We start from the raw sequence: 139,377 nt of genomic DNA, 5'->3' as shown, positions 1-139,377 counted from the left end.
GCACCAGGCGGACGCTCTGTTTGATAACATTAGTAGCCGTTAAGTATTGACAACTCTGATCCTGCAAAAAAAAAAAAAAAAAAAAAGTATTCCAAACCCAAAGGGAAGACAGCTCATGTACTTGCTGACTAACACTGGAGACAGCAGAGCCTCGGAAGATTCCAGCCCTGCAGCTTCAGGGAATAAACTCAGATCTTCGACTGCCTCTCACCATGGTGCTATGATGGAAAACGTTCAGCAAGGTGTTTCCTGTGTTCTGAACACCCACTGTGAGCAGTCCTGGGTGATTCTAGAATAATATTTATATTGCTATGGGCTGAATTTTGTCAGTCCCAAATTTACATGTTGAAGCCCTAATCCCTAGTTCCTCAGATTGTGACTGTATTTGGAGACAGGGTCCCTAAAGAAGTAATTAAGTTAAAGTGAAGTCGTTAGGGTGGGCCCTAATCCAGTAAGAAGAAATGAGGATACAAAGAGAAGACTTGTGAAGACAGAGAGAAGGTGGCCATCTATTAACCAAGGAGAGGAGAAATCGATGCTTAATCTGACACCTTAATCTCAGACTTGTAGCCTCCAGAATTATGAGAAAATAAATGTCTTGCTTAAGCCACCAGTCTGTGGTGTATCGTGGCAGCCCTAGCAAACTCAGACGTATGTTTTACAATTGACAAAGCTTTTTTTAATACTTGTGCTCACCTAATTTTCACAACAGTCCAGTTGAGTAGAGAATATTATCCTCATTTTATTGATGAGGAAACCAAGACTAAGCAGCTATTAGCCTAACGTCACACTGCTTGTGACTGGCAGAGCCTGGGCCTGAATCCAGACTCTCTGACTCCACAGCCCACTGTTCATTCCAACAGACTTGCTTCCTATTTGCAAAGTGCTCAGTGCCGTTGTTATCATTCATTTTTCTGCCCGTCAGCCATTTAGAGGCAGGTCACAATCGGCATCCTTAATCTGGAGACTGGCTGAGTGATTCCCTCTGGTTTACACAATGAGTTGGTGGCAGGAATGGTATATTAAAGTGGCTCCTGAGATTCTGGGTCACTGTTAAGTGATGATTTCTTATATCTCCTGTTCACTCAGCCAAATCCAGAGTCAAGAGCTTTCAGAGGGGCAGCTCTGCCCCAGCGGGGAACAGTGATGGCTCCGCCTCCGAGGCCTGCTTCAGGCGAGCCTGCCATGTCACTCAGCCAGGAGCCCCGGAAGGACCCTGTGTTGTTTACATGCCTCAGTGCAGGGGTGGCATTGATTTGGCCCTCGAGGAGCTTCTTCCATCAGTCACCACTTTCTGGGAGGAGAATTAAACAGGGAACAGAGTTCATCTGGGGTTTGCTCTCGACCTAAAACAGTCATGCCTTTTCTGAGAATATTGATTGAAAAGTTGATATCAAAACAAGCAAAATCAGACTAGCAAATTCCAGTGGTTTGGGTTCTTTGTTCTTTTTGGGGGGTGGGGTGGAAGTGTATGATAGGGCGGTGAGTAAGATTTTAAAATGATGGGGGATCGTTTCATAAACTATATAAACGTCTACCCAATGTACTGTATACTTGAAACTAATAATAAAATTAAATTTAAAAAAGATTTAAAAATGACTTTCTTATTCTGAATCAACATCAGAATTTTTTTTAAAAAAGGAAAATGGTACCCACCATCACCCCATTTTTTCTTCTTTGGTGTTCCTTTTCTTTTCTTGTCCAGAGGCACATATAATGTTTACAGTTATGCTCATGGCAAAGATGAGATTTTATATTTTCATTTAACATCATAATATAAGCATTCTCCCAAGTCCCCACATAATCTTCGTGATTATGTTTTTTAATGGCTGTGTAATACCCCTTGAAGATATAGAACCATCATTTATTCCACCATTATTTCCTTAGTCATTAGGATTATTTCTAATTTTTCGCTTCAAATGATACATCCCCATGCAGACTGCAGAAAAACTGCAGATTCTTGACTTAGCTGGGACTTCACTGGTATCGAGCAGTGGCTCCATTTACGGGTGGTGGGTACCCGGGAGTCACCCTGTGGCTGTGGTGACCCGTGGCCATGATGACTGACGGAGGGGTCAGTGGAGGAAAGGCTGAGTGAGGAGGGTGCCCTGGAAGCCAGTGAGTGGGAGCCGGGCCGAGGTCATGCATCCTCCCACCCAGTCTGTTCTGCCTCCCGGAGACCCCGGGCAGCCACTCGGCTGGCACTGAGGTGGGAAGAGCCTCTGAACACAGACAGTAAATCAGAGGGTCCTGATTCAGCTCCCGCAAGCAGCAGAACCAACAACAAGCTACCTGCAGAGGCCCTGAGCCTTCAACTCTTCCCTCGCCTCTGGGCATTGAGTCTCCTGAGAATGACACCCAGGATACTCAGGGGACTCAACCACTAATCCCAGGAGCCCAAGCAGGAGAGAAATGGTGTATTTTGCTCATTCCATCAAGCTGTAGTCTCTCTGACCTGATCCTGACATATTTTTTGCTCTCCTGCAACTTCTGCCTGAGGGGACAGAAGTCCCGACCCATCCACATCACAGCCTGGGCACAGTCCCCCAAGTCCGCCAGGACCAGAAAATTTCTTCTGGCTCTTGAGATTTCTCATCCTGGAGCTTCTCACCTGACCCCTTTGGGAAAAGCACCCTGTAGATGAGAATTGCTGACGGCTTTGGGAAATGAAAACAAGCAGGAAAGCGGAGGGCGCTCCCGTTGCATTGAAAGTCAGCTCCATTCGGAGACCGTTCTAAAGGCAAGCGCGCCAGTGCAGTCGCTGTAGGCCAATTTATTGTCTCCTGGTTACAGCATCGGTGCCACCCCTCGATGAGTTTTGGAGTCTGGTGGCTGGACAGAATCCTATGGAATCTCCTGGATCATCCTCTTCGTGGTCAGTCTCAAGGTCACTCAGGGCTTGCCTCGACTAGTAATAATAGGAGACTCTAACACTGAAGAGTATTTATTGCTCGATACTACACTAAATGCTTGATATAAAATACCTCAAATAATCTTCGCAACCACCCTATGAAGAAAGGATTATTATCCTGTTCTATCAGTGAGAAAACTAAGGCTCAGAAAGGTCAAGTAACTAAACCCAAGTCACAGAGAAAGTCGACGGCACTAGTTAAGACTCAGATTCAGGCGGGCTGACTTGAGGACACAAGCTCCCCGCTGGGGACACCTCCTCCTGCCAGCCTAGCCACACCGAAGTAGTACGAGTAATAGCCGAACGCTTTGTAAATGCCAGACACTTTGCTAAGGCATTTGCCTGCATTCCTTTAGCTCTTGAATGAGGAAACAGAATCGGAGAGGTTAATTTACTCCCCCAGAGGCACATAGTAAGTAAGTGACTATGACAGAAACTATTTTCCTCAAAAATCCAGTGCCTTCTTCTTGTAGACTCCCACTATTAGCTGAACATGTGACCTTCTAGAATGAAGACTACATTCTCCAGACCTTGTCGAAGCTTGGTGTGTCCATGTGACTACACTACGGGTAATGGGGTGTAAGCAAAACCAGTATGTGCAACTTCCTGGAATTGGTGGCCTTCTTCCCTTTCCTCCTTCCTGCGAGTGGAATGCCGATGTGACAGCTGGAGCTGGAGGAGTGCCAGCCTGAGCTGTGACGTGACCAAGGCCACAAACAGCAGAGCCACAAGGTAGAAGGAGCCTGGATCCTTGAGGATCCCGTGGAACCAAGTCAACCCAGCAATCTTGAGGTGACCACCTTTAAACTTCTACAAGAAAGAGAAACATCTAACTTTAATCCACTGTTGTTTTGGGTTTTCTGTCATTTACAGCCAAACCTAATCCTAATTAACATAGTGGTGGAGCTGGAATTGAAACCAGTTTGACTCCAAAGGCCACACTATTTCCACTGTAAAAACTCTATGCCCACATTGATTCACCTTCATTATTACCAATATCTTCTACTCCCTTCCTTTGGGGAGTCATTCAACACATATTTGTCGAGTGCCAGGCTCTGCGCTAGGGAATAAACCAAGAATATAAATACAAATGAGACCTGGTTAGTGCCCTCAAGGAGTTGGCAGTCCGTCTTGGAAGACAGATGGCTAAGCGAATAAATAAAACACAGTGCAACATGTCCTGTAATCGGGACATGAGCCAAATGCTGTGGGAGCATCGAAGGAGGAGTGACTCACTGCCTCAGGGTCAGGAAAGGTGATCTGGACCTGCCAAGTGCCTGCAAGAAAGTGCAAAGTGTACTTGGTTCTCACACACCAGTGTGCTTAAACCACCGGACTCCAGTGACCACTTTTTGCCTAGAAACGCAGCTCGGTCCTAACTGTGGAATTTCAGACTCGAATCTCCAGCACTGGAGTCCCCTCTGCCCGCTTTGGGAATCCAGAAGGATTTCTGCTTACGGGGCCCAAAGCCAGGAAGGAAAAAACGTACGGGGGACCCCTGAGGCCAACCCGCCTCACAAGGAGATAATCGAAGCAGGAAACAGGAAGGCCCCCAGCGAAGGGACTCCCAGGTTCTCAGCAAAGCTGTGACAGCCGGAACAGTTCTGGCCGTAATTACTGACCTTTTTACCTGCGATTCTAAGGGTGAAGCTGCTGTCAAGGCTAATAGAAGCCCGGACCAGGCGCTCCGGTTGGAGAAGCCCCCGGAGGTGGGTGGCAGCCGGGGCGGCCTCGCTGCTAACGAGGGCAGCTGATGTCTTAGCATTGGCTTATTTGCCCAGCGGTTGAGGGGGTGGGAAGGCTTATCCCACCAAGTGGTCCCCCTCCCCGCGCCCACCGCCGCCTCCAAGAACTCCACGGGACTCCTCCGCGAGCGCCAGCTTTCAATCAAGGCATTGAGATCCGCCGGGAGAAAAGAGTATCTCCTGGATAATGAGGCCAAGCAACCTTCTCCCTCACTCAGCGTGCATTTACTAAGCAACTACTATGTGTCAGGAGTGGTACCGGGGGGGCAGCATGTAATAACGAATAAGACCCAGACAAGGCAAATTTACCATGAAATGAATGAAACTGAAGAATTAGGGCCTCCCATTTACACAAGTTCTGAACCGGCCCCTAGCCGGTTCAGACGTGCTCACACCGTCACACGTTTTTGTAAATGTTTTTTGTGAAGTCTCTTTCTACTCAGAGTCTGTCACACTTCCTCTAGGGTAGGGAGGCACTGAAGTGACCGCAGGCATTTATGGAATGGGGTAAGGGGAAGCTAAATTGGGGATACGATTGGGTTTGTGTTTTGTGGGAAATTATATATGTATGTGTGTGTATCTGTGTGTGTGTGTGTAGTCACTTTTGTGTATAATAAGGTCTTGCTAGCCATCTCAGTGTAAGAATAACTTCTAGGAATCCTCCTACTGCCCATGGTGCCAACTCACCTGGCATTGCAACACTAACGAGCAGAGCCAAAGATCATACTGAATCCGAGAGCATCGTATGGAACCCGACCCTGGAAGTATGTGGAGGAGAAACAAGTCTGAAGTGTACGACAGAGCCAAAAGCTGGCCTATGGGAAATTCCTGCAAGCATCGCATGTGTAAGATTCCAAGTGTGGGATTCAGTTTTCACAGATACTGGTATACACTAGGAATATTCAGTAATACAGTGATACGACTCTATGTTATACTCCTTTTTTCTTTTCTGATGGGGATTATGCCAAATAGGCCATGGAATTTATCAGATGGAATTCCCACGTGTGCGGGGTACAGTCTGTAGCAGCCCTACAAACAGCGAGCAAGTCCGCTTGTGAAATCGCAAGTTTTATGCATCCCAGCGATCAATAATAAATATAATTTTTAATGCCAGAGGAAAGACTTAATTCTTTCTTTTCTCTACATAGAAAGTATTACAAAATTGTCATAGGAAGAGGTGATAAAAGAACATTCAGCCGAAACATGCAGAGGAAGAGAATATTGTACCAATGTGCTAGGCAACTAATAAAATCGTTATACTATCTTTTTGTATTTTGTGATATTTGTGATATTTTTCCACTTCAAGCGTTTTCTAATTTGGTGTCATTTCTTTTCTCTAAATAAAGTTTCACTTTCGATACCTAATTTTTTTTCGTAATTTTGTATTTTCCTTAAGGAGGGCCCTCTGAGATGTCAAATGTTCAGGTCCCACAAAACCTAGGTTCCCCGCCCAGAGCATAGTCCTTTTGTTTTTGTCGTGGTCTAACGGGAGAACCCTACTGCCTCCGTCCCCTCGCCACAGACGTGGTCAGTGCCCACTGCATACCAGGCTCTGCGCCAGGGATGGGCACACAGTGGTGGATGTGAAGGAGACACAGACATCAAAGGAACCAAATCAGACAGGATGTCATGGGAGAAAATAGAGGGAGAACTTCCTGTAGGAAATAATGTCTCAACTGAGACCCAAAGGGTAGGAATTAGCCAGACGAAAAGTAAAAGGCAGAACAGGCCAAGCAGAAGGAACGGCGTCAGTGAAGGCCCCGTGGTGGTAAGCGTTTCGCACATTACAGGTCTTTACAGGTAAATATCTATTGAGTTAATAAAAAAATACACAAATATTATGATTTGGGCAGGGCCAGGGTGCTATGGGAGCATATAGGAGAGATACTGAACCCTTGCCAAGGGCAGTCAGAAATGAAGGAATGAGGAATCCGAAAAAGGTCATTGGGTTAGAATTGACTTCCTGACTTTCAAGAGAATAAATAGCATGTGCAAAGGCCCTGGGATCAAAGGGAGATCAGAAAGCAGTTCTGCGTGGCTGGACCGCAGAGTGGACTGGATTAGGGGAGAAAGGCTTGACTAAAGGGAGGCTAAGAGTCAAAAAAAAGAAGAAAATTGGAGTAGAGAACTGGCAGTTAATGAGGCTGGACATTAAAACCAAGGCCAGACTATGAAAAGCCTTATAAGCCATGGTAAGATGTTCAGGCTTTATGTTGGGTGCTATGGTGAGTTGGTTTTCGGTAAGGAAATGACGTGCTCAGATCAGCACCTTAGAAAGATCTGGTTGCGGGTCGAGAGAGGACTGGATGAGCGGGCAGGGCAGGAAGACCAGTGAGGGAGCCGTTAGAGAAACGCAGGCAAGAGAAGGTGGTGGCCAGAGGTAGTGGCACTGGGGCAGGGAGAGGTCGACAGAGCCAGAGAGGAACAGTTAGGCAAGATAAAAGACTCACGCCAGAGGCCAGCGCCAGGCTGGTCCACAGATCGTCTTCCTTCCCGAAGCTAGCCAAGCTCAGGGGAGACTGGGTTCTTGCCTACAAGAGGGTTTCTTTCTAGTAACAGAATTGCCTGCATCTTTGCTTCCTATCTGCTGTTCCCCGCTCAGCCCCTGCTCTCTGTCCTGACTTCTCACTGGGTTTGGCCAATGGAGAGCCAACAGAAGATGGGGACGGGGAGGTGGGGAGCGGGGGGAGGGAGGGGTGCACAGGAGAGTGAGGTCGCAGTATTTATTCCCCATTACCTCCCTGTGAGGCGGCCTGGGCTAGCCTGAAACCTTGCGCTCGGTTTCTATGAAGACAACCTTCCCATGTGTAAGTGACTCTTCTCTTTCTTGGTTTCACCGTTTACTTCCCTCCCTTCACTTAGGACCCTTGGGTGGTCACAGCTCCGCGGACCAGCAGCAGAATCACCCAGCAGCCCTGTGCTTCCCCATGCCTCATCCACAGCTTTGTAAGTCCACCTTCTTGAGTTATTCTAATGTGTGTCATCTGTTTCCCCTTGGGACCCTGACTGCGTCACACACACCCGCTCCTGACACCAGGCTGTGGTTCCTGGAATACTGTGTACCTCTTTTAAATCAGCACACACCCTGGTTCTGTCCCTCGGGATCTCCCTAGTGCTTAGCCACACCCTGTTCAGCCCTTGGCGCTTTCCTCCAGCCCTCATGAGACCTGGGGAGCCAGTCATCAATGACCAGTGACCAAGCTCCCCCACCCACCTCTCTTGAGAGGGCTGGACAAACCTGCTACATTATTATTCTCAGACTCACCATTCTCTAGGCTCCCTGCTGACCTGCAATCCTCTTCCTATGTCTGTTTGGCACACATATGTGCATGTCCATTGTAGCATTTTTGTCTGTTTCTCCCTCCCCCACTCCAAAAGCAAGGACATTGCCTTGTTCACGCTGTAACCCAGTGCCCGGCCAGTGCCTGGGACATGGTCGTTACTGGATAACTTTTTGTTGTTCAGTAGACCAATGACCTCCCATCATCGGTTCACAGCCCTGCAGATAAGATGGAGCATCACTAATAGTCTTCAGGTCTATAATTACCATCCTTTCCAGTTGCTTCCATGACACCTGCCGCTTCCACGTCGTGAATGTTGGCAGCAAATCCTCAGTCATTCATTTATAGTATTCTTCTGAGGCACTACCTAGGCCTAATTAATGTCTTTAGTGGCCCTAAGCCCTGACAAGTTTATAGGGACTGACTTCACGTGAAATTCAAAAATAAACACTTTTTCATCTAACAATAAACATTAATTTATGCTAAAAAATGTTAAAGTCACTTTCTAGATTTTCTGCCTGCAAAATTGTGAATCAGCTCAGCCCAGGTGAATTTCCCCGACTTTCTCTCAGTTTGTTGGTGCCCCCAGGCAATGTGTTGAGTCTGTCTGCTGGGCACCAATTACCATGAGACAAAGGGTAATTCCATTTGCTCTGTGTGAATTTTACTAGTTTGATTTGGCTAAGTCAAGCCATTGTGGGGGCGAGGGACAATAATCCTTTTTTTTTTTTTCCAGTTTCTTTGGAGGGTGGAGGTGGCAAGAGCGTGTCAATTCTCTATTGCTTCCACATGTGTTTTTCAAATGTGGTGCTAATACTGTCAAGACAATTCTTTGCATGAGACTAACCTATTCCTTGCAAGACAGTTATCATTTCTGATTTCCAAGTGCTAAATGCTAATAACACCCCTCGGTCATTGTGACAAAAAAAAAAATTCTCCCTAGGAAACAACACTCCCTCAGGTTGAGAAGCACCGTGACCCGTGTGGTTGAAAGCCGGTTGAAAAAATGGTCCTTGGATGATCGGTTCTTTATGTCTGGAATAAAGACCCCTCTCTGTCCCTTCCAACTAGACTTGCTGGAACACATTCCATAAGACCTTCCCTGGGCAACAGACCGTGGCTTCTCCCCATGGGGAACCAGCGACAATCTCAGTAGTGCCACTCGTTGGACATTTTGTCACGCGGGATGACTCCCATCCTGTCGTCACCTTTAGCATTAATTAACTCCCAGGGCTTGTTCCGGAACATTTCAAAACCTACATGTGTGTGTCTGATGAAATGATAACTCCCAGAGGGCAGAACCACGTGTTGTACCTCTTTCCTCCGGGGAGAAGATAAGGTGGGTTTCTGGTGTAAGGTGACTCAGGCAGAGGCACCTAGCGCTCGCCTTGGTGGGGTGGGGGTTGGAGCCAGACACAGACAGACTCGGTGCGGCCGCCCACGGGAGCGCGAACACCGGTGGAGAAGGAATGTTAGGGTGGCGGGAGGTGACAGCCATGTTGCCGAGTCACAGCCGTCCGCAGGGAGGGGACAGGTCACCGGGGCCAGGAGGAGGCAGAACTGAGGGGGGACTACTCCCTGTGACAGCTGGGAAGTCCGTGGTGGCCGTCTCGACCTTCGCGGTACTGTGGCGAGGGTGGACCACGCTGCGGGGATGCCAAGGAGGGAGGAAAGGCAGGCAGAGGGTGCAGCTTCCAAGAATTTCGGAGGAGAGGGAAGAGGACCGTCACAAGAAAGGGCGCCTGGCACATAAGCAGCATCCCAAACGCATGTAATTAATCCATCTATTCTTTTTCTAAATATTTCTGAACATTATAGGAGAGACAGAAACAGTTTGTGGGCAGAGGTAGAAGAGCCATTTATAAGAGTGTTTGAAGATAAGAATGAACCAGGTGTGGTAGGGCAGTGTGGGATCCGGGTGACTTAGTGAGGAAAAGGACACTCTCGTGGGACAGGAATGATGCTACTGGTATTCAGGGCAAAAAAAAAAAAAAAAAAATTTAAGATAGTTTTTTCCTGGCAATTTTACCTAAACCATGAAACAACGCAGACCCTTCCTTGTTCACGCAGAGGCATTTGAGTGGATCCCAGAGGCGCTTGAGCCTCTTACAGAATGCAGGATTTCTGTCACTAGATTAAAACGTCTTCCCCTGGTATGCTCTAGCTCTAGACTACCGAGGGCATTTGAGGGCAGGCTCAGAAAAAGGAGGCAACGTTACCAAAGTGTCCAGAAAACCAAAATTCCTCCTTCATTCCAAGCACAGAGGTCAGTAATAAAAAGGCCTTTATCACCGATTAATCTGCATTCTGAATGCAGAGGTTAGGTGGAAAAAAAGCCACCCTAAACTACATGATGTGCACTCTTCCTTTTTACAACCCTGGCAAAAACAAGCAGGAGACAAATCCCATTTACAAGGACAGCAAAAGCTCACTGTCCTCTCTGACCCAGGTCCTCTCCACACATCATAAATATTTCCATATCATAAACATCACCGATGAGGAAGCAGAAGGCTCTTAATTGGCTGACTCATTTCATGGTGGAAGAAGCTAGGAAAAATGCACTGAATAAGAATAAGACAGGGCGAGGGAATCTCCCAGGAGGGAATTAAAATCAAATCTATCAAAATGACGCCCTACCTATGCACTGATGTAAGCCAAGAAAGAACTGGCCGATGGCCATCGTGATGCATATCTTTTCCCACTGGCCCAGGGCCTTTTCTATCTCAAAGGGACCAGTTCCCTTCCAGCTGAGTTTTGTGGTGCTTGATATTGTTGATGATACACTACCAATAAGGAAAGAAGGGAGATAACTAGTGTTAACCAAAAATTCGTTGCCGAAACCCACACGTGTGTGATCAATCAATTTACCACAAAGGAACCGACAATATACAATGGGAAAAAGACAGTTTCTACAACAAATAGTGCTGGGAAAACTGGACTGCAACATTCAAAAGAATGAAACTGAACCTCTATCTTACACCATACACAGAAATCAACTCAAAATCAAATAAAGTCTTAAACGTAAGACCTGAAACCATAAGATTCCTAGACAGAAACATAAGTGGTAAGCTCCTTGACATCAGTCTTGGCAGTGATTTTTTGGATTTGACACCAAAAAGAAGCAAAAATAAGTGGGGCTACATCAAACTAAAAAGCTTCTGCATGGCAAAGGAAACCATCAACAAAATGAAAAGGCAACCTACAGAAAGGGAGAAAATATTTACAAATCATCTATCTGATAAGGGGGTTAATATATAATATTAGCCAAAATATATAAAAAACTAATACAACTCAATAGCAGAAAAGCAAACAATCCAATTAAAAAATGGGCAGAAGAGCTGAATATTTCTCCAAAGAAGACATACGAATGGCCAACAGGTACATAAAAAGGTGCACTCTATATCACTAATCATCAGGGTAAGGTGAATCAAAACCACAATGAGCTATCACCTCACACCTGTTAGAATGACTATCACCAAAAGGAGAAGAGGTAACAGGTGTGGGCGAGGCTGTGGAGAAAAGGGAGCCCTCGTGCACTGTTTGTGAGGAATGTAAATTGGTGCAGTTAAAAATAGAACTACCACATGAACAAGCAATTCCACTTCTGGGTACTATCCAAAGAAAACAAAAACACTAACTCGAAAAAACATATGCACCCGTATGTTCATTGCAGCATTATTTACAGTAGCCAAGATATGGACTCAATCTAAGTGTCCATCAAGGGATAAATGGATTAAAAAACTGTGGTATATATACACAATGGAATATTATTCAGCCCTAAAAATAAATGAAATCTTGCCATTTGCAACAACAGGGATGGACCTCGAGGGCATTATACTAAGTCAGAGAGAAAAAGACAAATACCGTACAGTCTCACTTATACGTCAAATTTACAATAACAACAGAAAACAACCAAGTTCGTAGGTAAAGAGAACAGTCTGAAAGTGAACAAAAGAAACCTAAATCAAAATGAGTCGGAAAACCATTAAAAGGAGTGTCACTCACCGAAACTTGCAGACCTTGGCAGGAAGAAAGAGGTTTCCTTCCAGGCCGGCAACCACCAGCTGCCCTCTGCTTGCGGCCAATAAAAACCCACCACAGCCCTTCCCAATTTCCTCCTCAAACCTCCTAAAAGCTGACCTTCACTTTGCTTCCTTGGACTTGGTTTGCTGTAGTTTGCTTGTCCCAAATTACAATTCCTCTGCTATTTCCGAATAAACTCATTTCGGCTAGCTGGAGGCCTTGTTATTTCATTTTGGGGGTCAACAACAGATTGGTGGCTGCCAGGGGCGGGGCGAAAGGAGTCAGAAGGTACAAACTTCTAGTTAAAAAATAAATAAGTTATGGGAAGGTAATGTACAGCATGGAGACTACAGTTAATAATAAGGTATTGCATATTTGAAAGTTGCTAAGAGAGTACGTTTTTAAAGTTCTCATCGTGAGAAAAAAAATTTTGTAACTGCATGGTGACAAATGTTAACTAGACTTACTGTGGTGATCGGTTCTCAATATATACAAATATTGAATCATTATGCTGTATATCTGAAACTAATAGTGTTTCATGTTAATTATACCTGAAAAAAATATAAAGTACTTCATAAAACTTGTATCCACAGCCCTGTAGCACTACTGAGGACATGGGTTGGCCATGTGAAAATTTCTTGATACGTGCACCATGCCGTACAAGACTTCCTCATTTGCTTGTATATGAAGGTGTGAACGCAATAATATCAAAAATACTCCTCTGTGGGGAAAAAAAAAAAATCAATAGCAGGATAATGGATAAACAAACAGTGGTACATTCATACCATGGAATACTATTCGGCAATAAAAAAGACGGACCCCTGGTCACACAACATCGTGGGTGAGTTTCAAAAACATTGTGCTCATGACAGGAGCCTTCCATAAAAGAGTGTGTATTGTATGGTTCCATTCCCTGGGAAGGGCGTGAGGGAACTCTCTGTGGTGATGGAATGTTCTGTAGATCATGACCAGGGTTTGGATAACACAGGTGTTTGCAGTTGTCGATACTCAGCAAAAGTGCACGTCAGATTTGTGCATTTCATTGTATCTAAATTTTACATCACATGAAAACACTGTATATCAAACTCCAGTTAATGATACGCATGCTGAAGTATTTAGGAGAAAGTGTTATGTCTACGATTTACTTTCAAATGCATCATTGAAATAAAATAGATTTATGGATGGATAAAGAGATAGAGAGATGGATAGACATGTGGAAAAGCAATTTTAGTAAGACGTTCATGGTAGAATCTAGGTGGTTAGCTGTTCGCTGTCAAATCCTTTTGATTTTGCTGTGTGTTTGAAAATTTTCACAATAAAATGGAAGAAATAAGAATGATGTGATTTAAAAAAAAAAGTAACCATTTATTGGGTGTCTATGTGTAATAAGTGCTTTGCAGACATTTTCCCATCCCCAAATTATCCTGATTTTACAGACCAGAATGTTAGCATCCAAAGACACTCCGCTTCGGTGGGAGGAATGCTTCTTTGCCCTTCTTTTACATGTGCCCCCCAGAGGCTGGATCTGGCTGTGGGACGACCCTGGCACTTGCATTTTGGGTAACAAACGTTTTCTTCCGAACCGCTGCCTCTCAGCCTTCATCCTCAGTACTGTCTTCTGATTAACCTCGGCAGCGATGAGGCGTCCTCAACCACCTGTCAATCAACAACTCTACGATTATTAATTGAACACCTTCTATATGTAGGAAATTCAAAGAAATATAAAAGTCTCTGCCTTCAAGAACCAACCAAAGTATTTAACCCAGCCTGAGCACCTGGACTCTCGGTGTGACTTCAGTACTAATAAGCTGTGCGACCTTGGGCAAGTTACTTCAACTCTCAGGCTTCACCCTCTTCGTCTATGAAATGAGGACTTGAACTGGAGCACCTCTCAGGTCCCCTGCAACCCTCATTTCTGTGACTCTTGATCCACAGTAATTCTAAGGGTCTTGATAGTGTATGCTGACTTCATACTGAAGGGATAAGTCCCTCAGCCTGGGGCCACAGGTGGGAATTGTCTCACAGGAAGTGGGGTCTAAGCGGTGCCTAGTGGATGCTGGAGGAAGAGGTGGTGTCTCAGGGGAGGAAATGCAAACGTGGGGCCTGGAGGGCGGACACATAGGGACAGTAAGGAGGGAGTGGGATTGAAGAGGAGGGTTAGTGTCCAAGAGCAAAGACGACACTGAGATAAAGTTTTAACTTTAACTTCTGAGAGGCCGGATCCCATGCGAAGTGTTACACACGGGAAGCATGTGACGAGATGTATCGAAGGCAGAATAATCTATTTATTTGCAGTTATGGAAGAAAAGAACAGCCCAAAAATCACCAGCGACAAATTATCATAAAACTATGTGGCAGACTCTAGACTACCCTTGATCTGTGGTTTTCAGGTTAGGATATTTAGAATTTGAGGGTTCTTGGGAAGGGCCTCAGGGACACTAAGGGGGACAAGGGGAAGCTGAGGGGAGGCCGGGCTCGGCACCCTTTTCTGTCCCTGCTTAGCTGCAACAGCACTGCTTCTATTGGTTTAATACATGACGGTTCCGGATCAAATCTATTTTGAAACGAGAATTCAATAGACCTCAATTGAATAACATCAATTAATTACAGAAATTAGTAGCCAGACAAATGGTGTCAGAAGGGGGTTGTTGGAAGATAAATAATTTGCTGGGCATATGCCTCCCACAGCTACTTGAGAGGACTGCACATTTTCACCTGTGAGGTGCCAGCTCTGACAAAAGCCAAGAGTCTCAAGAAGAGGGTGGATTTGGAGGATGGCTGTGCCTGTGAGCCAGGAACTGGTCTCGCTTGGTGCAACACATATGTGCCGTGGACTTTGAACTACTAGGCCCTGGGGGCCTGATGGAGGCTCAGTCGGGCTCTCTGTCCCAACTTGGTTCCCTCAGTAGGTCCCAGGGCCTCACCTACTTGCCCTGCGTTCTGGTAGCTGCCTCCAAGTAGCTCTGGAGTGGGACAGTGTCTCTCTTCTTTGTTATTTGTTACCCTAAACATTCAAGAGCTTTTACCTCTCAAACTAGACCAAGGTCGCAAAACCACCACCTTGGGAAAGTTACACACGTGCTAGAGAATCTTGCAAATATAGTATTTTAGTTGAGTCTCCTGGTTTTTGTCTCCCTCATGGGAGAGAGATAATAACAAATTCTACCTCCGCATTTAATCTTAAATGGTCTCATCAATGGCCTCTTTATCGAGACCTGACTCTCAGCCGCCTCCAGGGGGCAGCTCTACCCCCCCCTTGTCGCAGGGGTTCCCTGACCTCTGTGCCCCTGTAAAAGGCTCCCTTTGAGGTCTTCCTGGTAGCTGTGTTTCACGGCACTGCTGCTAGTGCATGACCTCACGCTATGCCTCCTGGTTACGTAACACTGCCCAACAACTCACCCCAAACCTATGGCTTGAAAAAAAGCAATCGCTTATCAACTTTCATAGCTTCTGTTGGTCAGGCATTTGGGAAGGACTTGGCTGGGCAGTTCTGGCCCAGGATCTCTCATGAGGTTGCAGTCATATGTCAACTGGGGCTACAGTCATCAGAAGGCTTGGCCGGGGACATCCAACTCTGTGGTGGCTCGTTCACAGGATTGGCAAATCATTGCTGGCTCTTGCCAGAAAACTCAGTTCCTCTCCATGTGGGCCTCTCCACGTTGCTGCTCGAGTGTCATGGCATGACAGCTGGCCTCCCCCAGAGCAGGAAATCCAAGAGACCAGATGCCGCAATGACTTTTACGGCCTAGCCTTAAATGTCACACACTATGCCTTCTACCTTATTTTACTGGTCACACGAGGCCAGCCCTGATTCGATGTACAAAGGGACTGCACGAGGAGGCAAGGATCGTTGAAAGTCATCTTGGAGACTGGCCCACCACATTATGAAGAGTCAGAAGATGAGGACTAGACTCAGGCCATTAGGTAGTTTACAACCTAGTCGGGGAGAGAATTCTTACATACCTGTAATACAAAAGGCTTAATAATAATAATGACAGTACACGCCCTGGAATGCGAACTAGGTATTGAGTGAACAAGAAAGATATAGGTTCTACCCTGCTGTAGCTTGTCATCTGGTGGGAACGACAGGTTTCATATAAATAATTGCAGTTGGAATAAAATCCTATCTCCATTCTTTTCTCCTACTACTCACCTCCTTTGTCACGGAGCTTCAACCACGCTGGTCTGTTCTCCATCCCTCCAACAGACTAAGCTCCCACCTCCTTCAGGGCCTTTGCACTTGCTGTTCCCGGGAATACCTTCCAGATCTTCCCAGTGCCAGCTCTTTCTCACCAGGCAGGCCTCTGCACTCAGTTGCCTCCTGTATTTGTTCTCCACGTCCCCCAGCCAGAACGCAAGCTGCACGAGAACAGAGACTGTCAAATCTTCACGGCTGTATCTTCAGACCCAGATAGTAAGTGACGAATAGATGAGTGAATGAATTTTCTGACCGGGTTCTAAAAGCGTATAAAATCTTACTTCCAGAATATTAGAAACTGAAGTTCTAGCCCTGTTGTTCCGCTGTCTTGCAAACTAAAGCAAGGTTGGTGAATTGCAGATGTATTTTAAGGCCTAACCTTGCTGACTCCTTGACTCTGAGCTAATAGCATCTGTCTGCCACACCTGATTTTCCGCCACTCCTCGATTCAGTTGATCCGGTTCGGGCTGACTGTGCTCCTTGTACTTTTTCCTCGGGGGCAGGTCCTGCACTCCTGATTGCCTTCGCTCAGCTCCCCAAGCAACTTCTCTCTCATCCAAGGGAAGCGCAATTCCAGCCTCGTTTTGCTGCGCTTGTGTTTTCGGCTTTCCTGGGTTGGAATATTCGAAACAGTCGCTCGTTAACATCCCAGCTTTCCTGCTTTTCAGGAGAAACAATATGACAAACAGAGACCCCACGCATATTTATTTTGAAAATATTTTTTAATTTGAAAGCAAATGGACGCTGCCAGTCTGCAGGTCATTTCACCTGCTGCGGCGTGTGATTAGCCAGGCCTTTTCTCTCTGGGTGGCGATGTCAGCTAATGGACTCACGCACCCCATGTATGTTTATCTTCAGTTAATTAAAATGTTGCCAAGTCTTCCTTGCCGTCCTTGTGCACAGCGAGGCAGAGCCATGGCTTGTGGCACCGATCCGGCTGGCAGGCTGAGTAGGCCGGGCGTCCCATTAAATATTAATCTAACAGGGCAATCAGGACTTGTAGGCTTCCACCCCTGAGGTCCCCCCACTGGGAAGTCATAAACCTATGCCAGAGCGACTCTCCCTGCCAGGCCTGAGTCAGTGTCAGATGCAAATTTTTGGAACTTTTCTTAGACAATCAATTTGAGCAGAATTCTGGGAGATCTCTTAAAAACTGGAATGAATTACACGCACATGTACCTTGGAAGAGGCTGTTCACCATCCTGTGGAACTGCACCTTATAAATGATGAACGGGCCAGTTTGCTAGCATTTATTTTAAAGTTATGGGTCAGGTTAAGACTAGCAAAGTATCTTGCACTTGAGAGGTTGGTTTTGAAAACCTGCCCCAACCAGGAATGGGGAGGAGAGTAAGGGTCGAGTTGGCACTCAAGGCCTCTGCTGCCACATTTTAGGGAATGTGGATGTCGCTGCTCACATATTTGCCTTCCCACCACTCTCCTCCCTTCAGTCACCACCAGTGGTGTCTTAGCTATTGAATCATTTCACTGGATACCTTGGCTCAACAAACTTGGAAGACAGGAAGGACACTCCACTGTGCGTCGACTTGTGTACCCCACAAGTCGTGAATGTGACCTTATTTGGAAGTAGGGTCTTTGCAGATGTGGTTAGTTAAGATGAGGTCATACTGGAGTGGGTGGGCCTGATCCAGTGACTGGTGTCCTTGTAAGAAGAGATAACAGAGTCTATCATACGATGTCGGAAGCAGAGATTGGGGTGATGCATCTATGTGGCAAGGAGTGCCCAGGATGGCTGGCAACACCAGACACTGAGAAGAGGCAAAGAAGGGTCCTCCCCTAGAACCTTCGGAGAGAAGTCCTGTCGATGCTTTCATGCTGGACTTCCAGCCCTCAGAACTGAGAAGATAAACTTCTGGTGTGTTAGGGCATCAAGTGTGTGGCACTTTGCTATGGCAGCCGAGGGGATGAATACACACTCTGCTCCCAGCCCTACTGCTGACTGTCACGGCCAGTGTGCCTCTCTGCTGACACTGACAGGCTTGGTCACCCCGATTCCCTTCCCCTTGGGGAGGTCATATATACTGAAATCCCAACTTGCTAGAAGATTTTAAAAATGGGAAGTCAGGCTAAGAAGAAAACCTCATCATATCTCGTCCTGCATGTGATTTTTGAAACATCTCAGTCCATGTTCTTGCCTACGCGGAGGTCAGTGAACAGAATAAGATGGCTTTTTGATACTGGAAGATGTTGTTCTGCCTCAGGGGTCACCATTCTAAATTCAAGTCTCCCTGGCTGGCATCACAGATACAGAGAGAATAAGATGCTGGTATGAATCTGCACTGACCCCAGCTCATACTCTGGAATGGAATTTTCATTTTCCCATTCCCAACTAACTCTTTGCCTCTGCTAAGTTGAATGTAACCTAAAAAATAATAAAGATAAATTGAGGGTTCGAGCTGGGCGAGCTTCTATTAATCAGGAGTCTACAATATTCTGTTTCCCTGAGACAGCTGTGGGAAGGGATTCTGAACTCGGAGTCGGAAGACTTGGGCCTGAATTCCAACTCTGGTCATCCTCACGACGGCCTTGGAAGGTACCCGCGCCAGGAGGGACTGAGGCCACCCTCTGTCCCACCTCCAAAGAGAACTCAGGACCCAGAAAGGTGGCTTCTGCTTGGCCTTTGTTTTGCGGAGTGGGGCGCATCACCTGAAGGTGGAGATGACCCATTCTGGGCAACAGAGGGTGCTTTAAGAGGTTGTAAAGGTGAAAAGAAGAAAAGAGCAAGAAAATGATTGGCGGGGAAGAGGCCTTTGGGAGGGGAGGTGGAGAAGAAAGGTGTCCGCTGAAGAATTCGATTTAGTCTGTGTTGAGTGGTGTGTGATCCACATCTTCTTCCCCATTTCCGCATCTGAAAAACGGAGGCAAACTCCCCTACATCCCCGGGCTGCGGGATGGATAATGTTAGAGAATCAAGGTAAAACATCCGGCCTCCCCCTGCCTTCCCCTGCTAAACGAAAACCTGCAGTTTCCCCCGCGCTTCTTGAAGAATACAGAGGAAAGGAAAAGCAGACTCCCAAATCTACACGCTGTTTAATGATCAGCTTTGACCTAATTCTACTTCAAAGCGTTTCCTTCGCTTTCCCACCTCCCACTACCGCCCACCCAGCTGCCAAGTATAGAGACTACATGAAAACTCAGGCCGAATGGGAACCTGGAATGGTAAAGCCTTTGAGAAAACAGCTGTTTGTTTGTTCATGTGCCACGTTTTTGCCCCTGTCTTGTTTGATTACAAGAGCCTGTGGGGAAGAAGAATCCTTGCACTTGTTATACTCGTCTACACAGGCCTCTGACACCCTCGTTTCACTCCACAACTCTGGAAAAAGCGAGACAACAGTTCAGAGACTAAATGCTTTGGCTAAGAGGCTCGTGGCAGAAATGGGGCTGGAACCCAGGTCATCTCACCGATTTCCTTGCCTTTTGCTGTCTCTGGAAGTTTTTACGGGTAATCACTTGCACATCAGTTAAGATACATTTGGCTGCAAACGACAGAAAATGCAAGTCACACCGGCTCAGGTAACCAGAAACCCAGAGGTTGGATGGCTTCAGAACCGGCTTAAGACGGTGGCCTGTGCTCTCTCTCTGCTCCCCGCTTGCTTTTTCCCTCCTCTGTGTGTTGATCTCATTCAGCCTGGCTTCCCTCATGCCACAACGACTTATTGCACTCCAAACTCCACATAAACACATCACAATGTACAGAGGAAAAAAAGTCTCTTCTGCTGTCTCTCTTATGAATAAGGAAGATTCTTTATAAGGAGTCCCAACAGACAATCCTCTTGTACCTCATTTTCTCAAACCGGAACAAATCCTGTGGTGGACATCTGCCGTATTTGTGGTCACTCTGGCTCTTTGGAACACGCGTCCTTTGTTAGGACAGGTCTGAAATTCTAAGTTCCACCTCCCCAAGGTAAGAGACAGATTTTGCTCTCCTGACGCAGACATGGGTCTTTTACTCAAGAGCTGGCGAAGCGGGAAGTATAGAGCCTCCCTCTCCTCCCTCACCTCCCCGCCCGTCCCCCTTGCAGTAAAGTTAAGCTCCTGGCACAGAAGTCTTGGTGCTGTCGATAGCGCTGCATCCAGAGCTTGGCGTGGTGGCAGTTTTCTTGTCAGCTGTGACTTGTGGGATGGTTTGGGCCACCCTGGCCTGGAGTCTGGCTCTCCAGCTCTTTCTCTGATCTGGTGAACAGCCCATTGTCCTGAGCTGAATCACCCAGAGTTGGCTTCCGTTTTTGTAGCTAAGAACCCAGCTGATGCGCGCACCCGTTCCTGAGCACATGGCTGGAACCGTGCCCTCCACGGACCTGTCTACACCTGCGTTCCTCAGCCAATAGTGGGGGCAAGAGAGTTGGGACTGCACTCACGCCAATTAAGACCAGCTCCGAAGTTCAGGGTAAAGTCAGCTTCCTAGGAAGCACAGCGGGGGATATGTGGGAAACCTAAATAAAAATTGGGATTGTATGAGGAAGGGAATAGGGCTGCTCATGGGCAGCCAATGTCTACCAAGCCTGCTGTGTGAGAGGCTCTGCAGTCGCATTCACCCTCACAGCTCTCCAGGGTCAGTGTTACCCCCTTAAACACACGCAGAGATGTTAAGTAACAAGACAACAGAATCAATAGGCGGGAATTCAAACTAGATCTGACTCCAAAGTCATTTATACATTGACACATTTACTTTTTTCACTCATGGGTCTATGCATCAGCTGTGGCTCTCTTGGGACCCACTGCATTTGGCTCCAGCTGCAGATTGGGTTCAGGTTGGCTCCATGAACCATATCATTTTTCTTGGACCAGTGGCTACTCAGTGGCTATCCAGATTCTCAAGGTTGATGGAGTGCATGGGACCAACTAATCTGCAAAAGCATATTTAAGCTTTGCTGGCTTTGTGTCCACCAACTCCACTGGCCAAGGCAAATCACATGGCCATGCCCAGCATCAGTGGTGCAGGGAGATATTCTTCACGTACTCTGGGAGAAGGAACTGCAAAGTCGCTGGCAAAGGACATTTTCAGGAGAAAGTGAAAAACTGGGAACAATAATGTAATCTGTATACGGCATGGGATTCTTTATTCTCAGCTACTTTTTGCCCCTGTTCATTCAGGATTTTAACACGTATTTACTGAGCATCTACTCTGCACCAGGCACTGTTCTAAGCCCTGAGGCCGCTATGGGGGAAAACGCACATTTGTCCCTTGTTCTCGTGGAGCTTGCATCCTAGCGATTCTCCCACCATGGCTGTATATAACTTTTAGTGTCCTTAAAATTTTGCCAACAGAAGCCAGAGAAAGAACGGAGGAAAGGTAGAGATGGGGAGAAATGGAGTGGCGGAGAATCCTTACCCCCTTCCGGATCGGTCTGGAGCCCACGGAGGCCCCTGTGGCTGACCCTCTGACCCTCCCTCGCCTGCTCTCTCCACCTCCTCCCGCATCGTGTTCCATCCCGCCTGCCCTTCCGATCCCAGGTTCCGCTACTCCAGCTGGCCCGGCCTTTCTCTCTGCAGTAGATGTTTGTCTTATCGGGGTGTTCATCATTCCCTGCAACTCCGCCTTCATATCATTGCCTTAATTTCCCTTTGGGGAAACTGCCCATTGCATGACGCCTCACTTACGCTAGGGGGGCTGAAGTGAATAGTCATTCCTGTCCCCAGCCGCGCTGGTGGGAGAGAGGGGGTCGACGCACATGCTTCACCAGCTTGAGGCTCCTGCCTGGACTTTGAATAATGGGTGAGAGCCAGAGAAGCAGGCTGCAATGGGGCTCAGGCCCAAGCGTTTCCATGGGGTGGCCCTGCCTGTGGATCCCTTGTCTGGCCACTGACCTGACCTACCTGTGGCTCGGGTTCCATTTTCCAGGCCCAGACCTTCAGACTCTGCCTCGTGGATTCTGGAAGCCCCCACTATCCTGCCGATAATTTCTTCTTTGCTCCGGAGGGTCAAGGGAAGTTTCTGTTGCTTGCCATCAAGACGCCCAGTCATATCATATGGCACAGCAATTCCACTCCTAGGCATATACCTAAGAGAGATGGTAACATGTGACCATGCAAAAACTCGTACACCCGTGTTCATAGCAGCCTCCTTCATAATAGCCCCAAAGCGGAAACAACTCGAATGTCTAGAAAGTGATAAATGAGTCAATAAAATGGGGTATATCTATACAATGGAGTATTATTCCGTATTTTAATGAGCTCCTTGGTGACTCTTGATGTTCAGTCGGGTTTAAAAGCCACTGACTAGATGAGCTCTAAGGCCCCCTCCTAATTAACGCTAAGGTTAATTAGGCTCACGGAGCAGAAAGGGGCTTGGAGCAGCCGTGTGCCATGCTGGTCCAGGGCAGAAGGTCGCTTGCCTGTGAGAGCTCCAGAACGATGCCAGCGCCCGTGGCGCTCTTCCAGGGCTTACTCATCCCTAGAGGTAGGAAGTTATACTTTCTATGTAATCGAACACTCCATCCCAGCAATCTACCTCCTGCTCTGCAGGACTGGCTCTTAGAGCTGCAGAGAAGGGCTGGCCAGTGCCCTCCAGCACAGCCCTTCATGAACTTGAGTGCCACTTGAAGTCGGCCTGGTCCTGACAATATTACCAGTGACATGGCTCTTGACCTTGGCCCTTTCTCTCCATTCCCATTGCTACAACCCTAGTTTAAGCTGTTAATACCTCTTGTTTGGACCGTATGACAACTTCCTATCTAATCTCTTGCCCTCCAGTCTCTCCTCTCTTCAATCTTTTCTTCATGGTCTCCAGCCCACAACCTTCCACATCTCTCCATCAAAACCCAATTCCTCAGCCTGTCATTCAAGGCCCTTCAGAACCGAAACCAACCTACATTTTGCTTTCATAGCTTATTACCTTTCTCTCTCATGACTCCCACTGGCAAGAAGCCACCTTGGGCTACAGTTAACTTTCTTGGGTTTTTTTGACAGAGGGCTTCCCAAACTTGAATATCATAAAACTCCCTCTCCCCACCACTGCCTATTTTTAATGGCAAAATACCTATAACATCTCATGGATACTATGTGATTCATGGAACTCAGCTTAGGAAACACTATTCTCTTCTGTCTGCTTGCCAATGGCTTAACTCTCTATTCTGGGATCTGCACAGGTCTTGAGCTCCAACTCAAAACACTCTCCTAAGGTTCTTACACCCGCTCTCTCTCCATCTGGCTTAGAACTGTCGAGATTCTACAGAGACATCGAAGCATAAGACTACTCTGCCCCTGCCCTTATTCCTCTTTGCCTTCCTTCCTGAGCTAGCACCACATTTTCCCCAAGAGTAGAACTGTTCAAGGTCCATCTTGATCTACTTAAATAAGCACAGTTGACCATTCAACCATCTTTGCTTCCCAGCTTCCAAATAAACAGCCTCCTCTTCTCAGTTGCTAACTCAAGCAGGTAAATATCTACCTCTCCTGGGGCTACTCCCCTTCCCTGCCTCTGTGACAGACACTGTTGACTGATCACAGACCTTGCTTCTAAGCCCCAGATGTGATGATGTAGATTCAGAATCCGTCTCAACACAATGCCCCAGACAGGCATTATCCATCGATCAGAGCTGGCATGCCAGTGGAGACAGTCCTACTGACCATCAATGACCTAGCTGATTAAATAGTGAATGTGTTTACTAGGAAACTCTTGAGTTTCAATTTCAACTCTCTTATGGAACCTTAGACTAGGGTAGTCTCTAGTTACATCCTATCTACTCCAAGCCTTGCAGACGGGAGGATCTGGGTTGTGAGGGAGGATCTATTAGAAGTCTAATTTGGCAGAAGAATTGGAATAAGACTGCTAAGGTCAGAAAAGCTTCCACTAAGAACTGTCCTGGAGCATTGTCCACCCGCTATCTCTTTCTCTGGCTAAAACCCACAGAAGTATCTGGCGAGCTGGCTGGTCTCAGCCATAAAGAAGAGCACCTGAGAGGCTACCGAACAAATGACAAAGTCCCTCTAGAAAGATGAATCTCTAGGGCAGACAGCCACAGGAGATGGCCTTGATGTCATGGGCAGCCGTAAGGTTTTCAACCTGGCCCAAGCCGATGGAACCATGTGCGATGGAACCAAAGACCAGCATCTTCGGTCAGATAACAGGCTGCTCCGGTTTCTTCTCTCTCCTTCCCCTCCTCCTCCTCCTAGCTGATCACATTTCCTTGGTGATTTTCATGCTTAGTCAGTAGGTCTTAGGGGACAAGTGTGAATTCCATAGGGATCTCGTCCATATAAACTGCTCTGTACTAATGTTATCCTCTGTACCGTGTCTTTCTTCCAGCCTGCCATAAACATTTATTGAACACCTACTATGTGCCGTGTGGTGAGCATGGCTATAGAGAAGAAAGCCCTTGAACTCTAACTGGAGCCACTGGAGAAAGCTGCGTATTAAGACAATGCCTCTGCTCTGATCAGTAGAAAAATGCATTTCAAGTTGCTTCCTCTCTTATTCAGGCCTCAAAAGAGCTATAACTGAGTTTGGAGAAAACTGACAGCTTGGCAGCTAAAATGCAGGAATGTCAGGAAATTCAAGATCACGAAAAGCCCCCATAGGATGAACACAAACCAGTTCTCAAATCTAGGACATTACAAAGAGGGATAAGAACGCCTCCTAGCCTTTGCTTATTGCCAGGAACTGCTTTGTTTTTATATATGTTAACTCCCTAAATCCCCACAATATTGAGTTAAACACTTTTATCATCCTTCAAAAGATAAGAAACAGAGGCACAGGTTAACTGACCTGCCCAAGGCCAGACGCTAAGAAGTGGTTCAGCTGGGATTAGAACCTGTGGAGTCTCAGGGCAGAGACCTAGGCGACCTGAAATATGTACATTTAAACAACAAAGAAAGTGCGAAAACCTTGGATTGGAGTGCGGTGGATGGAGCTTTTTACCCCAAGACATTCTATCAGTTAAAGACAGAGGCTTTTGATAGATGGAGGTTCAGAGTGCCAACCACTCCCCCCGCAACCCCTGCCCCGCCATATTTTTAAGGAAGGCCTCATAAAGACCAGCCACTGCCCCAGAGACACATCTCCTAGTTTCTCCCTGACAGACGGCAGACTGGGGCCCCAGTGCTTGACCCAAAGTACGATGTTCATGTTCTCGAGGGCCAGATGTGAAGACAGGTCTGCGTGGGTCCCTCTGTGGATTCACAAACTGCACTTTTGACTGGAAAAGCACATGACATAATTAGTTTCTAATGCAGCACTGTCACTGGTCCCAGGAGCCTGAAGCCCTAACTTCTAGTCTGGACTCTACCGTCCTCTGTCCTTTGATTCAATTTTTTCATCTGTAAATATTTACTCATTCAATAAACAATTTTGAGCACCTCTTCCTGACCAGGCACTGTGTGCTAAGCCCTGCAACTACTAAGTTGACTTCTGTCACTGCCCCAAAGAAACTCACAATTTGCTGGTAGAGACAGAGGAGGAATGTGAGCTTTATGACGCACTGTGTCCTCGCAGTCCTCCAGAGAGCAAGGGAGGGCCCCACCCTGCCCCTCCTCCCCCTGGGAGTTTACGAGCAGCAAATGAGATCACACAGGGGAAAGTGCTTTGTAAATAGCAGAAGGTGAGAATGAGGTGTGTAGGGAGCGGGGAGGGGTTTTGTCTGCCATGTGTGCAGACGTTGTGCTGTGTGGGCAGCTGGCCAAGCCAAGTGCTCCATCTGGGGCTGTGAGTCTGGGCGAGGCCTCCTGGACACGAGGACAAAGTCTGAAGCTCTGGGCTTGCTCCCTCAGCAGGTCAATCCTAAACCTTGCTGCCCTGGGCTCTGTCACGGCAGGAACCTAAATCTGCGTTGCTGCTTGGGACTAGGTGCTTTTGCAGCCCTGCACCGACCCCTGACCTTATTCAGTGTCTCGGCTCAAACAGCAACAAAGGCCAGGTTTTTCCTCTATTGTGCAGCCCAAGAAGCCGGATTTCTGTGAGTCTCCTTACATAATGATGTTCCTGAGAAATGGTGGCCCGAGGTGACGCCAGTACTGCCATTCTCTGTGCTAAAGTGCCACCTAGAGGCCAGTTCTAGCTCAAACAAATGTGTAGGTATGTTTTATGATTTGGCCTTGGGAGGGAAAAAAAGAGAGGAAAAGAGATGTTCAAAGGACTGAAAGGCAAGCAAAAGGCAGAGGACCCTTCAGAGGACCCATTGGTCCCTTCACCTCTGCCCTGTCGTCTGCTGATGAGATGGTCGAGGGTGAAATATCTCAGCTCCTCACTGGGACAGGATTTCCTCCATGTCCAGGGACCAGAGTGAGAATGTCACTGTTTTTCACATATTCTAAGATCCAGATCTGACAAACATGCTGAAGAAATCTTCCAGTTTGCCCTGCAGCCAGACCCCAACCCATCTGCTCTTCTTCTACCCCGAGGTTCAGTCTCTGGCTAGCCTGGTAAAGCGGTTTTTCAGTGGCTAAGCCTTCCTTTGGTGGGGGGGTGGCATTTGCTGTTTCTGCTTAGTTTCTGGAACTGGCTGCCCTCCACTGAGCATGAACACACATTTATCATGGGCCACTTATTCAGAAGTAGCTGGATGAGTCTACAAAGGCCTCAAAGACACGCCAATAGTTCAAAATCAACATGGAGTTATTTTTGCCTGAAGAAAATCCAAGCCAGATGGTAGCAGAGTATCAAGAAAAGTAAGCCAAGCTCCCAATCTGAGCAAGGAGTTTTCTAAATCCTCTTGCTATAGGTTTTCCTGTTTGGTTCTTTGCCAGACCAGCAATTTAGCTTCCTACTACTAGGCTTATTGAATTGTTACGTATAATTGTAAAACAAGACACTGCCCATCCAAGGGTCCTAGTGCTTGGGGGCAGCAGCTGTGTGCAGTATTCAGGGAGTGCCCACAGAGGCAACAACACGTCTTTGCCTGCAAGTGACTGCTGGTCTCTCTTCAAACCAATGACAATTCAAACGAGGGGTAGAGTAAAATCCTGAGGAGCCTTGGGAAAACTAGAATGATATTTGAGTCCATTTAAAAGTTACGACTGTTTCTCGTGGATAAGGTACAGTCTGGTGACTGGTCAAAGGGCCCAGAGGAAGTGAAGCTTCCATTTCCATTACCAAATAAGTTAGATTTACTAAAACGGAAGTGTTCGCTTCTCTCCAGTAAAAATAATTCCACTTGATGCTCACAGCAATCTTGACGTGCGATCGTGAGATGAGTACCATCATCACTGCTGTCTTGCAGAGAAGGCAATGGAAGCCATAAGAAATTGAGTAATTTCCTTGTATGCAAAGTAGCCAAGATTTGAACTCAAGTGTTCCAGTGCTTCCGATGCCACCTCTCTCTTGGCATGAAACCAACATAGTAAGTACTGAAAGAAAATTCTGAAAAGCAATTCAGTTTTCTACGGATTGTTGCAAGAATCTTTACACAATCATTACTACACTATAAGGAACCGTAACCACTATAAGGTAGAATTTGTGGACCAAGGATGACCCCATTCAGGAATAATGTCCAATGGAGATCAGTTCTCACAATTCCTTTTGAGAGCTCAAAGCTTCTCAATTAAACTGAAATAATTCTACTGACTTTGTTTCCTACTCGATTCCTTTCATTTAAGCCAGACATGACATTTGTACCCTTTAAAATCTCATGCAAGTGTTTATAATTCTTCTTCTGATAAAGTGTGTTCCTCCTGGGAGAGTTAAGAGCCACTTAACAGGAAGAAACAAAGACACAATGGGGACAGTGGTGAGGACAGCTCTCTGTGCCTGGACAGACCGCAGTACTTCACAGCTGGAGGGGCCTCTCTGAGCACCTGATGACAGTCCGACTGCTCTCTTGGCAGAGGACATCAAGACCTAGCAGGCAAACGACTCCCCAAGATCAATGGTCACTGAGTGGCAGAGCTGGTCGGAATCCCAGTCCAACTGACTCCTACCTGGTATCACATTTCATTTAATCATAGTTTCAGGAGATTGTCTCTTGTCTTTAAGTAAAATCCAGCTTGGAACAAAAATCTCCAGGGCCACTCCTAAAATGACCTTGGGGAAACTGCTGCCGTCCCCCTCTTGAGCTGTTCTGGACAGGGGAGCAGAGGAGAGGGGAAGGAAGGAGGAGAGGAGAGTGGGGAAGGGGATGGAGGAGAGGAGGGGAGGGGGAGGGCAAGGAAGAAAGCAATGCTCCATTCCGAGTGCCCTTAACAATAGCTAATAGCAGCCAAAATTTATCCAGCGCTGTGCTGGCCACTGCGCTTAGTACTTTATATGCATTAGCATGTCTAATCCTCTCAACAACCATATAAAATAGGCATGTTTATTTTCACTTTACAGATAAGGAGAATGAGGCACAGAACACCTAAGGAACTGGCTTACATTCCCACAACTTAAGAGGTGAAGGTAGGCGTGGAAGTCAGCTGTTTCAAAGGCGGTGCTCTGAACCGCTGACTTTTAATAACCATATGGTAAATGCAGGGCCCAGGGAAACGCAAATTAAATTTGGGCTGAGCACAGAGAATCATACACCAATGGCCAGCCATCCCAGCACAAAACTGCAGCCCCCAGGCTAGCTGAAAAGGGGAATTTCCACCACGGATGGCAGACTGGGAACTTGAGAACTTAGTTTCTTGCTTCTCCTGCCAAAACTCTCTTCCTTGGGGTTGGGGGAAGAGTAGGACAGCAATAAGGCAGGAAACATTGAGGACTAGAGGTTTAGTGGAGACAGAAAGAAAATAGAGCAGGTTTGTTTCCCAAATCACAGGTGTTCTAAAAGCCATACCGTGCCTTCTAGAGCTATTCTTAAATTCCATGCCATTCTTAAATTCTTCCACCACCCTCAACCATTTCACTGGCAAGTCTTGCGTCTGCGAGAACTTAAATTAGACACAAGAAAGGACTTCTGGGTAAAATGAACCAGCCATCTCTGTAAACTAGGATTTCCTTCTACAAGATCCCTTTCCTGGAGTGAAGAAGGTGACGTACCCAGCAGCTCGTAGGGCCTTCTCTAAATTAAGGCTGCCCAAAGGGAGAAACACTGAGACTTTCGACAGGGGAAGACAGAGGTAGTTTCCAAGCTTCTTACCTTCCTGAGTCTGTCTTCTGCCCTCCAGAGACCTTCAGGAAACACACACAGTTGGCAGGCCAAACAAGCAACGACGGTCTAGAAAAAGTGAGAGAGAAAGCTGATACCTGGGGAGGACTGGGGCCCAGGAGGCGAAACCCCTGCTAACATGATGCATCGCTTTTCCCCCAAATCTGCAACTTATTGTGATTTTATGATTCTCCACAAGTCAAAAGTTCTCAACATTACACACTTGAATCTTAACCGTTAAGTTCCGTTTCAGTGAGAAGCACACGTGTGGTCCCTAAACCATGACAGATGCCATGTATAAGGAACCATGCTCTGGAAGCAGCAGGAATTCACTGTTCGAAGGCAATTCCATTTGTCCTCTGCCCTCGCTGTTTCTGGCATCTAACAGACACCCTTGCACTTGTCTCTAGAGCTTGCGCAGAAGAATAAATAATTCAAGCTAGGCTCTATCGATGCCGACCGTAACCACGTGCCTATTGTCTGAGACAGGACTTCACATCGGCTTTGATGGAGGATTTTAAAAAGACACAAAATTAAACTACCTGATCTGGCATGTAACTCAAGAACCGTCAGTCATTCCACATATGGGATTCTACTTATTGATTTAAAAACCTGGTTTCTTTTTGGGAGGGAATAAAATTGGAACTTAAACGCACTTAGTCTTGAATGCTCCAAATACCTCGCTTCTTTGTTCCCAGATGCACTCAACTTACGATCAATAATGCCGTAAACACGTGTCAGTTTCTTGCTTTCTGGCAAGTATCTCTGTGCTGCAGCCGCCTTTCGTTCGAATCTCTGTGAGGCTGGGGACGTACAGAGCTGCCAGAACGGCCAGCAGGCCAGCTGGTGTTCGTCGGTTTCATTTCGTTTCTCTGCGGTGCTTTTCTGTATATAAAGCACTGACGGGAGCAAAGGACGGTATGGCTTGGTAGAAAGAGCACGGGCTTTGGAGCGTGTGACCTTAGGTAAATCACACAGCCTGAGCTGTACGAAAATTGTACCAACCCGGCTGAGTTCTCAAAAGTTGCTATTATTCTGCCATAACAAAGTACCACAGACTGGGGGGCGTAAACAACAGACGTTCGCTTTTCCTACATTTCTGGGGGCTTGAAGAGCGATGTTGCAGGTTTGTTTTCTTCCGAGGCCTCTCGTATGGGCCTGGGATGGCTGCCTTCCGTGTCCTCACATGGTCCTTCCTCTGTGCGCAGGACACCAGTCACGCTGGATTGGGGCCCACACTGAAGACCTCATTTTAACTTCATTACCTTTAAAAGACCTTATCTAGTCACATTCTGAGGTTCTGGAGGTTAGGGCTTCATAGGAATTTTGGGGGCACAGAATTCAGTCTGTAACAAAGACTAAATGACAAAGTAGAGGGAAAGAACTCATGCTTTAGAATCATAAAGCGTAATTTCAACTCCTGGTTCTATTGCTTGCTAATTATGTGAATTTGGGCAAGTTGCTTAACCCGTTTCATCATCTGTAAAGTGGATATAAGAATATCTCACTCAAAGGGATTGTCGTGAAGATAAAAGTGTTAAATATGCAAAGGGCTTAACAGTATCGGGAAGACAGAGGCCGAATGTATTTGCTATTATTGAATTATTTCTTCCTAGCAATAACTGGTTAATGCTTCCTATTGGCTTCTTTTTGTCAGAGTGCTTTGCCACTAGCCTTGGTGATGGTCTGTGAACTAAGTGACAAATCTCTGTCCTAAAGACTTTCAGGAACATTTCTTGATCACCTGAATAAAGACAGCAGCAGAGGTGGCGAATGAAACATCCCCAACAAAGCCTTGCTAGTGATGGCACACATCCCACATCAGACCGTCTCCCTCCCAGTGTGACCTGTGTACTTCCTCTTTCCTTAGCCTATCTCGTGACAGAATTTCCCTTACGGCAAAAGTCACAGGCAGTGCATCCCGGAAAAACTGGCCAGAAACACAGCATGACTGGAGAACAAGCAGCATATCACAAAGGACACCTCCACGCAAGGAAGGAGCTTTAGTGCAGGGGGAGGTGGCCAAGCTGAAAAAATGTTGTAATTGTTGCTTCTAGTCAGGGAGGCCCCTAGACAGAAGCCCAGTTCTCTGTTTTAACCATTCCAAACCAGCTAGAAAAAAAAGAACCTCCGGAAATAAGATCAAACTCCATCATGACATACAACTTTGTACACGGTCACAGCAGCACGACTCCGAAAGTGGTCTGCAGATCTGTGCCCATCTGGTCCATGACAAAGCACAGGAATCAACAGTAAGCATCTCAACAACAACAACAAAACAACCCAATTTAAAAATGGGCAGACCTGAATAGATAATTCTCCAAAGAGGAAATACAGATGGCTAATAGACATATGAAAAGATGCTCAAGATCACTAGCCATCAGAGAACTGCTAATTAAAACCATAATGAGATATCACTTCACACCTGTCAGAATGGCTATCATCAATAAATCAAAGAACAAGTGGTGATGAGGATGTGGAGAAAGGGACCCTCATATACTGTTGGTGGGATTGCAAATTGGTACAGCCGCTATGGAAAACAGTCTGGAGGTAGTTCAAAGAATTAAAAATGGATCTACCTTTGACCCAGCAATTGCACTTCTGGGTATTTATCCAAAGAAAACCAAAACAATTATTCGTAAAGATCTATGCACTTCTATGTTCAAGGCAGCACTATTCACAATAGCCAAGATACGGAAGCAACCTAAATGCCCATCAACAGACGATTGGATAAAGAAGTTATGGTTCACATATACAGTGGAATATTACTCAGACATAAAACTAAAATCCTACCATTCATAACATGAAAAGGCCGAGAAGTTATTATCCTGAGTGAAATAAGACAGAGAAAGATAAATACCATATGATTTCACTTATATGCGGAACCTAAAAAACAAAAAGAACAAACTAATCGAAAACAGACTCATGAATATAGAAGACGATCTGGTGACAGCCAGAGGGGAGGGGGGTTGGGGGGCTGGGAGGAAGGGGTGAAGGGTTAAAGAAGTACGAATTAGTTGACAGAGGGTTACGGGGATGGGAAGCACGGCATAGGGATGCAGTCAGCAGTAAAGTAATGGCTGTGGAGAGCCAGAGAAGAGAAAGAGCAATTAGGGGGATCGTTTCATAAACTATATAAATGTCTAACCAATGTACCATATACTTGAAATTAGTAAAATTTAAAAGGCATTTTGAAACAGTTTGACAGAATAATTTCATGTCTATTAAATCTATAACAAAAACTTTCTGCTTATATTTTGTTCTAGAAATTCATTCTTATTGAATTTTACAAAAGTATTGGTCCATGGCAACCAGTCCTGCAGCAGGGAGGGCTTAAGCGCCAGGTTACAAGCCTCTAAATAGGTCTTGAATGTTTAAAAACCTGTCACAACTCAGCAGGATGCTGCTGCTTGGGCTCTAGTACGTCACACTCCAGAACAAAAAGCACAGGAAGACCACAGCATTTTTCTTCAGTTCACCCTTAAAGAAAATGATAGTCTGTTCTATCAGGAATAGAGTAAAAATCAGCTTCCAGTGTACATTCTAGTCCAAACTGTCACCATATTGAAAAGGGCTTTTTTATTCCAATGTATATTAAGGCTAAACACAACACTGTTCAGAACTGAAAGGTATCACAGTGAAAAAAATCCTGAATATGAGTCAGAAAATCTGGATTCAAGTCCTGGCTTTACTGCCTAAAAACTCTTTGACGTTGTGTAAGTGATGTTGCCAGGCCAGTTTCCTTAATTACAAAAAGTGGAGATTAAAATGATCTGCCCAGTTTACATCTTGAGTGCTGTGAGACTCAGCAGCACAGCAGTACACCATGGGATCAGGATTCTGAGTCCAGCCTTTAAAGAAATGACCATCTCAAAGGAAACAGCCCCTAATGGGGTACAACGAGGAAGCTGACCAGAATGCTGATTCTTCAAATATTTTGTTAATCAAAGATTTACCAAATTAGAAAATGCTGCCTTCAAACTCTTCCCTGTGCAAAAAGCACTCTCGTTTTCTAAAGAACGATTAAGTCCGTTTGTTTCCACCCCGCCAGGTCAACATGATGAGGGGAGCAGAGGGGCTTACCCCATGCCGGCCCGCGGGGCACCTGGCATGCTCAAGGCGGTGACCCTTAAATACAGCAGGAACTAGAGAAGGGCAACTTTTCCAATTTTAACTTGTACAACTACTTGGAGACCCTCTCAAAAAAAACCCACAAACTTAAAAATGCAACATTTCATTCCTGTACTTTAGGCAAGAGAAGACCAGAAAATCATAATGTATTTTAGCTTTATTGAAGACATATTACAGTAGACAAACAAGTAGACGAACACATGCTTTATAAAATATACATTCTCATGTGTGAGAAAATATAAATAGATACCAGGAAAGGGCCGCACTGAGCAACTTGGCTTACAACTCCCTTCAGGTACGTCGAGTACCAAGGCTACTCAGGCTGACATGCCGATGGGGGAGGGGCTGGGGTGCAGAGGGTGGAAACAGTCTCTCAGTGTTCAGGAGGCCACTTTAAGTAGGCAAGAAACAGTCCAAGATTGACCGCCTGATGATCAATTTCTCTTTCAAGACAGTTTCAGCTGATAACTATACTTCTTACATTTGAAAACAGCCTCAAATCAAACTGTTTTTTACCTTCACCCCACACCTTGGAGATTACTAGGACTGCTAAAAAACACTCGACACACAGCCTTGAGGGAGCAGGTCCGAGTATTACTCCTAAAACACACACACACACACACACACACATATCAGTACCCACAAAAACTTCAGATAATTCATGGGCTTTCAGGTGTTAAGAGCAGCTTGTAATATATCTCTCAAGTCAAAACTTGTTATTCTTGCAATAAACTAGGCAGTTGTCCAAAACAGAAAGAAAATTAAGGCTAACTGATGTTGGCTTAGATGGTACTCCAAACAAAAAAGTTATAAATTAGAAGAGGAGGGAGGGAAATATATTTGCCAAACTTAACTGGGAAAGAGACCATGTAATAGAAAAATGAAACATTACTTGCAAATTGCCAAAAAAAATCTTAGCTCCATCTTTAAGGTCCAACCATTTCACAATTACCTTTGTAATCTCCATCAAAAAGCAAAATCAGAAATGGAGGATGTAGCATAAAATGACAGCAAATTTACTTCTGTTTCTCTGTTACTCTCTTGGCATTTCTGTAGATATTCAAATGATTAGATAAGGCCATAACACATTTGGGTAAAATACTGGGTATAAAACTAAACACCGCAATTCCAACCTCATTCAAAATGGAGTACCACTGATTAGAAGGAATAAAAAATAATGACTAAAAGGGAAGGTTATAATACATTATAAGCTTTAAAAATTTTATTATGGCAATGCCATTTGTGTTAATAACTAGGTATAGAAGAGTAAGCCCAGAGTTTTCAGCCATTAATACAGAACAGACTCTTTTTGTTGACCAAAACCCAAAATTCCTGTTTAAAAAAAGAAGTCTTAAGCATTCTATATTTACCGTATATAAAGAATTCTGAAGGATTAATTTTTAAGAATGTCGAATTGCTTCTGGAGATTTCCAATGATAAAAAAGATAGCGACCTAAAAGTCATCTTGCCCATATTCCATCTCAATGCATAAATTTCTTCAATGCTATTAACATGAATAACTTCCATGTATACTTTTTCAACAAAAAGCTGATTCCAATTCAGACAAATCTGTTAATTAGCTTACACAGAATTTTTGGCAAGTGTATATACTGTGCCTCCTGCAACTTCTGCCCCAATGTCCTCTTGAATAAAAAGAGTGAATCACCCTTATTTCATATGACAACCCTTTAAGTAATGGCAGACTTTTATCATATCTCCCTTTTCTTAGGAAATAGGTAAGAGAGTCTAAGTTGCTTGACATCTTAATGTTCCTTTTACAGCCTCCCAGCGGGCAACGTGAAGTCTACTGTTTTTAAACAGGAACGTTACCGTAAGAAAAATACACACTGAAAGCATCTGTAGATGGCACAGCAGAGGGAAGTGCGCCCTGGGCTGGGCTGCTGCTATTTCCTATCCTGTACAGTACCTTGCATACGAGGGAAAGCATTTTCGAAGCTGCTGAGTGACAGAAAGCCAATGGCTTAGGAGGAGGCCCTGGGCCAGGAAGGCTTGGAGATCAAGGATCATGCGAGTTCTTCTTCCTAGTAGACTTAAAGAATCAGCCTAGGAGGGGCACAAACAAATGAAGAGAAGTTATGTGTCCCTCCTGACAGGAAGTGGTAACTGGGGGGCAGGGCGTAGTAGTTCCCTCCCATTTTAGTCTGTCCTGCTTCCCAACATCTCTGATTAAATTAGCGTCGGGCAAATGTTATGCTGATCAGCCACGAATCCTGGTATGGGGTTAAATAACTGCTTAGTCAAAAACATATACAACAGTGAAAAGTACCAGGAATTCCTCCTAAGGTTAGAATTTATTAAATTTATTATTTTTTAAGACCAGGGGTAGGCTATTCACAGTTAAACAAATTCCCAACTAGCTTTTTGGTCGAGTTTTTTAGTTATGTAGACGTCCCAACCATCTGAGTTGACATAATGGAGAACCTGGCCATTGAGACCAACTCGGACACTGCTGGCAGCAGAACCACCACCGCTAAGCAGAGGTGGCACTCACGTATTTGAGGTTTTCTATAGCGCTGGTCCATGGCCTGGTAGGTCCTCTCACACATAACAGCCGATGCTCACTTGCGCTAACTCCACCTTTTTCCCTCAAGGAAGTCTATCAGACTGTGAGTGACAGTACTGCAATTACAGAGGTGCCCTCGAATACATCTGAAAGGTGAGTCACAGAACGTTACAGACTGACTGGCCGTGACAGCACCTCCCGCTGATTCCGATGCTCTGCCGCACTGCAACACTAGCCTTCAGACCTGCTGGTCTCGAGGGCAGTGGGTGGTTTTCAGTGGAGTAAAGAGTCTGTGTCTACTGATACCGTGTAGAAGCAGAACATTTCTTCTCAGGAGTATTTCCCACACCGTGACTCCCGGTAGAGAGGAAATAAATCTGGCTCGAGTCAGAGGAAGCAGCATCACTCTTGGTCCCCTCTAACACACACTGCATGAAGGCAGCTTGTTATTAGAGTAGCGTAGTCCTCCTTGGTCCCCGGAGGAATCACGGATTCATAGAATGGTATGGCTGGAAAGGGCTTTAGAACATCTAGCAAAATGCCCTCATTTCATAAATGAGAAAATCAAGTAGAGAAGCAAAGGGACTTACCCTCGATTATACGACCAGTAAGTAGCAGAGCCAGGAACTAGATCAGGTCTCTTGATTCTAAGACAGCACAAATTATACTACCATCTAGTAAGAAGAGGAATTACAAATCGAAGAGATAGGAGAACAGTGATATTCGAGAAGTTCGAAGGGAAAATGAACAGAAGCTGACAGTTTAAAAAGGAAAAAGAGAAAGGCATAGTGGTACAAAGCAGCTGAAGAAGTGCTGCTGTCTATTGGAGAACAATTTACGACTGAAAACTAGTATGAAATTCAGCTAAACTTTCCAACAAAAAGCTGAGAAATTACGTGAGTTTAGAATCTTTGAAATGAACAATGTCTTAGAAATAGATATTTTCATTTAGGTGATTAAAGTCATCTAGTACACAACTAGTACTTACTAGATGAGAAGACAGAATCTGACAGCCTTTGTAAGGAAATCTGAAAGCACAATGAAAGAACTTTTAGTTCATTACATTCCACTAGTGTTAAGTCCTTTGTTTGCATAAAGCTTTTTGCTATCGGAAACTCAGGAAAACTTTTTGGCTTAAATAATCACTTGTACAAAACAAGAACCACTCCGAAGCCTTATAGAATTTATGCACATTCTTCTACTCCCAAAAGCCCTCTCTCCTTCTTAAGATACACTGTGCATTGGTAGAAGAGACATTATTAAAAAAAAGAAAGAAAAAAAGCAATCTTTGGTTTCCTCATCAACTAAGTATTCTGTTGAAAGAAGATATTCCCCAAACAAGTTTTCCTTTATCTATGTGCATATGGCTATGAGAAGACTGCTGATCTTTCGAAAGAGCCTTTTTATGCTAGAAAGGTAAATACTACCCGGTACTTGTAAAACAGATGGCAAATGATTAGATGTATGAACATTTAGGTATGAAGAAAGTGGTTAATTACACCAAGACAGTGTTTGTGTGTACGCATTCACTAGGTACCCTGCCTCTAATATATATATCTTACCAAATACGTTTTAAAAACTTTCGACAGTCTTTAGATTCACTAAACCAAGATATACAAAATCTGTCTGTGGTCTGAGAAGCGGCTGTCAGTATTATAACTGGATATTATATATATTTTTGGCATATCAAAAATATTTACATTTCGGCCAACGCATATAGTCAATGAATACAAAAATTATTTATAAATGTACATAAATTTACAATGAGAGCCCTGGATGATCGGGAACCCTTTCCCACGCACCCCCCCACCCCAACAAAAAAAAAAGATTCATAAGAATACAAAATCCCTTGACCTGGTAACAGCTGGTCAAACCTAGGATTCTTGTCGAAGGCCTTGAATATCAAAACCCCAGTCTCATCCATCCATATGCTAAAAACCACCAATGAATCCCAGGAACATTTCCCAGAGGACTCCAAAGTTATTTTTGTTCTTTGGAAGGCGAAAGAAAACAGTGATGTCTTCTCAGAAGCACTCTGCGGGTGGAGACAATCAGCTCCTTAAGCAGCGACACTCTTCCTAATATGCAAGGCGCACCTGGGCGCATCCCTGTGCAGCCAGCGGGAAGCACGTGGTCCTGTATCCTCCTCTGCCCCTGTTGCACACTTTTCACTGGACGTACCCATTCCGTCAGCCGTTGCCCTTGTCAGGTATAAGCCCGAACAAATGCCTGGCCCGCCTTGGTGTGGTCAGATGTAAATGTCGACAAAGAGTAAAGCAAACGCTGACTTTGGGGTTTCTTCTGAACTCTGAGGTAGTGAATACAAAATTAATTAATTTGGGTCTTTGCCCAGCTTTCGTCCTGGAGTGAGTTTCATGTGCCCTCACTACCATCTTGAATATTCCGAGTCCTACTAAAATCAAAAGCATGGTCGGGTAACTTGCGACAGGCCATGGGGGAAGTGGCAGGGTCTGGACCACTCTCTGCCAGGCTCTTGTTCTGATGGAGTCGTGGTGACTCCAGGACTGGCTGCTGGGAAAACGGAGGGTGAGTCAAGCCTAGTTCTTTGCTTGTGTTCCACAGAGGCCGCTGCAATGTTTCTGAGAATCAAAGACAAGAATTATCAGTGGTGAGTACAAGTTCAAAATTAATTTTCTAAAATTTAATTTTCTTTTACCCAAATCCTCAAAGAAATAAAGATGCCCCATATTCCTGAATAAGCACAATGAGATCAAATATATACTTGCCATCTTGTTAGCAATGACTAAAAAAAAAATAACTGGAACTATGATCTTTCAAATTCCTTTACTCAACAAACTTAACCAATAATTTACTGAATCCATGCTATATATCATCTACTTAGTGCTTCTGTAGCTATAAAAATTTGAAATCTCTTTAGACACATGGAAATAGACTAAAAGAGACTAATAGTATCCATATTGTAATGAAAAGTTGCATGATACATAAAAACTGATTCAGAGCAGTTTTTATCATAAATGCCTATGATAAAAAAAACTGTCTTAAAAATAAATAACCATTTCCCTCCCGCTTCCAGCTTGCCAATAATTTTAACGACAAAATAATAACTAAAAGCAGTGATTTTAAATCAGATTATGTGTACCTTTGTTTTAAAAATATGAATTTCTCATTCTCCTTATTTACTGTAGTGGTAACCTTTCTCCCCAAAAATGGTTTACTAGAGTTATATTAACTTCATGGGGTTGCATTTTGGAAAAAGCTAGTCAAACATTCTGGAAATCAATGCTCAGAAATGAAACAAAAACCCAAGTGAAAAGCAAGCTAAAGCTGAGTTTCTCAAGCCTTAATATGCAAACGACCTGGGGAACTTGTTAAAACATCTGGTTCACTAGGCCTGGGATGGTACCCACGATCTGCATTTCAGATCCGCTCCTGGTGATGCTGGTGCTGAGGACCCACTCTGATAGCAAGGAGCTAACACACCCCAGGTACTGAGTGAGCAATGCGCTGCCACTCTCACTTGCTGATTTCCTCACTTACAGACCAGATTAACAATTAAGATATCCCCAAACTCAGGGGAAAATGCACTGCATTTTGGGGTCTACTTAAAGATTTTTGTGTGGTTAGCTCATGAGAAAATGGATTTAGTGTTGGTGCATTTCTTTCATGGACAATGAACTTTGAAGAGACTAATTTTAGTAATGGTACACTTTTCTCTGACCTGTACCTTCTTTAAAATCTTTAGAGTTGGTCTCTCAACGACACAGCACAGCTCAAAAGTCCCACATCAGATCATTTATTCCTGCCAGACCCATACCTAAAATGTACTATTATACAGTCTTCCTCTAAACCTGCAGTTCTCACCCCTGCCCTATTTCCAGTGTTCTTCCATTTCAGGATGACAGAAGGGTGACAGCTGATGAAAAGCCTGGATGAGCAGGAAGAAATGGTCACTGATAGTTGTTCTGTTTTACTGACTGAGTTGTTATCAAATGCCTCATCTGTATAATATAACATGTATTCCTTTTCTTGGGCTCTGTGGGACCAAGGACACTATCCCAAAACTGCTTTCCCACTGATGGCCCTGATGGTAATATCTCAGAGACAAGGGCAAACACCTGCCGAGTGATAGTGACACCTAATACTTACCAGACAGCACAGCAACCAAACATTTTAAAGTCTTCTCAGTAAAAACCTTCACCAAAGTATGCCCAAATTATATCCTTAGCATTTCAAATCTCCATCATTTAAATAAAGATGGAAGAAAAAATTAACACCTATATGAAACTTTTAAAAACTTTTTCTATATGGCTTCTGAATTTTTAGAGGTGTGAACCTGTTCTCACAAAAGCTATTTTCATCCTACAGGTGCAGATTCCCTTGTAACTCTAATCTCTAAAATCTCTGGCTCTAGTCTGTACCAGCTACCAGTAGCTAATTACGCCGTTATACCAATTTGATTGCTTCCTGTCAAATGAGAGTGCCACCTGTATGACAAAAGAAAAGAGCGAGGAGGTGAAAATGAAAACAAAATGAAAGAATACACTGTGCCCTTTACCAGTGCTCGTCTGTGTGGAGGAGAGTTTCTTCTCACTCATCCTCTCGTGGTTGGTGGGAAAGGCAGACATGTCTTTATCTGTTGACAGTATCAGGCTCTCCAAAGTAGGGGCATCTTGGGAAGGATGGGCCATATATGTCTCTTTGGGCATCTGGACCATAAGGCTGGACAGCGTCTGATCTAGAACATCCTCCTCAGCAATATAGGTGTACGGACAGTATTCTCGGGTCCTGGAGTAGATGTTGGCATTGTCGTAACAATCCGAGCAGATAACCCGGGTACCAGTGCCACCTAAAGACAACATGGGAAAGATCCAAACATCCTCCAGTTAAAGAACCAGCTCTGCCAATCATTGGTTTTCTTCAACAGTTACCATCATTGTCATCATAGCTGGTATTTATTTCACACTTACTTTATAAATCAGGTGGAATTTCAAGGCCTTTCTGTGAATTAACTAATTTAATCCTCACAACACCCTTGTGAGGTAGGTACTATTATTATCCCCATTTTACAGACGGGGTAAGTACAACACAGAGAAGTTAAGTAATTTGCCCAAAGATGTACTGCCAGAGTGAGGAGCTGCAATCTAAACTCAGCACTCTGGCTCCAGGGCTCATGCTCTTGAATACAACACTAAACCATCTTTGTCTGGCCTTGAACAAGGCAATACTCAAGTGAAGGAAGCCAAAATAAGGCTGGCACTGTGCTATTAAGACACGTTCGCCTTAAGCAAACTAAGCAGAAGACAAGGAATTATGATGAAGCCCACATTACTTTCACGAGTCAAAAGGTTAAGCAACACTAGTTGCTGAAGTGCCCCTAGAGAAAGCCTGTGATGGCCAAGAGTCCTGCCTGACAATTATGTGTTGGCAGAAGTAAAAGTTTAATAATAAGCTCCCCGGAATGTTATGTGCTTTGTAAACTGAATGAGAGGAAAGACAGTGAGAAATAAAGAGTGAGTTACTTATAACAAAATGTTAGAACCGGAAAAGACCTAAAAGTAATTTAGTTTAACCCAGAAGGCAGTGTTCAGTTCCTACAAATTTCAAAAGGTATCGGCTTTTTTCTCTAAAAAGCTAGAAATACCCTTTCCATAGAAAGCCAAAATAAAATTCAGTTTAGCAATTAAACAGAGTAGTTCTGTTAACACCAGCCTAAAGAAACCCTCTGAAGAAATGAAATAGATCTTTCATTTGTACCGTACTTGAAGTACTATTCAGATTTGTTGAAAAACTCTGTAAGACTCTTGGGAGAAGTGCTTTATAAAATATTGTTTCTTTATTTTAAAAATGAGGAAATTAAAGTTCAGATCTTCAGTAACTTCTTCGTGACCCCAGAGCTGGAAAGAATAACTAGGAATCACACCCAATTCTTCTATTCCTTAATTCATCTCCCTGTGTTCTGTCACTCAGCCCCGTGGGAAGGGTGGGCTGAGGCAAGACAAGCAGTGCTGAGAAGTCGGCTTCATTTAATTAGAGAACATTTCATCTCTCTCTGATGGTTTCCAATATAATGCTAAGACTCATCTTCGCCCTTTAAACTTCAGCGAATATCTACGTGTCAGCAGGAGAAACAAATATCCCCCAGATCTGGTGTGAAGGATGCTCATGCCTGAATTAGATAAAGGCACCTGAAAAAAGTTTCCAGAGCTTCTCCCTCCCCCAGTAACACTTTGGTTTGGAGCCTCTGCTGTGCACCCCCAATCCTGTGTTTAAGGTTCTCCTTTCTGTCAGATGATTGTTTTCTGTTAAGACTTTAGTCAATTTCCATTCTATTTTGCATAGGGTCAAACATTTTCACTGAGTTATCTTACTTTAAAATATTGCTTCAGGTTATAGGGGGAAACTATACACTGAAAAATAAATTTAAGAGCATAAGGCTGAAATTGTAAGTATGTGCAACGAAGTCATTACCATCAGTGCCTCTGTGTAAATATCCACTGGCAGGAGGCATAAGTTGCTGGTGACTGCCTGCCTCAGAGTTGCTGTAGCCTTCCTGGGGCTCGGACAGTGTCCCTTGGGAAGACAAATAGCTGGGAATGTCTGCAGGCAGATTAAGCTCCTCTGTGAAAGAGAAATCTGTATGTAACTCTAAAACAAAGTCAAGCAATCTGAGCCAACACTCAGAAGATTATTTTGCAAATGTGTTCCACTTTGATTCTATTACTCAGGAAAATGTTATGTACTTAAAAACTTAACAGCTCTTAGAATTTTCCCCTAAAACCATTTCTCACTAGAATTCTTCTCGAAGCTTCACTTTAAAAGTATTACCAAGAAATAAAACCTGAAGTCTGAGATCTCATCCACAGGCACACTCTCACAACCTATCTGGCTGGACCTCTTCTCTCACAGGATTTCAGGGTGACGGGTGTGAAAGACTGATCTCAGTCATATGGGCTCCACTACTCCCCACCAGGAAATTACGATGGAAATGAGGCCTAGGCATTAAGGAAAGACAGTGCACCTGTGAGGTGTTTCTAAGAGCAAAGTTCTGAGGGAGGTGTCTACAAATTCTTAAGATTATTCATCAGAGATGTTCTATTATATCAAGGAAATAGGACATTTTTAACAGAATTCTTCCTTCTACCACAAATGAAGTGTCAAAGTTCCTTTGCTTTTTACATTTTATAGTTAACGCCTATTCTACATTCCTGACTCAAGTATAAGCCATAGGTGTCAACTGGGTACCACTCACCTGTGTTCGTGATACTGTAGTCTTCATTTTTCCTTCTCATGTGGTAAATAACAATGACCCAGATCAAAGAGGTGCCCACAACACAGCAGACCACGACAATGATGACAATGCCGACTGTGGTCCAGCCATCATCTTCATGGCCAATGCTACTCTGGGAAGAGTCACAATTGGGGGATGAAATGACATGTAGGTAAATGTGACCACGTTCTGTCCCAAGGGTATTAGACATAATGCAGGTATATTTTCCAGCATCTTCTAGCCCAGCATCTACAATGATGAGAAGCTGGTTGGCTGCAGCAAAGAAGTGCCGTTCTGTCACAAGCAGTGGTCCGTCATCTTTGGTCCAGTTGAGGCGAGGGGCAGGACTCCCTCCAGCTATGCACTGTAATACCGCAGTTTCCCCTCGGGTTACTGTCTTGTCCTCCAGGGGTCTAATAAATGAGGGTGTCTCTAACAGAAAGATGTATAAAAAAATCGTGTTAAGCCATTTTATTCCTTAAATCCTATTGAATTAGATAATGAGGCTATAATGAAATAAGCCCTTTCATATACTCCTGGGAAGATTAGAAGTTAATGCTTCAGAAAAGCAAAAGCCTCAAAAAATCTAAATCTTATCTCAGTAATTCTATCTTGGGCAAGCTATCCTAAGCTAAGGAATTCAAAAATTTATACACAAAGATGTTTATTACGAAATTAGTTATACCTTTTAAAAACAAAGGAAAAAAATCTAAAAATCTAGCAGGAAAATGATTAAGCAAATTATAATACACAGCCATGTGATATTCTATGGACGCCAATGACAGAGTAACCCTTGATATACAGTATTAAGTGGAAATAAGTAGGTACGCATAACTACATGAGTGTAAAAAAGTCAAGAATGTGACAATATCTTTAACAAAGTGTTTTAGTGACTTCCCTTTTTTCTAATGTTCCGTATAAACACAATAAACTTATTTTTCTGATTATATAAGTAAATAACACAAACCAACACACTTTTAGAAATCTTTACATCTAGAGGAATGTAGAACTAAAGTAGAATTTGCCTTAGATTTGAGTCCCATGAAGAAAAGTATTCTGATTTTTTTTTTTAAAAAAGGCCTGTCACACATTTGCCAGAGCATAGGCTTAAGAGGATCACACTGGAAGGGAAACAGAAAACCTACTAGAAAATGGGTATTTTTTTTATTAACTTTTTTTTTTTAATGAACTGGGAGGGAAAACAGTTAAATTATCTGAAGTTCTCTGTGAAGCATATGTGAAGCAGTATAAAACAACTGCAAACTCACTACTAAGCAGTAGGAAAAAACATGTATGAGTAGAAACCTTATAGATGGAGGTATAACAGGATAAAGAGATTTTAATTTTCAATTCATGTGATAAAGATCTCTGACTGCCCTCAGCATTTCTCCAGATTTCCGTTACCTGATCTGCTAATATCCTAGGCTGACATAACCCTGCATAAACTGACGAAATAAGGTGATAAAGGTATATAAATAAGGATCACAGCTGAAATTTCAAACATACACTTCCTGCCATTAAGACCAAGAATAGACCCCTAATAAAAAGCTGCTACAAAAGCAGGGACCCACAAAGCAGTCAACATACCTAACACTGTGAGTGACGCATTTGCTGAGAGGCCTCCTGCTATATTTTGTGCCATGCAGCTATAGATTCCCATGTCTTCTATCTTCACATTTGCAATGAAGAAGACATCATCCTCGGGCATAACGTGCATGCGTCTTTCTCGAGCCGCAGGAAAATCAGTCCCACCATCTTTCTGCCAGGAAATCTGAGGTGCAGGGTGCCCCTCTGCAGCACATTCTAATCTGGCCATGGCACCAGTGCGAATAGTTAGATCCATTGGAGTTTTCAGAAAAGATGGCATCTCTATTCCAAGAAAGATCACCAAGAGAAAATGAGACGAGGAAATACACACACACACGTGAGAGATTCTGTTAGGCCAAATACCAACTGTCGTTAATACTCCAGTTCTTTGAGACGACATGCTCTCTGGACTGATAGTAAACACAGCTTCAGAGGCCATCTCTTCTCCCAAAACCTGAGTACAGTGATGACTAACTCTTCTAGAATGCGTGACACACTTATCTGATCTCTCTGATGGGGACAGGGAAAGCAGATGGCCACGAACCTTTCTGAACTCTGTATTTTAGAACTTGATATTTACTAGGACTCTCTTACTAAAAAAGACTAAAGGGTGCTTCCCAAACTAATGTCTACAAAGGTGTCAAGGCAACTTTATGATAAAAAAAATTCATGTCTTAAAAAAGCTCATAAAATACAGAAGCGAGACACAAGTACATTTTTTGGTTATACAAAGCTTAAAACATTGTAGTTATTCAATCTAACAGGCAATAAATAAATCAAGCTGTTTGGGAGATTTTTATAGCCACAGTGAAGAAGAGCATTTATTTCAAAAACAATTCTGTGTGACTACATTTAGACAATAATAATGATAGCTGGACCTAGAATGTCCTAAATACTCCCAATTTTTGGAAGGCCCTGTGAACAGTGTCAGGAATAAATTTCAGTTTTCAGGTTCTGGGAAAAAAATGGAGAATTTCAAAAGAATTTTTTCAAAAGCATAAATAACAGTAAGAGTAACTTATCTCCTAAGGCCATGAAATTCTCCTTTATCCCTCAATCAATGGTCAATTAGGGACAATAAAAGGACAAACTGACAACCAGTCTATACGTCATCACAACCCTAAAGACAAAAACAGTTAAGCTCCCCACCCCTGCCCCCTCCAATCAAATGTCAGGTTTAGCCTAATTTTCTCGGGTCAAGAAGTTCAAAAACCTGTTAGAAAGCATAATTCCTTACCATTCACAGTCAGTTTGGCCTTATGAGAATAATTAGAACCAAAGTGATTAGTAACAATGCACTGATATTTTCCTTCATCTGTGAAATTCACACTGAAAAGATGTAAGACACTAGTGTATTCCAGAGCTTCTCCAGCTTGGTGCTGATAGCGAACAAAATTCTCAATATCTGCATCATACAAGATTTCACTGTCTTTGCGCCACACGGCAGACATGGGCGAATCGCTGCTGCTCACGGCAGTGCTCGTCAGAGTCACGTTCGAGCCTCTTAGAGCAACTGTGGTTTCAGGATGCATCCTTATCTGCGGCTTGAGAAAATCATCTAAGGGAAAAAATGTGGCAGAAGCCAAGCAAGTTATTTATTTTTGCTTCTACAGATTCAATTTTAAAACAAATAATGTAAAACTGTGTGCTCTGTTTACAAAATGGCATATTAATATTGAAAGGGACTGTTAAGCTAGAATCCAATTCCCTCATTTAAAGATGAGAAAAATGAGGCCCAGAAAGGTCAGATGACTTGCTCAAAGCCATGGAAGCCAGCAGCTGAGCCTGGACTGGACGCTAGACTCCAGGGTTCAGCACTCTTTCCATTGTCCCTTACTGTCACTTATGCTCAGAATGTCCCTCTTAAACATTACAAGTGAGTTGGAAAAAAGAGAACCCTATATCAGAATTTCAAGACAAGTTCTAATTCTATTATTCCTTGTGTGTATGTGTGTATGCACACACACACACACACACACATACACATAATGAGTACATAATACCCATTATCCTTTGAGCCAAGATGGAAAATATAGATTATGAACTTACTATATTTTACAGGGAATATCTATTAATAAAACATTATTTGAAAGTACTTTGTATGTGTATAACTTTTACCTAAAATAGTGAAAAATTACAAATATATCAAATATCCAACTAAAGACTGGCTTAGGACTGGCTAATAAACTGCAGATTCATAAATAATAAGAAGTGATTCAGAGGAGCAGGCATATGAATTCTTAACCATTATCCTCACTGGGTGACATTTCATTGTGTCAGAGAAGTGATACATGAAAAAAGAGGTTAAAATATATAGCTAACACTTAAAACCAAATAAAGTGAGAATTCGTGGTAATGTAAGCAGAATTTAAACATTATTGGATTCTTTGTTTTCTTCTTTAAAAATCATAAAAACAACATTAAGTACTTTGTAGGCCTGAAGCATCTTTAAGTAGACCGTGGAAACAGATGAGAGAGAACACAAATCACTGATTCACAAGTTCCACTCTACAAAGCTAAGAATCAGTTATTCCACTCTAAAGGAAATGTAAGCGTAAAGGAAATGTAAGTGTAAAGGAAAAATTTCCAAGTTAAGAAAGAACAACATAGATGTATACTGGAAACTGTAAGTGCTAGAATCAAGACAATTTCTGACTATCCCCCTTCCCTCCAAAAAACTCCAAAACCCTGCCACTTTAGTCCTAAGAAACTCCATCAAAAATAGAAACCACGTGATATTGGTACATCCATACAGTGCTGGTCACATAAACTAGTGCTATCTTTTTGAAAACTATCTAGCAGCACTTTTCAAGATCTACTAAAAAAAAATTCATACTTTTTGAATTAATTCATGTAGAAAACCATACTTTTTTTTTTTAGAAATCTTACTAGTGGATATTTATTCTAAAGTTAACAATCCCCCTAAAAAGGAAAGGCCTACATTCAAAAGATGCTATTTGACATTAAAAATGATCATTTAAGAACACACAGAAGGAAAAAAATGCTTATAATATATTCGGTCAAAAAATATAAAATTTAACCTACTATTACAACTATAAAAATGTTAGAAAAGAATACAACAAAATAAAAATAAACACTAATGGGAAAGCCTTCTGGTTTTTTAAAATTCTCTTAAAATAAGTGTGTAATACATAAAATTTTAAAACAAAAATACGAACCACAGACAAAATCTTTCAGATCCACATTCAGGATGCTTTGCCCCGCGAGCCACTCAGGGTGTGCACAGCTCACATTCACGGCATGCTCAAAGTTCTTATCAACCAGCCACTGAAGCAACCACTTCAAATGGCAGTCACAGAGCAAGCTGTTTGTGTTCAGGATCCTGCAGAAACAAAGGAAAAGTACTCTTTACTTTCCATTCTAAGTTTCTTCAAGCATTAAAAGCTTACCACATATCTATGCATTTTTCTTGCCACAAAAAAAAAAATGTTTAACCTCAATCTAACACGAGAAAACAAATTCAGACTGCTAGCCTCAATTCCTCAAATACCGTCAGTGTCATAAAAACACTTAAACGGGAGCAAAGGCAAGGAGCCATTTTAGACTAAAAAGCCATTAAAACAAATAAAATGCGTGGTCCTTGACTAGAAAAAAAAATCTACACTGGGGAAATTTGAGTCTGAACTGCATATTAAATAATATTATTTTATCAATGTTAATTTCATTAGGTACGATAACAGTGGTTATGTAGGAAAATATCCTTGTTCTTAGGAAATATATGCTGAGATATTCAGGGGTAAACTGTCATGACGTATGCAACTTACTTTCAAACAGTTAAGCAATAATAGAGAGAGAGAGTGTGTGTGGTGTGTGTGTGTGTGTGTGTGTGTGTGTGTGTGTGTGTGTATGTAGAGAAGCCGGATGAGGAATGGAGGAGGAGGGACGGAGAGAGGGAGGGAGGGAAGTAGGGAGGGAGAACATATTCAGCAAAAAGTTAACAATTGGTGAATCTAGGTAGAGGGTATACAGATGTTTCTTGTATCTTCCTTTAAATCTTTGAGGTTTAAAATTAACCTAGAAATGTTTACAAAAAAGCTTACTATATATATTGGAGCACAGAGACACCTTTGTTGTGGAAAGGATATAATTTTTTCCAAATTATTTAATCACGACTGAAAACACTTCAGCACTGTGGCAATGTGTACTACATCTTAAACTAAGAACCAGTGAAAAGTTATTTGTGGTCTATAAGAGGCCTATAAAACAGAGCTGAAAAATCAGTGTTTTCTTTTAATGACCCCTCACCTAGTTATAAAGTTTGGTATAAAGTACCAACAATCTGATTCCAAAGAGATTTCAAACAGTCTTTAAGGGTATCTCCAAAGTCTTTATTTTATCACAAGTAATTTTAAATAACCAAGCCGAAAGTTATCTTTTGCATTTAAGAATTCTTATGTTATATTCACTCATTCATAGAGAAATATTTGAGTCTACTATAAGCCAGGCATTGTTCTAGACTATGAAGCTATAGCCCTCACAGAGCTCATGTATTTAGAACCAAGCAACAAACAAATAAATGCAAAGTATAATGTCAGAAAGTAAATGCTAGCAAGAACAAAGCGAGGCAAAGACAGAGAGAGCAGCTATCAGGAATGAAGCAAATCCGGCGAAGAGCTGCAGTAACAGTACACCAAGGGACAGAGACAGGAATGAGGCCAGAGAGCTGGGCAGGGAGGACCAGGCCATGCAGCTGTTTTATGAACTAAGAACTTGAGTCGTTTTTTTCCTATGTGTGATGGGAAGCCATTGGAAGGTGAACATCAGAGGAATGACGTGGTCTGATTTATGAAGTCTTAGGTGTGGGCTGAACTCATGAGACCTGGACTCTTATCCTAATTCTGCTACTTAATGTCTCTAAAAGCTCAGTTTCTTTTTCTGGAAAATAGGATTGAGAATGCCTACCTCAAAAAATTTTTAAATATTCAGTACAGTGCTGGCCACAGATAACCACTGAATTCACATTAGTTCCCTTCACTTCCATTTCTCTGCATCTTCCCACCCTTTACACACTAACCAACCCTGCCCACAAGGGACTAACAGAGGATCCTGCATTCTCTCAACAAGTATGTGGATAGGCATATGCCAAAATATTAACAGTGTCTTTGAGCAGGGATTTGGGGTCTTCCTTTCTCTCTTGGTATAACTGTATTTACCAATTTTTCTACCACGATTAAACAATTTTAATGCAAATTATTTTTTAATTTATATGTGACTCTATCTCCCCCCAAAAGCAAACCATTATGAAGGATAATGAAAAGTATAGATTTTAATAAATGTTGATGTAAAAAGTATTATAAATATGACTTAGATTTAAAGTAACTAAAAGCAAACAAAACTTCTCAGTTAAAAGAGCTGGAGCTAGCAGTTTGTTCAAACCAACTCCCAAATTACTAAGTGATTCTGCAGAATGAAACTAGTATTTGCTTTCACCTACTATCTAACTTATATTCTGAACTGTGTTCTCATAACAAGAGTTAAAATTTTCCTGCTGGCTCTCAGATTATCACAGGTAAAAAAGGGTAATAGTGACAGGCAGTAAGTTGGGCCCTTACAAGTTAAACTCAGCCTGGGAGAAATAACTCAAAATAGCTCAATGAATGGAAAAAAAGAAAGAAAGAAAGAAGGGAGGGAGGGAAGGAGGAAGGGAAGGAGGGAGGGAGGAAGGAAGGAAGAAAACAAAAGAAAAAGCCACTTTAAAAACCCTGGCAAAAAATAACTAATGATAATAACCATAATAGTTTTATTTTTGCTATTATTGTTAGTTATCCAATTCTTCCTGTGTGCCAGGCTCTGTGCCGAGCACCAGTTCAAAACTTTCCAGTTTCCTCAAGCTTTTAATGAGGGGAACAGCCCTAACTCCTCACGGCCTGTTGGGCCCTACGAGCTCTGGCGCCTGCTTAGCTCTCGGACCCCACCTTCCACCTCCTCCCACTCTTCCTTGCTCTAGTCTTCCAGCTCCACCAGTGCCTCTGCTGATCTTCCATCACGAGAAGAAGCTCCTACCTTAGGGCCTTTTCACCTGCTCTCCCCTGGGCCTGGAATGCCCTTCAGCTAGTATTCAATGAGCTGTCACTGGTCCTGGCTCAAATGCTGTTATCGTCGGAAAAGCCTTCCCTCACTACTTTATCTAAAGCAGCAATCTCTGTCCCTTTCTGTACCTTTGACCCAGCTTGACTTTTCTTCACAACATTTATTATCAGATAAGATATTATATATGTATTGGTTCATTATTTATCTTCCTTATCAGAATTTACTGTAATATGCTATGAGGACAGAGAGTTTGTCTTGTTCGCTGCTGTGAACGGTACTTTGTAAAGCAAATATTTCTTGAATAAAAAAATTAATCCCATTTTATCCTCACTAACCCTGAGGAAGGTGCTATTACCAACTTGAAGACGGGAAACTGAGTCTGAGGCTAACAGATGTGCCCAATGTCACACGGCTGTAGAGAATGGAGCAAGAATTGGAACCTAGGCAGTTTGAACTCAAACACTTTCAGTGTATCTCAAACTATCTCAAACTAACCAGTTTTTAAAATTTTCCACTCTGTTGCAGATTCATACTTTTACAGAAGTCAACCAGTGTCACAGTGATGTCAAACTGTTCTAAAAGTTTCTAAACACTTACTCTGAGTTTCTGTCCTTATCTTATCATGAATCAGTTCTGGTCCACAGACCTTTTTCTGCGTAGCTTTCAGGCAAAGCAAGATAGATTGTTACTGTCCCTTGATTTTTATCACTGGCTGAATATTAGAATCACCAGAGATTAACATTAACCTCCACCTGGGAGATCTCTAAACCAGTAAGAGCAATTTTTTAAAAAATCATAAATGAAAAGGATATAAAATTCTATGTATTTTTCTATTACAACTATTGGACAGTTTTTGAACATTTTAGTAGTTTGGGCAAACAGATCAGAGACACCCTCTCTGACCATTAGACTGATAGTGCTAGATCATCACCCAGAGATCACATAAGACCTTGTAACCCACCCTACGGGGTAAGGATTAGAAATGTACGTTCCCAATAGTCCAAACAGGAACAGGGGAAAAAAAGAAAAAGAAAAAAAAGGAACAGCAAGGAACATGTGAAGCATAAGGGACAGTACTAAGCTCCAACTACAAGCATCCGTAGCTCAGGCAAAACAAAGGTCTTGGGCTACACGCTCTGGGCTTTTTGACATTGAGTTATTTTTAAACTATATCCCGCCACTGAAGCAACGGCACAGTAACACTTGCTTTTTCCTGCCTGGATTGTATGCTTCTGAAAACATCTGGGTTGCATTCATCACACCTTAAGCACAAGCATGGATAATGATCTAACTGGTGATTAAAAAAGGACTTAAGCTACGTACAGTTCTTTCAAGCGAGTCTGGGAAAAAGCATTTTCTTGGATAGACATTATAGCATTGTTGTTCAAATCTCTGAAATGAAGAGAAACAAAACATTACCAGTCACCATTTCCACAATTAAATTCTATAAACACTTTAAATGGTCATGAAAACCTCAGCTAATAGCAAAGATTATTTATATAGTGAGTAAAATATATGCAAAATACTTACAGATGCTCAAGGGATTCAAGACCAATGAATGCTTTCTTTGTAATTGACTTGATCCGATTTCCTTGTAAGATTCTGAAATACAAACAGATCTAATAAAGCTCTCCACTAAAGAAAATTAAATTCATTAAACCAAACATTTACCTATAAAAGATGAAAATAAGCTTAACATGAATGTTTAAGAAAGCTGCAAACCTTAATGATTAACTAATGCAAAGCACAGAATGAAAGTTTCTATTAGATGTTAGAGCTCAACGCGTTACCTGAACAACCATCCTGACCACTGACATGCTGGCAGTTTTCATAAGAAATTGGATTAGATGCCCAGTTTCTCCCTTCTTAGTAAAAGATCAAATCAAAGAAATTCCGACACATGTGATGCCTTGAAGAAATTCTCATGGAAGACCTAAAATCTTACTTGAGCGAATCTTCTCTTGCTAGGTAAATTACCTGTGAATCTCAGATGATTAACAGGTTACTGGTTCAACTCTGGTTTCTCAGTGCATTTCTTTTACTTAAATAGAAATTCTAGTTCTATAAACAGTTTCTCTTTAAGTGCCTCTGAATAGAAAATGACCTACCACACACACAAAAAAATAGAAAAAGTAACCCCAAACAAAAAACTTAACAAACAACAAAGTTTTTTCTTTTAGTGAAATAAGTTAGAAGGCTCAGACTGTCCAGCTATAGCAAATAGACATGATCCAATCGCATTTACAACCGGTTCTTGAAAATATACTTTTATAGACATATGTAAATATTATAAATACATACAGTTTAGTGAGACTTGTGAGTCCAGCAAAGGCTTCACTAGCATCTTCTATGGCCCATGAGATTTCATTGTTTCTTAAGTTTCTACAAAAATGTCAGGGAAAGACAGTTCATGTTAGTCAACATGACCATTACACCATCGAGCACCAACCTGGCATGGCAATGCTAATTCTGATCCTTATTTTAACAGCTAAGTTTAATGAAGGCTCTTCTTTTTAAAGAATATCTGCAGTAAGCATGTAAAATCTGATTCTCATAAGCTAATAATTAAGGCAGCCTTCATAAATAAATTAAGCAATCTGCTGAGAGTGTCAATTGTCCTAGCTAATAGCCCCTAATTGTGTTAGCATATTAAAAATCATAGAGTTCTGCAAAGAGCAGGAGGATTTCAAGACGCAGGGGATATGGCTTACAAATCCGATTTCAGACTAATGGGATTTCTGGGTGACCCAAGCCTTCCCCTGGGCCCTTAACCTAAAATGGCTGACAAAGAGTAATGTCAATACAGTTTCACAGCTCCACGGCAATTAAACACGTCCCATGGGAAGCAAGAATGTGCTAGAGTGATCACTCTGTTTTCTTTAAAAGGAAAAGTATGGATCTTTTAAAATACACTGTTCTATTCTCAGAGGAAATGCAATTGTACCACACTATGTCCCCTGATGGAAGAAATACCAGTTAAAGATATTTAATATCTTTTGCTTCCTTTAGTTGTCTCATAATAAAGCACAAAGCTTTAGCTTTATAAGACATATGTAAAGTTATGTGAATAATAGTAACAGGAGATCACTCTTCTCTTTTGGCTACCATTAGTGAAATGAAAGCTAACGAAGCTCATTTTGTTTTCTAAGGAACAAACACTGAAACAGCCCATGGCTCAAGTCTTCAGGACTTTCCCCCTCCTCCACAGCACAGCATAAACAGAATTCGCTCACCAAATGAGCAAGTATACCGACTCCGGCAAGAGCACCGGTCTCAAGCCAGAATTTCTCAGATCTGATCCTAATTGTGCCTTAACTATTTATCTCTGGCATTAGACAATCATTTACTTCTACAATTACTTTACTAAACTTTAATATTACAAGTAATAATCAGTGGTATACTGAAAGAACGTGTTTGCCATCCCTTGACTGCTAAAAGGCAATCTGCATCTGATAACTAATCTAGTTTCACCTCTGATAATAGAGAAAATGGGGGCGGGGGAAAGGGAGGAAATCACTTTAAATTTTTCAAGGCCAAATCTGAAGGAAGACTACCTCATTAAGTTTAAAAAAAAATCAAACACACACTCGTGCACATATATACACCTTCACAAGTTTCATGCTTTTGTTCTCATTGATGGTTAGACCCCAAAGTTGGGAGCCTGCCTCTTTTCTGAGACCATTTATCAATTTTGAACCTGATGACCAAAAAGTCCCCTATTTAGGAACCTTAAGAATCTACAAATTTTACTAATTACTCTTTTTCTCTTATTCTGCTCTATGTTTGAGAATACTGTATTTCATTAAAAAAGCTCTTCATTCAATTATATTCCACTGAACATTCAACTTATAGAACCACAGAATTTTAGACTGCAATTTCACTTAACCTTCAGCAACCTTCTAATCCTATGTCCATCTATGTCTTCAACGGGGTGAAGAGACAAACTGACACCCAGGAAAAGGTTAAATGATTTTACTCATTTGGCAGTATGGTAAAAGCAGATGAACTTTAATATCAAATGGTCTTGGGTTCTAACCCTGGCCCAAACATGTACAAGCTGTGGCTTTAAACAAATCCTTTTAATCTCTCTGAACCTCTTCCTCTTGATATGGAAAAGAGCAATAATATCCTAGTATTCTGAAAGCATATCAGCTCATTAACAAATGTTATTTTTTCCTGTCCAAAGTCATGCAGCAAGTAGTAACAATGAACAAGTCTCCTGTTAGAGCTACACAACCTGCATCCTGCATCCTTCTGAATGAGATGTGGTGGTTCTGGTACACTACTGGTAGTTCAAGGTCAGAGGAACAAGAAAATGTGCATTTCTGACACTAGTTACTGTGCTGTATTCCACAATGACTGGCACAATAAGAAATGCTTTGCTGTTTAGTTGATTAATTCAGAATTAAAGTACAAACTGAACTGGCTAGAGATAAATAAGATTTAGGAACAAGGACAGAGACAAGTATGATTGTCTTGCATTGAGGCATAAGACAGAAGAACCACAAAATGCTAATATATATCAATTTGCAGATTGATTAATTGCTTTAATCTATTTGCTTTACTGCATTAAAAAAGTTAGCAAAAAAAAAAGACAGATGTACTTACAGTGTCTGAAGATTGGAAAGAAACCTAAATACACCATCAGCAATGTGAGTGACTCTGTTGTCCCCTAAATTCAATCTCTCCAGTAAGCTCAGACCTACGAAGGCAGATTCATCCAGGCGGGTCAACTGATTATAGGACAAATCACTAAAAAAAAAAAACATGGCAAGTAAGGAATTCACTGTATTTTTGTTCAATTTTCATATTTTTATTCTATTTACATGATAAATTTAGAGCTTTCAACAAGCTTCTAATAAAGAGGGATGTTAAATTTCATTACTGGCCCTGGAAATGATTTATTCCAACTTGCTCTAGTCTCACAGCCTCCACTGAAATGCCATCCAACACTCACAGTTCGGAAAGTCTTTGGCAGAATTCCCATGCATCGGGGCTGATTCGTTCAACAGCATTCTGGCTCACATAGAGCTGTTGAAGCATTCGCAACCCATACAACCATCCCTTGTTCACTTCTGTAAGGTTATTATGCTCCAGTTCTCTGCACAATTAGAGACAGAAAGGAAAAAATATATTTCATAACAAGCACTGCAATGAGAAGATTCCAAAAATCTTATTTCATTTAGTCTTGCTCAGAGAAACATACATCTTTGTCAACCCAAATGAGCCAACAAGAAATAACACCGCCATATCGCTTTTATAAATTGTAAAATTATAAATTAAATTAATTTTAATTCTAGTCAATATTCACATCTTACTTCAGATTCAGTGCTAGACAGTAGTAAAACCATCCAAAATATCAGAGCCATAAAATCAAGGCTCCAAGAGGTATAGTATACCTGTTCTGGGTAAATTCTGATAATTTCCATCAGCCAAAACATTAAGAGAATATAAACTATTTAGCTGAAATGTTGTCTGTCAGAACAATAACAGAAATGCAAACTGGATAACAAAACTTAAGAGAGCTTTGTGTAACCTGATTTCCCATCAGAGAAGGGGAACAAGACTATGTGCTTTGGTGTAATTAAAGCAGCTACCCTGGCTGTTTGGCACTAACAAGTCCCAGTCACACCCCTCCCTACCAATCTCCTAATCCAGCTCACAGTACTTACAGTTCCTCCATGTTATCCAAGCCGAAAAAAGCTCCATCCTTAAGTTTGCTAATTCCATTCCGCTGCATTTTCAAAGATCGTAAGGAGTCAAGCCCCTGGAATGTGAGACCTTCCACAACTTTAATCTTGTTTCTTTTAAGTTCCCTTTAACAAAAACAGTTTTACAGTCAGAAAATTGGTTTGCTGATTTGCTCTAATAATAATTAAAAAGAAAAAGACACTGTAAGAAAAAAACAATCTTCTTATAATCCAACTATTTAATTACTCACAAGAATTGGAGGTGAGGTAGCTTGAAGATCTTGGGTGGAATCACGCTTATTCTGTTCCGGTTTAACTTTACCACTAATAAGGAACTTGATAAATTATCGAAGCAACCAGCCTCCAAGATGGTTATCCTATTATTACTCAAATTCCTAAAATGAACAGGATTACAATCAAAAAAATTTAGTGGAACAAAAAAATTCTACCACTGGAAAGCTGCCCATAGTCTATGACTGAGCCCCAGCTCTCCCACTTAGCAGCTGTATATACAATCTTACAAATCATCTAACTGCTTTGTTTCTTCAACTACAAAATAAGAATAATACCTGCTTCATTTGGATTGAAACACTATGTGTGAATATGCTTATAAACTGTAAAACACTAACACACACGCTAATTATCCTCATTATTATATAGAGTAAAGTCACTGTTTGACAAACCAATCCTATTTATCTTTTACAAAACTATTAGTAAAATACAATCCAGAAATAAATCTCAAAAATTACCCTGGATACTTAATATTATCTGACAACAGTGCACTCTTTAAGGGGAGAAAAAAAAAAAAACCCAAAAATCCCAAAACTGACCATAGGTTTGTTTCATATAAGCATATCACAATCATAATAACAGACACTTCTAGGAAGATAAGTACAAATGAACAGTAAACATGCACTTTAAAATCAGTTTAAACTCTTTGAACTTACAGGTATTTAAGCTGCATTCGAGGAAATGAAGATGTCTTGATTTCTGATATTATATTTGAGCTGAGATCTAAACTCTCAAGAGCAGGGTAAAACTGGAACGCCTCTGCATTTATGTCTGGGATTATATTATGGACTCTACAAAACAAAGATTATATTGAAGCTACTGCCACCCCAGGACACAAAGATGTTAAATAATTGGGATCAACAATAAGAGTACCTAAAATAAAACTCAAAAAACTGTGTACTACTTACAATTTAAGTAAAAAGTTTGAAATCATATTTACTTACAATGACAGTAGGGTAATATTAGAGGTTGGTTCTCCAAAATATGGGATTTCTGTTAGCTCATTATAATTCAGTTTCCTAGGCAGGAGGAAAAATAGATTTCAAAGTTTAGCAAGAGATATGCTACCTCTTGAGTTCTGGTTTACTGGCTAATACATATTCTTTAGGACAGATGCTACATTTGAAAAAAGTCTATGACTCAGAATGAGTTAGACTAAATGCATCATACTGAGAAATCAAAGATCTTATTAAGAAATGTTTTTTCATGGTATAGATCTACAATTGATCTATTTTAAAGGTTAGGAAATATTATGCACATTAAATATATTTAATCCCAACAAGGTTCTTTTAAGTTACATTTACGACAGCTAATGTGATTCCCTCTTAAAGGAATGAACCTATCCATATCTCTTATGTATTTACAATAAATAAAATTATAAAAGTTTAAAAATACAAACACACATACATGTGTACGTGTGTGTATGTGTGTGTGTATATATATATTTTTAAAGTCATTCAAAGTGAGAAAGGGTTGTTTGAGAGCACAGATGAAATTAATTTGTCCTCCCAGAGACAGAACTTATGATTAGTTTTACAAAAGCCAAGACACATCACCGTCTGATCTCAACAGCTCTTTAAACAGACTGTCTCAAATGTTTTAGTAGAAAACCTAATATAATCACATTTCATTAACCTGGTTTTCATTCACTGAACAACCCCAACAACCTAGAATACAGAAAAAAAAAAGAAGCAAAAGGCCAAAGTTACAAAGTCCATGCAATAAAAACATGCACATCCCACTGAAGCATTTTCACACCTTTCCTCAGTGTCTACTCTTTCAGCTAATAAGCTTGTCAACTGTATAATCACTACATAGAAGGTGAGAAGCAGTCAATTTGGGGCAGGGAAGGAGAGAATGCGGGGACTGTGAGCACACAAAGTAGTTACCCATTAACAAATTAAAAAGGAAAACAGATTTGAGGGTTCTGGGAGGGTTCATGGTAGAGGCAAAGCAGGCTCAATAGCTGTGTCTCTGGGAACATCAAAATGTAATAACCGATACTAATAATATTTTAGAAAATGTCCTCCAAAGAATACATAATAAGACATCTCAGTATTAAAGGAAAAATTTCAGTCAAATGAAAAATTGAATCCTATTAACCACATTCCAAATGATGTCAAAAATATTTCATACACATCTACTTCAGACATGATGCTTCCATCTTAGATGAGTCAAGATATTAAAAAAAGGTTTTCACAACAGAGAGTTTCACTGGCTTAAACTTCGGTGAAAAACAAAACATATTTACTCTCAAAAGAGGAAAAAATCTTTTGGCCCTAAGGAAGAAGAATATTTCTACACAGTTTGAATTTTGAAACCACCAACACAATGGCACAATGCCCACAGAATTTGTGATTATAACAAAACCAAAAATGACAGTTCAAGTTTTTAAAAAATGTCTTCACAATTTTTTCCTTCAATATTTTGACAGCACTTCTGGATTGAACATCCTCAAATTCATAATTCACCAAATCAAAGAATTTAATATAAATTTAAATAAGTAAAATAACTCACACTTCTTGTAATGTTTGAGATTCCAAGCTGATGTTCCAGTTAGACAACCGATTATGACTCAAATCCCTGAGAGAGAACAAAAGATCATTCTTAGTTTAGTGTTGAAAAGCAGATTTAAAGAAAAAAAAAAAAAACAACTAAAATACGAATCTAAAAGCCTATCGAATGTGAATCTGAGTAGTGCAGACAAAAAGAAAGTTTATAAAGGATGAATAAAAATTTATCTAGATTTCAAAATAGCTATTTTACTTCTTCATTTTTATGAGGTTTTGGTTTTTTACTAAACATGGTTCAATAATAAAAAAATATAAATATATACACAGTAAAAAGTCTCTCAGCCTTGTCTCCAGCCATCCAATTTCCCTCCCCAACCACGACAAATGAAAATATACCATTTCATTTGAAGCCTGCCAGGTATTTTATGCATGTACAAGCAAATTTTTATAAAAATAGTAGATTTACACATTATTTTGCCCTTAGTTCTTTCACTTAACAGTAATATCTTATAGATAATTACTTAGGAATATTATAGTTTCTTCATCCCTGTCAGTGATTAATTTTATTATGATGTACTATTTTTATATACTTTAGAAAGGAATATACTTTTTAAAGTTATATGTACTTTATAAATACATGCTTTACATAACATGTAGTACAATTACAACATTGTAATTATAGTATATTACACTTTAGCTGTAGATAAACTTGAAGACATTTCACAAGTCAAAATAGTGAGTTTCTATATTAGAACTGGGGTTGAACACAGCCTTGATGTGGTCTTCCTAAAAGTAAGCCATCTAACATCAGGGAAGAAAATTCATCTCACTCCAAATAATGCTACTGATGGTGGTGGTGGTGGCAGTTAACGTTTATTAAGTGCCAGGTACTCTTCGGGACACTTTATATATATTCACTGCCTAAATACACACAACCACTTTATGAGACAAATACTTCTACAATCTTCACTTTCCTGATACAGAAATAAATAGGCAGAGAGATTAATAATTTGTCAATCCAAGGTCACACAGCTAATAAGGAAGCCATAAACTTGAAATTCCATCTCACTTCCAGCAAATAGTTTATTAGATATCACAGAGATTTCACTGAAATTAGCCACGACTCTGAATATTTAAACAGGCTTAAAAAAATTCACCTTGGTGCTTCCGGGCATCTTTACAGGCTGAGGTGGAATCCAGCCCACACAAGCTGTCTACCCAAGAGATGTATTATACATTACAATATGGCTAGCGACAGGGGCACACTAGAGAAACATCACAGATCACTTTGTCTCACTGTGCCACCACAGGCAGTTGACAGATGCATGCAGGTTTGAATGATGTCTCTATCACAGAACAATTTGTTCTCAGCTAGATTCATGTCTTTCCACCTATAAAACCTAGCCGTTTTCACTTAAGAGCTTAACTTATAACCAAGACTGGATCAAACCATCACTTTATCACAGTTCTAAAACTTTCATTCCAAGATATCTGGCACCAGGTATCGGCTCAAAGACCCTCAAGAATGGAGAGGCGTGTTGGGAAATGTAAGAAAGAAAAAAATATGAATTTATTCCACATAAAAATCTCATATTCAGATACTTTATCCAATTCATACTTGCTACTAAAAACACAGAATTTCATACAAAAGATGTTTACTGTGGTTTCAAATGAAGGAGAAATTCAGCTGTTCTCATTTAGATATCCCATACTCTGCTCCAAAGGTGGCGGTCCCACAAATGGAGAGCCAATCTGTGTGGCAGACTAGCATACTATGATTTACTTCTACATTTCGTACTTGTTGAAATTTACTTTTTCCTTTTACAGATTAAGGGCTTTTGTTTTAATAACAGTGCTTCTAATGCCTTTCCAAACCCTAACCTCCCCGGCAGTATAACTTGACTGTTCTCCTCCACTATGCTTCTCTCATGAATGTCTGTGATGACCAGATCATCAGCTTTAAAGAAAATCATTATTAAAGAAATCAAAGGCAATCAAATTATATTCAACTGGCTATAAACTTGGTAAACTCAACATGGTACAAACCACTATGCATTCATTATCAGTGTCTCTACTGGGGGAAAGAATAAATTTGTGTCTTTGAAGAACCTCTAAGGCATTTCAATGGAACCCAAAGGAACCCGAAATACTTTGGAGCCTCTCTACAGGATAATGCTGTCTTAAAAATGTTAGTACTGTCATAGAAAGCAACTAGTATAAATCAATGAAGCTCTATCAAAATTCCAGGTGTCTAACTAGAATTATATGGATTGATCTGATCACATATTTATGCAATAAATACTTACTGAACTACGTGTCAGGCACTGTGCTAAGTGCCAGGGTTATACACAGTGGCAATTTTACTAACCTTTTTCTTTGACTTTTTTTAAAGCAACATTTAAAGTACTCCAAAAAGGCTGAAGATGACTGATACTTGAAGACTTCAAATATGACGTAAAACTCTTATTAGATTAGGAATCTGGATAGTTTTTAAAAAGTCTCTCACTATTCTCCCCAGTGGCCAATCATTAATTCCATTTAGTATGCATATGCTAATGTTGATTTGTCTTTTTTTTTTTTTTAAAGCAGGAGTCCTGAAATGGAGAACTGTCTTCCAAAGATTTCCCCCTTGACATATCCCTTCAATGTACTTACAAACTTGAAGTAATCTAATGCTTGACAAACATAACCTAAAGAATCTAGAGCTCTGTAACAGTCAGTAATCTTTGCTTTATTTTTTAACAACACTCATATCTGAATATTTATGGATAGGATGTTCAGAGAGTGAGGTCTCCGAGAGGGCCTTATCTCAGTGTTGTAAACTCAGCTCCCACTCATGCTAATCCACAGGGATGTATCTGTACTAAATGATGAATTATTAAGGTTCTTGATATCGTGTGGAGCCAGAGGTGCCATTAATGTAGTCTTTGGTACCATCAGGGTGTAAATAATTCACAGGATGTACAGAGCAATCACTAGTTTGAGGAGAATCAGTTCTGCAAGCTAATTGCAAAGAAGTCCTGCAGCACAGAGATGCGAGGAATTTTCTTCTGCCCAGTCACACAGGTTCACTTGAGTCATCGTCAATCTCGTTTTCCAGAACCTGCAGCACTAACAGGCTGAACTATGAACTTAAACAATAGCAAAACTTCTTCAAAGGGGCCCTTTGCAAGTTAAAAGATAAGAACATATCACATGCAATAGTTTGGGTATGACAATGCTTCATGTATTTATCCAGCATAATTTAACATTTTTTTTGTTGTTGGAAATGCCTATCTTGTTAGAGTATATTTAGCATAATTTACTTTTAAAAATAATCCTCTGGATTATTATTAAGATTAGAGTACTGTGGTTTAATAGGCTGATGATCATGAGTACGCCTGGAGTATGCTAAAGACAAGGACTCTAAAACAACTCTTAAAACTCTGTCTGCTTTTAGGTTTGCTTTTTCCCTACCACTAACAGCTTTACCAAAAGCTGTCCCCTCTTGGAACTGTCAGCCTTCCTGTCTCTAACAGTGCTGCTTGAAATTTTTCTAATTTGTTGCTTCTAATCAACTGTCACAGGCCAGGAAACTCCGATACCTGCTAGAACTGCCTGAAACAGGAGTAAATGAGATCTGAGTCTTGAGAGGCTCCTTTATGAACAAATACATCCTGGAAGTGTTTGCTTGTTGGTTGCTTTTTGGCTGGAAATATTAAGTAAATATCTTTAGGATAAATAAGATTTTATTCCAGCATGAAGTATAATGCTATTCCAAACTTCTATCCTTCATTTTCACTACTTATTTGTAATACACTGTACACTTTTTCTATGAATCCAAAAAGTTGGAGGCAGTAGGAAGATGAGGGCATTCATTTCAAGGGCATGTTTTATTTTCTTCCATTATCTTTCCTTGAATTCTTAATGACTGAAAATATTGCTTTATTGGGGGAAATAACAGCAACAACAAACCAGGAAATAGAAATTCTACGGTTACATTTAAGAAGAGAGTTTCTGCATGCTCTGGGACACTGGGCAAGTCATTTAACCTCTCTAAACTTGAGTCTCCTCTACTATTAAACAACAATACTAGGACCAACCTCAATGGATTGCTTAGATTAATAGGATATAAATAAAATGCATGTAGATCAATGGGTAAAAAGTAGGTTATTATATAATACTAGATTTGAAATAGGATGGGCCAGTACTATTACCTTTTCTGAGTATGTGTTGCACATGCAGGCATAATCCACGTCCTAAGGTAAAACCTTAATTAACTGGAAGGACTCGCCTACAATAACTTAAAAATAAACTAAATATTGCTTCTGGATTCCAATTTCATAGGCTCACATTTTCTGTTTACCACTTCCCCAGATACACCAAGATAAAGATGAAATATGATAAAATCCTTAATGTAATGAAAGAAGAGCATATTGTATCCGCTTTAGAATGACTGCTGGACGTGAAGCACGTCATTATGTATATTAGATGCTGTAAACGCAATGGCAGTGCATCCCCCTGCCCCCTAAATATGCATTAGGGATTTACCAGTAGGTCTGTTTCTTTTAAAGAATAAAACTAGTGTTTCTGCTAGTGCCTAGAAACATAGGGTGTGTGACAGAATCCATAATGCCTTTGGAGTATCCCAACTTCAGAAATGCATGGCTGGTGTACAGGTTGAAACGAAGTTGTAGACTATTAAAAACTCCTCAAACTACAGCTGCGAGCCATAATGTCACCCTTCAATCAACTGATTATTCATGAATATTTAGTGAATATCTAATAGATGCTGCAAGCCCCATTAAAAACTAGAGGATCAGAATAAATGAAGATTACTTGTGCTTGCAAAAGTTTTTGTGAATTTTGGTGCAATTAGACAAAACATCTCAGACAGTATAAGATGGGAGCTAGAGTTAGTAGTAATTAATGTGCCTATATTTAGAATTTTTTTTAGTTCTTATTTATTTTTCACAGTGTACAACCCCCTTCAGTGCTCGCAACCCACAGGTAAGGGGCTGGGCAATGGTTCGAGGCTGCAGGTTACTCTGGCATGGGTCCACTATGAGAGGCCCACAGAGAAGGGCCCGCCATAAATCCGTTACCATGCCTGAATTTTTTTTTTTTAAATATGGCCTAAAAAAACAAATAATTAGCTAAGATAATGCCGATTCATTCACGATATTTACTACAGAGAATGAGGTACCTTGAAAAGAAATCATCTAGAGAAGTAAATGAGAAAGGATTATTTTGAGTTTCTCCTGATCTCCCTCAAAAGGCATAGCCACACACTTTCCATAATTATTTACTGTGTTCATTCAACAAGCATTTTTGAGTACCTACTGCTGGTTACAGTTCACCTACAGCAATGAATAAATAGATATTTACATTGTACTGAAAAGAAGACAAAGTAAAATATAAAGCAAGTCAGAAGATGCCTGCTAAAGAGAAAAATAAAGCCAGAAAATGGGGTCGGGGTTGACTCTGGGAAAGGAGAGAAACCTGAAAAGTCCTGAATTCCTGAAGAGAATGGCAAATAAGAACCAAGGGCGTAATGAGACTGGTGCTGATGGTCTCACGGCAGACAACGGTTGTGGGGTGAGGATGTGAGGGTGGGGAATCTTTCTAGGAACAAGCACGGTTCCTTACTCTGAAATGTAAACTTGGAACACAGTGATACTATCCAGATCAAAGTTTCCTCTTGATCCCTGCCTATGGAGGCCTGGAGGCCTAGAGGCCAAGAGAGAAGTCCTACCTGGGTCGATCACAGAGTCAACCAGGTTGCTAACCCACTGTGTGCTCAGCCCCACAGCCAATCTCGCTTCTCTGTAAGAAGTACAGTGAAAATACGGGCGCAGAATGAAAGGAGGAAGTGGAAAATAAAGGTAAATAGCAACAAATGGGATAAACATGAAAGAAAATCTAATCTGTACCTTTTTCCTTTTCTCAATGTCTTTACTTTTAGACATGAAAGGAAAATCTTATAGGGACACATGAAAAAGACAGACAGGATTCACAGGTAAAAGTGAAGACAATTTAACCAGAAAGCTTAAAAGCCTGTCAGCTGTTGAAGCTGAAGTTCTGTGTGTGACATGCTGCAGGCTGAAATGAATGGTAATTAGTATTCCTCTCCTTCCTCACCCTCTCCTCCAACAGAATCCATACCGACCTCCTCATAATCCTTCCCAAGGTCAGCCAAGCCCTCACCGGCCTCAGAAAACTCTCCCTTCCTCCATGCTCTCACCCATATGCCAGTGAACGAAGGCACACTTGGCACACGTCAGGTCAAACTTGTGGTCCAGGTGAGCCCAGGCCTGAGCAACAGATGTGTTGTTGCTCAGCACGCACACAGCTCGCTGTACTGTGGCCAGGTCTCCCCAGGTACCACAGTGGGAGGCTGCTAATCAATGCCAACTTTGAAGCCAGTGGGGCACCAGTCCACAAACTGGATGCTGCACTGGTCTGGTGGCAATGGCAGTGTTGACATCTTTGGGAACCATGTCCCCATGGTACAACAGGCAGCAAGCCATGTATTTACTGTAGCAAGGGTCACATTTCACCATCTGTTTGGCTGGCTCAAAGCATGCACTGGTGACCTCCACTTCAGAAAGCTGTTCATGGTAGGCTTTCTCAGCAGAGATGACAGGGGCACACGTGGACAGAGGGAAATGGATGCGGGCACAGGGTTGGTCTGGAATTGTCAGATCAACATTCAGGGCTCCATCAGATCTCTGGGAAGCAGTGCTAAATGATACAATTTGACCTATCGATCTATTCAGGTTAGTGTAGGTTGGGCGCTCAATATCGAGGTTTCCATGACAGATATCATAGATGGCCTCACTGTTAACCATGAAGGCACAGAGCACTCCAGGGTGCTGTGGGTGCTGAGGATGGAGTTGTAGGGTGCAGTTACAGCTGTGTAACCTGGGGGGCTGGGTAAATGGAGAACTCCAGCTTGGACTTCTTGCCATAATCGACAGAGACGTTCCATCAGCAGGGAGGTGAACCCAGAACCAGATCCCCAAACAAAGCTGTGGAAAACCCAGAAGCCCTGAAAACCTGGCACTGGTCAGCCAACTCCCGAATCTGGTCCAAGACAAGGCCAGTGATCTCCTTGCCGATGGTGGAGTGCCCACGAGCACAGTTACTGGTAGTGTCTTTCTTGCCTGTGATGAGCTGCTGGGAGCGGGGGCGAGAGCGGGGGGCAATGTTTTAACTGCCCGTTCCAATTCTCTATCAAACTACTACAGCAGGTCCTCAAACAACATGATTTCATTATAACACTGACGAGATGCTGCAGAACTTGTTTATATCAACACAGAATGTTGATCTTACAGCAGAACAATATACATGAAAAATGCCTTCCAGGCAAGGCCACTCAAGTTTTCCAAAAGAGGAGTGGTCTAGGCAAAGACATGGCTTCACCCTTTCAGTCAACTAGCATAACAGCTAAGAGACAGTATCATCTCTTACTCTGAGCCATTACTCTAATGCCTTACTCTTGAGGCATTACTCTCAGATTTACCTCACTGTACAACCATTTATTCATTCCTTTACCCTCAGTGACTACTGTTCCTCCTCTCCATTTATACCCAAACTCTTCCACCGTCGGAAGGGACGGTTCAGCCACTAGACTGTAAACAGCAATACTGGTCAAGCAAGTACCTCCCCCGTCAGTTCACTCCATTCAGTCAAGGTAAAGTTACAGAGACGCAGAACTCTGTGCTATTTTTACCACAGGCAATGTATCAGCATTCACTGTTAACCTCAATTTGTCCACATGGGGTGAAAGCACGACCCACTCCATGAAGCCCTTAGGAATTCTGACGCAAAGTTTAAAAATATAGTTTCTTGCTTAGGAATCACCCATTTCTAGCATCTGTATCTGCAGCCCTGGTCCTATGACCACTTCATTAAGAAAAAAAGAAAAGTTGAGGTGATGGGGGGAGAAAGCAAAAAGTACCGTCGTTACGCCACACTCCTCGCTTGGTAAGAACTGCAGTCCGGCTCCCTTCTCCACCGTCTTCCCCATACTCACCAGAAAGAGGACTCTACCGAGGTGGGCAACTCCTTCAGCCCCACTAAATGTTGAGGGAGCACACTCTCATGAAGGTACGTAAGCCAGCCCTTCCCATCTTTATCTCCCCTAGTTTTAAACAACCAATGTTTTAACTGCCCGTTCCAATTCTCTATCAAACTACTACAGCAGGTCCTCAAACATGATTTCATTATAACACTGACGAGATGCTGCAGAACTTGTTTATATCAATTAGGCTACTACAGTAAAACTGGTTTCGTTTTATGTTACTTCACCACAGCTCCAAGAACCTACTGATGACATTAGGTGAGGACTTACTGTCCTCTGCGAAGGATATCGCTCTGCCTGTTGCTGGGCATTATGGGCTGTAAACTGTATTCCTTGGTCTGCGGAAATGATAGCCGGCCATCCCACTTGGTACAATTATCTTCTGTTCTGGTTCTTTTATAGCAATGTGAGCATTTGCATCTATCATTAGAAAAGGAAAGCCAAGTCCACAGTCAGTGTCTATTCCTGTCAGGACCCATTTGTATCTCCTAGGGCTACCAGCAACAGTACCACCTGCCAGCTATGTTCGGGGCCTTTCCACCAGGGAATCTGCCACATAGCCATCTGCGGTCTCTCTTTTGCTGGCATTCTGAGCCTCAAAGGCTCGTTTCATGGACCCAAGCGGCCACCTCCAGCAAGCACACAGGGATATCTGCTTGTTGATTCCGATCACCTTCCAAAACTGGAAGGGGGTTCCTCTGATGGGCATACAACATGTCCTATTTTAAGGCACCCCTCAAATCCTCACAGTGATTTCCACAGGGCTGTCTGTGCATCCCTTTAATAAGCTAGGTTTCCACTGCTCTTCTGCCTGACCATATGGCCAGGCCACTGGCCACTGCCTATAAGTCAATAAAAACCCAAACACAAAAGCTTTTACCACTGTTCAATTCTATTACGGCTAGGAAAACGGCATGCAATTCAGCCTACCAGGCTAATTTGTCTTCTCCTTCCTCAGAGTGGTGGAAGATGTTGTCCATTCATCTTGGAACTACCATCCACAAACCAAGCAGTTTCCTGTTCGTCGGTTATGAGCTATTTATAGGCTACTGCCCAAGTGACAAGAGAATCCATCAGCTCGTCGCACAGTTCCAGGATCAGTCCCAGGGGAAAAGAGGCTCTCTGCTCTTGAGTATCTACCTTCTCCTTGCACTCCCCAGACAGCACGATCCTATATGAACCATTTCCGTTTTATTACGGACTCTTCTGGGCAGTGCCCACTCTACTGCAGTTTGTCTGACATTACTTGAGACATCATGAGTGTTTCAGGTTTCGAGATTATTTTATGACTCTTAGTCATCATAGCAGTTTCAATTAACGTCCAATAGCGAGCCAGCAATTGTCCTTCAAATGGAAATTCTCTAGTCCAAAGTCTAGCAGTCGTTGCTGGGAGGCGCTCACAGGCTTTTGCCCTGAGCCCCAGTCTGCAGGACGCACAGGGCTATCACACAATCTGTCCATACCGGCACTCCGACTTCTATTCCACACTGTGTGGGCTTGAGCGATCCTACTGGTTCTCGTTCAGTATGTCCACTGAACGGTTTTGCAATACTTGGTAGAAAAAACATTCCTCAGCTGGATACAATGTCCAACTCTGTAATACAATCAGGTAAAAGCCTATTCGAACATATCAATTCTCCTACAAACTTATACCTCGCACTCCTAACTGTAAACTTTACTGACAGGTTTTGGTTTTACAATACTAGTTAGAAGTGTTGCCCAGCCAGACATAACATCCATTCCCATAAAACAGTCTGATAAAGGAGACACAATTTCTTTACAGAAAGCCTGTCTGAACATTCCAACTTTCATAATCCTTATAATAACCCTTATAATTTTGTGATCTCTCAATTACCTCATGGCTTCACCAAGGGTTTGGTACCACAGAGAAAAAAGCTCCCCTATCAAGGAATTCTGAAAAGTTCTCTTCTCCAACTCCTGACCATTTACCCACTGCAAAAGGCTTTGGATCCCCTCCTACCCCACCCCACCCTTCCAGGGGTTGAGCCAAGGAACCTTTGGTCAATTTTTATTTCATTTAATCTGCCTAACCAAAGCCCCAAGTGACTGCTGGTCAGATTTCTCATTGTGACCTCTGCCTCTGGACTTTTAAATTTCTCCAAACTGGAGTACAGCTGAGTGGTTTTGGGCCTTTTAATGTTAGGGGACCAGAAGGTGGTCCCTTTGGCCTGCCCAACCTTTAGTGCTATATTAAAACCTTTGTTTTAATCTCATCAATGTCTGTTTTATTCATCCGATTTCTTAATAACTATCTAAAGCTGTCCATTCTCCTGAGTAAGTCCCATGATTCTTCCCATTTTTCTTTGTTTTGCTCCAAACAGCATTTTCTTCATTCACGCTATTTCTTATTAATCACTTAAACTTTTCTGCCTTCTTAAGACCATTCCCTTGACTCTCTCCTTTGCTTTTCCTTATTCTCCTGTTAATTAACCCAATTTTTTTATTAGCATCTATAAGATCCAGGAGGGGAAGCTGAAACAGCAAACACATAAGGCTTCCTCAACAATCCCTTGGTTTTGCAGCAGTAAGGTTATACGGGGTGTATATGGAAGAGTCTCCATTAACCATAGCATTTATCAGCAGGTGAAAAGCCCCATTATCATAAAGATAATCCCAACAAGGCTTGTATACAAAGTCTACCACCTACTTCACCAGGGGTGTTTCACTTGGCATTTATAGGAGGAATTGGGCAGTCTACCTTTTCAGGGAAAACAGATCTTACAGTGGCTTTTACCCAGTCCACCAGGCTAGCTGTTCCCTCGGGTATAACCTGCTTTGTGTCTGGATCACATATAGCCATCTGTAGTTGTTCCATAATGAGCTATAAATCCTGCTCTTCCCCACTGCAGCATCTAAAACCAGATACTGCTCCTAAATTAATTATTCTATTGGTCCATTTTGGTAAAGGTTTTTCAGGAAGCTGATGTTACTGATGCACAAAATGAAACAATTCCTTCACACTATACTCCATGGTTTCAAATAGTTTCTTGGTTTTGTCCTTCCCTCACATCAACCACCTTCTTGGTGACCAGGGGTCTTAGAGGTACTTTCTCTTATCCCTGCATAATTTTTCTCTTGAGTGTCAGCTTTATAGCTAGTGGCCAAAGCTCAGGCTCGCTGAAATCTGAACTTGATCTAGCATCATGGTCCAACCCAGCATGTTCTTTTAATTACATTTTAGCTATTATTACAGATAATAATAACCAAGGGAGTGAACATTTCACCTTTTTCTTATTAGTTTCCATTTCCTTATGCATCCAGTGAACCAATGTACTAGAACTGAATTTCCACTGGTAACTTTTACCTTTAGTAACTGAGAGCAGCACCCATGGGAGACCATGTGACCACCAGGAAGCAAAGTTCCGCATCCCCTACCCTTCTATCCTTTCTCTTCCCAAACCACATGTTTCCATGAGCCAGGGCCATTCTAGCAAATCTCACGTCTGTGACACCAAATGTCTAGGAAAACTCCGTGTGTTAAGAGAAAATATTCAATGGCACTTGTTAAAACCCACTAAGGAAGACCTTACTCAAGGTGGTACAGGTTATCTCTGCAGGTACAGGGAGCACTGCGATAAAATTTTTCAGTGGGGGAAAAGGACTGGACTCGACTCCAAATATGACATGGGCAAGTAGGAATTCAGAGTCAGGGAGCAGGGTGGTGAGCCAAGGCCAGGAGACAGAAAATTACTAAGAGGAAACAACGGGGGTTCTCACTGAACAGGACTAAATTCTAACTGAAGTCCTCCTGAAGACAGACATCACTCTGGGGTGGTGGAAGAAAAGAAACGCCACCAGGTTATCAAGGGTGATCACATGCAAGGGTGGGGCTTCTCACTGAACTAACCTAAAAGGTTCTCGAACTGCATTTTACAAGGAGATAAACAGATGGGTCTCAGAGAAGGACTTTTAGGAGTCTGACCAAAATTTGGTCAAGCAAAGAATCTCTGTCAGTACCTTCTCTTGTTCAAGAAAGAAGAGACATTTTTCTTTTCTCTGAACAGTATCAGTCTATTTTCTCGTTCAGTAGCCGTTTGTTCACTAAGGACCAGGTGAACATTCTGTTGGGAGTTGGTGGTGCCAGCAGTCAGGCAATTAATAAGGGGAGTTTCTATGAAAGTAAAAGAAAAACAAAAGCTAATAGTTAGAAACCCAGTTTCTGGGTCCAGAGGATGCCAGGTGAGATTTTGAGACTTGAGTTTGAAGCATCTTTAAATAGTAGGGTGAGAATGACGGTGGCTTTCTGAAGAATTTTCCTAGTTTGCAATTTGGATGTCTCTGGTGATAGCATCGTGTTCTCGTGAACTCTGAGAGAGGGCCATACAGCAGGAGGCACACAAGCTGCCCATACACGGTCTGTTGTGGTAATTTGTTTTTTACGTGTATATGAAGTCGGCCAGCTTCGACTTGCAGGGTTTCAGGAAAAGGGCAGTTGCAGTTCTCAGTAATGCCATGTCAGGAGCGTGGGAGAAAAACTGGAAACATGAGTTTGGAGAGTTATGGCCAGATACTGGAGGAAACTAGAATTGAGAATTTGGTGAAAATTGGCAAAATGTGCAAGATGGACCCCTACAAGGGTGCATTACAGTTCTGCACTGAAACGAAAAAATTTCTCTCTACAGTCAACTTTTTAATTCTCGTTTACAAAATAATTCTAGTCTCTTTCGATTTGTACTATTTACATAAATACAGCAAGAACGGTGACTGGCCATATAGGTCAGTTTTTCCAAGAACATTGGCTCCATGAGGTCAACCTTAGTCCCTTTAACCAGAATCTATGTACGTTACTCTCTGGTCAAAGCCCTGGTAATAATAACCAATGTTTCCAACTCTATCCTATTACTAGAATTGATTCTTACTGAACTTACACAAAATAACTATATTGTCATGAAAATAAGAATGAATACTCATTAAGAGTTTCTGAATTCTGAATCAATCAGGAAGAAAAAGTAATTGCTTCTTATTTGTTCACAAAGGTGTAGTCAACCAGACTGGTGTAAGCTACAGATAGCTTAAGAGAAAAGATGAAAAGAATTCTTTAAATCTGGAAAACAAAACCAGCAATGTTTCAGAGAGTTGCAAAAAAATTATAACCATCCTCATCAGTTCATTCAGTCCCGTGCAGTTAACTCTTGTGCTGCCTGATCTGGAGTTGGCAGCTTTAAAAATCCATCAGTTTCTTCATTACTTCTGGGAACTTAGTACAGCAACAAGGTCTGAAAGCTATTCACCTGAGGCCCACATGGAGCATTCATGCCTGCGGCTGAATGTATCCTTTCAGAGAAGAATGAGAGTAAAATAAAAATTTGTCTGTGAATGAAAAAAGACTTAAAATGGCTGTGGTTAAAGTTCTGATGAAGAGTTCATTTGAAAAGGAAAATTAGTTATTTCTGTGGTATATGGTATTTTGACACAAAAACCTAACAAGGGTACTGACACATTTCTATGAACATCATGCATTTCTGGAATTAGTAACATTATTAGTAACATATATCCATACATATATAATCTAAGAAAGTCTGTCATTATTTCTTACTTGACAATGATTCCCAGGTATTTAACATATCGAATAAACCTAATTTTACAAGGTGAGAGACTAATCCACTGAGATTTTCCAGGGCCCTCTAGAAAATCTCTTAAGTGACTTTGAGGTCAACAAGACTCGTTTAGAACTTGATTTGGGGAAGTTGTCAAAAATGTCAAAGGTTTTAAACACTTAACTAAATAAGATTACAGGTCACTGTGAAACAATACTTAGCTACCCATTTAAACAAAATGACAAACTATTTCAAAGGCAAAACAAAGTTACATAGTTGTAAAGAAAATCTTAGCTCTTTTAATATTGAGAAGACAAATTTTCTTAAATAATCAAAGACCCGATAAAGAAACACGAAGCACAGGAAATTATTTGGATGATGCAAAATCTGTTTCCTACGCAGACTATTTAAAAGATAAAGAAAAACCTTTCTATAATTTCTTAATAGGAGCGGACAAATATGCCAGGAAAACTTTGGTGTTCTAGTTTTGCATCAGTACTCTTTTGATTTTAAAGTTCAACTTTTTTTTTTAACTTATAAATAAATCCATTTAATGTTAGACAATTAACCACACATAAAATTCCTGTTCTAAAAATCTACAACCATTTTTCTAATATGATTTAGTCTTTGTCCTGTATTTCTCCTTCTTCATTCCAGAACAACCAGTCAGTCTACCGTAGAATAAAATTACTTTTTTCCCCTGACAAAAACACATTCTTCATATCTTGCATACTCTGCATACAAGGTCATTTCTCTTCATTCTTATAATTTCTAATAGTTTCATTTATATATGAAACTATAACTGATTATAATTTTTAACTATTAGTAATCTTTTACAGAGAAAACTATGAAGCAGACAATTGTGGTCTGTCCTATATCAGTACTCTACAGATTAATTTATGAAATATAATTTCACAATTTCTAGAGGCATGAAATATCTCACAGTATAATTCTTCCATGTGCCAAAGGATGTGTTTAGTAATAGATCTAAATGTCTTTAGTTTCTCTATATGAACAAGATGCCAAAAATATATAAACTTAAACTTAAGTTCAGTAATGAATGTTTCAGTAGTTTATCTTACTTAGAAATGACCTAGATTTTTATTTTAGGCAGACATAACACCAAACAAAGCTAGCCATCATCTTAAGTTATATTCCTATTAACTAGTTTTATAATACATGCATGTTAGGCTGGCATCACAAAAGCAAATATCTAAAAAGGTTAAATACGTGGTCTTTCCCTTTTTTCTTCTTTTTGCATTACTGTGCTTGACATAACTCAAGCAATTCATTTCTATTGTCCATTTTAGTCTTAGTTTGGATTTATAGTTTTATAATCTTAAACATCTAGTACAGGTAACAAGCTTGTTTGACTAGTGAACCGAAGTAGAAAAAAAAAAAAGTCTGCATTATATTTAATGCCGACAATTCTGAAGGCATGCCTGCTTTTATTTTACCAACAACTTTCAAATTAGTTTTGCTTACGAAAAATTATCCTAGATCATGTGAAGTTAAAACATGGGGTTAGTTTCTCCATTTCTGAGAGCTTTGGGAATACTTAATTTACATAAACACTCATTTATCTCTAAGCCAATTTGAATAGAACTCCTTTAAGGGATTTTATAAATTAATCTGGTAATACCATCTAGAGGTATAAAAATATCACACATCTATAACATACATATACATACACAGACATAAAATACAGACACAGAGATCTTACAGTTTTCATTCTAAAATTTTAGCCAAGAGTTAGTAAAACGTAGTAATACAAACTCACTGATTTATATAAAACAATTAGCTCTGTCTTTTCTCAACTTTTATATTTTTATGCAAATTATGTTTCTGGCAAATAGGACGAATTAAAGTTATCTGTTGACCAACTGTGCAGAGAGCAGCTTTAAGACCTTCCCTCGCCCTGTGGACCAATTCTTTGTGAGTGACCAGGGAGATGTCAGGAAGCTGTCTGGATGTCTCTAAAGCCCACGCAACTAACCATACACCCCGTCTATTTCCAGTGAGCCTTTTTCCTTTTCAGCCTCAAGAAGCTGCTTTGGGAAGCCCCTAAATCCCTTGATGGCCCCCGGCAGAGGGTAGGGGACCAAAAGTTCAAGTGACGAGAGAGACTGGCATGGAAAAAGGTCTGGTGGGTGCGGACAGAGGGACGGAGGAGGAAGGGGTTTGCAGGGGGATATATCGAAAGATTTAAGGAAACAAGGGGAAGACTAGTGGTTACATAAGAGGAAAAAGGAGGAACACAAGCAACGTAAAGGGAGCGGTCCTGGAGGAGCAAGTCTGAGGAGACCTCAAGTTTCCCAAAGAGGTCAATGAAGTTCCATATTCTTCTCAGCAAAAGCATGCCAATAAGAATGGAGGCAGACGGAGGGAGTATAGTCAGCAGGGGTTCAATGAGGGAGTCTGAATCCACTGAGAAGTTCTAGGATCCAACAGAGAAAATGGAGAGGTGTCACAGAGGGCTAGCAAGAAAGACTGCCAGTGCAAGGAGTCATGAAATAATGAGAGCGCGCCAGCGATTCAGGGAATAATCCCCACTCAGGGGAGAAAAAGACCCAGGATGAGAGACTTGCAGCCCAGTAGGTACCTCTCAAACAAAGAAGCCTAGGGCTATAACCCAGCTTCTAATAGTTGCTTGCCTGGGACTCTAACTGAGCTTCTTACAACAGGGAAACCTGGGACTCTAACCCAGACTGTGTTTATCTAGGACTCTATCTCATCTTCTGGAGTATACTCAGACTCTTAAGAATCAAAATCTGTCCTTACCAGCTTCCACGGACGTTTGTCCGAAGCAATGGTTCAGGAGTCGGACTCACCAATGGATCCCCGATCAATCAGTCAGGAGTGAGGATAAAGGCTTCAAAGGTACGCATTTAGGGTCCTGGGTGAGAGGTCCGGGGGTCCAGTGATGAATCTGATCCTATCGAAGCTGTGGCACCATAACTGTTAAAAGGAAAAAAATATTCAATGATACTTAATAAAGCATGGTAAGGAAGACTTTAGGGGACAGGAAGCTATCTCAATGGGCACAGGGATCACTGCAATTAAATTTTTCAGTCGGGGAGAGAGGTTGGGCTCAACTCCTAATACTATATGGGTATGTGTGAATTTATAGCTAAGTTGCCAGGTTGGGGTTAGTGGATGGAAAATACTAAGAGAAAAACATCAGGAAAAAGGGGATTCTGACTAAACAGACCTAATGGGATTCTTGCTACAAATAGGTCAGGTGCTGAGACATCGCCTGGGAGATGGTACAGGGGAGGAACCCAATCAGATATGAAGGGTGGGGGCTTCTTGCTAAAATGATTTAGCAGAGTTCTTGCTATAACTGCATTTTACAAGGATGTGCACAGATGGTTTAGGAGAAGGTTCAGGAGCCTGACTAGACTTTCTGATACTAACTGTAGTGCATATCTCACTCGGTAAGGGCTCAGTCTCACAAGACTGCCCACTCCTTCTCACACTAATCACAAGTAGTAGGACCTCATGTTATTCACAAGTTCTATCCAACTTAGCTAAAATCGGAGGTTCCCATGACCCCTTGTAGATTCAATCACGTACTAGAACATCTCACAGAATTCAGGGAAACACTTACGTTGACTGGTTTATTATACAATAAAGGCTACAATATAGGACACGGACAAACAATCATATGAAGAGATACAGGAGCTTCCATTCTCATAGAGTTGGGTGCATCACCCTCCTGGTGTGTACATGTGTTCACCAACCAAGAAGTTCTTTGAACCCCATAGTTTTGGGGTTTTTATGGAGACTTCATCACATAGACATAACCAATTAACTCAGTCCCTCACCCCTCTCCCCTTCCAGGATGAAGGTGAGTGGGGCTCAAAGTTCCAAGCTTCTAATCATGGCTTGATCTTTCTGGTGACCAGACCTCATCCTGAAGCTATCCAGGAGCCCACCAACAGTTGCTTCATTAGATCAAAAGCCATTCCTATCACCCAGGAATTCCAAGGGATTTAGGAGCTCTGTGTCAGGAATCAGGGTCAAAGACCAAATACTGGAAAGAAAGATGCTTCTAGTACTCTCATCGCTTAGGAATTACAAGGGTTTCAGGAGCTCTGTGCCAAGAACTGGGGGCAAATACATATATTTCAAAAACCAGAATTAATGAATTTTGTCTACAATCTTTTTGATGCTGGCCACAAGTTTGAGCACTTAAGGTTGAATCATTAATACATTTAAACCACTGCATATGATTTAAAAATTCGAAATTACATAAAGAAACCCACATGTACCTGGTGGTTTTACAGCTGAAGGCAACTGTCAAAAACTGTTACATTTCTCTGTTTAAAACAGCACACTCCCATCTTTTAATATTCTAAGAGTTCTTCTGCTAATGTAAGACTTCCATCCAATTACATTTCTACAACAGAATTGCTCTCCAAGGTATTTCACTTCAAATGAAAATGTCAATTTCATTACACGACATTTAAAATTTTTGAACGTCATTTTGGTTTTAGGCACTTTGTCTTGATTAAACAAAAATCAAACCTAGACACAAAATAAACATATCTGATATAAAACTACTTCTCATTATTGTTTACCCAACAATGGAAGAGCTTAAAAAAGAGGCTACACTTATTTCAATCACTGCTAAATTGTGTTGTTTTTAAACCTGCACCTGATTTATTGTCATTATCAGGTAGCTGTTCCAAGAATTTCTTAGAAAAAGGCACCTGCTACATTACAAAGATGCTGTGCTAGGTGTAATTCAGACTACATTGCACACTGATATAAATTTTTAAATTTTATTTGCATCAAAAGAAGCAGAACTAGTTACAAGGAATTTATGATGTAGCTTTCTTTCCTAGCTACCCAAAACTATTTGCAAATGTATAAACACTTGAACCTCTGCAGCAGAGAGGGACCTTCTATTTGTATTCTATTCCCACTAAGGAAACAGCTCCTCACATTTTAAGTACATCTCAAGCTATTCTTTTTTGTGACGACTCTTTTTCAGAGACAACTCTATTAGAAATCTGTCAATTAATAAATGAACTATTCAGTAGCAGCAGAGAAATAACTGTATGTTAGTGGTTAAGAAGCCCCATACTTGCAGTATTTAATGTCTACTGTTGCTCCTACTGCCACCAGGCTGATTCAGACTAATGAGCTCTCCAAGTGCCACTGTCTAACACGGGCCTGTCAAAATGAGCGTAGTCTCCAGAATTCATCCAGTCACCGTACTTGCTTCTCACACATAAAGTGGACCGATCTTTAGGTTCTTTGCCACAAAAAATGCACTGAAAACAATTACAGCATCACATGATTTTGGAAAGAAATACGCCCTCCCTTCTTTACGGTGAAAAGAGCAAGAATGCTGCTTATAAAGATTTTTCCGGGGTAGTACTGGATCTCCTAAAACATTTAGTTTCAATGTTAAGTGTCAAGCTGCAGTACAAACTGAGCCCAAATGCGAACTAAGGACAAAGACAGTTTATGTATCTTTGGTGACCGTAGTTATAAAAATCATATGCCTGGGGCCCATTCATGCTGAGGAACACACGGGATGATGCGGCCCAGTGGGCGAGGTGCCCCAAGCACCCAGAGTCAATGCCGGAACCCAGGACCACGGAGCCCTTAATAATATCCTCGCCCCAGCTCCTTCCCAGCCTAGGGCCCACAGACTCCCTGGCCCCAAGAATCTTAACTCTGGTCTTCATACAAGTCTCCAGGATTTTCAGGCTCCCCCGACTTCCCCGCAAAAAAAAAAAAAAAAAGTTCACAACGTTGTAATGGCATTTCCCTTCAGAACTTAGGCTCCCAACCGCGCCCTGAGGTCAGACCTGTCTCCCTCCTGTCCCCTTTGAAAGGCGAACTCCCCTTTCTTTAGACCCCACCACTACCCGGCAACTCTACTCACAGGCTGGTGGCGTCGGGGGGCAGCGGGCTAGACAGCGCCCTCCAGCTCAGCGCTGGTAGTTTCCTGCGACTGCAGTCCAGCAGGGGGATGTGGCAGGAGCAGGGCGCGGGGCAAAGGCCTGCCCGGGCGGCCGGCAGCAGCAGGAGGGCCTGGGCGAGGAAAAGGAGCCGGGAAAGTGGTCCGGACCGACACTCCAGCAGCGGCTCCTCCCGGACGCCTCGGGGCGCCGGCGCCATTTTCCCCCCCGACCCGGACCCAGCCGAGAAGAGACGCCCGCTAGAAGAGGCGGCTCGGAGGAGACGTGGGACGGCTGCACGACCACCCGAGGCCCCGGCTGTGGCCTGTACCCTCTAAAGCAAAGCGACGGGAAAGCACGGCACGACAGCGGGGGTGGCGGCCGAGGACACACGGCTGAAACCCTGCGGACAGCGCTCCTTCGCCCCGCCCCGCGGCGCAACGTCCTCACGCACAGGAGCTTACCAATCGGTGCCACAGGACGAGACGGCGAGGGGGCGGGACTCCTCGGGGGGCGGGGCCGGAGACCACGGGTTCCTTAAGGTCCTTAAAGTGCCCCGCACTTTCGAGCGCACCTCTGGGGTTCTGCTGCCGTACTTCCGCTGGAGGGCGCAGTGGCTTCTTAAGAAGGAGTGGGGCCCAAAGCGTTGCGAGCCCGAAGTCTCGACCTGGGGTATACCTACTATAGTAATAGAAAAGGATCTTTTATCTTCTCTAGGCTCCAAGAAAGGGGAATGGAAGAAGGGCTGCTTTCCAAGTCGTAGACACGAACTGGGGCCTCCTGGAGCCGAACTGAGGCCTCCTCTGCCCACTCCTGCTTGTCCGCAGCTGGTGCAGTCCTGCAAATGGGCGGCAACTCCCTCTCTCCTAATCGAAAATGTTATCCCTATCAGTTGATGGACCCGTAAACTCCTGAAGGCAGAAGCCCTGTTATTTATCTGTGTACCTCCAGCTTCTTTTCTAGCTTAGAGTTCGATAAATGTTGATAGGACAGTACCTACAAGGCATATTTCTAAGGAAAATACTCTTCTGTTTGGAGAATTCTGTCCTATGTATACATTCACTCTCAGAAAAGCAAATGGGACATGTAAATAAAAAGAATGTTGAACAAAGCAAACGGGACATGGAAATAAAGAGAGTGTTGAACAGTCGACAAAATGAAGGCTGCGTGTGAGGAAATTTTTTTATTTATCCTGAAACAGAAACTATGGAAAACCTACTAGGAACGGTGGGTTTTGCTCACTTAGCCTTGCATTATATCCAAGATTATGAATAAGATTTTGTGAATAATAATGATGTTTTGCTTATATGTAGTATTTTTATTTTCAAAGAGTCTTTGCATCTGTTACCTTCTTTGGTTCCTCAATGACTGTGAAATTGACAAGACAGTTAACTGCTGATGAGCAAACAAGTCCAGAGGGTGTTCTGACTCTTGTAAATTAAAAACCTGAGCAAGTTAAAAAGAATAATGCCTAGGTCACTGGGCTGTCCTAGGGAGTAACTGAAATCTGTCTTTCCATGGCAGGTTTGGAATTACAATTATGCTTTTAAAAACCTTTTTTTCTGTTTTGTTTTGTTTTATAATATTGAACTATTTCTTGGAATCAAAGATATACCCAATGCTCCAACCTAAACCAAATTTTCAAAGCCAAGACAGCAGAATGAAACTGACTCTTAGCCTCCATCCCCAAGCTGCTGAGTGTGCTTAACAGCCTCCACAAAGAAGCTGCGTATAGGCAGGAGCACCGCAAAAAAAATGGGGCATCTTAGAATCTCTCTGCATTATAGTTTCAGAGCTTCCATCTGGGCCCATTAGAAATTCATACTCTCCACCCTGTGTCCTCACCAATTGCAGGTCACGACAATCAGGAGTCCCTCCCAGCTCTTAATTCATTGTGCACATTATTTTTTACCATTCTGAAAGCACTTATATGTGCCTTATATATCTTTATATTCCCCATGTGTGCTAGCAGAGTACCTGACGCATAATAGACACTTGATAAATGTCTGAAAAATGAAGTTAATGAGATTACCTTACACTTGACTGAGTTCCCTACAATTTTTTAAAACTTATTATGAAAAATATCAATATATATACCAAAAAAAAAACAAAATCAGAGAATAAGCCCTAATATATCCAACTAGATTTAGCAAATACATGTTTTTAATAGTTTACTGAGCCATTTCTCATTAACGATGAAGAGTTTGTATATTCATTGCCTTAGAATTATCTAATTAATCTTTGGTATCTAAAGTACCTGGGCAGTTTTTAGAGTTTACTATAACCCATAAGCAGAGAACACCCCAGCTCCAGAATCCTAAAGAAAACTGCTGACTTTGGGTTCCTGACTCAAGACCTTTGTATGGGTGGTATTTCTATAAATACCATCTCTTTAAACTTTAGCCTCCCCATCTCCCATTATCTCTGAACTTTACTGTTTGCTAAACTCTAGTTAACTAATCTGATCAACTACATTCTCTTAAACTAGAAATCTTAGGGTCAAGCAAGCTTTCCCCTCTATCCTTCCTATCACATCCAATCACTCAGCTCTGCTGATTTCCCCCCAGGAATGTCTCAGATCTTTCCCCACTTCTCCATCCCCACTGCTACTTCGTTCAGACCTTCATCTATCATGGGCATTAGTGTGATAACCTCTGAACCTCTGTCCTCCAGTCTCTTCCCTCTCCGTGTCAGCAGAATTATTTTCCCAAAGCATATTGATATAGGTGTGTTGTGAGCTTCTCCCTACATACAATACTTGAAGTTCCCAGTGGTTTTTATTTTAATTTGGGTTTTCCCAAGTTTTATAATGAACATGGATTATTCTTATTTTAGAAAACAAAAAAAATATTTATAATTAATGACCCCCCATTGCCTATAATATCAAATTCCAAATTATTTATCCTACCATTGAAGACTCCACAATCAGGCCCCAGCCTAACTACCTCTTACATTTCCCATATCTTCTCACCATTTTCTCCGTATTCTAGCCACAGGAAATCATTTGCCTTTCATAAATTGGGCCATATATATCTATACTTATTTGTACCTGCTGTTCCTTCTATTGGTTGCTTTCCTTACCTTCTCTGGCCAAGCACTTCCTCTCTCCTTATAGATACTTCCTCTTTAAAGATTTATCTGACTCTTCTAGGCATTTAGCATTTCCTCCTCAATTCTACAACTATAGTCCATGGTATTCACAGTTGCATACGTGTGTGTGTATGTATACACATGGTACTTTCATGCCATCTCAGTGTCTTCAAAATACATTTTTCTGGTTGTCCTCCCACTAAGAAATCTCCATATTTCTTTTATATCCCTGTTGCTACATGCAGTGTCTGGAATATAAGAGATAGTAAATGAATATTTATTACTGTATAAATTATGTTTATCTTCACCATTTTTCTACTGAATAAGCCCAAATCTACATAGAATGCTTTTTGTCTCTTTCCATCTGTACCTTCCTACATTCCTTTTCCTGCTGGAGCAAAGAAGGAATAGTGATAATTACTATTCATTAACAGAAAATCTAAAGCTAGAAAAAATAGATAAATTGAACTTCATCAAAATTAAAAATGTATATCAAAAGACACTATCAACAGAGTGAAAATACAACCTATGGAATGGGAGAAAATATTTGCAAAGTGTATATCTGATAAGGGATTCATATTCAGAGTATGTAAAGAGCTCCTACAACTCGATAAAAAAAAATTTTGAAAAATGGGCAAAGGTCACAAACATGCCTCCAAAAAAGATATACAATGGCCAATTAGCACATGAAAAGATGCTCAGCATCCCTAATCATTAAGTAAATGCTAATCGAAATCACAATGAGATAGTACTTTATAATCCATCAAGATGGCTATTATCAAAAATAAGTGTTGGCAAGAATGTGGAGAAACTGGAACTCTTATACATTGCTGGTGGAAATGTAAAATGGTACAGCCACTGTGGAAAGTGGTATAATATTTCCTCAAAAAATTAAACATAGAATTATCATGTGATCCAGCAGTTCCACTTCAGGCTATATATCCAAAAGAACTGAAAACAAGGACTTGAAGAGATATTTTTGCACGCCCATGTTCATTGCAGTATTATTCACATTAACCAAAAGGCAGAAGCAACCGAACTGTCCATCAACAGATTAATGGAGAAAGAAAATATGGTATACTATATACCTACAATGGAATATTTTTCACCCTTAAAAATGAAGGGAATTCTGACACATGCTACAACAAAGATGAAACTTGAAGACATTATACTAAGTGAAATAAACCAGTCACAAAGAACAAATGTTAATTCCACTTACCTGGGGTACCCAGAGTAGTCAAATTCATAGAGACAGAAAATAAAATGGTGGTCTCCAGGGCCTGAGAGGATGAGGGGACGGGGGGTTACTGTTGAACAAGTACCGAGTTTCAGTTTGGGAGGATGAAAAAGTTCTGGAGACAGGTAGTGATGGTTGCACAACGATGTGAATGTACTTAATGCCACTGAACTGTACACTTAAAAATAATTGAAATGGTGAATTTTATGTTATGTATATCTTACCACAGTTTTTAAAAAAAATCTAAAACCAGAAATCTGAGACTCATCTTTGAGTCTTTCCTTTCCTTTTATTCTCCATCTACTCCCTACCGCTACTCCACATCCGTTCCATCAGCAAATCCAAAATATATCTTAAAACTGACAGCTTTTTCCATTTCCATTACCGCCACACCTGTCCAAGCCACAGCTGCCTCTCACCTATTCCACTTCAGTCACTTCCTAACTGAACAAATTTTACACTACATTATCAGATAGAGTGTGTGTGTGTGTGTATATGTGTATATATATAATAGAAGTATATATCATATTTTTTCATATACTGAAGTCATATGGTTTTTCTTCTTTAACATATATACTATATAATATGTAATATAGGTCACACATGTCATATGAGATATATCACATATGTGTGAAAAACATAGTATTCCACAAACCCTTCGCCAACTTGGCATACAATGTACTTCCTTAAGCTGATAAAGTGTATTTACCAAAACCTGCAGCAAATTTCATACTTCATAGTGAAACATTAAAAATACTCATTTTACATTAGGATCAAGAAAGTGATGGCTATCGCTACTTCTATATATACAACACTGAACTGGATAGAGGTCATAACCAGCATGAGCAAAGAGATTAAAGGTGTAAAGATTTGAAAGGAAAAAACAATACTACCCTTACCTACATGGGATATGATTGTCCGAAGAAAAAATCCAAAAGAATCTTCAGGTAAACGATTGGAACTAGTAAAAAGCTTTAACGAGGTTGTGACTATAAGACGAACATAGTAGAATCGATATTATTCTAATAAATCAGTGATTATAAAATGTAATTTTTAAAAGATAGCATACGCAATAGCAATAAACTCAAAAAGATACCTAGATCAAAGTGCCAGAGAAAAAGTTCATGAAGAACATCAGAAAACATTATTGAAAAGTATTTTTTTTAAAGACCTAAGCAGACGCAGAATATACTACGCTTTTAGACTGAAAGAATGGTTATTATTGAAGACGTCAGTTTTCCCAGGTTGATTTATAGATTTAATGCAATCCCAATAAAAATCCCAAGTGTACATGGTAGTGCAAGGGGAGAATAATAGCAAAGACACCACTGGGGAAAAAATGTAGAAGAACTTGATTTACCCAACATCAAGATAGGTTTTTAAAGCTATAGCAATTAAAAAGTTTAGCATTGCCACAGAGCAAGTTAAACAGACTTTTGGTACATATCAGAGACTTCACCAGACATTTGATTTATGACACAGGTAGATTTCAGATCAGGAAAGAAAGGACAGGCTTTTTAATAAATGGGGCTGAGATCATTAGATAATCATAGAGAAAAAAATTAAACACACCACATAGAGAAAAAAATTAAACACACCAAAAAAAAAAATCACACCACATTCAAGACTGAAAAATGAAAGGCAAAACCATGAACCTTTTATTATTTTTTAATTTTATTTTATTTTTAAATTATAGTTGACATTCAATATTATATTAGTTTCAGATGTTTGGCATAGTAATTAATTAGACATTTATATAATTTATGAAGTGATCTCCCTGATAAGTCTAGTACTGACCTGGTACCATATATAGTTATTACAATACTATTGACTATAAACCCTATGCTGTACTCTACATCCCTGTGACTAATTATAACTGTCAACAAAACCAAGATGCTTTTAGAAGAGAATAGTAGTGACTATCGTTACTATTTTTCACTCCAAATTTTCACTTGGAATAGAAAAGGATCGCTTAAAACGTTAAAAAAAAAAAATTCGTTAACCATAAAATAAAATAATCATAAATTTGAATACACTAAAATAAATTTTCACTTGCAAAAGACACGATAAAAAAGTGTTTGCAATATACACAACCAAGAAAGGATCCAGAATTCGCAAAGGATTCCTATAAATCAATGAGATTAAGGCAAACAACCCAGAAGAAAAATGAGCATAAGATTATAATGTGCACTTCAAATGAGGGGGAAAATATACAGGTGGGGAAAATATACAGGTAGCCAAAAAGCACATAAAACATTGCTCAATCGTTATTTGTCAGGGAAATGGAATATTAAAAGCATGATGAAATACCACTACTCACGTGAAATTGGCAAAAATTATGAAACCTAACAACCCTGAGTGTTGGTAAGAAAGTGGAACAATGAGGCATCTCGTTCAAGGCGAGTAAGAAAGGGAGTCAGTTAGCAATGACCACTCTGGAAAGCAGCATGGCATTTAATAAAGCTGAAGATGGACACATGCCAGGACCCAGCGGTTCCACTTTAAGGTACACACCTTAGAGATAAGTGACATTATGCACCTGGACACATGTGCCAAAATGTTGATAGCAACATTATAATAATTGCCAACAACAGGAAACAACCCAAACATAACGTTGAACCAAAAATCCAAATTATAAAAATGCATACTATATTATCCTTTTCATATAAAGCTTAAAAACAAAGAAAACTGTTTTATTTAGAGATGTATACAGAGGCAGTAAAACTATAATGAAAAGCGAAAAAAAATCCTAAGAGTGGTCACCTCTACCCCTCTACAGGGGAGGAGGACAATTGTGATTGGTAAGGATATACAGGGGACGTCTGAAGTTCTAGCTATATTCTGTTTCTTGACCTGGGTGGTGGTTACATAGGTTTTGTTTACACTCAAAGAGTAGATTCTTATATGTAATATTTTATAAAAGAAAGGTTAAAAATGACAAGACTGCCAAAATGAATCCAGAAGTGCAAGGCAATTCTAATAAAGTACTTTATGAAACTTGACAAGTTGATTTTAAAATTATAAATAAAAGCAAAGGGCCAAGAAGAATCAAGACTATTTTTATAAGAAAAAGTTAAGTCAAGGGCCTACTCTTCTAAGTAATACTTGTAATAATGTTGTATTATTAAGAACCCAGGGGAGAGATATAAGGACAAACAAATGGTCAAAAGGACAGAACAGGATAGAGTCCAGAAGACAAGTTATGCACATAGGAAAGTTGATATAAGACACAGGTCACATTACAAAGCAATAAGAAATGGATGGATTATCAATGAATGTGCTAGAACACAAGAAAAAAATAAAATTAGACCCCTAGTTCCCACTATAATGAAAATAAAACTTAAATGAAATAAAGACTTTGGGGTAGAGAAGGTGTGATGGAAACTACTCCCTGCCCACAAAATCCATTCTCCCATTCTTCCATGACAATCATGGTGTAGCTGGGCCCCTTTCCAGCCTCCTCTGGTAATAAAATTAAGTTCTCACCATGGGATGTGAGCAGAAATAATGGCTGCCACTTGCAGCTCTGGGATTTGACATTAGGTATGCCTCCTTCTCTTTCCTACTGGTTGGAATCTGAATATGGCAGTCACCTAGCTTTGACTATACAAGATGGTTATATGCCCGAGAGGATGGCAAACTCACAAGTTGGCATGAACCTGGGTCCCTGGATGCCCATATATAGCGAAGCCACAACAGCAATCAGGGCTACTCATCTCGGGACTGTTTTGTGAGAAATAAATGTCTCTATTCTTTAAACCACTGTGTTTTGGGGTCTCTTTGTTATAGCATCTCATTTACCAACACAGAAATATTTTGTAACCATGATTCAAAGAGTACCAACTAGATGGGAGAACATTGATAAATTAGACTGCATTAAGATGAAAAATATCTATACCACAAAATACCATCAAGAGTGTGAAAATACAAGCCATGATTGAAAGAAGGTATTTTTAATGCCTATCCAGAGTATATAAAAAAAACCTTCCTCAGATCAGTGGTGAAAAGATAAACCGAACAGAAAAATAAACACAGGAAATAAACATGAAATCACAGAAGAAACCAAATGACCAAATAAACATATAAAACATGTTCAACTTTAACAGTAATCAGATAAATACAAATTAAAACTACAAAAAAATACCATTCACATCCCAAAATTGGCACAGTTAACAAAAACATTAAAGTCTAGCAATACAAAATGTTGGCAATGAGCAACAGAAACTCTTATGCCTGGTTTTTGTAAGCAGCTTAAATCAAGTCATCTCCAAAGTGGAGAATAACTTGGAAAAATCTAGTAAAGTTGAAAATGCACATTACTATGATACAGTCATTCATTCCTAGGCATATATCCCAGAGAAACTCTTGAACTTAGGTACAAAGAGACATATACATGAGCGTTAAGTGCAGCTTTATTTATAATAGCTGAAAATTGGAAGCAACCCAGATGTCCACCAACAAGAAAATAGATGTAGTAGCACCAAAGATTAATCTCGAAACTTAACGGCAAATGGAAAAAAGCAAACTGCCAACAGCTTTGTAAAGTATGTCCAAAATACACAAAGTTAAAAATACGCAAAAAAAAAAAAAAATACTACATAGTAAATATTTAGTAAAAAAGTAAAAATGTGCATGTGAATGATAATCATCAAATTCAAGAATGTTGTGGCCTTTGTGGAGAGAAGGTGGGAGTGTGTGTGTGTGTGTGTGTGTGTGTGTGCGCGCGCGCGCGCGCGCTATGGATTGTCTTGATACAGGAATAAATCAACCTCTGCATGTGGGCCTCCAAAGACAGAAGGAAAACTCCATGAAAGCCCCTTTTTATACTCCTGTCCTATTTACAATTGTTTTAATTTAGTCTCCTTTTCACCATTGAAAGTTTTTTCAAGTTATCCTCAAAGCACATACATCAATGGTGCTTAAATTTCAGCAAGTATCAGAATCACTTGAAGGGCTTGTTAATATACAAATTGTTGAGCTGAGACCCCCAGAATTTCTGATTCAGTTGATTTGGCAGGGAGGGGGGCGACGCATGGGGGGGGTGGCGGCGGGCGCGGGGAGGACACTTGGGAATTTGCATTTCCACCAAGTTTCTAGGTAATGTTGAAGCAGACCACTTTGAGGCCTACGGTAAAGTCTATTACACACAGCACATGTGTTTTTATGGTTGTGGGGGTGTAGGAGACAAAGCCGTGAAAGAAAATGTGGCCTTCTCCGCATTCACCTTGGGCTTAGGCCAGCACAGAGGCTTGTCGTTCTAGGTGGTGAACAGGAGTGCTGACGGCGCAGCAGGTAGGAGCCAAGTGTCAGCAGAATGAGTTTGATATGAACCCCCTTCTGCCTAAATATATGCCTGAACAGGTATGTATCATATCACTGGTTGAGGAAATAACTGGGCTGACTTCACATCAAACCATGCACCACCACTACCCCACCCCACCCCTCCCCACGCCCCACCCTCCCCCCTCCCCCCCACCACCCCAGCTCACAAACCCCTGCCCCTTCCCCGGCCTTCAGCATAAACTCCAGTTTCACACCCCAATGCTGTGAGGGGGAGGGGTGAAAATGCTGACTCCTCTGTGTACCCAACAAACCAACCTGTCCCTGGACTGCTTGAGCTTCTGAGCTAACTCGTTAGTCCCATTATCCTTTATCCTTTTAAGTTTGGGCTCCTGCTCTCACTCTGGATGAGGCACTTGTGATGTTTAATAGGCTCTTGGGAACCTCAGGGTTTGGTTATTCTCAGCAGTCAGCAGGAGCAGTCGTGCGTTTCTGGGCCCTCCAGCTTCACCCAGTTTACCAGCCTTCCAGGCCTGGAATGTACCCACAAACTCTTTGGCTGAGTGAAAGCCTAGAAAACTTGCGTGCGTGCCTGCATGTGTGTATGTGCACACACGCGCATGCACGGGAGAGCCGAAGCCCAGTGCAAAGAAGGCCAGAGGCCTCAGGGAGGTCATTATCTCCAGGACAGAAGCTTCCAGTCCCTGAATGGGACCCTGGTGCTCTGCCAAACAGCCAGACTCACTCTGTATAATAAAGTTCTCACTGATTATCCTGATGACGTCCCAGGAGCCAGGGCCCAGGGAGGTCCATCTGCTGCCAACCCCGGTTCCTTGTTCCATTCCCCGTTCCCCAGAGGAAATGGGATGTCCCTGCAGCTGCCCCCACCTCACTTCCCAGCATAATGCACATCCCCAAGGGACCCTGCTCCTGGCGCTAAACTGAAATGACAGTAACAGTTTATTAATTGGACTAATGAGATGCCTGGGCAGGGAGAGAGAAGCTGGAAGAGTGAGAAAGGACTAAACATAGGAACATTCTACAGCACAGGAGTTCAAGACTAAATTTCAGGTTGAAACCAGCAGCTCACTTTCTGAGAGTTTTAGGAGAGGGCAGGCATAAATTTGGAAGGTGGTTTTACAAAACTTGTATTTTTCTGTAAGAAACATGCTAATTTTTCATCGACAAATTGTAACAGGCCCATTTCCTGAATGCCTATGTTCCAGGCCCTCTACTGTTTTATGTGCATTATCTCAAATAATCTTCATAAGATCCATGAGATAGGAATCTTTGTATTCATTCTGCCCATGAGAAAACTGAGGCTCGAAGAGGTTTGCCCAAAGTCTCTGTTGTTTATTACAAGTGCCCAAAGCACTTGTAATAAACAACAGAGCCCAAAGTCTTAACCACTGCCATTATGGGAAGTGATGGGAAATGAAGCTCCAAGCATGCATCAGTGTAGCACTGACTGAGCATCTCTCTATTTCAGGCAGAGAGTGCTAAGCCTCTTACAGGTGGCAGCACCAGCAATCCTAGAATACAGGTAGGTTTATTTTCCCTGTCTTACAAATAAGGAAATTTAGGCTCAGAGAGGAGAAGTAATTTGCCTAAGGCCACTAGGAAGTGTCAGAGCAGGAATTTGCTGTCCATCTCCTCCCAGTTCTTAACCTGCTTCACTGCCTTCCTTAAGCTCTCTTTGTCCCGAGCTCCTGCAGGCATTTTGCATAAGAGAAGGCTAGCTGCAGGAATGATGAGAAGTTTTATTTTTCTACAGAGGAAGCTCCAGTTTGACAAACAGGATCAGGATCACCTTGAGATTTAGCCTGTGGACCTGAGGCTCTAAACAAGTTTGGAGGACACGTTGCCAGGACGGGGCGGGGGATGCCTGTAAAACCTGCAATTTCTTCAGGGCCACCTAAATCCGCCTCATTCCCCAATGCAGGTGGAGGCTTGAGAGAGCTGCTAGTAGCATGAAGTTTTCCTTGATATTTTAAGATTTAAATTGTTTTCTTGCCAATGAGGCCAATGGGGCAATCTCCACCAGCAGCTACATCCTTCCTGTTTGTCCTCCTGAAGGAGTTTCAGCTGACCGGTCATCAGGAACCTGCTGCTTAAGCAGCTGGCCAAGGACTGCAAAACAGCATGAGGAGGGTCTGGCAGGCAGGGGTCAGCGCCCTCCTAGGACTGCAGGCCTGCCTCGCAGAGAGGGGCCAAGTATTAAGGACACTGGAGCACAGCTGATGCGTGCATATCCAGCTATCCTCTGCTCTGGGCTTCTTTGGGTTTTTGCAAAAAAGTAATAAATGCTTGTAGGCAAGTTCAAACTATACAGGAGAATATAAAGTAGAAAGTGAAACTTCTCTTCCTAGACCACTCGACCCACCATCAAGAGCCACCGTTAACTCTTTGCTATCTATCTTTTCATACCTTTTCCTGCTAAATTCTAGTAGAAATGAGCTTACATATTTTAATTTTGTAGTATCTAGTACAAAATAGAACTGATATGTTGGTCATCAGTTTGATAACTAGCTCTCCAAGATTTTATACCAATTTACACTACCACCAATGGTGTATAAAAGGGCTCATTTCCTCCCATCCTAGCCAACAGTAACTTATGTAGTTAAAAAAAAAAGTTAGATTGTAAATTGCAAAAAAAAGAAAAAGAAAAAAGACATCCTCTCCCACTCTTTCCCTCTCCTTCTCTCCTTTCCTCTGCTTTCTATTAAATTCACAACCTCTGACCTGTGCACATTACATAGAACTCCAAAGGTTTTTCAGTAGATGAGAAAATAAGGGAGGGGAATTTAGGCCTCGGCTGGGATACACAGAGATGCAAAATGATGCTATAAAAGATAATGACACATCATATATATTTACTAGAGTTCATATGTACCGCTCATTAGCCAGCAAATAATGTACAGTGAAGACTCCTTGCTAGGTTTGGGATCTCGTTTGATCCTCATATAGTTGTGCGCCTAGAAAAGCAAGTGTTATCTCCCTATGTTAGAGATAATAGAGAAAGAAGCTAACAAATTTGGGTGATTTGTCTAAGTCACAGTGCCAGTCAAAAGTGGAACTCTAAATCAGTGTTCTTTCTCTTATACTACATCCATAACTTTTGTAAAACATAGGTGTGTGTGTATAGATATAAAAGCTAAGTGCACAATGTATAATTTGTGAACATATATTTAGATCATACCCCATTTTCTACCTACAGATATATACTAGGTGCAATCTCCATGCATAATACAACATATACAAAATGTGGTAGATGGTACAGAAGACACTAAGAAGTGGCTTAAAAACAAAACCCACTTGAATGTCACCTTGCAGGGCCTGACAAATCCCTAACAAAAACATGTCTGGGACTAACAAGGATTGGGAAAAGAACTATAAATGAGGTCTCTTATAGTTATGGTTCTGGAACAAAAACAATGTGCAAAACAGGTTAAGTGCATGCAAGTTTGGAGTCAGATACACCTGGGTTCAAGTCCTATCTTAACCACATACTAGATGCATGACTTTGGACAATTAAGTTCTCTGCACCTCAGGTTTCTTATATTTCATAAGATGGCTGAGTGGATGAAATAAAATAATGCCTGTAAAATACCTTGTATTGTGTCTGGAACATGTAAGCCTCAATAAGTGTTAGTTACTATTAATTTTAATTATATATTTGCCTAATTCTTATTTATTTAGAATCAACATAATTCAGCTGTACATAAAACAAAGCCTTTGACTGAAGAAGTGACAATAATGAAAGATTAAAGCAATGGTCCTGAGCCCTGGCTGCCTAGAATCATCTGGCGAGCTAACAACACAACACTGATGTCTAGGCCAATGAAATCAGAATCTCCAAAGACGCCGAGAATCACCAGATTACACAGAGGTTGCCCTGAGTGCAAGGTTTGGGAGGCTCTAAGAATCAGTGGATGAGGTTACGTGGAAACCAACGCTTTAACTGAGCGAGTCCTCTGAACCTCTGACACCTGACTGCAGAGGATGGTTGTCATTGACCCGTTTCCACTTTCCCAGTAGCCTTGTTTTACATTTGGAGATCTGGGTGGTCCCAGGAAAGCTGACTGCTTCCCTGACTTTAGAGGTCGAGCAGGAGACCCCTGAAGGCTAAGGTAACCACTGCATTTTCTCCATAGCCACTAGGGCGCATGTGACCAAAGCTGTTGTAATCGGGGTGGCTCCCAGGTGATGGGACTGTCGATGGGAGTGCTGGAACAAGGTGCTGTCTTTCCTGCTGAGTGTGAACGAGAAAGCAGCTCTGCGAGCTGTTTGTAACCATCTTGGGACCCCCAAGGGAGTCAGATTTAGTGAAAAGACAGCAGAGAAGAAAAAAAGGCACGGTTTCCTCTAAAGCTAACTGCCTCTGGCCTTTTAACATCACGGGCTGATCAATTCTATACTCAAGTCTATTTCTCTGTTAGTTGCAACTGAAAGCGTCCCAATCGGGTATTCCTATGAGGGTAGTGATACCAAGGGGCAAAGAAGCATGCCTGATGTCTCTAGTTCACGAGAAAATAGCAAGTATTTTGCTAGAGCCTCTTCCTGCCCCTTCTAGAACCAACAGCCCGGGGTTGACTTTGCTAAGCAAAAGCAAATAAACAATAAACGAACAGCAGTAACACCTTTTTGTTCAAAGTCATAACCAGTCTGAGCTCAGGGTCTCCTAAACTTATGACAAAGTCTAAGGTCCTCCTCGTTATGCTATCGAGGTGGAGTTACCCCAGCGGCATCGTTGCAGATCCAACCCTGTCACTCTGCTCACGCATTTTCTATGGCCCCTCAACACCCATTAAGGCCTCTCCCAAGCGGCCTCCATTCTTACTTCCCACTGCCCCACCCTATTCACTCTTTAAATTTATCTGCTTTTCTCCAAATCTGATACACTTTCATGTCTCACCCTCCAGTGCCTTTTGTACATGTCATTCCCTTTGCCAGCCATACTCGCTCCCCCTTCTCTATATGGCAAACCCCACCTCTCCTCTGAGGTCCAGCTCAAATGCCAGTCTCCCCGTATTCCCGAGGCGGGGCAGTGGTGACTTCCTTGGTCCTTTCATGGTGCTTTGCACACACCTTCATTATAGTGCTTCTCACATGCTGGGATCCATGAGTCTCTGTGGTAGTCTTCCCCACCGGCCATGGGTCCCTCGACTGCAGGGCCTCTATCTTTTTCATTTTAGTCTCCCTAAAGAGGCAGTATAAAGTGATGGTTAAGTAAACTGGTTCTGGAGGAAGGTTGTCTAGATTAAAATCCCAGCTCAACCATCTATCAACTCTGTTACCATGGGTGAGACACTGAACTTCTCTCTTTGCTTCAATTTCCTCACCTGTAAAATGAGAATTTAAAATATCATGAATGACCGTTAGGATTAAACAAGATGCTGCACCTGAAGTCTCCTGGCAGAGTGCTTTGCACAGGGTAGCTGTGATAACGACAATTACAACAGACAACAAAGACCATCAGCACCCATCCTGGTGCCTTGCACATTCCAAGTACAAAGTACATGGTACTGAAAGCAAACTGTGGCCAGATTTCCTAACCTATAGACTTCTAATTCAAACCCAGAGAGGCAGAATGTTATTGCTAGTCTCTCATTACTGCTGAGTGCCAAAGACTTTTTGACTCCAAGGAAGAGGAATGTGAGGGAACCTTCGAAAAAGCTGACAGCTCAGCTTTTGCAGTTCTCAGTAACTAGGCCACCTCTGTACAGGTCCTTCTAGCAGACTTTTTTGTTCTACATGCAACCAACCATCTTGAAGTTTTTCCAAATCCATTAATTTCTGGGCTCCACACAACCTGACGTTTTTGCTTATGTAAATAGTTTTATTTTTTTTTTAAGTTTTTAAAAACTTTTTTAAATAAAAATTTTAAACAGCACAAAAGGGAAAATTAAGTCATCTCTTCCCCAGTCCTAACTTGAGAAGTAATTACTGCATACAGTTTCCTGTATTTTCTTTCACACGTTTTCTTTTTTAAATTTCAGCTCTGAGGTGTAACTGACATATCATAAACTGCCTATATTTAAAGTTTACAAGTGGGTGAGTTTTGACACATGCATACACCTGTGTCAACCACCACCATAATCAAGATAACGCGCTATCCATCTCTCTCCAAAGTTGCCTCATACTCCCTTGTAACCCACCCCTCTCTCCCCGACCAACCTTTACAATCCATTCCCAACATCCACCAACCCTGCCCATAAGCAACCGCTCATCTGCCTCTGTCACTATAGATTAGTTTACATATTTTAGAGTTTTATGTTATGTATGTAGCACGACGCGTACTCTTTCTTAGTCTGGCTCCTTCTACACAGTATAATTATTTTGAAATCCATCATGTTATTGTACATATCAATATTTCATTCCATTTTATTGCTGAGTAAGAAATATCCCATGGTATGGATGTACCTCCATGTATACCCATTCATTACCCATTTCCATTTTTTGTCTACTACAAATAGAACCACTCTGAATATTTGTGTACAAGTCTTTGTAGACACATAAGCCAGTCTTATTTGAATAACTGTTAAAACAACAACAGCAACAGTTGTCAGTGACTGAGGACAGGAGGTGGACAGAGTGATTGTGGTAATGTGAGCTATTTCTTTTTGGCGTGTGTAGCTAACATTTGTATAAAATCTTAAACATTAAATTATCCAAACATTTACATACAGAAATCATTGAGTTAACTGTAAAATTTAGATTTCGCCAGTCCAAGTTTCCACCTAGTATAGACCCAACTCACATGTCATCACTTCTGGGAGGAACCCAGAGTCACAAGGCATCTTGAAAACACTTTGCAAGAAACTCTGAAACACTGGCAAGAAACCCCGAGAGCAGAAACCTTGTTCACTGCCATGTTCCAACACCTAGAGCCTGTACACACACACACACACACACACACATTTTCTAAGCAGCTCATTTCACTATTAGACAGTTCTACTGAGTATAAAGTCCTTCCTTATGTGTAGCTGATATTGACCAAACTTTTTGTCCTGATTATGTCCTCTGGAGTTACACGTTCCATATGAAACTAAAAATATTTAAAAATACAAAGCCAGACTCTTTAACCATTGTGTTAATAAGGCACAGTTTAATTTAGGACTGAGAGGGAACAGAGTTTGCCATCCCAAAATATGCTTTTCTGGGATATCGATTACTTTAAGCTGGTAATTTTTAAGGAACGAAAGACTTTGGAAAAACCTTTGACCTTCCCCCTAAATGCCTAAAAGAATTTAAATAGAGGACATGCTCCAGGAAAGGAACTATCATCACAGATAACTATAATTTAATATGAACTAGGTGTGATAGACAGGGAGGAAACTAGCAAGGCCCATTTAATCAAAGTCCTGTCTGTGTCCCATTATTAAAGATGGCCCAGTCTACGGCCATGCCACCCTGAACAAGCCCGATCTCGTCTGGTCTCGGAAGCTAAACAGGGTCGGGCCTGGTTAGTACTTGGATGGGAAACCACCTAGGAAGACCAGGTACTGTAGGCATAAAAAATAAAAAATAAGAGATCGCAAGCTGACAAGGTCCTTGCAATCTGTGGGGTCTACCAAGGGTTGCAAGAAAGGAAAGAAGGAAGGAAGGAAGGAAGGAAGGAAGGAAGGAAAGAAGGAAGGAAGGAAGGAAGGAAGGAAGAAGGAAGGGAAGGAAGAAGGAAGAAGGAAGGAAGGAAGGAAGGAAGGAAGGAAAGATGGCCCAGTAAACATTCATTTACCAAACATTTGGTTTTCCATCTCCATATGAATTGCTTTCCTGCCCTCTGAAGTCCCAGTCCACAACCCCACTTATTCTTGGCCCAAGATGGCACATAAGCTTCAATAACTGCCAGGTCTGTCCTTGGGTCCCCTATTCTCATGGAACCCCCAAATGTACAAATGTAATAAATTTGGTCATTTTCTCCTATTAATCTGTCTCATGTTATTTGATTATTGTCCAGCCAGAAGAATTTAGAAGGGTGGAAGTGAAATTTTTCCTTCTCCATAGGACCATACTGATCAGATCATGCTTCTCAAAGGCAGTGTAATGCTGGCTAAGCATATGGGTGGGAAAGTCTGCCAGATCTGTGTTCAAATCTTAATTATAGCTGTATGATTTAGGGCAAATGCTTAAATCTTATTATGTCTCAATTTCTTCATTTGTGAAATGAGGGTAGCTATTACTATCATACAAGACTGTGGCAAGAAATAAATGAGAAAATGTACATACTAAAGCCTCTTGGACTGTGTTAGCATGCTTGACTGTCCTTTCATTTTTTTAAGGATTTCCCTAAGGAGTGGCATACCAAACCATATTCAGAGCTCCAGATATGGCCACCCTGGGAAAAGTTCTTTTATTTTTTGTTTGTTTTTAGCCATTATGATAAAAATAATGAACACACCCATCTCACCAGGGTTTTTCATAGATTTTCCTTTCAAACATCATCCAAAAGCTCATACCTGTTCAATCTGTTTCTAGACTTAATTGCAAGATGTAATAATATTCTTATTGGTTTGGAGTAATTATTCCAAAATAATAAGATCTTTTAAAATCTTGACTCTGTTATCTAATTTATTAAATATTCCCCCCAAATTTGTCATCTACAAATTTAATAAAATGTGTAAGTCCTTGATAAAAAATGCAAATATCACCCTAATTTACACATCTAGTAACTTTATCATACAATATAACTTGACATAAAATATTTCTAGAAAACTTACACTCATTCTAAATGTCAACATCTTTCTTTAAGAAGTGCCCACAAAACAACTATTTAATACAATATTCTGGGATTTTTTTCCACTGTGACTGGCTTCCTATTTCCTAGTATGAGATTCTAGAATCCACTCTTTTTCCATATATGAAATTTACGTTTTCATGTTTCCTTCTGACACCTTTTTATTTTTATCGCAACTTCTCAAGTTTTAAAGCTAAAATATATATGTTTCAAAGTTAAAATATATATAACTTTGTGCTCAAAGATAGAAAATTGCTGGTAGATCCACAGTCCCATCAACAAATTATTTTACTACTATGGAATATGACTCTCTGGGCCCAGAGATCTGGGGGCACTCTTAAAAAGCGCATTGACACCCCCTCCCTCTCTCGGACTCTAATTTCTTATCGGCATCATTCTTCATGTCACTATACTCGCCATGCTTGTCACTTTCTACCTGGCAGTGTCTGCAGCGTTCGGCCTCAGAGCTCCCTTAGTTTGGGAAGGAAAAAAACAAAACAAACAAAAATCAGTCCCGGCCCCCATTCCTCCTTGTTTGGCCTCTCCAATAATGTTAAATTTGATAACTTCAAATTTATTTGTCAGGTATTTGATATATAACTTTTTGAAACTTTTCAATTACTGGCATTTAAATAAACAAATAGCATACCAATCTCTAGTGATGTTTCAAAATACATTCACCGTGAGCGAGTTTAGGCAAATTATACTCTCTGTGCCTCAGTTTCTTCATTCGTAAAAAATTGACTATTACTGACTTCATAAGATTATAATGAGGATAAAATAAATTTGTGCATATAATATACTTAGAATAGCATATAATACATAGCAAGTATTATGTGTTGTTTTATCGTTAGCCCAAGGCATTTGTGTGTATAATAGACTTTACTGAAGATTTGGGGAGAGAAAGGCATTTACATTTTTAGAAACAAAAAAGTCAAACTGATTTGATCATCATTTCTTCCCCCAAAGCCTCCCAGCTTATCCAATTTTCAGGCCTCCCTTCCTTTGACCTCCTGGAACTCAGCTCCCCTCACTGTTAACGCAAAACAACTGACCTCTCCTACTCAACCCCAGGCCTTAGCAGAACTAACATGTGACTGTGTTCTGCTAACCTGTGAGCATTCTTCCCAGCTCAAATCCCTCAGGGCCACTTAGAAAGCTCTTTTCCTTTCCCTTTCCCCAACTATCATTGAGATTTATTTCTCTCAACGATTTGCATTTTGTCACCTTCCTAAGAAGGGAGAAGCGGCAACTCCCTGCTTTAAATGGCAATTTGAATTATTGAGACGTACATATAAACACTTTAAATACATATTTTAAACACACTTTAAAATACACATTTTAAACATTTTAAAATATATTTTATTTTCTTCCTTAATAGAAATTTCATCAGTGTGTTGTCTAGGTATTGATGTTTTAATGACTGACGTCTATGAACAGTGAGGTTTTGAATGATAATCAGTTTCCTAATTCTGAGAAAGAAGTCAAGAAGGATGTAGTTTGCTCGTTCACATAAAATATAAATATAGCACTGATTCAGGTTGGGAGGGGAAGGCTAGAAAGCTGACCTTGAGGGCCACTGCTTTCTCAACTTCAGTGAACCTCTGGACAGGGTCCCCTCCACTCTGAGCCACTCCTTACAGCTGTTTCTCCTCCCAAACAGGACCTGGCCAGGCCTGCTGAAGCCCTCTGCTCTTGGATTATTCAGAAGGGTGATGGGAAGGTCTAGAAGGAGGTAAAGGACTTCCAGCTACTAAAGGCAATTGAGGGATCAATGGAAAATTAAAAGATGAGACCGTATTTATACTCCAAGCTCCAAAGCATATCATACTGGTTATACCTGATTACACAACCAAGTGTCCCAAAACTTCATTAGCCTAAGACTACAGAATCAGGTCACATTTCTTTAATATTTACATTTCAAAGACTCCAAGTTTTCTTCTCTGGAATATTAGAAGCTGACGCTCATTAGATTCTCCCTTTACTGTCCTGTTTGTGGCAGGAATCCAGGAAGAAAGCCAACATGGTCCTGGCATTTTCGGGTTTTTCTCCCCAAATACATTTGCCACCCTTGCTGCTGCTTCACAGGTCCAAGGCCATCTGAGGACTGGCTCCTCCCCAATACTGCTGCTGCTCTCCCCCAGGTGTCTCTCTCCAACCTGGACACGATGCTCTCCACCCTTCCTCCAAAGTACAGCTAAGACCAGCAAGTGGGTGTCGAAAAAAGCCTGTCGGAAGCCTTGAGAGTCATGGAAGGAATGACCCCTTCTGAGAATCAAGGAAGGAATGACAGTGCAGTGGGGGGAAACCTAAACTGGAAGGGACACACCACGGCTCCTTGCATTTGTTAGTCTGCACGCCCCCTAGGAGACCCTCTAGAGCCCGCTTCATGACCTTTGATCTGTGCAACCACAGGCCCCCATGCTTACAAGGGTCTCACACTTAATGTTCTGTGGCTGCCATCCTGATATTCTTAATAATTTTTGAACAAGAGTACCTGTATTTTCATTTTGCTCTGAGGCGCTACTCACACCTTCTATTTTTTTTAATTGAGATATGATTGCTATACAACACTGTACAACATAATGATCTGATATTTGTATAGACTGCAAAATGATAACCATGATGTCTAGTTGACATCCATCACCGTATACTGTTACAATCTATTGACCGTTCTTTTCTCTAACCCCCTATCTGCCCATGTTTGCGGAGACCAGACCATTCTCATGAGTCCAAGTGCCTACGATTCCGTTCTATCTTCTCGGAGTTCTGGTCCAGCGCCAGGCACAAAATGGCTTTAGAGATGCCCCCCTGCTCACAATAAGGGCAACCACACAGGTTTTGTACAGGAGATGAAATTCTCCTTCAAGTACCGTAGTCACAAGGCAGTGTTTAAAGTACGTTGATTTTAATACAAATAGATAAGCAGTCACTATCTGGGATCATATAGACAAAATTATCCGAATGTGTACTCCAGATATTTGGTCCCATGTAGACCAAAAACGAAGCAAACAGCCATATTTTTTATCTAAAGATATCTGTTTTGGTTGAAGGGCTTAGCATCACGTGGACTGGCCTAGTCTGTACCTGAGGATGTTTTGGGGAGAAGCCAGAGTGTTTCACACCAGAACAGGATGAAACCTGTGGTGGCTGCTCTCATCTCCTCCCCAGCGACACGCCCCTGTCCACGCCCCTCTCCTCATCTCTGCCATCTCCCGCCCTCTCCTCCTTCCTTCCCCCACTCTGCCCTGCCCCTTTAGAGCAGTTTAAGTAATTTTCCAGACCTGACCCTGAAGGTTTCTCCCCAGGAGTCCTACACTCTCCAGAAGTCCCAAGGGTGGGAGGTGCAGGGGTGTGTGGCCCACTGGTGGCCAGCTCCGGTCAGAGCTGGAAAGGGGCAAGAGCAAGAACTCGGAGGAAATGGGTCACTGCCCCGTTGTTGGCAGCAGCAACTGCTGTGCTCCAGCTTTTATTCTGGGAACAAGTCTTTGCTCTCTTTCTTCCCCAGTGACCAGCATGAACCGTAATTCCCAATAGCAATGAAATGGAGCAATAAAGAAGGGCTGACTCCACATCCGTGGGGTAAGAGTTCCCTGGCAAGAGAAGACAGAAAGATATAGTGCTTTCACCGAGACAAAAGAAACAAAGAGACTCTGAAAAGATGAGATTTTTTTTTGAAAGTCTGAGACTTGACTAACTACCCCTAGATGTCTCCACACCAATAAATTCCATCCATTTTTTCAAATCCCTCTTCCTATTTTAAACACCCTTTCTTTTCGAGGTGAGGTAAGGGTGAGCCTGAAGGGTGAAAGAGTGGCCAAATCAAGCACGGAGCATGGAATCATGGGAGCTGGTGATCTTGGCAGAACCCCGCTGTTGGGCTTGGATGGGTCCTGGAACCACCCAATGAACTGGCTATTTCTTCCTCCCCGGCAAACAAGATTATAACGAGATACTTCTACTGCCTGAAGAGGTGAGTCTGCGACCTCTTGGCCTTAGTCACATCTTCTCTCCCACCCCCGAGCCCCAGGAACTTTTCTCTTTTCCAGAGTATTATTTATCAGTGGGCAGCAGAGGGCGATCTGGCCCTGGAGAAAGACGGGGTCAACTCCCCACCGCGAGCCGGGATTGCTAATGACTTGCAGCTCCATCAACATGAAGCTAACTCTTCACAAAGGAACATTGTCACTCACCATTTTCCTCTTCATTCTTGAAAGCTCCACTGCCTTAGCTAACCCCTCCCCCTCCCTCCCACCTTCGTTCTTGCTCATTGTCCTCTCCCAACCTCTTGGAAGCTGCAGGAAATGAACAGGGTCCACAGTAGGGAAAACCAAATCCCAAAGCCCTGCTGAGGGAAGCTGCAGGGAAATGACCAAGTAGCATTAGCAGCTGCAGGTGCTACAGGCAGCTATGAGTGTGTGTGTGTGTGTGTGTGTGTCTGATACAGCAGCACTTTCCAAACTTTAGTATACCTGGAGAGCTTGTTAAAATATAGCTTCCTGGGCATCACCCAGGAATTCTGATTTAGGAAGTTTGGAGTGAGACCCAAGATTGTGCATGCTTAACACTCCCGAGACAGTCTAATGCTGCCAGTGGTGGACCACATCTTGAGTTATGCACCAAATAAAGTGAAGAGATTGTATAGATCTGGGTCAGGGGCTTGCTTGCATAAAACCCTGATAAAACAAACTCCCCCAGAACAATCAGTCCAGATCTTTCTAAATCCAGGCCAGAAGATTTCACAGATCCGCCTGCTGCTGCTCCCTCCCCTTGGAAAAGGAGCAGAGACTGTATCAACCCTGGCATTGTTTGGAGGAGGCTGAGTTCAGATAATAGGCTGCTTTTCCATTGACTGTTTCTTTCATTCCAACTGGCAGAACAATCACAGTAGGCCCTCCTTCAGCCCTGGGCTAGAGATTAAGATTCTACCTACAGGACCCTGGCTGTGTTCAACAGCTCGAGCCACGAGGCCTCTGTCTTCTCCTCAGCACCCTGCAATCCTCAGAACCTCCAGAGTCACAGAGAAGGGTGGAATGAGCTGATTACCCTCAAGACAGTTGAGCACCCAAAGACAACTCACTAATGTTTATGCACCAGAAAGACAGGGCACTTCTTAACACCTCCCACCCCCATTATGACTACCCCAAACCAGCAAGATACTTCTCTTCCTTTTTTTCCACTCCAAGTTTCTCTAAATGGCCTAACATTCAATTCAACAAACATCCTCTGAGCACCTGCTCTGTCCGTGCCTGTGATAGACACTGGGGATGTATAACCTCTGATAAACCTAGTCCTAACCCTCAAGGAGACCAACGTTTAACTGGAGAGAAAGACTAACAAATATAAGAACAAATGTACCAAAATGCAGTAAGAGCGTGGAGATAGCAAAAGCACCCTCCAGGCCATCAGAGGACAGGGAAGGCATCCTGAAAGAAGGGATTGTACTGAGATTTGAAGGGCGAATATGAGTTCACCAAGGAGACAAAAGAGCAAGGCCAAGAGAAGGCGCCATGTGAGTCTCGGGGTCTGAAGACACTGGGAGCGACGCTGAAGTATAAAGTGCAGTCTGGGGCGGGGGCCCCCTTCATAGCACCGGGTACGTCAGCCCAGTTTGAACATTTATCACCACCCCTACACCAAAAGGGAGACCAACGGGGTTAATGTGTTTCCTAAACCCCTATAAGAACTGTCAGCAGGGGGCGCCTTCCCCTGCTGAGACCCCTTCACCCCAGGGGAGGACAGCGGGTGGGGGAGGGGCACGTTTCCCTCTGCAGGGCCACTGTCTGAGCCGGAAGAGGCCGACCGATCTGGGATCTGAAGCTCAGTTTCCCCACGTGGAACAGTCTAGTAGGCTCTGGCAGCTATGGGGCTAGCAGCTCCACAGAAGACGAACAAATACGAGCAGAAACCACAAAAGAGCCAAAAATACCAGTTTGCGAGCACAAGAAGCCACCTCCAGTGACTCCAGGATGACTCAGGAGGACCTTGAAGAGGCTGGAAATTGTGTAAATCCGGTGGGGTGGGGGACAAAGAGCACTGCCTGGTCACTGTTACAGTGACTCAGTTTCTTCCCTTTGGCAGATGTGGGAAATCAATTTCCAGATCCTCAGGACCCATTCGTGTTCTTCCCTAGAACTGATGTGCCTCACAGGGCATCTGGAAGCCCTGATTTTCTTTTCCCATTTCCTTTCTCAATTCCCCTCTTCCAGCTTAACCAAAAACAAAAACAAAAACCGCTTACCTCTCACTCCTCTCTGTTCCTGCTAAATGATGCATTGCTCTGAGGTATAAAAACCACTGCCTCATCAAAGGGACAATTCCACAATTATTTTAAGCAAGGAACCATCCATCTCCTTAAGAGACAAATCCCCAATAAATTTTCACTTCTCAAGAAAACGATGCTTATTAATTATAAAATTCTATAATATCTGTTGTTTTGATAAATGCTACTAATAGTAATATGTTCTAAACAACTGGAACATTATGTCACCGGAAATATGTTAAAAATGAATTTCAATTGATTTTTGTTGTTGTTGCAGAAACGTATGTATAACAGGATCGATAAAATGCTTTCGGTCACTCAATTATATTAAGACAAGATTACATGGCAGGAGAATGGAAATATGTTTGCAAAGAAAAAAAGAAACAATATAAAACTTCCAATTTTGAGAGTTTAGCCATGAATTAGCTAAATCGTTGATGGTAATATCAACTTACTATAATATTTATGCGAATCTTTTAAGTTTACTGAAGAGTGATTTCATAATTTTATTATATTAATATTTACAGAAAGCCAATAATTGGATTTTACAACTCTTAACAACTCTTTAAGCTTACAGTGAAAAATGTTAGATGTCAACTTTAAAAGGTACAAGCAAGTACATGGTTCTTTAAAACTCTTCTAGAAAGATTTAGAAGAAAAATATTCAAGGCCAACGTCATTTCCGGAAGAGAAAAACTAGCAGGGCTGTGACTCAGAACCACTACGAGACTCTTTTCCAGGGCAGGGCCAGACCAGTCTTCAGCTTCCTCTGCAGCCACTTCCGCCCTTATTCTCAGCAACCCACACCAGTAACTCACCTTGGAGACACCATAACTCACCTTGGAGTCACATTCTCCACGTGGTTGCTGACTCAGTCATGTACACAAATACCTGGATGCCCTTGGGCAAGGTACTTAACCTCTCAATTTCTAATTTATAAAAGGGAAAAATATTTACTGCTTCTTCTATTTCTACTACTTTTTCTAGTGCTACCACTACTTTTAAATTTACGTCAATTACCTTAAAATGCGCCTGGCAATGGAAACCACTAATGTTACTTGAAAACTCATTCAACATAAGAGGAAGAATGAGAAAGAGAGAGGTCAAGCCAGATGTCAAAGATCATTTGATTGGTCACTTCTAAAGAACTGGAACCCTAGAATGCCAGCATTTAGTCTTTCCACCTCTAATTCCTGGCAGTGACTCAGAGCTTGTCAAAAAATCTAGAGGGATGGCCAAAACATCTTTTCCTAACATGGGCATTGAGAACAGTCCACTCTTTCATGGGTTTCTGCTAAGCACTGTCTACACCATCACGGCCAGAGCAGGGAGCCTGGGCTTACACACTAAGGTCTCTTGTCTCCTTGTCCTAAGGCTGACTGAGCTCCTCTAATAACAGAACAGAGCAGGTACCTGATAAAATCTCCTAGAACTTCTCATCTGTTCATTAAATCCTAAAAATCTTTGTTTTTAAGAATCTGATAACTAAAAGGACCTTAAGACTGTCTTCCTTTGAGGCCCAAACCCGTCCCATCAGTCATTCTGCAGCAGGGTTTCAGAGACCCACTTCCATTTCTCTCTGGTTGGATCCCCTCAACGCTGCCTGGCCTTGTCACCCTAAAACAAAGACAGGTGGGTAATGGGAGGCACTTCTGACTCTACTGACCAGTGATTCTCAAACTTTTATAGCTCATGCTCCTCTTTGATTATAAATAATAATAAACTCTTATGCCTTCCTTTAACGTGAATTGAAACAATGGGATTAAAATATGTTTTCAGTTTATACTGATTTGCCTCCTCGGGAAGATCTGGTCTCCTGCAGAAAATCATTCCACCCTTTTATCCAACTCACCCCAGACCTCACATTGCAAAACACACTTCTTGGCTCCAAGGGTATGTGAGGTACCTGAGGCAAACCACCAAAGATGGACAGAAAAAGGCGTAAGCCAGATGGTCAGCAGTAATTAGGCCTAGCGCCTGCATACATACATACCTGGGTGCACCAGGATGGGGGTGGGGTGCATTTAGGGGGAAGGGATTTGTATACAACACAAGGAGAAGAGCAGGGGTGAGGCTGGAGGAAATAGCACATGAAAATGCCAGCTTTCTTCCCAAAGCAGAGAAATAAAGGCAACAGACAGGTCAGAGATTTAAGGCCAAGAAAGGAGGAAAGGGCCAAACTGCACAGTTCTCTGCAGGATTTCTCTTTTGTACCTTTTGATTATTTCTTTTTTTCACTCTCGGAAGTAACTGGATGTTTTGGAAGATCCTGAAAATGCCTGAGACAAAAGCAGAAGAAAGTGGAAGCTGGTTCCGAATGTGCCAGTCTCTTCCCCCTGAGTGAGGGCTATGCCTGGCTAGAGCCTGGAGGGCTTCGGAGCTGCAGGCACAGGCAGGAGGGAAGGGAAAAGAACTGAAGGCCCTGCTCTCAGAAAGCTCACCTTCTAATGGGGAGCCATGAGTCATGCCCGGGAAAGACCCGCCCAAACCAGGTTTGGTGAGCATAAATATTGAATATGTAAGTGCTAGGAGGGAAGTTTTTCCTTTAACAGGATTTGACACAGAGATTCAGTATGGGTGACTGGTCAGGGAAAGCTCTGTGATGCTGTGCCATCACCGCACTGAAGCATCTATTCTTTTCATCCCTCCAATATGTCCCCTCCACCACACAGCTGCCACAGAAATTGCCCTAAGGCACTACTTTAATGAGTTCGGTCCTCAACTAAGCATCTGCCATACCTCTGGAGTTAAGCACAGACCTCTAACCTCTCCAAGGGGAACCCACCTTATCACCCTTTCTCCTTGATGTGGAGATAGCTGTGCTCATTGTTCCCGGAACATGCCAGCAGCTTTGGCTCCTCCCACCTTTCTTTACTCCTTATCCTCTATCTGGAATGTCCTCTTTCCGTTCCCTCCCATCTCAAAGGCTTCTCCTTCCTTTGGAGCCTCCCCTAATCCTCTCCTAATTCCCTCAGCATTCTTTCCTCTGAAATTTGGGACTCTTATCATTTGCTGCCTGGGGTTAAGATTCTTTGTTAAAAACAAAAAACAAAAAACAAAAAACAAAAAAAACCACACTTTTTTTTTTTTTTTTACCAGTTATCAGATTGTTAACTCTTTAAGGGTAGGTTGGATGTCTTACTCTAGATGATATGCTCTACCAGCACTTAAAACGTTGAATTGAACCAGAGCTGAATAACCTGCCTTCCCCGGCAAGCCCTTATTCATACTTATTCTTCTACCAATCCCCTTCCAAGTGAAACAGAGTCGATTCTTCCTATTTTAATGAACAGGGCACAGAGCGAGGCCTGAAAAATAATAATTGGTCCGGAAGTCGTTGGGGGTAGGAGTGCGACAGAGGCCGATATGGACACTTCCAGACGAAAGCAAATCAGTGATGACTCTGCTTGTCATTCTCCTGTCTGGTTAGCCTCTCTTGTCCCAAGGCTATGGTGACAGCCTGGAATGGATTAAACCCTGAATAGCAACTGCAGGTCCCAAGGCCTGAGATGAAATAAGTCTCTTTAACTCTCTCCTAAAAGAATCTTTAAAAATGAAAAGAATAAAGGGAAATTTAGCCCCCAGAGAAATTTACTGCAATGTAAAGTCATAAACAGCTTTAAATTCAATGTTTTTCTTCTCTGGAGATACCCTGGACAGCCTGTCTCTGCTGTTTTTCATCATATAAATTGCTCTGCCTGGAAGACAAGTGGGGGTAAATATAGCAGCAGTATCTCTGATGTAACATTCTCTGACCAGGCCTGAACATGCCCTTGACATTGTCCCTTAAAAAGGAAAGAAAAGGAGAGACAGTATGTCCTTGCTATTATACACAAAAAGAAACTACTATTCCCAGCCATTATCAGGGTACAGAAGAACGGAGCGGTGAGTAATAAAGAATACAAATAAGAAGTGAGGGATGCCAGTGATTTGTTAGATGTCCTGTGTTTGGCGTCTCTGGCAGGTGGACCAGAGCCAAAGCCAGTCAATCAGCAGTATTTACAGAGATGGAGGTGGCCAGACACCCTGTGCTGGAAACCACACGCGGTTCAATCCCCAGCTTTGCCTATGGCATTTTGAAAAGTATCCTGCCTAAAATGCCTAAAAGAATCCCACTTTCTCCTCACTCTTTCCAGTTTTTTTTTTTTTTAGGCAACAATTTAAGGTTAGCAATGAAATTTTAATTTGAAAATGGTCTCAAATACACACCAAAATGATAATTGTGGTTATCTCTGGTGAAAGAACTTGGTGGGTGGGGGCTGGGAGGAGGGCAGGGTGGAGGATGGCACAGAACTCCTTGCTCTATATTGTTGGATTCTTTCACAAGGAGAATGATTTAGTGAATTACATGTGTAATTACATATGTAATTCTTTTAAGTTGGAAAGGAATGGGGAAACAGCTCACCTGTGATTTAGACATGAAACTTGATTTAGACATATTATGAACTCTAAGTTACCCCCCAAGTAAAATACATGTTTGGTAGGTTAACTGTGATGATTTTATTTCCAGTGTCTAGGATAATGTCTCAACTCTTTTTAACAAATTTTACACTGCTAATATAAAATCTAAATTATGCACCACACACAAATATACAATTTATATATGTAAAAACTATTTATAGTAATTTTATTTATAAATACATAAATTACACACATACTTCCGGTATTACTTTATTTTCTAGTGATAGTACTGCTGCCTTGCATGCCTTCACTATTTGAAGACCACTAGTTAAAACAACAGAGCAATTCTGTGCTAGGAGTTAAATGTACATAAAATCCCTCACACAATGCTTGACATGTGTTAGTTGCTCTATCAAAACTAGGACCCTTCCTCTCCTTCCCCTTGTCTGAGCAGAGGACAGGCCTGACATCAAAGAATTTCGATTTGCAAGCTTCTGGCCTACAAAAGTTAGAGCTAGGAAGTGTTAGATATTATTTCACTAATTCTCTGTATCTTAAGACAGGAAAACTGAGGCCTAGGGAGAGTTGCTTGCTTAATAAAAGATACAAATCCACGGAGTGGCAGAGCTAAGTATCTTAATGAACTCCTCTAAACTCCACTACCTCTGGGTCATTTCTAAACTAATTAAAATGACTAATTTACTAGTTTTTGTATTAACTGTCTTCTCTTTTCCCTTCTCTTAGTGTGTCTAGTTCAGAACTTTGATTATACACCTAGATGTGCCTGTAGAAGTAAAACCTCAGAGGACAGACATACAATAAAATCTTTAATAATCAAATTAAATACTGGGCTGAAGGCATTCTGACTTCTCCCAGATCACAGTACACTTACTGAACAGCGAGTGTGGTTTATTATTATTAGTAGTAGTAGCATTATTATGATTAGCGTTTAGCATCATTAACATCATCAGCCTCATCGGTTTGGCTTGTGTGTGTGAATTAGGTTTTAATAATGTGTTTTAAAAACCTGAGCCGCTTCTCTGGCCCCGAGGGAGTAAGCCAGCAGCCAGGAGACTCCTGAATCCCCAGGTGGCTCTGATGCTGAGCCTCTTGTGCTAATGATGGGGAGGATTTCCAGAAGGAAGCCTCCAGCCCCCAGCTTGCTACTGGGGTTGAGCTCTGGGAAAAGCTTACCTAATTTCCATCTTGAAAAACAGAGCTATCCTGTGGAATCCCAGCACACTTTAGAGAGGTCAGAGAAATTCACAGCCTGGGGCCCTGTATCTGCCGGGTGCCAAAAACAACCACACATTCTGCTTTCTGCTTCGCAGTTTATAAAGCACTCTGAGAGGTAGGGGATCTGTGTAACAGATTTTACGAAGTTAAAAGAAGAAAAAAGGAAAGAAAAAGGTGAAGAGGAAAGAAAAGACATTAACGTAGTCTGACTGCCCAGGTGTCCCAGACACGAGACATATCTCTCATCTCACTTTCACAATGTCCTTGATATAACACGATTTACCTTGATTTTATAGAAACTGAAGCTTGCAGGCCAAGCACGCCCAGTGGCAGAACCAGAAGTTGAACACACATCTTATGACTCCTGATCTAGTGAGTGAACCTTCCACAGCCCCACATGGGGAAACTGAGTCCCAGAGCCTTTCATGTGACCTGCAAGGTCACATAGCTAGTAAGTAGCAGGACTGGCATCTGCTTGAGATTCAGATCTTAAGCTTGAGGTGACAGTACATGTTTGAAAAGATGTTTTGTTTGCTGATGGAAAAACAAAAGTGAGGTAGACAAGAAAGGGTGATAGCACACATCAACTAACCCATTTAAACTAGTTAAGTTGGGTTAGGGTTACCGTTTGCAGGAAGAGACCCCTATAACTAAAACCTCACACTAAGAAACCACAAATCAAATAAACAAACAGGGTATGAAATAAATAAAGTAAATCCAGGAAGCTATGCTGACTAAAAAACAAAATCTTAAATTTCTCTTCTTGGCCTTGAGTCTTTAAAACAACTTAATTTTTTTTCAGTAAAACGATACATGTTCACAATACAAAATTCGAAAGATAGAAAAGATATAACATGAAAAGTAACTCTTTCCCTCCTCTGACACTCCCCTCCCCAAGCCGGCCTCACCACCATCAAGTATCTGGAAGACCTTGATTTGGCCTCAACAGTGAGGATTCTGGGTATTAGGAGAGAATGCTCTTTACATGGTATGATTTGAGAAGGGTGGAAAGATCCAGGGCTTTGTCCAAAATGTATCTCCGCTGGGCTGGCCTCGTACCACCTTCTCCTTCAGCCCGGTGGTAAATTGCTCCAGGGGAAAGATAAGCCTTACACTAAGCAAAGATGGCAAGTCATCTCCAGAACTACACAGGCAAACTCAGTAATTCTGCCTACAGGCATTTCTGTTCATCAACCAAATTGTTATTTTTTTTTCTGGCTATTTCTTTCTCTCCACTCTCTTCTTCAAAATATATACCCATCTGGGGAAGCCCTAAGGGACTCTCACTGAGGCAAATGCGATTTCAGGATTTTAAGTGTAACTCATTTTCCCACAGCCCCCCATTTTCCAGAAGAGTCAGTTTGACACGACCTAGATTTTTTTTTTTTTTGACACGAACTAGATTTTGCTAATGTGTGAAACATGAGGGATTTACAGTCGGTGGCTTTCTCTCCTTCTCAGTGCCCTGTTACTGACCTCTCAAGAGCATAATTTATAAAGATCCTTACCCTCTTCTCCCTTTTTACTCGGTAAAACAATGTAAAGAAAAAGGTGAAGAAGCTCTTCCATTACAACGGAAATAGTGAAGGAGGCAGAGCCTAACTAAACCGTTTGGTCGGTGCCTTTCCCGCCTGGAACAAAGGCACTGCCCAGCTTTACTGCTCTTTACACATTCTGTCCCGTTTCTACCTGTCTTCGACAAACTCCTCTAACGAATCATCCGCCCTGGCAGTTGCGTTCACCTCTTAACTTCCAATAGTTTGGTTTTGGTCTCTATTGACAATGGAATTAGGGGCCATTATCTCCTCTTGAATAGGCAGATTCAAATGCCCCTTCTCAGTATTTACTGACTCTGAGTATCCTATTGAATTTGTTATTGAAAACCATACCCTAAGGGATGGTTCTTTTTTTTTTTTAAATTAAAAAAATGAATTACATGAACAGCATAGCAACATTAATCCGGTTCTAAATAAAAGGCAGAAGTAGTCACCCACAATGCCACTAACTCCCCCAAAATAAACACTTTTTAAAAGTTATGTTTATAGGGTACTAGCTCAATACATTCTAGTTCATCTTGTGGAACGTTATGCAACATTTTAAAACAATAAGATAAATCTGTAGATATTAAAAAAACCCACAGTGATTATAAAGTGAAAAGAGCATGCATGCTGCTTAACAATATACATCGTGAAATACTATTTATGTATTTTTTTAGATACACATTATGCTGGGCTAGGTACCCAAATTTTCTGGAAAGATATACAAGACTGTCAACAGCGGTTAGTTACTTCTAGCCTCTAAAAAATGGGAATAGTCGATAGAAAACAGGATTTTACTTTTCTGTTTATACTTCTCTGGACTGATTTGTTTACCATGTGAATGTATTTAATTTAAAAAATAATAACACTTAAAACAAAAGTTATGCTTGTGCCCAATCCATTTTTCGAAATAAATAAAATTTCTAATTAAATCTCTACAAATATAACCTGTAAAGTTCTTACACAATTAATTATAAAATTAATACTCAAAAGTAGTTTATTATATTTGAAAAGTACTTGAAGATTTTATTTCATTCTACATAAATTTCTCAATAATCGTATAATTGTTGAGAAATTATAAGTTAAACATCAGTCATAGTTTAAATAATTTCAAAAAATGTTATATAATATTTTAATACGTATTTATGACACTACAAAGGCTCTCCAAAAGTAACAATACCTAGGACACAAGAGACTCTTAAGACGGACATGGGTAGCATAAACTCCAAACTATATAAAAAATAAATTTATATCAAATTCTGCCTAGGATGCTCGATCAATGACAATTTGATGTGAATGACAGACTAGTTATGAGAGGGAATCCTTGAAAGGAATTCACTACCAGTATGACTCGCTTTTTCCTGCCTCCACCCACCTGTTCTCACTACCGCCCTCCCCCTCCTTACTTTGGCTTTGAATTCAGGCCACCCTTGGAGGAGAACAAGAGACCATCTCTTCCAGAGAGCAGTAGAAGGCCTACTTGTGAACCACGTAAGGGGTACTTTTTGTTCTGTCTTCATTAAGAAAGATACTTTTTTTAAAAGGTCAATTTTATGGTGAGTTATATCTCAATTAAAAAAAAATTTCATGTTCGAAGAGGAAGAACAAAGATAAGTAAGAAACTCGAAACACCACTGAGGGAAGATAATATGAGATGTTCTGCTGCTTTGAACAAACCAAGAGTTCCAGTCCCAAATACTGAAAGATAGTGAAAGAAATTGCCAAATGTGATTGCAAACCACAAATAGAAATATAAACATTATCGACAGTGGGAAAAATGCCAGAAGATAAGAGGTACTGATTTTCAAGTGTGAAACAGACTTCTGTTAAAGATAGAGGACTGACCAAAGCTGCTCCAAGTAGCTGCTGCCTATCTAGAGAGTAAGATTGGGGAACAGAGCAGTGTTATTTTTCATCATCGTCATTATTATTATTTGGTAATACTTTAAAATTACATCCATATAATACAATAACTAAATTTCACCCCCCAAAACGTTTTTCATCTGGGGGGGAAAAAAAAAAAACCGAAAACAAAAACCGAGATCTTTAAAATTACGGTCCGAGAATGATCCCCGGAAGATTTTGGCATGGATCAAACGAGGCTCTATGAGCACTTAAAGGAAATCGACCCCAGGTGCCAACATGGGTCCACTAGAGCAAGTTCACTCATTCAACAAATATTTATTGTACATCTACTAGATCCCAGTTATTGTGCAAGGCGCTGGGAATGAAGCAGAAATCAAAACGGGCCCATTCCTGCCCCTTGTGGAACTCTAGTGAGGGAGACAAATAATAACGAAAATTACAGCGTAATTCCCACTTGCGGTGAGCGCTATGAAAAAGAGCAGAGGGATTTCTGTGAGTACAGGATGAGAGGAACGGGCCTCCCTGCGGGGAGGGGCCGGTGTGAGAGAAACGTTCTGTGAGGAAGCAGCTTGTAACCTTAGCTCCGAAGGATGAATAGAATTTAAGCAGGTAAAGTGTGAGCGGAGCTATGGAGAAAGCTGACCCACCCCCAAGTGAAAAAAAGCATGAGGCAGCAATCAGCTGGGCATGCTAGAGGGAGAGAAAGCTGAGGCGGCTGGACAGTAAACAGGAAGGAAAGTTCAAGAATGAGACTGACTATGCAGGTAACTAGGGGTTGTGTCACAGAGACACCAACTAATGCTATTTTCTTTTTTAAAGTGATTACTGAACAGGTACGAAGACGCTCTAAATTTGTTTTCAGGAAGACAATTGATCAAAAACACTTGAGACAAACTACACTTAGTTCTACAACCAAATTCTATCCAGAATCTACCCATGTCTCCCTGCCTTCTGGCTCCTCCCTAGATCAAGGCCACCACCTTCTCTCCCCTGCGCCACTGTTTGCATTTGTACCTCCCACGATCCCAAACAAAAGCATTCCATTTGAATTCTTTGCTTAAAATCCTTCAATGGCTTCCATTTGCCACAAGCTAGGTTTTCTATAGATGTGGAGACTGAGTCTGAGATCCAAGATGTTGACTGGATTTTAGACCTGCGAAAGAAAAGTGGAGGAAACAGGACTGGGCAGAGGAAGAAATCGCGGCGATGCAGACCCAACAAGGCTTTGGTCAACCCGTCAGGCACCTTGGAAATCGTCTGGTGCCACATGGAAATGCTTGAGCCTTTATACCCCACCCCCCAGAGTGTGTCCTCAGGCAGCAAGGCTCTCTGCAGCGGAGGAAGACCCCAAAAGAGATGCCAGCTTAAGGCCATTTACTGACCACCTCACTGCCCTCCTTAAGGGGAGATCTGGCTGTTGTATCTCCTTATCCATCTCACCACTGCATTTTGAATTTTAAGACTTCAAGATCCTAAATGATCTGGCTCCTATCCACTTTTCCACTTGGCTTCTGTTCACAATTTGCTGCAGGTTCATTAGCCTTCTTGTTTATTGACGTCCATCCCCCTCCTCAGGGCCTTTACACTTTCTGCCTCCCTTGTCTGGAATGTCATTATTCCAGTCTTCACGTGGTTAGCTCCTTCTAAAACTGCCTGCCTCATTCCTCATTACTCTGTATAGTGCTGCCTTGTTTAATTTTCCTCATGAACTTAAATAAAATTATCTAAATTATTTTTTTACATGTGTCTTATCACCTAGAATGTAAATTCCATATGAAGGTGTGGATCTGATCTGTGTTGTTCGCTGCTCTTTCCCCAGGCAGCACCTGAAACACAGCAGGCGCCTCCATAAATATTTGTTAAATCGAATTGGATGCGGTGCAGAAACCTACATTAAATAATGCTACAGTTAGCTGCAGTTTTAGTTTCCTGAATGACTTGTCCAAACAATATTTATTAGTGTATTAATACACGTTAACCTGAAGGGAAATCTCTTGTTGGCTGACACAAATCTGTCCGGTCCTGTCAAATTTAGAAAAATCAGTGGTCTGTATAGAAAGAAATGTAATCATCTAAATTTCTGATAACACAAAGCTGGGAGTATTGGTGGTTAATATACTGGATGATGGGTTATCCAGTATGTTAATAAAAAAGAGATTAAAAAGGAGAATGGAGAGTTAATCGTGGTGTATTATACATATGGTGAACTATTGTGCAGCAAAGAAAATGAGTGAATTACTCCTATGTGCAACACGGAGAAACTTTAATGTTGGGGAAGATAACTCAGACACAGCGAAAAGAGAGCGTAGACTGCATAATTCTATTTCTATGTATTTCACAATCAGGCAAAACTATTCTGTGGTTCTCTTGAGGAAGGAAAATGGGGGTAATGATTGGGAGGGGGCCTGAGGAAGGCTTTTGAGGTGCTGGTAATGTCTATTTCTCAACCTGAGTGGTAGTTAATTGTGTGTTTATTTTGCAATAATTCATTGATCTGTGCATTTGGGATCTGTGCACTTTTACATGTATATTATGCATCAATTTTAAACTTAAGAGTAAAAAAAGACCTGGGAGATGGATTTAAAAGTTCAATGTTTAGTTCCTGATTTTGAATGAAATATTTTTAATATTTTGCCAGTTAGGATTATAACTGTTGGTTTGCAGTAAATAATCTTTATTATATTTTAGTTTCCTTTGATCTCTTGTTTCACAGGGGTTTATCGGAATGGCTACTGAATAGGCTGTAACACCTACTGTGGCAGGGATGTAGGGTAAAGGGTATTTTATGTGTTGCTATTAAAACTTGAAGTGTTACAGGCTTTTTGGAAAGCAAACTGGCAACAGCTATTATGTAAAAAAATATTTATACCCCTTGAACCAGCAACCTCAGTGTTGGGAATCTATTCTACTGAAATAAAAATACTAGCTTCAATAAAACTATTGAAGTAAAAACATCAAGAAATATGTTCAAGGATATTAGAGTAACATCTTAAGTGGCAACATATTATAAATTCTATGCATGCTCATCAATAGGTGAAAGGTTACAAAAATTGGTATATCCACATTTTGGAACTCCATTAAAAGGAATGAATTTGTACTCTACCAGTTGATTTAGAGGGATTTCACACAAGAAATTGTTTTAAGTAAAAGTAACAGACAAAAATGTATTTACTTTTTAAATGACAAAAAGCCGTATATGTTAAATATATGTGCATTTGTTATTTGTCTATATGTGTTTATATGAGCATGGAGAAAAACGTTAACTAGGTTGAAAAAATGATTACTGGAGGCACAAGGGCTGATGGGGTGACTGAGGAGGAGGGGGTAAGAGGGAGTCAAGAGAAAAGAGAAAAAGAAGAACCAAAGGATTCTTTTGAAAGCTCTGTATGAGCCAATCTCACATCACAGGCGAAAAATCGAACGCAGTCCCAGGGACATTAACAGACTGTATCATGTCCGAATCGAGGGAAGTGATAACTGTAGTGTACTTTATGCTGTTCAGATCAAACCTAGTATATTTGATCAATTTCTGGACATTGCACTAAAAATGCACAAATTTTGTTTTGTTTTCCCCCCTAAAAGAAATAGTTTTTTCTTGTTATAAGAGGATTGGTTAAGAATCAAACAAATCTGGGTTCTAATTTCTTTTCAGCCATTTACTTAGCTGTGCGCCTTTGGCAAGTTACTTAACTCCTCCATAGTTCCTACCTCTCATGGTTATTGTAGGATAATTACATATAGCATGTCAGGACTGGCATCTAGAATAAACACAATAAAATAATGCTGTCGCTGTTATTCAAGTAATTATTTATTGTGAAAATCAGATTTTACATGTAAGAAAATAAAAGACATAACCGTAATCTCACTTTCCAGAGTTAACTATTGTTGACTTTTGATGTTCATGCAGTTACTCACTGTGATCTGAAAAATCCTCACAAGTCCTGATGATAGCTTAGTTGGGACAAATCAGCAGCCACCAAATGTGTGAAGGGCTGTGACATGGGAGAGGTGTAGACATATTTTGTGAGGTTCCAAAAAACAAGAGCGAGAACCAAGGGTTACAAGGAGAGCTGTCCAGCACTGAGATGGGCTGCCCAACACCGTGGGGAGCTCCGTGTTATAACAAACACAGTCTTGGCTGGAGACCGCTTGCGAGAAAAATTATGGAAGAAATATCTGCATCGGATGAGAGGTCAAGCTAAATGACTTCTAAAACTCTATCTAATTCTAACATTTTATGATCAAGAAATACTTGCTGGGTGTATACACATATTGGATTCATAGTCCTTATAAGATAATTCGCAGGCTTCTCACTATAATACTGGATGGGAAGGACAGTTCGCAATTCATCCCATGAGTTAATAGGGAATTCCTAGCATAGGTCAGTTAGAGGACCACTCCTTCACACAAAAATACTGAAGACATGCAATCCCACCAATTAATCCCAGTGGATACGGAGAAAGAAATCAGAGAGGGGCGGGTATGGAAACAGTTTACATCTTATCTTCAGGTACTATTTGTCTGCTTTCTTCATAGTCCTGGTCTCTTCCTGGGAAAAATTCCTGATTTGGAAAAAAATTCATAATTACTCAGGGGAAAAGAAAAAGAACAAACAAAAAATACATTAATGTGGTTGGGAAAAAAAATCTAAGAACGTGGTGTTGGTGGGAGAGAAGACTCAAGGTCTGTGTAAGACCCACCCAAGTGCTTTTGATGTTTGACCAATTATTATCTTATTATTCTTCCTGCTGTAGATGCAGCTGCATCTATACGTAACAGGATGTTTAAAAAGATTAAAGAGAAGCCTTAGAAGGGTTCTGACGTGATAAGAGTCCCTAGAATATGTTTTTATGGACATTTAGAATATAAGTTCCTGTACATTCTTAGAATAAACCATCTATTTATTTTTCTTTTTCTTAAAAAAAAAAGTAGAATTTGTATTTCAATGTGACTGCTTCCTGCCTACAAGTGATATGGAGATAAGAGAGCAAAGAGAGGTTGACGGTGGTCCAAATCTCTCTAGTTTTTAATCAACTTTGACTTTTAGGTCCAAAATATTTTACCCTATAATCAGTAAGTCTTTGGAATTTACTTGGATTAAACCTGCTCATCAGAAAATGGATTATGCTATTGTTCAAGCAGCAGAGTCGTGACTCAATGTAAAGATGAAAGTTAAAGAAACATAATTTTTGGTAGAGGAGTTTGTAGAATTGAAGTTGAGATGGGCTAAACTGACGTAGGGTTAGATGAGGGTCCTATTACTGTCTCAGACATAGGGAATGACTCACTGGCATTCAAAACTGTCTGCCCTGTGGGGTGCTTACCTTATCTTGCATCATAAATTTGCACTGAGTACCCAATAAAAGGGTTTTGAGGTATGTCCTCAGAACGTCTGACATTTGTCGTAAATAAAGCTGCCTGTTCATTTCAATTCCTTCTCCTAGCAGCCCACCAATGCCTAGTGTGTGCTTGTGCATGCTTTCTCTATTTATTCTGAAATTTTTTCTCTGAAAGTAAGTTGTAGACATGATGCCCTTTCCCCCTAACTACTTCAGTATGTATTTCCTAAAAACAAGGACATTCTCTTTTGCAACCACAGTACAATTATGAAAATTAAGAAGTCAATAATGATGCAATACCTAATCTACAGACCTCATTCAACTTTTTTTTCAATTTTCCCAATAATGTCCATTATAGAAAAAGAAGGTTCCAGATTTTATCTGGCATTCAGTTGTCTTTATCTTTATTTTAGTCTCCATTACTCTGGAGTAAATTTTCCACGCTTCGTCTCTCACGACCTTGACACGTTTGGAGTTACAGGCCAGCCGTTTTGGGGAGTGCTCCTCAGCTTGGGTTGTCAAATGCTTCCTCAGAACCAGATTCAGGTTAAGGATTCTTAGCAGGAACACCACAGAACTGACGGTGTGATCTCAGTACACAGCATTAGGAGCTGATTTGCTCTACTGGCGTTGAAGTTACCTATAATGACTTGGTTAAGATGGTGTCTGCCAGGTTTCTCCACTTTAAAATGACTATTTTCCCCTTTATTGTTGACAAGTGTCTTGTGGGGAGACACTCTGAGACTATGTAAATATCCTGTTTTTCATCAAACTTGATCTGTTAGTTTTAACATCCATTGATGATTCTCGCCTGAGTCAAATATTACTGTGCTGATTCCCAAATGGTGCTTTTATAATTTTCTCATCCTTTCTATATTTTTTAGTTGACGTTCTACTGTAAGGAAAAATGTTCTCTTCTTCATTCATGTGATGATTTATTTATACCAGTTTGGACTTAGAGATTCATATTTTATTCAATGGGTTATCTGTTATTGACATTATTTATTATAATGCTCAAATTTCCCTGATTTGGATAGTGAGAGTCCTTTCAAACTGCCCTTCTGACATGTTCCAAAAATTCTTTGAGCTTCCTAACTTCATGACACAAGATATTCTAGGCTTTTCTTGGGGTTTTCCCAGCATCAGCCCTGAAATTTTCCACTTCTCTAAGAAGCTCTTTAGTGGAGAATGTTATTTAGAAAGATTTGGGTTCTGGGTATGCTGATTTATGCTAGTGTCGTTGCTTATAGGCCCTCTCAGAAGGCAGGAGCTCTCCCACACACACTTATAAAACAATGTGCTCACACTGATATTTCCAATTCCAACCCAGCACTGCAAGGTTCATTCTGGCCTTTCCCCTTTCCATATTTATAACTCCCTTCTCTGAAGGTGAGAACTGTGTAAAACTACTACACTTCCCCAACCCTATGCACTCTCTTTCCTCTTATTCACTTCAGTGCAATCTCCCATCTTCCTGAAGCCAACTTGTATGTACACACTGGTGCCTGAGTCAAAAGCACCTGAAGCACCGAGATCTGTGCTTCATCACCACGGCGATGTTTGTTTTGTTGGCTATTTCAGCCTGTTACGCCTTAACAGAAATTCCAACTGGCAAAAGCACTCTGCACCCCAACTCTGTCCCACACAGTGACACAGCAACTCTGAAAGGACTGCTTTAAGGTCCTGATGGCTCACAGAGAATATATGGGTTTTACATGTCTTTTGGGTTTTACATGTCCTTTATTTCAGCTCCTTTTGCCTAGAATTCGAACATGAATCCAGTCGGTGCCCAGAATCACTCCCTTCTTCCAATCCTGCCTGGTGGTCCTCTCTTCCTTCCATCAGGATGAGCTTTCTTCACATAAAGGGGACCTTCACATACATAGAACTGGGTCCTCCAAATACCAGAACGTGTAAGCTTAAATTCTCAAAATGCTCCCATCGCATTTATTATTCTCTTACATTATGTGTATCAGTAGTTTAATTCAGAAACTCTCTTGAAAAGAGACAGAGGACTATTCCACAAGCAGCACAGAAATAAAAAGACTGCAATCCTACCCCAAGAGTCTCGTCCAAGGAAAAGAGGAGCCTCATGCTTTTCCTGGCAGGTGGAGACTCAAGGAAGCCTGGAGAGCTGTTCCTGAAGATCGCCCTGGGGCTGATCACAACTGCACTATTGTCTCTTAAAATACCATCCGCAGGGTGTGGATGTTAAGTTGTTTTTCCAACAGTGCTAATAGGCACCTAATCTATCACTCCTGATTTCTCTTATTTCCAACTGCAAGCCTCTGAAGAAGGACTGGCCAGGTTAGCAAACCACTTGGTAGCTATGAGCCTGAAAGGTATTAACTAAATAGTGCATAAAATAAGCCCAAGAGATAATGACCTCGAGTCATGATACCTTTATTGAGCTAACTAGTCACAGACTGGTCACATGTGAACATTTTATTAAGTTGCCATTTAATAACATGCAATTACTTTACTTGAGATAAAAAATCTCCTGATTACATGAAAGATGTACATGTAATTCTGAATTAAAGCCAGAGTATATTAAATCTTCAGCATTATTGACGGGCTCTCTACTGCACTTACTGAACTTGTTTCCTTCACTGGAATGTAGGCTTTGTGAGGACAGGGAGGGGCCTTTGCTTTGTTCACTGCCCAATTCCCAGTAAGAGTATGCCCCACTCACAGTAGGAGCTCAATAAATTTTCATGGAACAAATACAAGTGTTTGGTGGCATAACAGGAGGAAATTAAAAACTAAATAAAATCCTGAAGGAATCATTGCTCAGCTATCAGTATTCCAAGGAACGTCAGTGAGAATGCTAAGGAAAACTTGGAAAATGATTAGTATGAATGTGGCCCGAAGCATCAAACCTCCCCTCCATCTCTCACGTTTTAAGATTGGTGGAGAGGGTTAGTCTTGCTAAGAACTTACCTAGATCCTTAAAGGAACATTTAAAAGCTTCACACGGTTTAGGAGTAGCTAAATGAGTGGACTAGTATAACTAAGATCCAGGGGGAAAAGTTTAAAAGCAGAAGGGGAGAAAAGGAGACATGTTCACATATTACAGGGTACGGCAGTCCCCCCTTATTCATGGAGGATACATTGAAAAACCCCAGTGGATGTCTGAAACCACAGATAATACCAAACTCTATATATGCTTTTGGCTATACATACGCACCTATGACAAAGTTTAAAATACAGATTCAGCACAGTAAAAGATTAACAACAATAAAAAAATAGAACAATTATAATAATATACTGTAGTAAAAGTTATGTGAGAGTGAGAGTGCTCTCCTTCTCTCTGATAACTGATCATTTAACCAACATGGCTAAGTGACTAATGGGTGGGGAGCATACACAGCGTGCATGTGCTGGACAAAGTAACGACTCACGTCCTGGTTGGGACAGAGCAGGACGACACGAGAGTCCATCACTCTACTCAGAATGATGCACAACTTAGAACTTATGAATTGTTTACTTCTGGAATTTCCCATTTAATATTTTCAGGCTTTGGTTCACAGCAGGTAACAAACCTCGGAAAGCAAGACCATGGATAAAGGGGAGACAACTATAATTAGGAAAATGTGTATTTTACTCCTTATAGCTTTAAGTACAGGATCTCAAACTCAAATGCTTTGAGTGGGCAGGCCAGTACTATAAATGGGTAAAGCAGGTGGATGTAATATAATAGGTATAACTAGAGACTGAAGGAAAATGGGAAATGCATGCCCCTTCTAAAGACATTAAAAATCTTTTAGACAGCAACCACCACCACAACACACTATAATGATTAGACATGTCTGTGGAACAAACTAATTTATAGGCAGTTTGAGAGCTGTAGCTTAGATTTTATGTTGTTTCTGTGTTTTCCTATTTGCCCCTGAAAGTGTGGATGTGTGCGTGTTTGTGTGTCAGTGTGTTCCAACAGTTCCCGGCTGGACAGTCTGAAGAATGAGGGGGCGTATTTGCTACTCACAGTAGTGAGGAGACTTAAACAGACATCATGCCCGGAGGGCCCACATGCCCACCTGGACTGCTCTGTGGGGCTGGAGCTTCCGTCACAGGCCACGACTGGTCTGTGGGAGCTGCCTGAAGCATCTGGGTTTTCTTGACTAATTAACTCACTTGGAGTGAATGAACTGCTGGAAGCAGCAAGAGACAGTTCTTGAAGTGAGACCAACTCCATGGATAATGACAAGAACTTCCCAAAGGCAGGTGGACAGCTCCGCAGCAGAGGTTAGAAAATGGCGGGGCCCATAGACCTGAGGGTAGGGTAGAAAGGTTAGAGACTGGGTGGAAGGGGAGATAGTGCATTCAGTTTTGCTGGCCTCCCTTCTATATTCTTTTATGGGTTCACCAGGCTGAAACCATTGTGACATGAGAAACTTTAGACTAGAATATGGACTTCACTCTTGAAGCAGCAGGTCTATTGGCCATGAGTCTCAACTTCTAATTAACGAGATTCAGTGTAAGTGTTGATGGCATTTTCAGGGCTCCTACCTACCAAATGCATGATGGCTGTGCGATTATAGCAAATTTCATGTTCAGTTTAATGGTTTCCCCTCCTACACTGTGATTTCCTCAAGGTATTCCAACTCTTCACTAAGTCCAATGGACATACACCACCTTATGCGGTGGAAGTGTAGGGAATGAAGGGATGCAGCGTACAGACAAGTGTGCCCTACTATGCATTTACTTGTATGCTGTGCTCACCACAGGGAACATCCTACAAGAGAACTATGTCCAGGAGTTCCAGTGTGACTCATGATGGAGCAAACGGCTGGTGAAGAGCATATGATGCAGCAGGCACCTGGGAAAAGCATATAATTCTCAACTAGAAGGGGGACAACTCATAAGGGACATAAACCCATACCCCTTCTCCTTTCTCCGCTAACACTAAAGTAAGGAGGTCAGGGACATTCTAGTATTAGTTGCAATAAGCCCTGTTCTTTTGGTGTCCATTAAAATCATATAGACGCTATGACTTGTTATTACATTGGTCTGCTGTCTGAAGAGGGTAGAGGGTAACTACTGGTTCCACAGCCTTCCCTCAGCCCAAGACAGCTTTGCACATCATTAACAGTTTATGAGGCTATAGCTAAAATATTTTACAAACTGAAAAATTTCTGAACTTCATGACCTGTGTGAAGGACTACTAAGATATGTAAAACTTGGACTTTCCAGATAATTTAGGACATATAGTTACCACAACTGGAACACACAGGCCAACTCATAGACCTTCATAGTCTTAAAACAGGAATTCATTTGGGCCTTTCCTACTTTAGTGGCTCATTAATAAAAGATTAAGTTCATTTTTCTATCTCAGAGTAAAGATTTAAAATATTTAAATCAGGGGACGGGTCAGACTGGCTACCTTTCCTTCTTCAGTTCTGGGTGATTTTTATAGCAACCTATATAGTAAGATTGAAACAAAGCCATGAGAGTTCCTGCTACTTTTTTTCTTTTTCTTTTTAATCATTAAATGAGTTTTGGCCAAATGACTCAGGAGTTTGACAAGACCAAACCTTCTGAAAATTGTTTCAGCTTTTCATAGACCTAGATAAATGCCCAACTGAAAAGTATCTTCTGATTGATTCTCCTAATATCAAAGATCAACTCATAAAATATTTTTAGAGGTGAACCAAGCTATGTCCAGGTTCTCCTGTGAAGTAGGTTAGCAAAGGGGAACTGAGACCTCCGCTTGAAGAGTGAATGCCATTGTATGTCAATTGTACTTTAATTAAAGAAAGGACTGCTATGACTACTTAGAAAATAATGAAATACTAAAGAAAATATTAAAAGAATTTGGTTTGTACAGGATCTTCAATTTTTCATATTAAAAAAGAAAAGCTAAAAGAAAAGGAGTGAAAGCCATAGTCTACTCACAAATGTTTCTATTGTTTCGGCCTACTGAACTTTTACCCAAAAAGTCTTTCTTTGAACAGTCTAATCAAAAACAAGGTCTGAAAAAAAAATTTTTTAGATGTTTACTTACAGCTAAACCTGCAGACAGGAGGCCAACTCCCAGTGGTTTCAAATAGGTTAACTTTGGACTAAAAAGATTTTTTAAAACTCTGCAACTTTCAAATAAACACGTGAAAGATGCCAGTATACTTGACTTCATCTGCCTTTCTAAAGCACTTCCTCTCTCCCAGGGAACACCTCCGGGGTCTACTATGGATTTTAGAGCCTGACTTTAGTGGGTAATCTTTGTCTAGTCCTGAAGTGAGAAGTGCAGTTGATCAAGTAGTGACCCACAGATTTGGGCTGGAATGGTCAGATCTGCAGACAGGAGGAAGAGAGAGAAAGGCAGGAAAGTCACTAGAGCCATATTAAATGTCTCTCCATGTCCCCTTATTCATTTAGAGCCTTCTCCCTGTGATTCTCACATGCGTGTTTACCTGCTGCTTTTTCAGAAAGGATAAACAATTACTGTCTTAAAAGTCTCATTCTTGTGCTTTGAGAATGTCGCTTTCCTGGGCTTCCTGAAGAAAACTAATGAAGTTCAGGTGCAGATTTCGTCCACGTAGTTCTTCGGTATTTGAGGGACTGTCAGAGAAGAATAAGGACTTTTTTTGGACAAAATGGGTGGTAGAACAAAAGAAGAGTCTTTGTAAAGTTATGTTTGAAAATGATTATTTTAATTTCAAACTGCTGCTAAAACAGGCAGATTAACTGATTCTTGTAATGCCACACTTACAGTCAGGTAATGTTTTCAGGACTTCCAGGTAATTGGAACACAGTTCAAAGTTACCAGATATGAACGAGTAAATAGCCACCATAAAGCACATGCACTTTTCTTTGTTTTAAGTACCCTCACAGTCATTCAATTGTGTATAAAATAATGGGATTAAGTTTACAGACCAGAGATACTGAGAGCAGACAGCGAGTCTGTTCAGATGATCCAGAAGACAATACAACTGGCTAGAGCTGTTTAGCCCAGACAATAACTGTTGCTTTTTAACAACAATGACAAAATACCATTTATCGAGTGCTTATCATGGTCTACTAGGCTCTATTCCATGTAGTTAGTAGATATAAATATTATCCCCAATTTACAGTTGAGAAAACTAAGATATAGATTAAGTAACCTACATGCCATAATTGACAGAAACAAGGTCAAACCTATCTGTCAAAACTTAAGTCTCAACCGATTTCTTTTATCGCTTTTTATTCCAATTCTAATTTTGGGGTGATATATTTTTTAAAAAACAGAAATCTGTAATTCAAACCTGATAAAGAGCATAGGGAACTATGTAATATGTTTTAGGACATTTTAAATCAAATATGCATAAATTTGTTGGTATTTAAAGGGTAAGCTTCAAATATCTACAAACTTCATTTATATGTAAAAGACAATGCCTTCGTTTAGTCACGTGTGGGTTCAATAAAGGTTTGATCGCATATTTTTTGTTTGCCTCAACCATGCCTTACATGACCTACTTTATTTGAAACTCCCTCAGCTCCGGGTGATCGACTTACTACAGTTTGCATGGGACTTTTTCCCAGTTTGGGCACCATAAGTCCAGCATCCCGAAAGACCCCTTAGTCCTGGGAAAACTGGGGTGGTTGGCGCTCTAGATTCACAGCACACATGGATGCCTTAAGGTTGCTTTTGGATGACAGTGCTGGTTATCAATAGAATCTGATAGGCTTGAGTCCTCTCTTGGGGACAAAGATAAATCAAGTTGTTCAGTTTCCTGTTTCCATAGGGGGACCTCAAGTGATGAGGTAACTTTTTTCTGAAACCTCATTTCATTTTTAGTTTTCTGTCACTGTTACACAGGTCTTTTGCACTCTGAACTAAAAATCTTTCTCAGTGAAGCTTCCACTCTTTTCTTCTCCCATCCCTTGCTACTACATGGAATGACCTGAATCCTTTTCCCACGCGATTGTAAATTTTTTTATTTTTATTTTTTAAGGCAAGGCAACCCTTGGTTGACCTCACAAATTGCAAGGACCTTGTCAGCTTACAATCTCTTTTTTATTTTTAATGCCTACAGTACCTGGTCTTCCTAGGTAGTCTCCCATCCAAGTACTAACCAGGCCTGACCCTGCTTAGCTTCCGAGATCAGACAGGATCAGGCTTGTTCATGGTGGCATGCCCGTAGACCAATTGTACATTAAATATTTAAAGAAATCAATCATGCCCCCCTCCCCAGTTTTCACCTTCAAACAACATATCTCCTACCTTTTCAACAGTTCTCGTTTTCTTTTACCATTATTACTCTTCCGAATACAGTTTAGTTGCATCATATCCTTCTTAAACTGTAGTTTCTAGAATTCTAATCATTAATGTGTTACCTCCTTTGTTCTAGAATCTATGCTTCCTTTAATTCAGCTTACTATCTTGGTATTTTTCTTGGCAGTCATTAACTCAGAGTAAGATCCTATCTACTAAAACTTCCACGAATTTTACTCATGTGCTTCTGCTAGGCTATACTGCTTAACCTGTATGTGAAGTTAGTCGGTTATTTTTTTATAGCTTGAAATGCAAGATCTTACATTTAATTGTTAATTTTCGACTCCCCATTTTAAAAAAATCACCGTTTCCAGCTTTGATTCACAGGTTTGATGAGCGTACTTTCATGCCAATGATATAATTGTTAAAACGATAAGGACTTTCTTTATGTCCATAGTAATCGACTAATTAGTCTTTAGTTACAGTAATTTAATTCATTCGTAGTTAACCTCATTTACTAATATCAATACATATTTCCTTACTCCGTCCCATAAAGACCAACATGATAGGAAAGTAAAGTCAGAAACAGAAAAAATGCTTTGTGATGAAAAAGTATTTGCTACTTCTGTCAAAACCATGGAACTGCTTTCTATGCCACGTTTTTGTAATTCTCCACTTTATTTATTGGGCTTGGTATGAAATACGTTTTGGTTATTAAGGAAGATCAAATCTTCTCTTTATGAACAAAGGTTTGTCCTTGTTAAGGATATTTTAAAAATATATCACAGATTTCTCAGGTAAGTCCAAAAGAGGAGTCCAAATAGGCTTGGGAATAAGTATACAGTCTTCTAAATTTATTCCTTCAAAGGGAAAAGAGACATTTTGAAAGTGCAAGTGTTGCCACGTTTGTTAAACTATTAGACACAGTTTAAACCAGCAGTCAAATACGTTAGCTTTGGCCTGGTCCAACACCCAGTTCTACCACTTGCTAGCTGTTTGACTTTGGGCAAACATATCAATGCACAATGCTTGGCATCCAGTGAGAGCTCTAAAAATAAGAGTAACTACTATTTATTAAGCATCATTTTATGTTATGCAGCACATGAAGTGCTTTAACAGGCTGTCATATTTTTTCCTAAGGAAGCTATGAAGTAAACACTTTTGTTATCCCCAAATCACAGATGAGAAAATTGAGGCACAGAAAGATTAGGCAATTTGCTTAAGTTAATAATTGAAGAAAAAATATACATCAGGTCTATCTGACTCCCGACCAGGATCCCAAACACAGTTCTACATTGCCAGTTCCTGAATATACACAGATCATCAGGCCTGATAACTTTACAAGTCCAAGTAGGAAGGAGCCTGACCACTTGGTCAGGGGGGTTCCAGGGATCCCAAAAGGTCCTCCATGGCAGCACAGCCTTACCTTGGTGACTCACCAGGGTCCTCAGCCCTGTCGGCTTAGAAATCCACTCTGTTAACACATAAATTGTGGCTTTACTATAGCCATGCTACCCTGAACAAGCCCGATCCCGTCTGATCTCAGAAGCTAAGCAGGGTCGGGCCTGGTTAGTACTTGGATGGGAGACCACCTAGGAAGACCAGGAGCTGTAGATGTAAAAAATAAAAAATAAGGGATTGTAAGCTGCCAAGGTCCTTGTAATCTGTGAGGTCAACCAAGGGTTGCCTAAAAAAACAAATAAATAAATAAATAAATTGTGGCTTCATCTCCCACAGTGGACTCTGGCTCCCACAGACAGGTATGCAAAACCAGAACACCAGTTTATTCATAATGAAAATTACGAATAGAAATCGAGAGAAGTATGATGGCCAACAGCCAAAATATTCATGTCCTGTGACCACCACTTGGGAATCAGATGGTAAGAGTAGGTTGCTGCAGGCATGGAATGAGAAACAGGGGAGTCTGTTTTATGTTTGGATGCTTCATAGAGGGAAACTCATCCAACTTCAAAGCAGCAATTTACCTACTTCCAGAGCTGAACAGGCCAGCGCAACTTCTGATCTAAAAATACTTGGTTAACCACCACCAGAACTGCCTCTTAGGTCCTCTTTTCCCTTCAGCTCTCAGGGCTGACCAGCCTTGACTGACAGCTTAGTTCTCTTTTACTGTGTTTGGAACAACTATACTTTGATCCATTATGCATTGATTTCATTGATTTTAAGTTTTAAATCTAAAAGGGCAACTTTAATTCTAAGTTCTTGATGGGGAGACATCTCACTGAGGCCCCAAAGTACTGACACTGGCAAGAGGTGGGAAGACCTTTTCCTTTTTGAAAGGCTTTGCTGGTTGGCTCTCCAGCCTCTGAAACAGAGACTTATCATAATCAGTTCTCGCCCATGTTACCAAAAACTAAAAGGTCACAAACACTGTTTCTGCAGCTCCTGAAGAGACAGACTGCTTGGGGAAGATTTACACAGCTCTGCAGACTCCCTAGCTGTGCCAGCTCTGGGGGAATCGGTGCACATGGCGTGAAGTGTTTGCTTTCTTGGCTCTTTGCAGTAGGTCCCCACAGCTACAGAAACAGCAGCGGTTCCTATTCTCATGCAGAGCTTCCAGAACGTGTGGGAGTCTCCTATTGATAACAGCAGGGAATGCTTGCAACTAGCGAAAAAGAAGGTTGGCAGCCCTATCGGTTAGACGTAAAGGAGGGCAGGTCAACCCCAGAACCTTGGGCCCACAGTATCTTCAGAGCTTAAAGTCAAGGAATAGGTGCCTCGCTGCCTGCATGTGCTGCCCAACAACTGTGCATAGCAGCCCACAGGGAAAGACTAGTGTGAACAAACTTCTCTCCTCTCCTGCGGGTGAGGGGTTTACACATCTTCACAGGACAAAGAAAAGGAAATGTCCTAAGGGAGCAGAGTTTTTCCAGCTGCCACACTGAAAAGGCACAAGAACTAAAGGCACTACCTTTTGAGGCCTACAATTCCCAGTTCTTTTTGGATAAAGAGAATCTTAGGTAGACGCGGAACTCCTGGTGCACAAACACAGAACACAGGAGAGACCTGATTCTATCCATGGCCTCTCACCTGAGAGATCTCAGAGGACACTGGGAGAGACGGGTAGGACTGATCAGGGAAGTCAAGCTACAGCTATTGATTCTCTTCAATGAAGGCCAACGGGGGACTAGACTGTCAAGTCCGCACACTAAAATACCATTTGTTACCGTATTCCACCTCTCCCCAACATTCGTGCACTAAAGTAAAGCTCCCACCAAAGCTCGAGGGTTAAGTAAGTAGGAAGACTTGGCCCCTTTAAGACTCCAGATTCTTGCAAGAAGTTTGTTTTCTGAACATTCCCCTCTGTGCACTCCCCGCTTGACTTAATAGGCCCCACCCATGGAGGTAGATTCCAGATCTTACTCTTGTATCTTTGGCTTGGCACGAGCCTCTGACCCCTGCACTGCAGAGACTATAGGCAGGGAGATGGCCAAAATAGGCAGTCAGGGGAGAGCACAGCATTCCTACTACATCTGCTCTGTCTCTCAGCAATCCCCACAGCAGGAACCTCTCATGTTTACAGGCTCTGGCCAGAGAGTCTCCCCTTTCTCACTCACTGTGAGAGACACGGAGCAAGGCCTGTCCGAGGCTGTCCGCTGAGTGCTGAAAGTCAGTGATACTGCTGTTGAACGTGGGTGTTCGCCAGCGGCTCTGTGCTGGATGCAGCTCCTCAGAGCTGTTCCCTGCTCTGTCTGAGCTAGGGTCTGAGTGACTAAGACCCCAATATGGCTCCTTGCCCTTTCTGTTGTTGTCACTGGCTCTCAGGGGAGTTGCCTTTCATAGTTGCCACAGGTAACTCTTTTTGATTGTTGTTGTTGTTGTTATTTTTAACACTTAGAGAGCTGGCACAGAGTTGAAAGACTTCCACACAGCCAGACTACCACTTTGGTGAGGCTTGCTTGACTGACTGACACAAAAACGTCTGCTGAGCACTGGCATATGCAATGTACCACTGACTGATGTGGAGGGGAACAAAGGTGATTAAGAAAACAGATTCTCATCTCCAGGAGGCAACATTCTAATGGTGACAGAGGAGCAAACATAAGTCACTGTAATACAAGGTGGGGACAGGGCAGGCCGGTTACACTCTCCACACCTAGCAAAGTTGAAGGAGAGTATTTTCACCCATCAGGCCACCAGGCAGATGCCTGTTGATCTCCTGGAGTAGTCTGATTCTATTTTTGCCTAAGAAGCCAATACCAAGGTTATAAAGCCAACTATAACATGTTAAGCTCCATAAACACTTGACTTTCTTTTAAATGGATCTCCTTTAAGTTAATAAAAATGGCTTGACCACCATGTGCTTCCCTTTCATAGTAAGAGAAACAAAAATGGCACTTCCCTTCCCTTTTCCTCAGGCCAACTAACACGAGAATAAACAGGGTTCAGCACCAGGAATAAAGTTGACTCATACTCTTAGGCTTTCTCTCCTTTTAGAACACACTGACTGAAGACTTGGAATAGGATAACATTCATTCTCATAGGGAAACAGATGAAGTTGCCAAGGGAGAGAAGGTAGGGAGGGAATGGGGAAAATGAGGTGAAGGAATAAGAGGCAGTAGCTATTGCACTGCTTTTGACAAAGTCCCTTCATCTCAGAAGAAAAGGCTGTTCTAAAAAGATTATCTTCCAGGAAGAATGATGAGTAGAAGGCATATATATCCTGGGGGAATGAAAGTAAGTCTTGTGATGACATGAATAAACATATCTTTGTGGCCTGGTACCAGTCCAAGGTCTGCAGGTCTAGAAAACTTAAACACTGAGTCAAGGGTACAGGCTTAACATAACAGACTTAGTAGTAAAGACAGGAGGAGGGCATTTTGCAAGGCAGGAATTTCACTGGGTGCCACTGAGTAACCTTGGGTCAAGAGGTGAGAATCTATAAAACCCAGGAGATGGCCCAAAGTACATGAATGATTGGTGTGGGACAAGGACATCACATCTTTTCCATAAGTGCATTTCAAAATAGTGACATAAAGGAAAACAGGACACAGGAGCTCCTACATCGGCCTTCTAAATAGAAGGAATAAAAAGGTCATCTCATTCTCCAGTGAATTCTTAGAGCCATTTTTTGATTCACTGCCTTTGCTATCCCTTCTACTATATAAAACTGTCTCTTGTCTTTACCTACTATGTAAATATTCATGTTTGTTTTTATATAAACTGTAAACTACATGAGGGCGGTGATCACATCTTTATATAAGCATACCTTGGAGATACTGCAGGTTTGGATCCAGACTATCACAACAAAGCAAATACTGCAATTAAGCATATTTGCTGGTGGAGGGTTTGCCTTCAATTTGTAAAAAACATGGTCTGTGAAGTGCAATAAAGCAAAGCACAATAAAATGAGCTGTGCCTGTACCTTTGACAGCAACTAGCTCAGTGTCTTAAGAAATACTGTTTGATTTGCTGTTATAGGAGAATGGGAGTTCAAGGGTCAACAGCTGCAAGGGCTGGCAATCCACAGGTCTGGACAAAAATTTCCATGAGTCAAGGCGACATTTGGCAATTACAAGGGCATTCCGGGGAAGTGAAGAGGAGTGTCAGATTTTGCAACAGTTCTGCAAATGAGATAAATTTTTTGGAGTGGCTGGGTTCACAGAAAAACATGTGTTGAATGGCAAAAAGTAATCTGGGTTTTCATCTTTACAGAGACCATGCTAGATATATATATAAGCTCTGCCAGCTTCAAACAGTGACATTAATAAGTTTTCTTAGCATTACATAGTATTGTGCTAGGTATTATACATGCAATACTTTTAAAGTAAGATGCTATTACTATCCTTAAGTTTAAAATCTCAATGGGAAGTCAATGTGTATATAAACTAATCAGCAAACAATATGAGTGTTATGCTGAGTTACAAGTTAAATATTACAACATTGCTGTTGGGGAAGATGTCCTAAAGAAGGCAGCCTTGTGATGAGTCTTTGGAGTCATTTTTTTGGGTCTCTGCTCCTCTAAAGGAGCAAAGGCCTCTATCCTGTGGACATATGAAATATAATAAAGTTTACTGCTTTAACCACCCCCCTCCACCTAACACCCAACTATTAGTAGTTCAAGATAGCATTTCATATATCTGGTGTAATAACGTGCTTAGCTCTTAACCACATATTTCTCAAGGCTCTGACCTTGAATCGACAGCCCTAATTTGTAGATTAAGCCTCACTCCAATTCAAAGACTCCAATATTTTCTGCTAGAAGAACATGAGGAGACTGGGTCATTAGTTCAAGCTTTGGAGGGTTCCTCCCTTATACTTCTACTCCCCAGAACTAGATTTCTTGTGGGTAACTTCTCTTCCCATGAATACAGTTACAGGTCCCAAAACTATATTCTTGTCACTGGGATTTCTAGTTTCTAAGGTCAAGTTTTAAATGCCAACTTTCTGCATACCTGAATCTATTTAAATTGTCTAATCCCTGTTTAGATCAATACCCTGAATCTTGGATCATTTTGGACTTCTACCAAAAGTAAAAACTTTTGCACGGTCCTCAGAGGCTAGTTTTGGCACCAGAGTTACAGAGATGGCAGTACACTGGTAGCCTAAAAGTCTCTTATTTCAAATGTTTCTGGCTGCACGGCAAGAGCAAGTGAGAGGCTGCAGCTCTGTTACAGGCTCCTAGTCATCAACTTGTGATCCAAACAGTAGCCATAGAAGATTTCTGCTTAAAGAGCGAGGCAATGAAAGGGGTATCTTGTGAAAAAGATTTCATACAATATAAAATGCATTAGGTAGCAAGGTGACCATCAAGACACTGTATGCCTTAGCATATATCAGACAAAATAAGATAATGCATGTGACGTGCCAAGCACAGTTCCTGGCACTCAACAAATGTTCTTTTGTCTTTACTTATAGATTTTACAGTTCACAAAGTACTTTTGTATACATTAAAACCCCCCTAAAACCTTCTGAATTAAATATTTCCCCCGGAGCAGTGACTTGACTCCCAAAGTAGCACATATGAAAAGTTACAAGGCCGAGAGTCAGACACATGTCTTCGGACACAAAGCCAGCTCTCTGTCCCCCAAACCCCAGGCCTTTCTTACTGCTTTGTGAAAGCCTGGATTAAGAGTGCTAAGGATAGTATGGAGATCAAAGAATGATCTGTGAGTTCCTGCGTAGTGGACCTTCTGAGGGCCTTATTATTATATATTCATTATTTGTAAAAAAAAAAGAAGAAACAAACAAACAAAGAAAGAAACAAAAGAAACATCAATACTTTATCTATTCTAAGATGCATCTATTTTTGCATTTTTAACATTTCTGATATAGAGGCAATTGATGATGTTCATTGCTTCCACTGCTTAGCAGTCGACACAATTGCTATTGTCTGCTCATCTACAAATTTGGTTGTTGTTCCTGGTGGCATGACTGGACAACTGAAACCTATGGCCATTTCAGTCAAAAAAAAAAAAAGCGCACCATTTATGCAAGAAATGTTAATCCTAGTTGATGCCTGAAAACCTTTCACTGACAGCTTCTGGTAAGATCGACAAAGCACCAGCCTCAAAATTTGCAGAATGGATGTCAGAAGCGTGGAAGAAAATCTCAGAAAAAAATGGCAGCAATGTCCTTAAGGAATGGTACATCGCCGGGGCTCTTGACGTCACAGGGGGTGATACTATATTGAAAAATACAGACATTAGTGACTCAGAAAACAGACTCTGAATGTGAAGGCACTTTGAACTACCTTAACCAAATTATTTCCCTTTTCTTAATGCACAAATGTGATACAGGATAAAATTCAATGTTTAAATAAACCTAAATAAGCCCTTTAATAAGGGCTGAATGATAAGAAACCATTGTGCCATAGAGTAACTTGCAGCACTATTTTCTTTCTTAGCGGCACACAAAATAATAGTGTGCTCTACAATTGGTGGTATCTTAGATTCTGTAAGAATGGTCATCTCGTATTTATATAAATGGTTCATAGTTTAGATAGTTAACTGATTTTTATCATCATAACCTTGTGATATCAGGAGCAAAATATTAGCCCAAATTTTATCTATGTGAAAAATAAGGCAGATTAAATAACCCATTCAAAGAGCCATAGAATCAGAATAAAGACTTTTTTCTCCTCTAAGATTTGAAGGTTTGTATCAATCTTAGTGCTACCGTTAAAAAGAAAAAGGAGTAGATCTGGTGAGAATGAATATAGTAGCTCAGGATGAATACTGAAAATGTCTCCCTTTCGGCAAGGAGAATTGTCAGGGCTTTAACAGTAATAAATCACTATTACAAACAGCTTAGTACTGTGCCTAGCACATAAAAAGCAGTAAATAAATCATAGGCGTTGTATTACTCAGGGCAGTTAATGCTGGCTGTCCCAGCAAACCCTGAATTCTCAGTGGCTAAAGCAAAAAAAATTTATATCTTACACATGTCATGTATCTAGCACAGGCTGGCAGGCAGTGAAGGTTGTAATGTTCCACTCTACACCTTCACTCAGTAGCCAAGATGACTCAGGGTCTACCATCTTTTCACTGCACCACGTGGAACATGTAACCTCAGTTTACTGTGAAAGAGGAAAAAAGGGAGGCACATCATCTTATAACTTCTTCATTCTGAAACTGATTCAAGTCACTTCCTTCACTGGTCATTAGCTAGAAGTAATCACATGACCCCAACCTAACTGAAGGGAGGCTGGGAAAAGCAGAAAGACATGAATTATTTGATGAGTACTGTCTATGGACCACAGGAATCTTATAACTATCTCCTTGAGGAGAAGAATCTATTCACTGATAGTGCCATACATCTAGAATTGTGTCTGGCTTATAGTATTCACTAATAATTACTGGATCAGAAAATCAGTGAATAAATAGCATCTCAAGCTGGTTTTCCTCATTTCGACTATGAACCTACTTTGAAAATTTTCTAGATAGAGTTACGTACTAAAGTTCAGGTTACTATTTCACAAATACCTAGAGTTTAAGAAGGTATTTTGGTAGTAAGAATTTATTAGAAATTGGCAAACTCATTTTCAAACTTAATTAGATTACATGGAATTTTTTCTTTGGGAGCTTAATGATTTTTTAAATTGCCTAAAATATGAAGAAACAACACTCAACTCTAAAAGCCAGTTTGGCTTCTAGGTTTCACTTAAAAATGGACACGGACAGCAGTCTTCCTGGAAATGACTGCCTAAAGTTTTGAGAACAATTTTCCATGACGGTAAGAACTTAGATTGTGGTGATATAGACAAGCAGTAGTCAGGCATGGGGAACTATACGACAAGTTACTACCTGCATGATATGGACGGCACGGAGAGTTCAACGTTGGGTTTTCACAAAGGACTCTCAAAGTGATTATTATAATAATTACAAAGATGTAATTTATTCATTCATTCAACAAATGTTTATTAAGCACTAAACTGTCTGCAAAGCACAATGCTTGGTGCTGGAGATTCAGGCAAGGGAGATTAATTCCTACTCTAATGGAATTTATAGTCTAATAGAGAGGCTGTGCACTTATGATAAGCATGATATAGGATGCAAAAAGAGAAGTACCAGGTGCTACAGTGATGAACTGGGAGACTTCCTGGTTTTAAGCAGTAAGAAAGTAGAGTCAGGGAAGATCTCGAGAAATTGATCTTTCAACTTAAATCCAAAGGACGAGGAGGATTCGTCAATGTTAAAGTGAGGGGAGAGTATTCCAGATGGAGGGAATAGCTTGTCCTCACAACCCATACCGTACTATGGAGTCACACAAGATTACATGCTTAATTGTATAGCTGGAGTGGCAGAAGACAGTGTGCGAAGAACACTGTTTAACAAGTAGTTTAATTAGGACAACAGGCCATATTCCATACCTTTTAGGGCAGGGCACACAATTAGGGCAGACTCTTTCTTGACCCACACAGTAGCTGAGGCCATCACTCCTATAGCCCATCAGGCACATCAAAGAGCCATGAACTAGACTTATGTAACAGATATAAAGTTACATACTCTTTCACAGCATGCCGGCTGAGAACTACAGAGCCCTAAATGGCTTTCACGCAGGAAGAGGGTAGGGCACAGTAGCAAAGGAGGAAGTGTCATTGGTGAGAGCCAAGTGCTAAAAGCAGCCGTGTGTGACATTTCCATCAGCAGTCCTCCCTCCCTCATTGTGTATGAGACACACATCAGATGTTCTGGTTTATGATTTCAGCATCAGAGTACATACCCTTTGAGATGTAAGCTCATGTATCTCTTCCTGGCGTAATGCCTGCTCATTAGCTGGACTCTAAAGCTCATCAGAGAGAAAAAAACAAATGCTGAGAATATTGGGACCCCTTTCTCCTACCCTCAAGGAAGTATGGAACCTTGTGGTTGATTGAGTCTTAGGCCCAGACAGTGTAGTCTCTGTACTTGCTAGAAAGTGACAAAACACAGGCTACCAAATTTTCCAGATGCCAGAACCATGTCAAAACATAAAGTCACAGACAGCTGCTGTCTGCCCCCATTTATATCAGCCCAGAGGACAATTTATTCTTCTTTCTTTTTAAAACTCAGTAGAGGCTAACTCATGGAGGTCCCAGGTAAACTCCACTTTTTCTGTTAGGTAGACCAGACCTAGGGAGGGCCAAATCTTTGCCTTTTCATATTGTGTTTACCTCTCCAGGTAAATTAAGGTAGAAAAATCTGTTACTTACAAGGGAGATAACAAAGGAAAGCCATCACAGACTTTTGCTTCTGTGATTCAAGAGCACAGATCCTGATTTGAGTGAGATGTCAGCAAATGAAAAACACATTTGCATATCAACTAATAAGCTCCAAAGAAAAAGTTCCTGATACTCCGATCATTTAAAAATCTATTACTTTAGAGATTTCTATTAAGTATTGGTGCTGAAATCTGTTTCTTGCTTCCAAAAATGCTGCTGGGTCATATGATCTCTCAGATTACTTCCCCAAATCATCTCATATAACTATAAAAACCATTATAAAATAAATGTCAAAGGGTCTTCTTTTTAAAGAAATTATAATAATGATGGCAAAAATCTGTGCTTACCTAAATGACAGCAGTCTCAGAACACCAAAGCTACTTGCTTTATCATTGGGTGGCTACATTTAAATGTTTGTCAGAAATCTTTTCATAAACCAAGTATGAGACCCAATTTTGGGTGATTTGAATGATAAGTTGGCTTTAGAAAGAGATTGCTCAAGTTGGTAGTGGTTATTTCAGGGCTTCTTAGTCCACATTATTTCTCAACTTGTACAAATTTATGGCTGTTATGTTTAGAGCAAAGTAAACCCTGGAAAATTCACTCATTTAGTCTATAATATTCAAAGAAAGTCTGCTTTATTCACTGTACTAATGAATTAAGACATGATTCCTGCCTTATAATATATAATTTAATAAGGACTATTATACTGTGAGCTCCAAGGTCAGGGTTTGGGTCTGTTTTAATTATTATTTTATACCCAGGGATAATACTGTGTCTCATGGTGGGAGCTCAATAAATATTAGTTGAATGTATAAATGTATGAACCAACATGTACATGATACTACTTTTCTAATATAAGTGTGTATTACATTCTTTGACAACCATTTTTCATTTGTTGATTAAAATTTCATCAAACATTTCAACATTAGACACCAATAACTCAGATTTTAGCAGAGCCCACGGGAACAGTTGATTTTAATTTTTTTCTTATAATCTCTGGCCTTGACGAAGGCTTAATAGAACTGATCGAGGAAAAATGGAGGATGTAAGAAAAAAAATTAAATCATGAAGTTTTACTTAGAGGTTTTATTTCAAATGGGCTTTTTTTTTTTTTTTGGCAAATGCTAACTCAAAAACAGAAAGAAAAGCTTTACTTTAATGTTACTATGTTATTTAAGATATGGTTTTTCTCTTTATCCTAAAATTTTTCCATCTCTTTTTTCAGACTTAAAAGAACACAGTTGCCAACTACTTCATTATACAAAAGTAGAAGGGAAGAAAGATGAGATAAAAATTCTAGAAATTAGAAAATCCAATTCTTGTTTGGATTCTAAACAGTAGACAAAAATGCATAGCCTTGGATAAGTTTGGACTTTTTTCAACCGCAAAAGAAAAAGAATTGAATTGAATTATTTCTAACCCATCCTCCTGTTTTGGATATCCTAGGATTTCATCTGACAGGTAAACTCTCCCCTTTGTCATTGTTGTTGTTTTATATGGAATAATCAATCTTCTCCAGTTTTAATTACCTACCATAGATGTTTAAAATAAAATCTCTATATATGGAATGTCTATCTTATTTTTTTTTTTTTAGGTAGCCATGGTACCACTGAAAAACTATATTTAAAAAATCCAAATAATGATATATAAGAAGAAAACAAATACCCTATAATCCCACCACAGAGGAATAAACATTCTTAACAACTTGAGTTATAATCTTCTAATATTATTTTTGTGCCCATTCTTTTATGCATATTTATTTAAAAAATAAAATTGTGATCACTTTGTACTCAGTGTTTTGACACCCATATTCTTTAATACATCAAAACATTTCTCTATATTTTTCTAAAGAACGACCATTTTTCATGGCTGCATTTATACTCTATCATTTAGAAACACCACAAAAAAATTCACCTATTCCTATTAGACATCTAGGTTATTTATAGTCTTTATTATAAATAACACTGCACCGAACAAACTTGTACAAGATTAGCTGATTATTTCCTTAAGATAATTCTTATAACTAGAATTACTCCTACTAGCAATGCATGAGAGTGCTGGTTTCCAGACACCCTTGAGGGTTATCTAACTGGTTTTATAAAGAAAATACACCACTTGAAAAACTTTTGAGGTTCTGGGCTCTGTAATTTAGAAAAACTCTTGTTGATATACATGTTTGATTATTATTGAACCTTTTCCTGTATTTTGCTTTGGTCATTTGCACTTCTTTTTTGGTTAAATATCTATTCTATTTTTTTGCCCATTTTTCTACTTGTTCACCACTTATCTTTTTGAGATATCTCAAATGCCTCATTTAATGGGAGTAGACTTTACAAGGTACTCTGCAGGTTTAGGGAGATTCAGCTGCTTTTGAAGATCAAAATCACCATACCATAATTATGGTCCCAGACCAAAGCTTCAATTAGTGTTCTTTCTTTTACAGTTTTCCTTTGGTCTATCCAGGAATCACTTTAGGATTCTGTTCTGCTCTTTAAATACTAAACCTGCCAGTAAAACATTTTAGGGCTCTATTCTGGAGCCCTCTTCTCATCAATATTTTCATAATGAAATATTTTAAATAAAATACTAAGACATTATTAACTATGCATTGAAAAACTAATAAATCTTAAACATTGGTAAGTCAATACTGGATAAACTAGAAGAATGTGAGCACATTGCAAGTACTTGATTTTTACATGTACAACCTACTAGAGTATACATATCAAAATTATGGCAGCAGAACAAAGGATTTACATTTAGATCTGTCCCTACAATTTAATTTA

At 41.2% G+C, this 139,377-nt stretch overlaps 1 protein-coding gene, 1 non-coding gene and 3 pseudogenes across 10 annotated transcripts; 2 read left to right on the top strand and 3 right to left on the bottom strand.

The window, feature by feature from the left end:
- Positions 1-35,587: 35,587 nt before the first annotated feature.
- On the bottom strand, positions 35,588-79,193 carry LRIG2 (leucine rich repeats and immunoglobulin like domains 2). 9 transcript variants are annotated; one of them, XM_039841228.1, is made up of 19 exons: positions 78,739-78,878; positions 75,618-75,794; positions 59,218-59,283; positions 57,645-57,719; positions 57,357-57,491; positions 56,661-56,804; positions 56,392-56,535; positions 55,677-55,820; positions 55,328-55,471; positions 53,021-53,101; positions 52,250-52,321; positions 52,043-52,111; positions 47,848-48,011; positions 45,906-46,226; positions 44,669-44,950; positions 43,064-43,513; positions 42,283-42,432; positions 40,370-40,660; positions 35,588-38,432 (listed from the first exon to the last, which is right to left on the bottom strand). In XM_039841228.1, the coding sequence occupies exons 5-19, from the start codon at positions 57,371-57,373 to the stop codon at positions 38,206-38,208; spliced, it is 2,700 nt and encodes an 899-aa protein (XP_039697162.1). In that variant the 5' UTR covers positions 57,374-57,491; positions 57,645-57,719; positions 59,218-59,283; positions 75,618-75,794; positions 78,739-78,878; the 3' UTR covers positions 35,588-38,205. The 9 variants fall into 9 exon arrangements, with proteins under 9 accessions (XP_039697162.1, XP_039697161.1, XP_039697153.1 ...); XM_039841227.1 differs by having other exon boundaries at positions 75,668-75,794; XM_039841219.1 differs by lacking the exon at positions 75,618-75,794 and having other exon boundaries at positions 78,739-79,192.
- Positions 64,167-64,302, bottom strand: LOC120585320 (small nucleolar RNA SNORA42/SNORA80 family). Its single transcript, XR_005648306.1, has one exon. It is a non-coding gene; the product is annotated as a small nucleolar RNA SNORA42/SNORA80 family (small nucleolar RNA).
- Positions 79,194-95,756: 16,563 nt separating the features above from the next.
- On the top strand, positions 95,757-95,875 carry LOC120585314 (uncharacterized; annotated as a pseudogene).
- A 29,868-nt stretch (positions 95,876-125,743) lies between these two features.
- Positions 125,744-125,862, bottom strand: LOC120585274 (uncharacterized; annotated as a pseudogene).
- A 1,567-nt stretch (positions 125,863-127,429) lies between these two features.
- On the top strand, positions 127,430-127,548 carry LOC120585346 (uncharacterized; annotated as a pseudogene).
- The last annotated feature ends 11,829 nt before the right edge of the window (positions 127,549-139,377 follow it).

This window comes from Pteropus medius, unplaced genomic scaffold (genome assembly GCF_902729225.1).
Source record: "Pteropus medius unplaced genomic scaffold, Ma_sr-lr_union100, whole genome shotgun sequence".
NCBI classification, from domain to species: domain Eukaryota; kingdom Metazoa; phylum Chordata; class Mammalia; order Chiroptera; family Pteropodidae; genus Pteropus; species Pteropus medius.
This window is presented reverse-complemented; position numbering and strand designations above follow the sequence as displayed.

Excerpts from the sequence above, each read along its gene's own strand:
- LRIG2 (XM_039841219.1), bottom strand. The coding sequence starts at position 78,974 with ATGGCGCCGGCGCCCCGAGGCGTCCGGGAGGAGCCGCTGCTGGAGTGT. Across the intron at positions 56,536-56,660 it reads CTACCTCACCTCCAATTCTT|GGAACTTAAAAGAAACAAGA; the intron begins GTGAGTAATTAA and ends TTTTTGTTAAAG. Across the intron at positions 38,433-40,369 it reads CTCCACACAGACGAGCACTG|AAACATTGCAGCGGCCTCTG; the intron begins GTAAAGGGCACA and ends TTTGATTCTCAG.